Consider the following 143,099-nt stretch of genomic DNA (forward strand, 5'->3'; position numbering starts at 1 on the left):
AAGTCCATGGTGAAGACGGAAGGAGTGCATAATAAAGAAAACTGTTATGCAGGTATGTGCTGTCTTTGAGACTGCAACAATGTAATGCTTTAACTGGTTCCTGGGATTGCTATTGTTCAACTGTGTTTTTGCAAAAGGTAAAATAAATCATGTGTTTTAATTACAAAGTGATTTTACAGCCATAAAAGTAACATATTGAAGCCTTATTCTTTCATCGTATGAAGACCATATGGATTCCAAAACAGAGACACAGTGGCGTCATAAAAAGCCAAATTTTATGTAAAATGATGAAGATCATTTAATTATTTTATAAATACTTCTGTCTTTATTTCAGTATACAAAATAACATTATGTACATCCACACAAGAGTGGTTTACAAATTCCATGAGTTCAGCTCATAGGCTCTGAAAAATAGAATATATTTTTGAGCTGCGGACATAAAAGAGATGCACCATTTCATAAAGTCCTTAATGCTCTTCTTCTCTCAATCCACAGGGATGTAGGCGTGTCAAGTTCCACATAGGACACATATGAGAGTCCAAAACATCAACCACAAAAAAAATCCATGATTGAAAAGTACTTGAAGTTCCCTTTGTGTTTCCTTTTTCCTCTTATTGTCCATCTCTACGAAGAAAAAGTTTGAATAGTACCAAAACAAGTACCACATGGATTCGTCAGAACCCTTTGATATCCGTGGAATGAAGCCAAACACAAGTTTAGTGAGAGGAAAAACGCCCCCTCTTCCAGCATAAAATCCAATACTATTTCTTTTTATTAGAGATATAATAAAATAGACTTTCAATATCCCTTTCAGAGGGATTGATACGCATTAATGAAAAAAAAGAAATACCCAGGAGGACGGTGGTCTTCACGTAAACCGGCGGTCCATGTCCAGGTTTGTGAAGCGAAGAGGCCCAACTTAGAGATTTGATACAAAATGATAGTGACACAAGAACAGACCGCTTCCCGTGAGATACACATGCTAAAGCTTAAGACAAAAGTAAGCCTTTGTGGTATTGTAGTGCTTTGGTTAATCTGTAGTCCCGGGTGGCTGGGTACAAGCAGAGGACTGCAACAGGGACTCATTTACACACGTATCTCTCCACAATCCGCTCACACTTCTTGCAGGTGACATAGCAGCACCAGTGGTACTTGCAGTGGCAGCGCTCCACCAGCTTCTCTGTGTACGGGTTGTAGCCACGACCGCAGCACATCAGATCACAGCTGTCACTGCCAAGGGAGGTTTTGTTGCACTGCCTGAAATGAGGAAGAAAAGAAACATTAAAATCAACTTTATCATTATGTGCTATAGCAGCCACACATCATAAGTGTTCTCATGCTGGATTCTGGTTCTGAGCTTCCTCCAGGTTTCAGTGTTTTTGGTGTATGATTATGTCTACATGTTTACAAATATGCTGCTTATGATCAAGTTTTTCAAGGATCCTGGCTGTGTGGTGTGCTTGTAAACATATCCTGGTTTCAGAAATCTGGTTTGGCTTTTATCCTGGTTGTAAGAACCCTGGATGCACAACTATGAGTACTCTAACAGAAAACAGAAAACTGTTGTATTTAAACATTGTTAAGGCCCTTAAGTGTGCAAGGTAGGTACAGAACATAGCAATCACAAAGCTCACTGGCCATAGCCCGACTGAACAATGGAAAATGCTGCAGTATGCATGCCAGCCCAGCAGTTGGCAGTCTAACTTTGTGATGAAATACTAATGAAGAACAACAAGCGCCTGTGCATAAACCATTCTTAAAAGAGCAGTAAGTGCAAACAAGAAGACAGGGGTGAATGCAGGTTCCAACTGAACTTTTGTTGCTATTATCTTCCTACTTGTACGTGCAAATGTGGCTGTGACATCAAAGGAGCTGCGTATTGTTAATTTACGCAGCAACGGAAGGGGTTGCACTTAAAAATAAATTCACTCTGGAGCACTCTTTTCAAACTCTGCATTTTCAGTCACCAAAAACATCCCTTTCTCTGTGAATGAATGGCCAAATCACAAAGCTAGTTTACTGCTTTCTACTGAAATCACTTCTGTGTACGGCCCCATAGCTTCTGGGAGTGACAGACAACCTTTCAAGGCTTTGGGTGTAGTGCAAGTTTACAAAGAAGGACTTTTGGCCAAGTTAAGAAACTGGACTGTGTTCAGCCTCCTTTACTTCCCACACAGACTGTTGCCTGCCCAAGCATTGGTGTACAAATCGGCTCAGAACTCAAACAGGAACCAGAGCACTTTCGAAACCAAAATGCACCCACAGACTCTGCTTTTTTTTTGCAAATCCGTATATAATATTCAAAGTTCCCCTCAGGAGGTTTTGGTTTGGATTGATTATGGCGACCCCTGTGGTCATAGCAGTTCCTCTTATCGCTTTGTTCATTTTATCTCAAACATATGTAAAATTGTCATCACTAGGGAATAACTGCAAAAGTTCAGCTGTTTCTGTGCCAACAGTGTGGCTAAAATTGTTTTATTTCAAGGAGATAAGACTAATAAATTGTTGTTTTCATATAATGTTGTTGCCAAACATATGTAAAATGGTCATCCTATATCTTTCACCAGTGAAATATGCCACTCATCAAAAAATCTTTGCTGTGTAATATGAAAACTAAAGGCTGTTTCTTCAGGGCATCGTCATATCAGTAGCTTTACATAAATAGTCAGACTCTTGGCTCGTGGTCAGGCTTGCTTTTGTAGATCATAAAGGGTTGTTTGTATTAATTAAAGCCTGTAGCTTCAAATTCTCCACAGGAGTTTCAAAAACAAGGGGAGTAAAATGATGGAATTTAAATACAAGGCTGCTTATAGATGGTCAGAAACCTGGATACAGTCACTGTCATCCACAGTGTACATAAAGAGCAGGGGTCTTGTGTTTTTCAATGTAAACAGTATTTTTCAATGTCAAAGCAGGATAGGGTCATGCAGTGGGATACTGGCAATCATCTTGGTGATTTTAACGGAGCATTCCTGTTAGAATATCCAGGTTTTTAAGAAGCAGAATCAGGACCAGGGTGGATTTCTGACACCAGGAAATAGTGATTGCAATCCTATGATACTTGTCATCCAAAGTTTGAGCACTGACCTTGTTTTGATTTTATTGATTATAACATGTTTGGATGAAACTTGGTTATTAATTTCCATTATCATGCTTATAATAGTAACCAGGTTTGTTATCGTATGGCTGCAGTTGTGTCTTGTTTTCTCTCAACTGTAGTTTATATGTTGTGTAGCAGCAAGAGTATGGATCAGTTGTTTGCATGCAGGACTCATGGCATCAGAGAGCTCCTGGCTGCATATTCAGGTTTCTCAAAACCTGCATTAGGGCTTCTCCATATGTTCGAAACTAGGATACAACCATAACATGTTAACGCACTTTATGTTACATGGTCAAAACATAACCAGGAAACAGGTGTGCATGTAAAGCTCCAACAAGTGGTAGAAAAGGGAGGCCTAGTTATCAGACGAGAATATTTGGCCAGTTAACTTTACAGCTTGGTACTCAAATATTTTGCAAGATCTCACAGCCTGTGGAGTCCACAATGGTCCTTTAAAAGTGCTTGACCGACCAGCGAGCCTTAACCTTTTGTGCACTCCTTCCACCAAACATTTTTTCTCTCATTTTCTTTTTGTGTCGTCGTCTCTGGGCAGTGGATTCTTAGGAGCCTCACACTTCAGAGGCCTGAGGCATCTTAAATGAGCAGAGAATAGCCCTCCGTAAATCACACTGAATACACAGAGCTGCCCTCCCTCCCTCTCTTAGCTTGCCCTCTCCACATAATTGCTTTGTTTTATGGTGGCAGAGTGTTAATGACCAGTATGATGAGGGAGACACTTAGCTGCTGGCTGCTGGGGGAGTTAAAGAGAAGAGGGAGGAGGAGGAGGGAGGAGAAGGGAGGAGAGTCATTGAGAGTGTGCGACTGGTTTATTACATCAGTGGGAGCTGGGACTAAACAGAAACCCCCACAGTTTTGTCAGCAGCACAATCTGGTTATATCACTGCTGTGTAAAAGTGGAGCAAAAAGACAGCTCTATGTTCTGTGCATCTGCTGGTTTAAATAGGGCAACAATAATACAATTTAAGACTAAAGCCTTCAGTGGCATACCTCTTACCAGGAACATGACGCACTTTCAGCAGTCACACTTTGCCAATTAGGGTGCTGCTGCTAAAATTCAATTTCCCTGCCCCAGATTCTCTAGGTAGTCCAAGGACTCTGGACAGAGTATCTACCGTCCTCAGGTCTTATAAGCTCCAGGAAACTTCCTTTGCCTCTGCTTTTTTACATTATACATGTTTCCTTTGGGTGTTGATGTCCAAACACTGAAAAGTAATATCAACAGCTACGCTGTCGCTGATGACACATGTCATTAAGGTATAATGCATAAGACCAAAATAAGGGCTGTCCAAGTTTTCGATACTTCAATACTTTTAAATCCCACAAGCTTCAGCACGATACAATATTGGTTGATTGTATGTTTCATAGTATCACATCTCCGCACAAACGTGCAGGAAGGTGTACGATTTTGATTGTTTGCTGCTGAAGTCGCTCTTCTCCCTGTGTGCTGTGTGTCTTTCTGCTCTGCACTCTGTCACAGCATCTACTCTGCTAACTCTCTCAATTCACAGGTTGGCATATGAGTTCTTTCTTCAGGACAGTTGTCAATATTGTTTGATTTTTACTCATATCACAAGCTCCTAATTTTAATACTCTGACAACTCAAGACCCAAAATGATCATCTACAGCAGTAAACAGGCGAATGCAGCCAAACATTTCAAATTAAATGGCGTAAAAGCTGACAAATCATTGGTTGGCGCTTTCTCCTAACTCTGCAGTTTGGCCTGTCGGTTCATCAGACTACACAAGATCGAGTATTTTCCGAGACACAGATCTTAATTTTAATCTCCCACAAAGAGTGACCAAGGCAGCTTGCTTTCACTAGGGAATAACTGCAAAAGTTCAGCTGTTTCTGTGCCAACAGTGCGGCTAAAATTGTTTTTATTTCAAGGAGATAAGACTAATAAATTGTTGTTTTCATATAATGTTGTTGCCAAATCCTCTGGGTCTGTCTTTGTGGTCTCTAACTTAACCACAGACAACCCAGACTCCTTTCACATCAATGTTTGCTGGCCAATCCTCTGGTATCTCTGCAGCCAGGTCTTGACACAAATCATCCTGCAAATAAGAAAACCTGAAAGCCAGAACTATGCAACTCCCCACTCCAGACCATAAAATGCAAACTCTGACATTTTTTTGCTTTTCTAATCTTATTTTGATTAAATCTCATGTTTCTTTATTTAAAGCACTTTGACCTTGTCCCCCTGTGCCTTATAAATAATTTCATTTCATTTTTACTATTATTATAAATGGGGCCAAGCTAACAATAAGGACAGCAGCAAGGTCAATACAAGTGTAAATCCAGTAAATCCTCTCCTTAAGTGGCCACCAGTGTCAGAGAAATCAGCAGTGAGACATTGTGAGCATGTGATCCAGCCTAGCAACATTTAGAGGTCTGAGAACTGCTCTGATAGTAACAGACACAGACACATATGGGAATAATAAATACCCACGCATGTACACTCACGGTTACTCATACACAAATGTAGTGTCACACATTCATGTAATGATGGTGCCTCACTAATGTTGGGGACTGTGTGTGGCTGCTTCCTTATCAGGCTGCAGTAATGGAACACATTGAACATGGTGAGTGTCCTTGACATGAAGCATGTCTTGTGGTTATCTGAAGAGTGGCCTTAAGCTGAGGAACACATGATATGACAGTCAGATGATGTATGGCATTTCAAACAACATCATGTGCCATTTAATGGAGCATTTTACCCTTGGTGGCTTACACAACCGTTAGTACAGGCTGTTGGCACTGACGCATGCTTTATTTTATTTGGATGTGCAGATCAATATCTTGGTTCTTATGATGAAGGGTATGTAAGGTTAAACATGTCAATGTATGATCAGTGGGGCAATGCTCAAGATTTCTAAGCTGGGGTCGATATTTCTTTTTATTAGAAATTGTAAGATAAGCTTGAGTTCGATAAAAACTTCCTCCAACAAATAAACAAGAATTGCCACACACATGGTGCAGATTGACGTGTTTTAGTACACATTTGGTATCTCTGGACAACTTCACCAAACTACTGTACACAACAAGCATTTTGCAACAACCTCACAAACTTCAGCAAACAGAAGAGATCTTCTTTCTATCATGGTCTTCACATACTAAACATTATTACCACTATTGTCATCCATTATGCTAGGCTAAACTTGCACTTGCCAAAAGCCTGATAATCAATCAGTAGCCATATCTACACATGCACTAAACTCCAGAAATTGTCAAGTTTAGTGCATGTTGGAAAGCTAACTGCTGAATTTTTCACTCTAACTTTACCTAGACTTCTCCTGCCAGACCCTTGTAAGGTTTCTGCAAATCATGGCGAGCCAGTGTAAACACAGAGTGAAAAATCAATGAAATTGCAAAACTGCAAGTGTGTGTGGGGAGGTGACCCTTACAGCTCCTCATGCATGAAGTGGCTTCTTACTCCACTTGCCAACATGTTCGTTTCAACCTTTTGTTTATACTGCAGAAATGTATGCACACCTTGTTGGATATAAAGACAAAAACTGCAATCACACAATCAGATCTTTGCCTCACACATGTGGAAAAAAGAAACTTTTCATAATTCATCCTGAATATTTACGTAAAAAAAGGGCATGTGTGAGGCAACATCTTAAACCTATAACCTGATTGGGAAAACGTTGTGATTGCATATTCCATGTATCCTGGCAATGAATGAATAGTGTGTGTAGATGTTAATAATGCAATCATTACATAAACACATCCTGTAGTGTTTCATTAGAATCTATCCTAACTTTTCTAACCTTCAACAACAACATAATAACGCTAACTGAAAACAAGAAGCATGTACTGCGAGCATAAACACAAACAAACACAGGCCTATGAAACAGCCAAAGTCATGAAATGTGCAAGATATTTAGCTTTTGATACTGAAGTATTTTGCAATGAACTCAACTGTAAGCCTGAATGGTGATACATGTTGTATCTTTAGATTCTTGCCAAAATGTTGCACTAAATACGACCTCTCCTTCTCGATGATGTATTTATTGAAAAGGAGAAACATTTAAATTTCGTTTCAACATTTCTCTTCGATCTCAGCCTCAGTCAGACCATAAGTCACCCTGGGTCCCTAAGCACAAACCAGCAGCACTTGAACACTGTCCCAACTAAAACACATCAGCTGAATGGTGTAAATAAACCTTTATCTTTGGGGGACCATTAACTATTTCCCCATCTGTGTGGCCCTCTTCAATTGATACCAGCTCAAGTGCACTCAGGCCCAAGAATAACTGCATTAGTCATTATTTCAGATAGTGGGACAACGACTCCAGTCACAGTGGCCTTTTCAGTGACACATGCTCAGACAAGCCACAGACAGAGCCCTCTCAGGGGCCGCGGGTTGTTATCAGGCAGCCTGTTAAAGAAACAGTGCCAAGAGGCAGGGCAGCACTTCACTAAAGTCAACATCCTGAATGAGCAGGCGTTCAGGATTGGTCATTTCCTATCTGTCTAATGCGTGGGACTGAGTCGGGCTAATAACTCCAAGAACAGAAAACTATCATTACCACAAAGTACCCCCTCTTCTCACAGTCCAGCACAATGATGTAATATGAGTCTCACCTGTCCTGTGTGCCGATAGAGCCCTGTTTTTCATTCTTGGTACAGAAATCCGAGGAGCTCTGCAAGTAGACCAGCTCGTTCTCCCTCACTGGCCTGATGTCGATGTCTTTAGGTACCAGCTGTTTGCGTGTCCCCATGGGGCGGTGAACCACTTTGGTTGCAGACAGATACTTGGTTTTTAGGTCCAAAGCAATCTCCCTCAGGTCTTGCAGACCCCTCCAGCAGGTCCTTATTGAGCAGGAGCCGGAAACACCATGGCATTTACACTTCATCACCAACGCGTCTCTCAATACCTGGAGAAAAGAGGACAAAGAGGTTAGATAGTTCTCACTCTTTAGCTGCATTTCTCACTAAAGTACCTGGGGCTAATTTTCCATGGATTACAAGGTTCCTCCAATCAATCTGTCTATTAAAGTTCCCACTTAAAGTCCCTGTACTTTAATAATGACTACCTTGTTAGCAGGGACCCTTTGAAATAAAGTTCCTCTGACTCTAGACTGTGGTCACTGCAGTGGAAATGCAACGAGGACCTCCCAAAGTCCCTAGTCCCTGTGACAATATAGGTTTTTTATATCAGCATTTATACTGCCATGTTACAGATCAAATGAGGCATACAGATCCTGAAGAAATAGACTGAAACTGTATTCACACATGCACAAAGCTCCTAAAAAGTACCAGAAATTTCCAGTTTGAGTTATTTGAAAGAAATATTCTGAAAATTGAAGTTTAAAGAGTGCAAATGTGGTTTAAAAAAATGTAATGTGTTGTTTACAAACAGTTAAATGTGGCGATTCTTCTTACTTGTCTCCCAACTTCACTGTTGTGCAGGTGCATCAGTTTGTTGGCGTGGGAGCCTGCTCGCTTCATTTTCATGGGAGCGTCGGAGAACTTGGAGCCCATGATCAAACCATAGTGAAGATTATCAGCACAGCCTCCCCAGCGGTATCCAGGTTCTGGGATCTCTGCAGGAATGGGACCACATGAACAAAGCCGCAGATCTCCAGAAGTGCAGGCCCTTGCTATGGTGTGGCTGATGGTCGCTGCTGACAGGGCGTAGACGAATGCAGCCTCTCTTGTTCCTGACAAATCACAGGGGAAACACAATTATATTTTTTAAGGGCCAGACTAAAAGCCCTGCAAAATAAACATTCACTGAGTTCAGTTCTCACACATCAATGTCCAACATCAAGGGGCACACAAGCAATTTCACTGTTGCACATGATTTTTCAATATAAACAAATATCCACACACGTTCTGAAGGCTTTAAGGTGCCTACATCTTGATTGCTGGGTATAAAATGTTCTTACTACTCAGTAGGAGGTGTCCCAAGTTGTTCCCCTTTTCCTAATGTATTGATATTACCAAAACTTGTCCAGCATTATTTAGTGTTAAAGTCTTGGCTCATGCAAAGTAAAGGTTTGTAATGTGAACATTGACAACAGCCAGGGTTCTGTCTTTCTCCAGCACAAATCAGGAAGTTGCAAACCAGGTGGAAAGCAAATTAGCCGTCAACAAATTGTCTATAAACTTTCAGATTATGATGCAGTTTCCAGTCCCAAGTTGGCTATTTACACAAAAAACACACACATAAAGCTGGCTTACACCATGGCATTTTTTGCTTACATCTAGTTAAAGCTGTTGTGGAGCTTCATAAGGGCTATGAGCAGAACCTCAGTGTAAAAAGGTCTTAGGATAAATGATACATGATTAGAAATGGTGTCAGAAGTTTAGTATTCAAGACTTTCAAAAGTCTAAGAAATGTCAAGGCTTTTTTGGTCTACTTCCAGTCACATTAAAGAGAAGTTTCCTGTCCTAGCTTCATATGCCTGAGGTCAAATATGTCCTGATTGAACAGTTGAGGATCAGGAAGCTTAAAAAATTCCATGTTGGGCAATTTTCTATAGAAAATTACATTCATATAGGGGCAGAATTAGCTTAACTGTTAGAGTTCCAGCCCCATAAACAGAGGCTGTAGTCCTTGTGGCAGCTATTGCTGGTTCAACTCCCAGCCTCGACCATTTGCTGCATGTTCTCCCTCACTCTCTACTCCCTACTTTCCTGTCTCTCTTCAGCTGTCCTATCAAATAAAGGTGAAAAAGACCAAAAATATAACTTTCAATTACATTCATATACAGTATATCAAATATTGAAGTAGAACAGCATCTTAAAATGTTATCTGGTATTTTTAAGTTAAGTGAAGAAGAAGCACATTAATTCCTTCAAGACAAGAAACCACCATAATTTGTCATCATTCATGCTGAGCGTAAGCATGACGTCTGTGGTGGTCAGCTTGACCTGATTTAGGTTACATAGCATTCCAGTGATTACAGCATGTATAAAAAGTAAAGCTTTCATAAGAGCCTCCACTATAAAACATCTCTGACATCCATATTTTCTATTTGCCTTGTCCTTTCAGACTGTATCTGCCTCAGAGAGACTAAAATGAACCTATCAAACACAGCCCATCACATGGTACATGGTGCTGTAGCGGAGAGTGCACACTGATGTAATTGGAGGTGATGTGAGTACATGGAAAGCACACATGTTTGAGGCCGCTGAGCAATTTGAAGTAAGAGCAGTAATCACGTATGAGCGTGTGCTGGTGAGATCAAAGCCAAGCCCGGACAGAGATGAGCTGTTTCCTGTCGGGTGCAGACTGTTCATTTAAGGAAAGGAAGCCATGTCTGCACCCCCCAACCCCCCCCCAACCCAAAGACCCTGCAACTGTGTCTGAATCAAGGTTATTTGGAAAATGGAAACAGTAAAGCAGTTGATGAGGACCGATTGCTCTGCAACAGCCCAAATGATTTACAACAGGAGAAACAGGCAGCAGATTTAGAAATGATGCAAATTCAGAAAAATACATGCAACAACGCGATCACACCGAAAATAAGGAAACATGCTGCAAAAACACAAAAAATACAAAGCCAAACTGCACACTACCAAAAATGACATGGAAAAGAGGCCTGCAAATTTGGTCCACCCCATGGAAGTGCTCCAGGCCTGTAGGGGGCGCTCAGTGGAACAGCTTAATATTGGCAAGAGAGTGAGAAAGGCCAGACACTTCAGCCCTTTAAACCAAGCGGCAACCTCCAGCTCAAACGATGAAGCCCATGCAGAAGTGTTATAAACTGCAATACATCGAGAATTCGCTTAAGGCTGGCTGCAGAAACACTGGAAACCACATAGACATGAATGTGAAAAAGGCAATCTTTGCTGCATTAATAAACATGTTTACAGCCTGGTTCAAAAAACGGCTTGGCTACAGTAGCTAATTTCTCTATCAGCACACACTGTACGGGGGGTGAATTTTTTACTAACATGACGGTTCAGAAGATATTAAGATTATGAGTTTTTGCCCAAATAAGGACATGACTGACTTGACTACCGGACAGGAACACATAGCTGTTGGCTCGGAGGCTCAAACTCCTCCCCTTTACGTCACACTCTGCCTGGTTGAGTTCCGCATTTCCAATATGGCTGCCGCTGTCGATTGGCTTCTAAACAGCGTTCAGGAACAGATGGGTGACATCACGGATACTACGTCCATATTTTATACAGTCTATGGGAAGGCCAGACACTTCAGCCCTTTAAACAAGTCGATGCTCCCTCTGTGCCTTTGTGATTTTGCATTGAACCCCAGATTTTATAACCAGGCTGTGTTTAATACTTGATTCTGACTGGTCAAAACCATATAACAATGTTGATAATCTCTCAATAGCAAAAGCAAAGCAAGGGTCAGCCTTATCATGCATGTAGTATCAAATCAATCAGTATAAAGGACTTTCAGCACATTTCACCTCTGCCTGTTGACACTCTGGCAAAATACTCTGTTTTCATATCAGGCTGGTCTGGGGAGTCCGATAGTAATGACACTGGACACAGATGTGAGAGAACCCTGGAAGGCCACTACATCTCAAATACACACATTCGGAGGTGCGCATACACACACCTTCAGTGCCGTTCTGTCATGCTCCCTCTGATGGTTATAGTCATGCTATTTCACCTTCGTCATTACAGAAGCTATGGGGTCTAGGTTTAACTTAGTGCTACAGTTGCTATGGTCTTTGAAACTGTTACCCCAGATTTCTTTGAAATAGAAATAACTAAATTAAAGCAGCTAGGAGATTTAAGGGAAGACAATGCTGTTGATTTCTAGGATATGAACCAAGCAATTTACCATCATAAGTCCTAAATGAAGACCTCCAACATTCCTCCAACACAAGTTCAGCTGCAAGCCAGAAATGAAAATACGGAGTAGCATTTTGTCTCAAAACCAGGAATCACTTTTTTAAAAGGTCATAATCCCATGTCAAAGTTCTCCAAATAGCTGCCATCTAAATACAAACAGATCAATCTATTTTGGCGTCAGGGCAAGGACGCCATAAAAGGTCGAGGATCATTTCAACAGTTACTGTAAACTGAATGGTAACACATCCATCACATCATGACCTCACTTCTGGAAATTGACTGAATGTCAAGCGTGACCATAAACACCAGATTCTTGTGGGTAAAAAACTTGGTGTGCTCTTCGGAAAAAAAAGAGCTGCCTCTGTGTCGTCATTCCAAACAGTTTTTAAAACATACCTCGGTCGAGGTCGGGTCGATACTTCTGTGAATCGATTGGGATGTCGATGGAGGAGCAGTTCCAGCGCATGTCAGCGAAAGTCTTCTGGCACGTCTTTTTGACCTCGCGGGCGGCCTGGACAATGGTCTGCATGAGTTCCATGTTGCTGCGGCACAGCTGAGCCTGAGAGGACACCAGGCCGGGCAGCAGCTTACAGTGCTGGGTCTGGTTGATGTGTAGAGACGCAGGAGTGTGTGATAGCGCTCTGTGGGAACATAAACAACAGGGATCGGTCAGTATACACAATCGCTTCATCATGGAGGTGATGACTACAATGTGGTGGTTTCTCAATCGCTTCTTTTGTTAAATGAGAGGTAAAATTATCAGGTTTATGTGAGTAAAAGGCATGCCATGAGGTTCAGTTACAGTGTGTGTGTTAGCGATTTTCTTGTGAACAAACAACTGAAGAATCCAAACAGCAGGGGATTATTTGGCATGCTTTGCAGACAAGAACCATCTTATCACACGAGAATCCCAAAGGACAGCCAGCTGCAGATTCATAAAGTATAAGTGACACACTCTTGGCGCAGGGCTCTTCTTTTGTTTAAGCACAGCAGAAGCTTTAAGATCTGCCAGAAATATAAAAAGCCCACAAAACTCTGATCCACAATCAGAAATGAAACTGCACAGATCCTTTGCCATTTGCATTTTTTCACCACAGGAAGAGTCATCCCCTGTGGCTTCAGTTTGACATGAATCATTAGTTTACAGCCTTTAAAGGCTGCACACACTTGATTTATACTTATTGAGGATATAGTTAATAGAGAAACCACAGGCAAAGCAGGTTAGCTCTGACCGTCCTGCTCTTTGCCGAGGGTTCGTGAGAAACAGCTAAAAACCAGGCTCCTGCTCTGCGGCCTGTTTTGCATTAAGAGGCCGAGGGGCCGCCACTCTGTGCCCAATGATAAGCTGTGACTCCTATGTGCTCTCCGTAACCCGGCTCTCACAGGTGTTTACACCAGCATCTGTTTTGTATTGCAAAGCTGTGTATTATCAAAACTACAGGAGTTCCAGCTTAGATCTAGCACATGTCAAGCTCGCTCTGATGGACACATCTGCCGGAGTCGGAAGTAAGGAAGAACAAAGTCTTCAGAGATGTACTGAATGTGGATTTTGCGAAAAATGCACCCTCACCTCTTACATTTTAACTTCAGCGTCTGTATTTTCTACTCCTTATATCTTTAAAAACAGGCTTGTTGTTTGGGCTTTTAATGGAAACGCAAACACAGAAGTAAGAAGTGTATTTGTCTTGTTTCTAGAAACAAAATGAATTGGATTCAATAAAAGCCACATTCATCTGACATGTCAGGTTAACATCCAATTTTAAGATAATGCAAGCAGAAAATAAAACCTCATTTGCTTGTAAAGACTAAAATAATCTGCAAATGGGGTAAGAAAAAGTTACTTATTGAGTTTCTTGAATTCTTTTTTCAAGAAATATTTTTTTCTTACTCCACCAGCAGATTTATTAAGTCTTTACAAGCAATTCAGGTCTCATTTTTGATTCTGTTCTTGAAATAAGACATGTGTCTGGACTTTTAAGGTGAAAATGACTTACATTAAGTGTAGTGAGAAATTTTTTTTACGAGAAAAAAACAAAAATAAATGCATAATGTTGAGGTTTTGAACTGCGTGCATCAGGGGAATTTTCAATCCCTTCTGTTTTGCCTCATTGCACTGCAAACATGAGGATTTAATAATGAGCGATGATGCTTGGAAAAGATGATTACTGTGTTTATTTACAAAAAATCACACCCGGTAGATACAATATTAAAAATATATAACTAAAAATGAAACTTATAAAAAATGTTACTCTACAAGTTCTAGGGAGCTCTTCCCTGGAAATGTTACAAAGTTGCTGGATCACAGATTAGTCCTCCCTGCCCGAAGAGGAGGGTGGTGGGGGAGATGAGTCTTGTGAGGCAGGACATGACATTTAAAGCAATAGAGACTGACACTATGGTGGCAGTTTTTCATTGCTATCAATGCCACGTGTGATTGGACGTATGTGCAGACATCTCTGCTGTCCTCGTCTTGAAAATGAGTCTCCTTGTTAAATCATGGATTAGTGTCATTATTCCAGGTTTGCACTGGTTGCATGGTAAAAATGTCATAGTCCCCACCCATCCCCTTGCTTAATATACCACAGTGTTTGCACATCAGCTCACGCTGAATTCACACAGACATTTTACTTTTGGGCTGGAAGGAAAATATGCAGATGAGGTCAGGTGAAAATGTTAGACTGGTTTGTGCCGATGTGACTGCAGCTGAGGGAATATCGGGACAAAACAGAGAAGAGATGGAAATAAGACACCGAAGAGGGAATCCACTGAAAGTGACGTCCCAGACTAACGTGGAGAACTTGTCGAAACGTGGAGGAGGGAGTGAAGAAGCCAACATGGCGACAACTTTAGAGCAGACTCCGACCAGAGAAACATTTCCCATCCTGGCTTACACTTTGTACCAAAGTTGATGTTGATTATTTGGTTGTTATTCAAGTTAGATTTTAATAGTCTGTGAAACATGAGGTGAGGTCAAGTTAACTGTGCATAGAAAAAAGTCTATTTGTCCTATTTCCACCACGGAAAGTCTTCCCACTGCATTATCACCACTTTCTCTGATAAGAATCCATGGAAATTTCTTGGAGAGCCACTGCAGACTGTTCTGTTTTGACAGCTATGTGACATTAGACACGGAGATAAAACTCAAATGAAGACACACACAGCAGAACACGCAAGCTATGACGACAACCACAAAGGTTTTATAAGGATAACAAAAATCACACGGATGATCCAATTGAAACAGAACTTTCCATAATTACAGTGAACACAATTGTTTGGTTTTTCTCTAGAATAAAACCAGTGCTAAGCTTGGTGCGTGCGAACATGTGTGCCAACATTTACTTCATCTTATTATGCAGCAGGAAGGGAACTTTAATCTGGATCTTTAAAATGAAACTCAAAGCTCATCTCCTTTTACCTAAGCCAAACTTAAGTTAATAAGACAAAGAGGTTTCCGTTCATGACCTGAACAACTGCCAGCTAATCTACAGAGCACACAGCCTTCATCAGGAGGTACGTAGGGGCCCTTTTCAAAGCTGCCACCGGCCCTTAAATCCGTAAAAACACAGAAAGAGCCACACAATGCAGTGTGTCTGCATGACGTCATGTATTTTGACAGAGATTGATTGTTAAGATACGACAGCTTAAAGAGGGAGGTGAGTACTTACAGCCATTTGATGCCGGAGCAGACCTGAGACAGCAGCAAAGCCGTGAGCACACCCAGAGGCAGGACATGAGAGCTGCTCCTCATGTTGGACAGAGACTCCGCTTCACACAGGACAACAAACACAAAGAGCTGCTGGACCTCTTGGCTCACACTTAAAAGTGGACTCTCATGGCACGGCCTCGTCTTCCTCTAAATCCTGTAATGATAACATCAATATTAGCAAAGACTTTGCCATGACGCAGCGTGCCAGTGGTAACATTTGCAGATTTGAAGCATTTTTTCATGGTGAGTCTTTATGTGAGCTCTATGACCTTACAGGGTTTGTATCTGGAAAAACAATGAAACACAAACTGGATTTTTCTTTATACCTCCCTGTCAGAGGAGATCATTCAAAAATAATGAAAAAAAATCTTGAATTTATTTTAGGTCTCTGATGTTGATTGCTAAGATTGTGCAGGGGTTTGACAAGAGATCTGACCATTAGAGACAATCATAAATGGGATTAACTGGGCTTTGCCAGAAGTATAGCTACACAGAAAGAGGCTCAAATGTAATCACTGTAAAAATATCTATAAGTATTCAACTTCCTTAAAAAAAAGAGAAAAGAAAAATGAGTGCAAGGAACCCCAAACACAAAGAAATCCCTCACACTTTCATAAACTGACTGCAGTGATTTGTCTGTAGCACAAAACTGGCCTTCTTTCATCACTTCATGATGATTTTGAGCATCAGGTTGTTTAATCATCACCCATAATATAGGTAATTGAGTGATAAAAAAAAAAGACATTCATCTTAGATTCTATAGTATGAACTTTATCCAAATTTTCACCCGGGTGAGTTCAGACCGAAAGGGACTATTTGACCTGATTTGAAGGACTATCAACTCTCAGCCCTGCCCCTCTTGTGAAAATGTAAAGAATTTAAAACAGCATCAACAGATCAGCGCAGTAATCTGCAGCAGCGTTTATCTGATAGCGCTTTGAGCTGTTGATAAGACATCTCTTTGAAGGGAGCTTAAAGTGAGCGCGTTAGAGCGGCAGGTAGCGGATAATGTGCCTTTTTAACGCACGAGTTCCGTTCCGCGTCTCTGATTGGCGGAGAAACTTAGTGAAACCATCGACATTAACTATTTAAATTAGATAAGTGAAACCCATCACCAGGCTGTTGCTTTTCACACTCGATTAACTACTATTCGAGAGCACCCAGGGCTAAAATAATAGAAAAGCAACATTCTTGTAGATTGAAAAAATGTGGTTTATCTCTTTGTTTGCCCATTCAGTCAGTGTTTGCCGTTTGGAGCCACAAAAAAAGTCGCAGCCTCAAGTGGGTTTACTCTTTAAATTTACATTTCTCTAAAGTGGTCTAAATGAGCTCCTGTTTCCCCTCCTTCAAGATAAAGTCTGATAGCCTCACACTCACACACCATCCGATTTGTGTCTCTCAGCAGAGCCAAGATAAGCGGGGCAGGGCGCACCGAGAAGACTATTAATCATATTTACGAACTATCACAGGGGATCTAATTATTGGAGAGGAACTAACAAGCATATTTTTATAAATGACTCACACAAAGAAATGTTGTTACCAAACAACTTGTGGAGGCAGATGTCTGCATTGAAAGGGTATTCTAAAGCCAAAAAGAGGGTGAGCTGAGATTGCAGATTGCTTAACACTAAATTAAAACTGTGTCTTTCCAAAGCAAGGTGGTTAAAGGATTTTTTTTTTTTGTATGGCTATTCTTTTAAAAAAATATCCTCACATACCTCAGATCTCCTGTGACTAACAAAGCACTAACTTTGTCTCGGCTCAATAGTCCCTCACTTAAAAAAAAAAACATAAACATGCGTAATATAGGCTGGGCGCTCATTTGCCAGTTTCTCCTCACCTTTGCCGAAGCGTTCAGCCTCGCCTGTCCAATGAGTAGCAAAAAGAAGTACAAAATGTAATCTCAGCAGGTTGGATTATCCTCCAGGAGTTCAGTCTGTTTCGGTATCAGCCAGAAGCGTCGGTAAAATCCAGCATGAGGAGGTAGAATAGGTCCGCACAGGTACGCATCGCATGGTGTGTAAGGGCGCAGTGTCTGGTGTTGTAGGAGTGTATCTGAGTGTGTGAGGGACAGAGAGGCTGCAGTGAGTGAGCGGAGTGGGGGCAGACTCGACTCTAAAGTACCCCGGCCTCACTTTGATCTCGCTGCTGATGTCAGAGCAGCATTAGCATAAGAAAGCACGCGGTATACCGGGACCAGGGAAACGCAGCTTAAACACCGAAGGTGAGGCAATTTGAAACTTTGTTAGAAATACTCAGGAATAGCCTACCACCACGAGACCACACACAAAATCAAGTGACTCTTAGCATGTTTATAATTATGTCCAATAACCTTATTTTAAAGCTCCTGTAAGGAGTTTTAGCTTGTTATGAAACGGGCTAAAAATAATTGTGATACCATGAGGTTCAAAGGCAAACAAAATCATAAACAAAAATACTTCATGGGGTTTATTCCCTTTATCTGCAGTGAGGGAGTAGGTGTCAGACAAGATAGGCTCTAAAAACAACGATTCACAGGAGGTGATACAAATACTGTTAAAAGAAGCAAGAGATATTTTTGACAGAAAACACTGCAGGGGGCAGGACAAGAACGCAAAGACATACAAGGTATCAGTTTGTCCACAGGTTCTCAACAGGAGCTTTAAAGGCTTTTTGCTGCCTGGAAAGCTTTTACAAGCAGGTTTGTAGATACATATTATATTGTCCCAGATGACTATGTTAATTTCAGTATATATCCATATATCTGCATGCATGAAAAATGTAATTTTCAAGGTAAGAGGTATCACCTTGTTCACAGGGGGCGCCAAAATCAACATAGACTGAGAGCGCCTCACAAGAGCTTTAAGACTGCAATGACTTTAGGAACAATCACGGTAAGATGTTTTGATCATGAGTAATTCACAAAAGAGTAACAAGTACGACAACCAGCCCTGGTCTAATACTTTCTTATTTCTTTGTCTTCATCGACATTATTGTTGTGGTTGTTTTTTACTCTCACTGTTACCTTAAGTGTTTTTATCATATCTGTCTTTTTAATTTTTGTAACAGGCTAACTACCAATGGATGATCTATAAAGATGATCTTATATGATGTAAATGTTCTGTTGTGGTTTAAAATAAGTTGAGTTTAACCTTAACTAGCTTTACTTTTTACTTTTTCCATTGTGGAGCTTTACATGCTGGTCTTCTAAGCATTATGGCATACTCAACTTCTTCGTCAACTTCTTCATCTTTATAATTATCCTCAAAAAAATTGAACTGAAGCAGTCATCAAGACAAAAAAACACATGAAGTGCATCAGAAATAAAACAAAGAACATTCCAATTTATCTTAAGAGACTCCTATCGCAGTGATCCAGAGACTGATGACGTTTGAAAGCAACATAGTAAAGCAATCATTAAATCAAATAAAGAGGTGTGCAGTGACAATAGGTAAAAGAAAAAAGTTATTAGTAATGTAGGTGAGATTAACTAAACAGTTAATAAGCAATAAATATTCAAGATGTTCCTCTTTCTATGACATTTTTATAATTATGAACATAATATATATATATATACCTGTAAAGTAGATTAGCATTGAAGAATGTGGTGCTGCCAACTACTGTGCTGATCTGTCTTTTTTGGGGGGGCTTTAGTGTTGTTTGAAACCTCTAGAATTGTTTATTAATTATGCATTCAATGCTTTAACTACTTATCTGCTCAGAGGAAGCCACTCGACGAGCCTCTGGTGGGTTCTGATATGATTCTTCCTTAGGTTCATAATCATCGTTTTGTTTGTATTTCAAAAGATACAAATAAAATATTAAAACTAAGGGAGTGCAGTTGAAAAACAAAAATCTAGACACTCTAAAAGCAGTCCAAAAATTTTAAGACTGAAAACATGTTAAAAAAAAGTCAATTACAAATATGAAATATAAAAGAAATGTCAAGTAAGGTTCGCCAATTAAGTTGTTGATAGAAACAGGGATAAGATCAATCGGTCACTGCAGCAGCTTTCATTTGATATGTTCTTTTTCTATGTATTTTTAGTTTTGATTGACTGTTTGTTATAGATATTTTCATTTGTCATCCACATAAAGTACATGGGTTTAGAGAGTAGAAAATTTTGGTTGCAGCTGTCAAACATTTCAAAGCTGGGTCTTGAACAAATATTCTGTCTTCTCTCTTAGCTGTTTAAATAAATCTGCTTCAACAAGGGTTTCTTTACCAAGGCACGGATCAAGTTTTTTAAAGAGATTTCTGAATAGATGTGGATTATTTTACAAAAAAATATGATTCATGTCATTATACTGTGGCCACAAGACAAAACTGAACATTTTCTCTCTTTCACTGCGCTCACACCATAAACACAGCCTGCCTTCCTGTGAAGAGGTCGGGGTCGGTCTTTTGGGTTTATGATATTCTGTAATGATGTTTTATATTTTATTCTAATGATATACACACATAAATATGATAAGGTGTAATATGAGAGGTATTTGCTCTTGGCTCTGTCCTGCTCTTCAACCGAGGACAAAAAACAAAGAAAATTGTCACCAACATAATGCAATCCTGAACAACACACACGTTTGCAGATACACTCTAACACACCACAACAATTCCATTGCATCCTGTTCTAATGACAATAAAGACTTTCTGTTCTTGTCTATAAACCAAACGTATCGGTCTGAATTAATACAAAAAAGAGCCGTGATTGTTCCAAACACTGGGATGAGCAGAAGGGTTCTTTGTCTGTTGGATTCAAATTCTTGTCTGTACTAAAAAAATGAGATAATCCAATCATCCTAATACAATCACTGAGCAGATGAAGTCTTGTGCTTTTTATCTAAAATTACTGACAAACATTGTTCTTGCAGGAACTTCCAGTTCCTCAAAATGTAACTTTGGTCAAACCTAAATATCGACTCAGCTGTGAAAAGTATCTTTGTTGTGTTGGAGCCAAAGCCTTGATAATAAATATTTATAAAAGTCATGTTTAGAGAAAGTTACAGTGACAGACTCATCCTGCTTGTTTTTGAACTACAAATTACACAAATATACAGTAAATGAAAAAGAGACAAAACACGATATAAAAAAAGATTCAGATGTAATAATAATCATAATAACTGGTATTTATATGGCGCCTTTCAAGAATCCAAAGGTCGCTTCAAAGGGTCATAAAAAAGATTCAGATGTAGAGACGATGCACAAAAATTGCAGTAAAAAATATTATGTATTCAAAACAAAATATAGATAAATTAAATGAAATCAAAGCCACTGTAAGGAGATTCTGGTACTGATATTTTCTTAATGACAAAAAAATAAAACTGGGCGGTCACAATCACGACTAAAAATTAATATTTTGCCATTTTAATGACATCTGAGAGGTGATAGGTGTCAGACTAGATGACTGCATGCTAGGGACAAAGAGATTTCCAATTTTTAATTTAAAGTCTGCCCTGAAATCACTGAGATTTTGACACCAAAATTGTATTTATTAATCAGTCTGGATTACAAATGATGGTTGCTATGTCTGAAATATAAAGAGACATCGTTAGAAAAACTAAAGAGATGTTTAACTTCACTGAAAAAGGATATATTGTTAAAATTACTATTGGACATATTATAGTTGTGCATAAAAGCTTAAAGCACATTTCATTACACATAAGTTCAATGTGCTTTACATGGAGAATTACAAAAAATGAAAATCATTTTTCCAAATAGAATAAATAAGAACAGAAAAACAATAAATACACCCAACATACATCAGACACAGCAATCAAACAAACAACAATTGTTGCTGCACATTCATCCAGTCACAACAGTCATTATATCATTAAATCATTCATACACTTGAAAAAATAAATATGTTTTGGGTCTTTTTTTAAAAGTGGAGACAGTTGTTATAGACCTGAGGTCAGCAGGTAGTTTGTTCCAAAAAGAAGGACCACAGTAACTAAAGGCAACTTCACCGGACCTGGATTTGACTCTGGGTACATTTAAAATGAAGATACTCAAAGTATCTGTGATACAGGCTGACTTATTTCAGAAACACTCATTTTGTATACTTTAAATAAGTTATTTTAAGTTTTGGACAATAAGAGCAAATTCATAATTAAATCTGATATTTTTCAGGCAGTACTTTTTAGTAGGCTCTTACTTCACTCCATCTAGTGTGAGGTTACTATTGTTTATAAAACACTATATTTATCTAGAAGCTTCTTAAACATTATTTGACAAACTCAGATTGTTATAGCCTATATACATATTGTCTTAACAATTAGTATGTTATATTATTTTGTATTGCTTAATCAATAATATTATATTGTATTTTTCAGACAAAAGCTATTTTTCATGTTCTTACAAACTGAATTTGTTAAGTAACTTTAAAAAAAGCTGCCAGATAAATGAAGTGTAGTATAAAGAATGATTAATGCCAACTCACACACATGTTCTTTAACAATGTTTAAATAAAACCTTCCTAGAGTTACAGAGAGTTTTCCTGCGCTGGCTGATTTCCTTAAATATGAACCGCAGTGTAAGTGATCCTGTGCAGAGCCAGCTGTGGGAATGTAATGTATAGTTTCCCTGAGAACGGGCTGCAGCTCCAGCACTCACACAAAGCCAGGAGAGAGCTGTTGTCCAGACCTTGACCTTGTACCTGGTTTAGCTAACACAGCTCGATCCTGCTCGCTGCAGATCAGGTGTTGTCATGTGTCTCTGGAGCCGACACGTTTACAGACCAAAACAGGACCTCTTCCTCTGGGAGCACCCAGATCCTGTGTCTCAATCTGTTGGCTAAACAGGGTCCACAAGGAACTTTCGACACACATATTATAGACCAACGTTTAACTGGGGGATGTTATCTCCATTCAAGAGAACCTCACTGATTTTTTATTTACTTTTCATAATCAATAAAAGAAACACTTTTTAAATGTCAGCAGAGAAATCGCCCCTGCTCCCAAACCCTGAGAGACAGATTAAAAAATATAACCATGATCCCCAAAAAGTTGGGATGCTGTGCAAATTATTGCTGAAACCATAATTTGATAGTCTGCAAATAATGTTGCACCCTATATCTAAGTGTAAACAGTGAAAAGACAACATATTTGAAAACCGAGGAGACAAGTTTCCTGAGAGATGTTGTTCGTTCTCACTTGATATAGGATTTCAGCTGCAGAGGCGTCGCTGGCATTTCTGGATCATGTTTTTATATATATGGTTTCCTGTTTGCATGGTACAGCAAACCTGCATTTGTGGATGCAGCAGTGTACTGTGTTCACAGACAATGCTTTTTGGCAGAGTTATGTTTTTTTTTTAATGCAGAGCTGCTTGAGGGCCGACAGATTACAACCATCCAGAACTGGTTTTCCGGCCTTGTACGGCACAGCAATTATGCCAGATTCTCTGAATCTTTAGATAACATTATATACTGTTGTTGATGAAATACAAAAAGTCTTTAAAATTTCACACTGAGGAACATTATTCTGGAATTGTTGAATATTAATTTGCTAACACAGTCTCTCACAGAGTGGTGAACCTCTTCAAATCTTCACTTTTAGCCTCAGCCTCTCTGGAGTGCTCTTTTTGTAAACAGTCATGTTTCTAACCTGTTGCAAATTAACCTCATTAGTTGGGAGATGTTCCTCCAGATTTGTTTTGTTTGTTTTTTAAATTTAAAAAATGAGGGGTTTTTTTGTGCCAATTCTTCCTGAAACATGTTGCTGGCGTTACATTCAAAATTGTATATATATTTTTTAAAATAATATTGGTTTGGTTTCTCAGTTTCTACATTTGATATTCAGATTCAGATTCAGATTCAGATTCAGATAACTTTATTAATCCCAGAGGGCAGTTTAGTTTGCAGTGTACCGGCTTGTCGATAAACAACACAAACACTAACAAACAGACAAAAAACACTCAACAGTCAACATGTCATATGTTGTCTTTGCTCCGTTTTCAGTCAATTAAAGGGTTGAAATGATGGTTTGAATGATTTGCAAACCATCAAAAATCTGTTTTGACATTTTACACAAAAAAAATACCCTTCTAATAATTATAGACAGGAAATACTCACTTAAGTAACACTATGAAGGAAGAAAAAAGATAATAAAAACAAACATAAAAACATAATGCTTTTGTGTTTGTACATCTGCACTGTTAAGAGAAAGCAGTTCATACAGTGCATGCTAAAAGATAAACAACCCAACAGCCTCACAGCAGCTTAAATGTAAAAGATGGTTGCCATATGTTACTGAAGTTCTCCTTAATTCCTCAAGAGAAGAGCATATCTTGTATTTTTAGCTTCTCTCTCTCTCTGTGTGTGTGTGTGTGTGTGTGTGTGTGTGTGTGTGTGTGTGTGTGTGTGTGTGTGTGTGTGTGTGTGTGTGTGTGTGTGTGTGTGTGTGTGTGTGTGTGTGTGTGTGTGAGCCTAAATAAAAAAAAATCAGTTTAATACAAAATATGTAGAGAAGGTCATAGTGTAATAAAAGAGTTGTACAGGAATGTGCCAGATGATACCAGCACAGAGAGGTAAACATTTAGAGATAAGGTTTAGTGTTAACAGACTAATACTCGGGTCAAGTGCATTAAGGTGAAGTTAAGTCTCAGAACTGTGGAGGTGTGACCACATTTGATTGGCATCTTCCTGGCTGTACACACGTAAAAAGAACGGCACATATAATGACCTGGTATTCTTCCTTAGGACATCGCTTTCGGTCGATTCAGAAATACTAAAAGTGGAAGTGGAAACAGTCCCATTTTCAAACTTTGACGACCTAAGAGGGTTATTGTTTTCATGAAATAGCACATGCGGTTAATGGCTGACAAGTCACCAACAGAGAAAAGAAGGAAAGAGGAGGGAACAGTGCAGAAACAAACGACGGATGTTCAAACAGACAAGGAGCTGAGAGAAAGAGATGTTGACCAAATTGAAGAAAGAACTGCAGATGTTGTTAAAAAACAGTTTTTTATATCCCTGATTTTCCGTGTAAAACAAAGTTATGATCATTAAAAGATTTTAATGAGTCATAAGCGGAATGGAGATGTTGTTATTGAAATGGTGCAGGGTTGGCTTGAGCTGTGATGGTGCATATCATATGTCATATGTTTTCTTTGGGGCTAACAACTCCTTGTGACACTCTTGCAGGACAGTTTGGAAAACTTAAACAACACTTTAATCTGGATTAGATCTGAATTAACGCATTAGGATGTTTATTTGTAAAACTATAAGACCTTTAATTTAGTAGCTACAAGGCTTTTATTGATTCTGGATTCCAGGGCCTTCAACAGGGCACAGTCAGCCTGCTTCCAATTGCTCCCTGAAAGTTCTCTGGCTGAAAGCGTGACATTGGCGTTGCAGCATGACTGCACCCCCAGAGGATGATCGTCCTCAGATTTGATACCAAAAATGACAGAGACCATACGAGGTTTGTTCTGTTAAGTATCTTGAATGGTGCAGACTCCTCGTGTTTTACATGGCAGTCAACTGTGAACGGGCACAGGTCGGAGCGTGTGTGGGAGTTGAGGAGCTTCCAGCAGGACCGGGCCCGTCTACAGAGAGACTTTTACACCCAGGCTCTCCATTCCTGAGCTTCAGGATCAACACGCAGTCCCTTGATCTCCATGTCTCACCTGCCAAGCAACACAGAGGGCGAAGACACCCTCTGAAGCAGACAGAGGGGGATCAACAAGCCGCTGGAGTTCATGATAGTGAAATAACTCATGTCACAGAGGAGCCGAATGAGAGCTGAGTTATGATGGATAATCCTTGTACAGGATGAGAAGCAGCTTTATGGAGATAACGTTACTCTCTGCTTTTAAACTGTCACAATAATCAGCTCTGGACATGCTGGGATCGTGGCTCAAACAGATGAAAAGATGTCCAGCTATATTTACATTAAAAACATCTCCAAGTATCTGACGCTTGTATTTTATTCTTGTTTCTTTTTAATTCAACCCACTATTGTTTAATCCAGATGTGGTTTGAGTCTGAGCTGCAAGTTTATTTTTAAATGAGTTTGACCACTAAATAAGATCATCCCTTTAAATGATGGGACATCATAACCACAGAGAAGTATTTCAGGAACCCAAAATGTAAATGCACATAAACAGAAACAGTTATTTATCTGCTTTTATGAGCAAACTGTATATCACAAATCTTGTTCTGTAAAAATGTTAAGTTAAACTGTGTAGGGAAAATACACGGTTATTTAATTCAGCTGAATGAGGCGCAAAGTTAGCCCGGCTCTGAATGAACACAGTCCTCTGGCCCACAGCATTGAGTCATTGTCCTCCAGTATCACAACGGTGGAAGCTCACTGAGGAGGGAGCAAGGAAGCTCAGCTTTCACCCATGAGGATCAGCGGCTGAGTGGGTGCAGGGTAACGATTATACCGCTGAAAATACTCCCATGATCCCATCAGGATACGTAAACTCGATCAGGCTGAAAAGAAATGAGAGGTGAAGAAAAAAAAGACTTTGAACGCCGAGCCTCCTGATGTTACTTTAATTCTTTCTGTTGTATTTTTTGTCTTTTAAACATTTTTTATCTCCTTGTTGCCTAAACTGTATCAACGTGCTTCATTACAAAGCCTGATGATTTTATGACCTGCCTTGGTGACGCCCTTTGTAATCTTGATTTGAAAGCTACCCTATCAATAAATGTCAAAGAAAATAAATGTTTGCTGTTTATCATGTGGTTAGAACTGTAAGATGATTTAAAGGAAGACAGAGTTGATAATCTATTGATTGATGTAATGTTTACTTGTGATTGTCTGTTGTATGAAACTTTTGTTGATGAAGTCTCGGCCAGGACTCTCATGTAAATAAGAAATTTGTATCTCAGTTGGAATATACCTGCTGAAACAAAGGTGAAATTCAATAAATATACTTAAATCAACAAAAAAATCTTAACATTTATAACGCAATCAGACAAAGTTCACTAAAGCATCCAGCATGTTTTCAATTTCTAATCTAGTCGTTTCATTGTATTTAAAAGTACTCAATTATGCTTACTATAATAAAAGCAAATCTGATAAATGTCGAACTCTCATTTAATTTAAATAAAATATTCACATCAACACATGGTAGTGTTTTCATTTTTATCTAATCTTTTTCATTTTTCATTTTTCAAACAACAGAAGCATGAAAACCTCAGTAATAAACTGATAAATGTCTCACTTTTTGCAATCACACGACTTATTCACAAAAGCGCTCTGTGGTGTGTTTATGTTTTTAATCTTCTCTTATTTCATCAGATTTAAAACAACTTGAACAGGATTGGAGTGGTTATGGAGTGATAATGTTTAACTCCTGGCAACATCAGACAGAATGTTCACAGAAGCTCATTGTCATGTGATTCTTTGTTGAATCTTGATCCTTTTATTCTTCAGATTAAAAAGACAAGAATGACAAAGTAAAAAGCACTCAACAGAAAAAATATTCATAAAAGTGTAGAATCGTGTTGTAATTTTTTTTATCTGTTTTCTTTTATTTTGTCATATTAGAAACAACAAAAATATGCAATGTCATAAATGTTTCAATCTTGGCACAATCAGACGAAATGTTCACCAGAGTTCACTGTCATGTTTTCATTTTTAATCTAATCCTTTTCTTTTTAAAACAAGTGAAACATGCAAACCACAGCTATGAACTCATACATGTTTAACTTATTGAAATCAGAAAAAGTATTTGTTGAAGATGATCAGTCTGTTTTCGTTTTTAAATCGAGTCCTTTTTAATTTGCCAGATTAAAATAACTGAAAAATGCAAACCACAAACTATAAAGGTTTAGCTCTTATTACAGTCATATAAATGCTCACAAAAGCTCACTCATTGTTTTAATTTCAAACCAACTAAACTATGCAAACCACAGTTATAAACTGATAAATGTTTAATTTATTACACTCAAAGAGAGCTCTCCTGTTTTCATTTTAAAATCTGCTCCCTTTCATTTAAACAACTCAAATGTACAGACCACAACGATAAACTAATAAAGGTTTCATCTCATTTCTGTCTGTTCTTTATTACCGTCTGAACCCATCTGACCAGAGATAATCATCCAATCAATATCAAAACCAGAGTTTGATGAACGGCCTTCATAAAAAACAATAAAGCCTAAACTTAAAAGAGACTTTTCAAATGGAAACAATCAGTGAACCGAAGCCAGTTCACGGTTAGTGCTCATTGTGTCTCTTATCTCCAGCAGGGTGCATGGCTCTGCTGCCAGCTGATTATTGATGAATAACAAGAACATTATGGATTATATTCACAGCATTCCTGAAGGGTAAAGCAGACAGATCAGATCAAGTAGATGGACGGTGACAGCTTTGAATCAGCCATGTGAGAATCCCATCATGCTCAGCGGCTCCTCCTGTGAAGCTGCTAGCTCTCAGTGGGAACCGCTGCAGAAACAACAAGCTCTGTCCAATCTGTCTGACTGCACCCATGTCTTCTGTAAACCATTTGTTTATAACCTCTGTCTCTATTGTGCTTTGAGGACCGGGCCCTTTCAAGTGACAGATGGGTGGCACTTTTGAACACGTCATGTGGTCCTCCAGGAGCTGAGTGTCCAGGAGGTCACCAGTGCTGCAGAACAACAAAAATCACTGCGGCTGTTCTGCTTTGAACGCAGAGTGTAAATGTTTTCTGCAGTTTGGGCTAGAGAGGAGTGGATTCCAGTAACAAAACTAATTAAGTACATTACACATCTGTCATATCACCAGAACATCATAAATCGGAGCTAAATGAGCCAGTTCACTGTATGAAAAACAGCTCCCAACGAAAACATGCTGTAAAGGGGAAATCCACCCAGAAAGAAAAGGTTGTTGTTTCCCCTACATCAACACTTGTTTCTATTCATGGACTTCTGTTCACCGACGCCAGCTTCACACCAAACAACTATTTAAATGGTTTCACCATCACAGACAATTTTCTAAAGTAAGAGGAATATACAGGATTTCAGAGGTGCAATGCCCCTTCAATGTCTTGATTTTTCAGTTTAAACATGCCGTGAGAAGTTTTTAAATGGTTACAAAACAGACATTTAAATAATAATGCCTCATTAAAAGCACACAAGACAAAACCAGTCCAGTAGATCAGATTCTGAAGAAATGTCAACATCATACCAAGCAAAAGCCTTTTTTTATTTTCGTGTCCACATTTAACCCTCCTGTTATGTACATTTCTCTGGAACAGCAATAATGTTCCTGGGTCAATTTGACCCAGAGCATACTGAACTATCCAAAAGTGTCAGAATTTTTTAATCTAATTTTGAACTCCATTACTAACCATTTAAATCAAGATTTAGTCCATTGGTGTTCTTCAATTCTCACAGATTATGGTTCAATGAGGATAACTGACTCGTTTCCATTAAAATTAATGTTAAAACTTTTTTAATGTACATTGGCAAGTCCTAAATATAAATACAATCATGACACCTCCTCTGTCACATGCTGCCCAGATTTTTTTATGCTGCATTTAGCTGATTACGAAGGCATATATTGCCTAACAGGAGGGTTAAAAAAAAAGTTGAGTCAGAAAAAAAAAGTGTGTCTTCAGCGAACACAACACACATGAATTAAAATGATTACCTGGCGGTGTTAGATTCTTGATTCTGATTGGTTGGAACCCTATAAAAACAATGATTAATTCTCAACAGCACAAGTAACGCCACAGACAACCTGATCACACAAGTCAAATTATTGGGTTGAAAAATGAGTCAGACACATTTCACCTCTGCCTGTTGACAAAATCGTCAACATCGTCTTAGGCTGGTCTTGAGAGCAGGGACATAATGACAGTTAGCGAGCACAGATGTTAGAGCAGCCTGAGGAGCTACTGGACCCTAACCATCTCTGATAGGGGAAAGTGGAGCAGCACCATGTCCTGCAATCAAAGCAATGGCAGCAGAACATGTGAGAGCATTTTTAGGGGCATTTTTTTCAGCTGTGTAAATAAATCATTTTTTAAATTGATAAATCATTATCAAATCAATATTTTGCGTCAACTTATTCATGTATGTAGTTGGTAGACAGGTAATCAGCAGAACAATGATTATTGAATGGGTGGTTATGTAAATTAGGATACCTGCAGGGTGTGATGAGACCCTGGCCTCATGCTAAAAGGATAATCAGAATGGTTGCGCACTTTCTCACTCATTGAAGAGAAAAGGAATGCATCTGTGTGTGCAAAGACACAACAATCCACCTCAATACAATAAAACTATTCTCACAGTTATGGGGGTCAATATGAGCTTATATGCTTAATATGAGTTAGACTTTTTTCATCCTGGCGTTCTGTGGAAGTCAAAAATGTTTCATATTATTAGAAGTCTCTAGCCTTGGCACATAAAGAAGGTGAACATCAGAGAATAGCCTACAGCATCAAATAGATGCACATTTTCCAGACCCAAACAGAGAGCATCAAACCACATGTAGGGCCCTCCTGGGATGGCTGCTGTCACTGTGTCCTGAATGATTGTGATGCCGCGGTTGAAAGCTAGCTTGCTGTCAGGACGACAATAATTAGCTCTGCAGTTAAAACCCTTCGGATGTTTTTTGTTTTCAAGTTGGAAAGTCATTCTTCCAACTTTGGTGTGTTCCCAAGTTTTAAGAAACAACATGGACGGAGTGCTGGTTGTCTCAGTGCTTTTTGCATTCGCCCTATGGAGGCTGTAGTCCTCATCACAGTGGTCGCTGGCTGGGCTTTCCACTCCCCACATTTCCCATCTTTCTACAGGTTTCCGATCAATAAAGGCAAAAATGCCCAAAAACAAAACTTTGGGGGAAAAAAGGCAACAACATAGATGCTATAAAAGAAGATGCATAACATGTTATTTCTCAGAATGTAATTCTCGGATTTGTGTTTAGGTTTCTATATTTATTGTCCTTACTGTCTTGTTGTTAAGTACCAGTGTTGCATTCACCATGTCAAATTACTTGTGTGTGCAAGCTCACTTGACAATAAAGCTTTCTTGAATCTTGAATCTTGAACTGGGTCACAAAAAATTGCACAATTTCCTTATCATCAAACCAAGCTGGAAAAAGGGAAAGCCGTGTACAGTGCTGTTGCTGCATTTATGTGCCTCTGTAATGTTCCTATTGTTTTAGGGATGTTTTTCTTTTCCCAGTTTTGGTGTGAATGAGCCTCAAGCTGCGTGTGGATGTCATAAACAAAACATACTGACAAAAATACTAAGTAATAATGTATATGAAGTGAAATATGGGACAAAAATGTATAAGTGATGCATGACATAATACAAGCTTTTGAAAATAAAACCAACACATACAGTACTTTGGTTCACCATGTCTCTTGGTAATAAGTTATGACATCAAGTCTGTTAAATCCACAGGATAACTTCTCTGATGTCCTGGTTATTGTTGAGGGAGAACTTGAATTTTCACACACTCATTTTTTAATTGTCCTGACAACACTTGAATGGAAAGCAAGCGACAATCTCCACATGTTGAAACATTAAGCAAATGACGCAATGTAAAATACTGCAGTTCCTCAACTATCCACTTGAAGCCCATAACAAAAGTTAAGGAATCTCCTGAAAGTCTGAAAACCAGCCTCAACCCCACATCTTTACCTGTGTCTAGTCTTTTAAGTTGTGACCCCAAATCTTACTCTGTCAGACTGAAGTCAGACTTTCAAAAGGCTGACTTCAGTCTGACAGAGTGTACAAGAAGTCTAAATTGAAAATTACAACAAGTAACAATGAGAAAAACCTCTGCTAACTCCTTGTCATCTATTAATTTGTAGAGATGCCGAGCTGCACTTAAGGACGTGAATCAGAACATTTGCCATTAATATATTTGTGATTGATTTTTTTTTATTTATTGTCTCGCAGCAGTTGCAGGATTTGTGTCTCCCTGCTCATCTTCTGGTCCAATCTGTGCACTAAAACTGAGTCATACATCAATAAAAATCAACCAAAAAGAGACATTTCTTCCAGCGGCAGAGCTCACGCAGGTACTCTATCACTCTGAATGAAGCTATATCACTGCATCTGAGGAGGTGTTGCTGGAGAGGAGTAAAAGGTGTCGAGGTGAACCGTGTGAGTGGGGTGATGACTTCAGCAGAGTCTGGGGTGCTTTCATTCATTCACAGATCTCTAATCACAAGCACCTTATGATAAACATCTGAAGAGCAATTACAAGGACAGGCACCAACCTGGCTGCAGGACTCTAAACATACAATAGATAGATTGTGCAGATACATCTGGTTCTTATGAATTTAGCCCTTTAGATTGTGGTTAGGGGAGGCGTGAGAGCACAGGCATCCCATATAATGATTAAAGCTCACTGCTTTAAGGATTACAAAAGCATTTGAGGTTCCAAGCGGTGTGCACGGTGCTCTATGGAAGTGCTCCAGGACCAAATTAATGGACACATTCACAAAGGTCCAAGAAGGGAGCATTTGTTTTGAGTAATTTCAGAAAATGAGATACAGAAGTAATGATAAAAAATAAATTGTAATCACTGACGGTCAGATCTTCTAACAACCTCAGAGGTAAGACTCACTCATCGCAGATATGTCATGTATAGTTTTAAGCATTTTCAGGAAATACAATCAAGTAGATATCTGAATAATTAAAACCAAAAGTTTCTGTAGTTATACAAAGAGTATCTGAGTCCTGCTCTGTGCTGCCAATTTTCCCTGACAGAGAACCTTGAAATAAAATCCACTTAAGCCCTATGTCTTCCCCTCCAGAGTATAGTTAAATCCTGGCTGTGTATGGACATGATTACCGAGTGCCACGGGTCTTACATCAATGCAGAACCTTGACTTCCAGCAGGAAACCTGGAGCACGGGTCAATTATGGCAATACCTTGTTTTGCTTAAACGTGGAGGATGTGTTCTTCATGCTCAAACTCACCGGCAGCACCTTAGATTTAAACTCCATCAGCGTCCACTTTTACTTCCAGAGTGTAAATAAATAAAACACAGCTTTAGGAGGTATGTCATGATGTTGGTGAGCTTCTGTGCTGCACATGGCTCCAGCGAGGCCTCTGAATGCTGTTGCTGCCAGCGGCCCACAGCGGAGACAGATCCGTTTGCTCAGCAGCTGAGCGGGGACATGGAGATGCTCCTTTCACAGGGAGCTGAACACCAACAATCAGGGCTTTGTCAGGGAGGCATCTGCTGTTACAGCTCACAGGAAGAGGACCTGTCTCTTTAAAAAGTACAATCAGAGGGGCTGTCAGTGCTAGAGATAAGGTGGCTTCATGTCAACACAATGTATGAGTAAAGTTTGGTTTTGAAAGCGTTGAATCCTCTTTCTCCTTAAACTTGTGCGAAATAGTGAAAATAGATCCACTGTTTCAAAAAACTCTGAGTCCCTAGTCATACTGGGATCATGTGTTTTACTTAAACTTCAAAGTGGCTTCTATAAACCCTGGTGTATTGGCGGTATTATGGCAAATAATTGACAAGGAAGGCAGATCAGCCAAACAGCAGACCCACAGACTACACTTGTTCTTAGAAATTACTCATTAACCAAACCACAATGGAAACAATAGAGCCTGAAAGTGATGATTTGCATCTCTGTCACATACCCAGCATTGCAAAGACCTTACACTCTGAGCTAAAACATAATTGTAAAATAAATATTGACCAGGTTTCCAGAGATAACTCTGATTATATGACCTTAGTAACCTGACCTGTGCCCACATCCTTGTTGACCAGTAGGTCTATTATGAAAGACATGTTTTATAAAGTGTTGCCTGGAGGGTGAACTGCCTATTTTCAGTCAGTAATCATTAACACTGGAAACCTGTAGTGCCAAGTCACATAGTTTTATAGGTCACCATTAGTTTCCTGTACCTCTTAATGTAAGTCCAATATGCAGAAGGAAGTATCTTGCTTTGTGATGCAGGTTAGTTTGTGGTTGGGGAGCTGTTATGAGCAGGAATTAAAAGACTATATATGGATGGTAGTTCTACAAGGCTTCCACCTTTTATTTGCTAGAACCACCTGCAAATTATTTTTTTAAGGAAGACTTGACGTGTGTGAAATCTTGTTTTCTGATGGTCAGTCAGAGCTAGCCGAGCAGGGAGTGGAATTTGTATTCTCCAGAGTAGATTGTTCAGCAGCAAACTTAAGCATACTGAGTTCCCCTTTTTAAGAGTGCCACTCCTCAGATTCAGTTATTACTTCTAAGGAAATATTGTGGCGCCACCTTGTGGTATCTCAAAGGCATAACAATATTTAAACCCCACTGATAAGTCTTTAAATCAAGAAATGTAACCCAAAAACAAAACATCTTTTTGGAGCATTTTATTTATTTTTTGACAAATATATATGAAGGTTTTTCCTATCAAGGAAACATTCTTTCAAAGATACGTTTACAGCAAATTCATTCCTGCAAAGAGACAGGAAACATGGGAAATCATCAAGAGACATGATGGAACTAACAATTTCAATTTGTGCCCAGGAAAAAAGGTAAGGGTGCAATTTCATGATTATAGTAATAAATTCATGACAGTGAAACAGAAGTCAGTCAACGCCAATGGGACATCTGTCAACATCTGTGTTATCATGATACATGGGGTGAATTATTGGTTTTGCATCAAGGCACACAAGCATTGAGAACCGTCAGTGGAGCATTGCTTTTTTTTGCCAAGACATTGGTCCCATTGGGCAGTACAGCTGTACAAACTAAGAACAAAAATGAAAATATAACAAAGGGCTTGGTTTGCAGGATAAAAAAAAAAAAAAGAAAATCTCAAAAGAATTTAGATCAATAATGTACACACAGATTAAGTGAGAGCTTGGGACCTCAATTAGAATTGAGAAACATTAGCTCTTAGGTATGGAGGCCATGACATCTCAAATAAATTTCTCAAACCTAAATGCCATGTCGGAAGACCTGCAGCTCCTACAGAGGATGTAGCTCAGTGAGGGACCTTTTTTCCTGCTGTATAAACTCCTGTAAGATTCTCTTCCCCTGCCTGAAGTTGCTCTCTCTCCGTGAAAACGGCAAAATGACCTGAAGTCTGAGGAGAGTCTCAATGTTAACAAAACTTCTGATCTGTGAAGTCTTGAGTGTATCGAGCACAGTTGTCGGGAGATAACCTGCCAGGGGATCCAACCATTTCTCCTTCCAGGACTTCAACTCGGTGTCCAAGGAAGCCTGATCAGGCAAGTCCTCTTTGTACAAGCGGAACACGAGATCACTAAGGATGCTGGTTTCTACTTTGGACATTGCGTAAGGCACAATCTCCAGACACCTCAAGGTATCCAATACCTTTTCTGTGAAGAGGTCGTCGATTTCTGCTATAGAGTGCTGAACAATTTTCGTGCATATAGATTCTTTGTAAAACTCACTCAATGGCTCTAGAAGCACTGGATGCAACATCGTCACATGAAGTCTAGAAGCTAGCACAACGGCTTCCTCAAACCAGGCCTTGTGATGGGTGTCGATATCGCTCAGAAGTTTACCAATGGATGCTCTGAGATCAGGTAAATTATTCACAGCCATCAACATATCTAAGGGTTTGCCCTGGAGAGACTGACTGAGCTTTTTAGTCACACTCAAGGTGTTCTTCAGCACCACTGTTGAGAAGATAAACTCAAAGTTTCTAATCGCATCGAAGAAGTGTGAAGCTTGCTGCTGGTTTGAAGTGCTTACCTCTCCTTTCAGCTCAGCCAAACACAACATGACAGTTTCTAAGATCTCGACCATCACCTCGTGCATGTCATGACTCTTGTCCCAGTTTTTGATCAGCTTGTCCCTCAGCTCATTGCCCCTAGCTTCATCATGCTGGAACACATGAATGATCATGTCTTCCAGTTTGTTCTGGCGTTCAGCATCCTCTGTGAGCCAGTGTAATATTTTACCTATGAGAACTGCGCCGTCTGCTGCTTCTTGAGCAGGAGAGGATTTAGCCAACCATATGTTCAGAGACAAAGCAGAGCTCGACGTTCTCACAGCCTGGGGGTATTTCTGAGCTATGGCTAAACTTACAGCCCTCATCTGAGCCCCTACTTCACCAACACTCAACAACGCCTGCCCTCTGCAGAACTCCATATTCAGCCCCCACTTCTGAGACAGGGCCGTCTCAATAGCATCTGCAAGGACAACTGGGTCTTCAGCAAAAGGTATAAAGGCTAATGTTTCCTCACACTGGATGTCCTCTTTGTTCAGGTACCTGATGCACAATGGGACATAGAGCTCACCATCAATATCAACAGCTTGCTCTGTTATTACTGTGAAGAACTGAGAGTCCCAGAGTTCCTTCAGGATTTGTTCTCGCAGTTGTGGCTCATAGAAAGACATGGCTGTTCTCAGTCCTTGAGCGGCCTCTGGGATCACTTCATTAGCAGCCAATTTCACTTGGCCATCTGCCGGATTCTCCTCCAAACTGGAGGCCTGCAACACTGTTGGTGCCATTGGGTCATCTTCAATGCCTCCTGATTTACAGAGTAAAGAATACATTTTAAAGCCACACAGACAAAAAAAAACACTTTAACACCAGACAAATTACTGGTTATTTGTCATTTCATAGCTTACATTTTGAGATGCCCCATAAAAGTCTTAGGTTAGAATCATTAACCATAAAGAACCTGAGTCTACTTGCATTTTGTAAGATGATCTTTTGTTTTGTGATCTTACGCTGATCATATTACATTGAGCAATATAGCATTGCAAGCTGAAGTCTTAAAACAGACCAGTTGATTAAAATTGATAAAACACTGAATAAAGTAGCTTAAGACAAAAAGTATAACTCATGCACTGATTGGAAAAAAATGCATGCCTGGAGGGTTCTGCAAAGCAAACTGATTTGTTTGTTGATACTCTTATTGTGATAGGTTAGAAATTGTTCTCAGTTCTGCTTTCTTGACCTTTAACAGAGAGCCAAATCATTCAGAGGTTTTCCCCATTGCAGAGCAAACTAACACCACCACATGAAGAGTTAAAAAGCCACATACAACAGTTCATGATTAAATAATCCCCAGTTTTGTGGCTGCAAGCTGAGCTGCAAGGACTCAAATGCAAGAGTAGGCGGGAGTCCTCGATTTGGTTTAATGATTAAGTTAAAACCCACAGAGACTTGACTTAAAACACTACGCTTTTTTTTTTTTTACACATGCTCTGGAACATTTTCTCAGAAGGTACAATATGATGTAGTTGTAGTCTGATGGGAAGATGTTTTTTGCCTTTATATTAATGCAACATGTTAACATATTCACAATATCAAATTATGAAGGAAAAGGCCAGACTGGCATGAAAACAGAGCATGAAGCAGCTTCATTACATGCACTAAGATTGCACTGGTACCATGACATAAACATCATGAACCCTGCCCACTGACTCGCTGAAAATGTTCATGACTTTCTCTGCTGGGTTCAAACATTGACTCCCCTTTACTTGTTGGTAAAACATTTAGGGGGCTGAATGAAAAAAATCCAGAAAAAGTCGGAGTGAAATGTTCCATTTACGCCGACAGATGCAGCTCACCCCAAAATTTGGTACAGTTTCAGTGTGGGCTACATGCATAAAAAATACTGCTGAGGTTGTGTTTTACAAGTTATGCATGGGAGTCGTGTAGGTGAGTATATGTGTATGATGAAGGACCATGAAAGCACTTACCCGTGACCAGCCTGAGTCTTTGTAAAGTTTCCATCACCTACGAAAAATATGACAATTATTAGGAAGGCCGCTAAAATGCCACAATAAAGTTTTCCTGCAAAGCATGGTGATAAGATAATCAATTTTAAGTTTTACCTGGAAAAGGCATGGACAGCTTTCTGGATCAATGGCCGTACAGTGGTCAATGACCTCTGGCAGTCTTTGCAGTGTTGAGCAGTGAGAGAGGAGCATCACATGATCCATTCTGCTGCCTTTGCATACAGTATTTTTCAAAAGATCCCTCAAGGAATTCAAAGTGGTCTTCATCAGGTCACACTCCATACTAACACTAGGCAGGACAGCCACTAGCCTGAGCAGCAAGGAAACGGTGGGGTGGCTCTTTGACTCAGGATGAACAAGCGTTTCAGAGATAGATGATGGAGGAGCAACATCTTGGTATTTCTCTTGCCAAACAGAAGCCCAGGCGTTGATTTCCTGCTCTGCTGCTTCAGGGTCAGGGACATCTGTAAGGTAGAGGCTGAATGGCTTGTCTGTGGACTCTGACAAAACGGGTTGTGGATTACACGAGGGCAGCAATGACAGGACTGAGAGGGCCTTCAAGTGGCCATCTGAGAAGCTGTACTTCATTTCATCAATGAGACTTTTGAGGAGAGGAACACTTAGGGTTTCTCTGTAGTATATCTCAGGAGAATCATAGCTGTTGGCTTCCTCTGAGAAGCACACTTGTTCAGGAGCAACCCTGGTTGCGAGTTGGAACGCTTGCTCAAACCAAGTGGAGTGGACTGTGCTCACGTTTTCTAACATTTTGTTGAGAGTCTCTATGATAGAGGGGATTTTTTCCACTTCACAGAGAATATCAGCAGGGTTTCCACAGCGGAAGACAGTGCTACAGTTACGAAGGGGAGAACAAGCATTCTTTAAAATCACAAGGGTGACAATGAAATCCATATTTCTCAGAGCAGTGGAGAGCACTTGTGCATGCATGGACTTGACACCTATGGTACTAGAGCTGACAGCATCCAGGCAGCTGAGGATGCCCTCTAATGTGTCTGCAAGTATATCAAAGAAGTCCTCTCTCTTTTTCCACCTTGAGCAACATGTTTCTGGTATTTCCTCCAGGGCCTCTCTCGGCATATTCAAAAGCCCATCGACAGCCTGTGCGAGCTGCCCCTCCAGACAAGGGGACTCATCAAAGAATAGCAGCAGGTCTTCTGTGATAGCCAACATTTTTGCTACTGAAGGGCAAGGCACACTTCCTGACAGCCAGTGGGCAAGACCGCAAGACTCACTAGGCGTCGCGACAGAGAGCGGGTAGCTCTCGAGGAAATCCAGGGACATTTTCTTCAGGCTTTTATAACCAGAGCCTAAGTGCATGAATGCTTGTCCACGACACTGAGACATGGGTAAGCCCCAGTCTTCAGTGAGGATCTTTGCCAGGCGTTTTGCTTGTGTGTCAACATGACTGCTTTCACTGAATGGTAAGAAACCCATGAGCTCTACTTTGGGAGCAGATTCTCCAACATATCTGACAAAAACAGGTAGGTGTGTCTTGTCAGCCATTCTGATTGGTTTGTCAGTGATGAGCGAGAAGAATGGGGATTCTTGAATTTCTCTGAGGATGACATCTCGGATTCCATTTATGAAGAGGTTCAACACTTCATCATCACCTAGAGAAGGTGTGCATTTGCTCTCCCTTTCAAACCAGTGACACATGCTCAGCTCCTGGTTGAAGAGATCTTTGTCCTCATCTGAGAGGTCAAAGAGGCTGCACTTCTTTTTCCCCAATACTGCAGCCTGTCTGAACACTGTTGCCAAGCTTCGACGATTGTCTCCTACATGCCCGTTTTCATCTGCTGGTTTCATGTCTTGGATCTCAGTATTGTGTGAAGATTGCTGAGTGATGGGCTCTTCATATTCTTCTTTGACACAAACAACTAAATAAATGAGGAATAAAAAAACAGAGGTTATAAGAAACATCCAAATAATAGGGAAACACTGCTTCTGATCACTAAGTATGAACAATAAAGAAGTGATGTACTCTTACAGGATAAATGAGATAAAAAAAATATTTTGAACATTCATACCTTCCATATTATTTTCGGAGTTCTTGTTGAGACTTTTTGATTCTTTTTCCTGTAAATATATCCACATAGATAAAAATTAGCCTTACATGCAATAAATAAAAGAATAAACCTCAAATGTAACACTTTTCATACAGTTGTATTAAAGAATACAATTACATACCAGACAGATACCCTCCAAGGCTTGAGGGGTAACCTTCAAACACTGGGTCACCATGTGGTCTAGGTCTCTGTTGAAGTCCGTCCCCACCTGAAGCAAAGCTAAGCACGGGGACCTATCTTTGGGATTCGTGGTTCTCAGGTACTCTTGAAACTTCTTGTGGCGCATAACGACACCACAATCCTCGAGTGCTGTGCTGGGTAGCACAGACATGATCCTCAGAAGGACATTGATGTTCCCGAAGTACTGCATGAGTGGCAGACGCAGCGTGTGGAAGATAGAGCTTGGGATGGTAACAGATGCAACTTTGGTCTTCCACGTTACTCTCCAGCAGCACAGCTCAGTGAAGAAATTGTCAGCATCAGGGAGATCCCTGCTGTAGAGGGGTGGCTTTGTCTTCAAACTCTCAAACATGTAACTCACTGTGACTGAGCAAGGAACAAGGGAGAGGAAGTTTAGCGCTTCTTTGTGGTCCTCTGAAAAATGATCCTTCACTGCACTGATGAGGTTATCCACAAGGGGCACACTTAATGCATCTTTGTAAAACCAACTGGCTTGATCATGCCGTCTCTTGGCATTGCGTTTTCAGGCACTTCAATCTGCACTCTTAGACTCTGTGCAATTGCACAGGCCTCATCAAACCAGTTCTGGTGAAACACTTTCATGTTGGTTTTTACTCTGTTCAGAGTGGCCACGATGCCGCTGATTTGGCAAAGTTGGGATGCAGCACTGAGGTGGTCCTTCTGAAGACCTGCACTCAGCTCTCTGGTGAAAGAGGATGCATTCTTGAGTATCACCATTGCAATGATGAAATCAAACTCCATCACCTTGCGGAGGAGTGCCCCGGCTTGTTCGGACACAAAGGCCTTCCATCTCTGTGGGTTGTTTTTGATTTTCTCCAAACATTCGACTAGTGGCTCAAGCATCTGCACAAACACCTCATAAGAATCATGCTTCTCTTGCCAAAGGGAGCAGAACGTCCCCTGTAATTCTTGTACCTTTTCATAGCTCTCTCTCAGGCCAAAGTCTATTACATGGTCTAGTTGTTTCTGTAGAGTGACACTGCTGCCAAAAAACATTAGAACATCTTCAAATATATCCAAGGCTCTTTTAACAGCAGGCACCGGGATGGATTTTGACCACCATGTGTTAAAAGAGTATGAAGAGCAGTGTGTGCTTATGGCAAGAGGATGCTTCTCCTGGACTTTGCAAGCAAAGGCTTTCAGCTTGTAGGATACATCACCTGAGCCCAGGTATGCTTGACCTCTACAATTATTCAGATCCAGACGCCACTCGACAGTGACTATTTCGTGGAGACGCTGGACCATGGAATCGCAATCAAGATCTGCCTCAAGGAATCCCATCAACTCTAGTCGCATGACATCAAAACTGTCCACAAACTTGAGAAAAAGTGGCAGATAATCTTTCTCCCCAAACCTCACCACACGGTCGATGAACAAGGAAAAGAACGAATTCCCTACTTCTGTCAGGATTCCCTCCCTGACAGCATTTTCACACACAGTGAGAACTTCCTTCATTTCAGACTTGGTCACATACTCGACTTCTCCATCCTGAGCAGAGGTGTCTGTACGATGTCTGCTTTGACTGTTGTATGCAGCCACAACTGCAGCCTGCAAAGCAGATTTAAGAGCATCTCTGTCAGTCTCAGCGCATTTCATCTCCACAAGCCTTTCAGCGTCCATCTCCAGGTTTATGATTTGTAATTCTTCCTCAGTGTCTTTTTCAGCATGGTTCCCATGAGATGTCACTGAAATAAGAGGTGGGAAGTACATTAAGTAAAGATAGTTTGCATGAAAAGGTTGCACTTTAACAAAAAACAGTATTGGCCTAGCTTTTACATTTTTTTTGTCTGACAGTCATTTCATTTGAAAACATTTATATTAAATAAGCACCCAACCTGTAGGGGACAATGGGGTTGGTTAGCACACTTGTTATATCTCGCCACCAGGGGGCACTGTCTCTCAAATTGGGGTATGGACATTTCCAGAATTAGGATCAGAGCTCACCTACATAGTCTTCTCTGGAGTAAGACAGCTGAACTTGAGGTGAGAGGACTTTTTGTGTTTTTCATGTCAAATTGTAAATATTCAGCTCCTCAGTATTTTTCTTCTAGGCTTTTAAACGATGGGTTTATAACAAAACAAGTGTTACCCTTACAAAGTGTGAGGGGAAAGCTATAGTTTAGATTTTTATTAGCTAGCTAACTAGTTGTTAGATGGTTGTTAAACTTGATGCTAGCAAAAAAATCCAGTTGGGGTTGGTCGTCACATTCTCTTTGGGGTTGGTTGTCACATGTAACAACCAACCCCTATGTTGGCAAAATCATGCATGGCGAAATGAGATGGAGTGTGCAGACCCTACATTTGCCAACCCCATCCCCATGATGGGGTTGGTTGTCACAATGTGTCAGAGTGTCTTTGATAGTTAATTGCCTATTTGTTACAATGAGTTGGAAAATGAGAGGGATACACATTTCAAGCCAACACATTAAGCTTCAATTTAATGTAGGAATGACTAATGAAAGATGTTTTGATGATGAGCAACCATCAAAACAGTAAAAAGTGGGACAACCAACCCCCCTCTCCCCTACTTTCTTAAAATGCTAAATAAATAATTCAAAAGTCATTTCACCTTGGGAAGGCTTCTCCTTTGTGTCGTCATCCTGTAACACATGCAAAGATGATGTAATGTCAGGTTAAGTTGCTGTTTTATCACGTTGGCAGGAACATTTAACTTAAATATAATTATGTAAAGACACTCCACTCACCATGTGCAGCAACTGCAGGATTCTGGATGTTTCTCGACATATGACTCAACCATGTGTTCAACATTAAAGTGCACATCTTGGTTCACGTAGACATATGCCATTCTGCACTGTCTTTGGTCCGCTGGTGTGGCTGTCAGGTAAGCATGGCACCTTTCCAGCACCATATGGTATTGGCCATACACATCTGCCTCTGCATTTACACATGGTACAGTGCCCAACACCCTCAGCAAGCTCTGCACATTTGGGTAAAAACCGATGTCTGGGATCTTGAGCGTAGCAAAAACCGTAGTTGGTAGGATTCTTCGCTTGCTTGCGTGCCTCCACTTCACTTCCCAACAACCAAGCTCTTCGTAGAACGTGTCAGGCCTTGCAAGGTTGTTTAGATTGGCATCTGCCACTTTATCCCTGCGAATGCTGAAATTGTGGTCAGCCATGTATGATGGCACAAGTGAAAGCCATCTGAGAATCCTCACCATCTCTGTGCTAAACACTCTCTTTACCTCTGAGACTAGATACTGAAGGATTGGCCGGCCCAGAGTTTCTCTGTATAGGTCCTCCAGTGGTGTTTCAGCTGTGTCTCCCTGGTCAATCTCTGGTTTGGTGACCTCCACTCCCAGCTTCTTTGCTCTCCCCACTGCGTCAGAAAACCACTTCCTGTTGAGTATTGCAAGCTCCTGTTGGTATTTGCTTACCAGCTTTAAGGCATTGGAGATTGTGTACTGCAAGGTACTGCTGATGCTGATTATTCCCCTGAGACTTGAGTTGAGGATGCTCACACAACAGAGGGTGTTCTTCAGAACAACAAGGGTGATGATGAAATTGAAATTCTTCAATATTGGCTTGAGCTTGGCCATCTGTTCAGCAGTATCCTCATCTACCTTTGAAATCATCTCATTGATGCAATTCAGGAATGGCTCCAGGATATCTAACATAGTCTGAAAAGCATCAGTCCCATATTCCCAGTTCTCACCAAGAGCTGCCTTTACTCTGTCTGCTTCCCCTTTAATGTGCCCGTATGTCATCTGGATATTTCCCTCCAACCTTTTGTACAGCTCTGGTGTTCTCCTGAGTAACGAGGCCACTTCCTCTACAGTGTCTGCAACCTTCTGAATAGAGGGCACTGGCATGCAGCGGATAATCCATATGTTGAAGGCATATGGGTCACTCGGTGACAGGACCACTTGTGGAAACTCTTGCAGAATCCTGCAAGTGAGGTCTCGCATCTTCTGACACATGCTTCCTGTAACCACATACGTCAGTCCCCTGCAGTGCTCCATCCTCAGCCCCCACTTGTTTCTCAGCTCTGCTAGCAGCATGTAAAACAGATTTTCTGCATCCATTTCGCATGGCAAGAACCCAATGAGATGTTTCTGTGGGAACCCATCCACTGTGACAGACCTGACAAAAACCGGAATCTGCTCCTTTCCCTCTATGCTCGTCACATCCTGAAGCAGAATGGAGAAGAATCGAGCCAGTCTGAGGCTGTTCTTGATCGCCTCACGCATGAAGTCTTCACCGTACTGAAGGATTTCTTTCTTGTCAACTTTCTCCACACAGATTCGATTGAGAGTCTGCTGACCTCTGGCACTTCCGATTGGCTCATCAGCGTTGATGTTTTCACCATTGATGCTGAATCCAGTCAATGCCAGGATTTCCTTGAAATATACTTTCAGAGTCTCTTTTGCTTTGGAGCCGGCTACATCCTCTGGGGTTTGGTTTTCATTCTGCTGTATAGGCGTTGCACTGTTCTCTCCAGAGTCCCTTGTCTCCAATGCCACCCTTGTTGTTTCTCTGTTTTCTAAGTTAAAAAGGAAAAGGTACAGATCATTTTAAAAAGGCTAATGAAATAAGCAGATTGATATTTATAGTGAGAGCAAATGCAATTAAATGGTGGCTAAAACTCAAGAAGGTGAGTTATTTTGTTACTTGCTAACGTGCATTGATCAAAACTGAGGTCAGATTAGATTCTGGAGATAAGTCTATGAAGGCAGGACACGACATCAAAAGCCAGCTGTTGAAGCCACAGTGAAATGTTTAACATGATGGCAGACAAGCACCAGAGACCAGTGCCATTATTAACCAATGCTTGCTAGGGATTGGAAAAAAGTAATAGTTTCAAGATTAAATAAAAGCAGTGACTGTACCTTTTGTTTTCTTCACAGAAGAAGCTCCCTCTTCCGACTGGTCGGATGGAAAGGAGAATCACAGGTAAAGGTTTTAGTGTTTAAAAGTGTCATACAGAAATGCAGAAGAGTAGTTTTAAAAAGGACGCTCACATGATCATGGGCTCGTTTCCTGTTGTAGGCTGGCTGATTATTCACAGGCGCTGTAAAGTCAAACATTGTTGGAACAGCATCCTCCCTTAAAACACAACTGGAGTCGCTCTGAATAAATACAAAAATAAGAAAGAAAGAAAGAAAGAAAGATGTTTATTAATCTCTTTATTATTCCACAAAACATTTTTTTTAAACAGTGAAAAGTTTGCACACAGAGAATTACTGCAAAAACTAACCACTACTGATTTTTCTATATTTTGTTTGAATATTTAATAAACCTTTAATATCTTATTTTAAAAAACAAACACACAAACAAAAAAAAGGAATAACTTTGAGTGATTTCATAATAAAATGTCTGTTTTTGCAGAAACAGTCAATATGACTTTACAACAATTTGTACAACCAGTAAGTCTGAATGGTTATTCTGTTCTGACCCTGTATATGGTTGGAGTTGTTGCAACTCTGGGATTTTATTTAGGCTGCCAGCAAGGGTAAGGCTTACTTCATAACTAAAGGATAATGTGTAGTCGGTAGGGGTGGGCAATATGGCCTCAAAATGTTCACGTGGTGTGCACATCGCCTTTATTTTGACAGAGTAAGGAGTTGTTTTAAGTTCCTGCAGCTGAAAACATTCCTAGTGTGGCCTTTTCAAAATAAAGGCACTCCAACATTATAAATTAGGACTTTTATTGTGAAGAACTGTTGGAAATAGCGTGTTCATCAACCAAAAGCTGCATTCAGCTGTTTTAAAGAGTCAACGGTAAGCCAGCAAAAAGACTGTGAAACGAAAATGGTTGCAACCCAATCCTCCAACAGACACTGAGTGGATAGAAATCAAGTCTAGTATTGAAGATATGGAAAGAATGACTTACTCACTAAACCTAAGAGTAGAAAAATGTTTGCATTACTGGGAAAAATGGACTGTGTACGTAGCATTGAGGGATTAATAAGCCATTACTGCATGAACTGACTTTATTTCCACTATTTTAACAAGGATGTATAGATGACCTACTGTTTCTGTTTCACTGAGCTGTGCTGTCTAACTATGCCTGTTTACAAAAATAAAGTATAAAAAAATAAATAAAGAGTCAACGGTAGCTCCTTCAACTATGAGTCACAGCCACAGCCTGCTTCTTTTAACCATCACCGTTAAAGATGAACAGGTCTTCAGTTAAAACACCTTTAAGCAGGTAGAACTGATATAAAGGAGAGGTTACTCCCTGCTGTGCTTGTGTCAACTCAAATGGAGTGGAGCCATTCCAGCACACATCCAATGTTAAAGCCGCAGACAGACCCAAAAAGAGTCAACGAAGTGAAGACATGCACTTAATGCTACTGATATCAGCTGACATCAGATTTAGAGAGCAGAGAGGTAAGTTTACCTGATGACTGAACCACTATGCTCTTTCACTGTAAACATTAACATCAGCTTTGACACAGAGAGGAGGCAGAGCTCTTTGATCAGCGAGCATGTTGGTCTGCCTGGCTCTGTTCTGTAGCGTCATACTTCATCTAGTCTTTAAATCAATTATGCTGCCATATGACACTTTTGTATCACATCAAAATGTGTACCAGTATTACTGTGGACGGCATGATGTGGCACAGCTCTAATAGTCGGTTCTTTTTTAAGGCAGACTGGAACCCTGCCAGGGTGAGCATGATGTCTCATCCTAAAGGATTCTTTAAATCTATAATTTGATTTGACTTTTAGTTCAGGGGTTTGGAGTCAGAAGATTTATATATTTATTTTTAGTTATAACATAATATATATATTATGTATAGTAATGTTTTGCCTTTACTGATAGGAAAGCTGACAGACTGATAGATAATCAACGCAGAAAATCCAGCCTGGCAAAGCAAGCGTATCTCTGCATACCAGCAACACTGGTTCCTCTTGAGTGTGTGTTCTACAGTCAGACTGATAGTGACCCAGTTGCGCTCTCGACAGACATCCTAACACGTGGACATCCTTATTTTGTCTCAGTGAGAACAAATAGGCAGAAGACTGGAGACTGAGTCTAATGTATTTTTCTGTTCAGACCTCTTGTTGGAGAAATTCCATATATAGTAACTTGAGCCTTTCTCTATCTGACTATATGTTAATATTCAGGGTGTTAGGCAGCTTTGTACGGCTGTATGTTCTACAGCTATGTAATACTGTTTGCTATATGCATTATGTTGCTGTGTAAAATATATGATTAAGGGAAAACAACACCTTTGGTATTGCTTTTGTCGCAGGAAACAGCTATGTTTTTCTCCCTGACTAATTGATAATTGATCATTAACATTTCCAAATATCGATTACAGACAATACTTACAATTTGCATCCTAGTCATTACCCATTACCATGTGATATATTTGCCTAACAGTAATGCTATAACCGTACAATAATGGCAGAGTGTCCATTCACAGAATGACAGTTCTTCTTTTCTAAAAACAACAGCACACTCTGAGGAAAATGGGCTTGAGTTTTGTGTCTTACCTGCTGAGAGATCACAGAGGGCTCAAAGTGCTTTGCACAAAGTCTGTACTCTTCATGCAACCGTTCAGGAGGTTCTGCCACCAAATCCTGTCGATGACAGTTTTCCAACCATTGTTTGCATCTGAAAAGAGAGGGAGGTGCAGAGAGGACTTAATTGATGGGCCCACATCCATATAACTTAAACAGGCATCAGGCCAAATCATTTAATCAGATATAATGAAATGGCACTGCATTAAAATACAACTTGACAAACAGACAGAAGCTCTATGAGGGTTATGACATGGTTCAAGAGTTTAACAGGGATGTTTAACAAGCGCTCACGTCTGCAACAATTAAATCACTTTGATGCATCTACGGACACAAATAAAATACAAGCAAGCCACAGCACCACTTTTGATTAAAGGAGAGAACAAAGTTATATCTGTCTATTGACTAAAGCCTCCTTTTACCATTTTACATCAGCTCTTTTGTTTCCGTGTAATTTAAATTATATTTTTCAGCTAACTTTCTTAAAGCATTAACAGAATGAGGGTGGATGGATTTGTTCCCCCCAAGGTAAATTAGATTTCCTTGTCTGAATTAGACCCAATATCATTCAAGTGCTATATTAAAATCAACAGTAACAAATTAAGAGAAATGCAGAGATGGACAAAAAATATTTATTTCTTGTTTTTCTCTTTCCTCTGGCTTGGTGGCTGCGATTATCGAACAGAGATGTAGAGGTGAAATTCAGTCACCTGAAGTGCAGCTCTCATTCAATTTTGTCATACAGTTGTGAAACTGATACTAAATAAACTGTAATGACAAATAAAACCCCTATAATCAGTCCCACCAGCATCTCAGAAAATAAACATGTTCAGTTAAGGGGTACTACATATGTTTTTTATATGTGTTCTGTCAGTTCTACAGGTTTTTTGTATTTGTAATTGTAGTGGCTATTTTACTTTGTCAATTTACAAATAACAAAGCCCCAAATCAAAGCGGCCACGGGCAAAGGGAGAGTGGATCGTTGTAAATGTCTAGCCAAAAATGCAGTGTCTTTGGTGTTTTATAAACATAAAGGCGTCTTACAAACAATCGTGCTCTCGCCTATCCCAGTAAAAAAAAACACTCATCTTCTCTGCTATCTGCCCTTCCTATCTTACCTGTTCGTCTATATACACGTCACCCAGTGCAAAACTATCAACCTACCAAAGTGAGTACTGAAATATATTAATGACACCTAAGGCATCAAACTTAATCCTATCTTTACCTTAAATGAAATAACAATAAATTAGCAAAATGATAAAATATATGAAATGATGGAAATAGCTCAAATAGTAATTAACTTTTGAACATTTTTAAATTCAAATGTAAATAGTTTTAAAATTAAAGTTGAATTTTAAAATGAGCTCGCTTTATAGTTTAGGGTTTTATTCAGTTAATCATTTTTAATAACTTCTGTGTTATCATAAACTAAGTGAATTTCCAAAGATATGTTCCAGGGTTTTAGAGAAAAACAAGAACAAAGTCAAGTAAGAGGTTCCTGTAGTGAGAGGGTTGTACAGTGAGCAGAACTTGCCTCATACTGAAGGGGTTCCTCCCCCATAAAAAAACATTCAACATACATTTTACAGCTTATTTTATGCTGACTGAACTTTTATTTATTTTGACACCAATATGGATCTGTTTTTTTTTTTTTTACAATAACATTAACACTGAAAATAGTCCAGTACAACAACCTTTACTACGCTGAGTACATATTAGCTATTAACTATGGCCTTCTTATAGTGAACCCGTTATTATTACTCACTTTAAACTTCATATTTCTTCGACTCTGCTTACTTCACTGTTATTGCTCACATTAAAGTTAACACTTTCACTTATGGGGAAGCAAAACCAGGTGAACAGGTCTGCATGAATCAGCACCGCACCTAATGAGATTTGGCTTGTACTATCAGTAAGTCATTTATCAGTCCCTAAACACTGCCTTATCCCACATCATGCTTTGTTCAGTGTTCACTCTGGTGCTACCTTCAGTTTCTAGATATCACAGTGGTAGTCTACATTGTTTGTGTCTTTAACCTCTCCTTCCTTCTCAATGGTTCTCTCCTGTTTTCTTCCCCCTCCACTGTAAACACACTGCAGCACCCAGGACTTCGTTTTGCAGTTAGTCCACCAGAGTCTGCTATTAGAGCTGTATCTATAGCAACAGTGCGCTGTTGAGAAGTAACAGACCATTTCTGTGGAGTATTGACTAACAGGAATCAATCATTCAACATAGCTATGTAACAATATTAAAGTAATACAACATATTGAGGAGTACAATCAAAGGATCAGCAGGGAAGAGTTTAGAAATGTTAATATTATCCCTGGTGAACAATCACACTGTACTGTAAACCGCTAAAGACTCCTGTGATACTTCACATACATGTGCAATACTTGGATTTCCGGTGCAATACCTCAATATCCATGTGCAATATTGTAAATTATTCCATAACATATCTTATAAGAAAATCAGACTTGCAGAATCAGTCCCGCATTTTATTTGACTACTCAAGACAAACTTTTGACATAAAGCTTTTATTTTGTGAATTTATTTTAATCTTTAACTTTGTATCTCTGCTTTTACTGTCTGTTTGTTTTTATTGCTTCATTGCCTTTATTGTGTTTTTATTATTTTTGTGAAGCACTTTGTTACCTGTATTGAAAAGTGCTATACAAATAAAGGCATTATTATTATTATTATTATTATTATTATTATTATTATTATTATATTCATCCACTACATGTGCACTCTGGCTTAGGCAAATTTAACTTATTTCATGTCTTTAAAAGTACTTATATACCTTTCTTTGTACAGATAGTATTTTTATTTAGAATATTTGTTTTAGTGTTTAGGTTTATATATTTATTGTCCTTACTGTCTTGTTGACCTGTTTTCCATTCACCACGTCAAGTTCCATGTGTATGCGAGCTCACTTGGCAATAGAGCTTTCTTGAATCTTGAATCTGATGTATAGCTATTAAATATGTTAAGGCTTTTTGGTTTGATGAGTGTTGAATAGTTTTCTTAAATTGTAGTATCTTTTATTTTACAAAAAAAAAAAGAGTGAACGGTTTTCTTTATTAAATGTATTATAATAACACTTATATTGTAGGCTGTCAAAATTGGAAAAACAATAAAGGGATTACATTTTTAAAGTATTTGCATTAAAAAGCTGCAGTTCTGGGACAACAACAAAACAGGTGTATAGTTGTTTCAGTCCCCATGATCGTTTCCACTGTATCGAGACGGGAGGTGTCGTGGACTGATTTAAAACATGGCAAGAAAAAGTTTTGAATCCTCGTTTATTTCAGTAATTTAAGTCGAAGTCCTCGTTTGATAAAGTTATTGTGTATATATTAAACCACAGAGAGGTGATTTGACTTTGAATGAAAGAAAGGATCAGATTTCACTCGGACTTTTCTTCACTAACGTTAGTCTGCGCCATTTTCCACAGTTGTGTCACTGTTAGCCAACATGATGTGAAGCTAACGCTAACACTGGGAAGCTAACATATTCATTTTGCATGCTAAGTGGCTCTACTTTGACCCTTTTCTCAATGAAAGAAGAGCAGCTCTTACCGTTCCGGGTCCAAAGGAAAGCTGAACAGTGCAGTGGAGTCAGTTGAATCTCCTCGCTGGTAATCACAGTTCTCTGCAGCGCAGGAGTCAGTCATTTTGAACTGCAATGAAGCTAGCTAGCTAGCCACTTAGCTAGCCTAGCAAGCCTACTAAGAGCAAACCTGCAGGAGAGTCTACAGAGTCATGCCTCGGGCAGGAGCTGCAGCCGACGCACTCTAGTTTCAACGTTATTGTCACTTATTATTGTCCTTTTGGCAAACTAAGAACCTACTATTTCCATGCTTTGAAAAGTTGATGTTCCTTGCTGAGCCAAGACTCGCCGAAAGCGTGTTATCCCATCAACCAGGAACTGGACAGTGTAGTAGAAAATGTCCACCAGCAGAGGGCATAGTGGCACCACCAGGCCTGACCAAAGAGTGTCACTGTCAAGAGAATTCACAGCCTTCATTATAACAAAGCAGCGAGTGCCAAACAATACACATATCAGCTAGGGAAGACACAGGTGTGGAAGAGTATGGGGGCAAGACTTTGGGGAATTATATATAACATCATCTACAGGCGAATAAGAACTGTTTTATTTTCCACCACCTGGAAAAACAGTTTTTATCTCAGAGCAATAAGTGCACTAAATGCCATGTAATGCAATATAAAATGGGACTGTGTAATCTTCCTGTTCACTGAACGCCTGCCTGTTGAAAGCTGGATGTGTCTCGTGTTTTTATTTATCTTTATTTATTTATGTTTGTCCACTGTTTTTATGTTTTTTTATTTCCTTTTACTACTGTTCTTTTACGCATATTTTGCACTGAAATGGGTTGCACCTCAATTTCGTTGCACAATGGACAATGACAATAAAGATCTATTCTATTCTATTCTATTCTACTCTATTCTATTCTATTCTGAAAGTTCGACTCCATAATTGACGTTTAACTCCATTTCCAAAATGCGGATCAATATTATAAAATATCCTTCCTGTCCATTTTTACTTATGATTAAACATGTAAATCCCATTATGAAGGGGTTTGTTAGACATTATATATTGTATGATATGAATGTAAGCGTCTGCACACGTCAATGGGCTACAGGTCTAATCTTGTTCTGACTCAATACTCTCTGATTTGAATTTCAGCTTCCTTGTTTTCACACTTAGTAAAGCAGATTTAATTCATGTCGTTATTATGCAACACCTTAAATAAACTCTTCAAATCTTTCTGATGCAATATCCTTACTCACATCCAGCACTTCCCTTTTTGCATGAACCATTAATTTAAATATGCAAACATGTGTCTTGGCTAAAAAGAACAATGAGTACTGTAACTTCGAGTACAGTGAAGAAATATTGTGCAGTCACCTAACGACTTGTCATTTCTAAACAAAAACGAAAAAGACTATAATAATGTAGATAGAAATACATTATAGGGTTTTTTCTGCCTGTTAGTTTAATTGTGGAATTAAGTGACCATATAAATATGAAATTTATTAATGATAAGTTGGATTTTTCTTGTCATCAAAACTGATGAACATTAATATCATGTCACCTTTTATTACAGTTGTTCCTTACCAACCATGATCATCAAAATGTGCACACCACTGGGGCATTCTATTAAATTCAAGAAATACATTTGCAGTCACTTTTATGGGCCTTCGATTCACTGTCACTTTTGTTTTCTCTCTTCTGTCTCTTCTTTTTCCCCCTCACCATGTTGTCTGCCTTCACTTGCATGAAATTAAAGTCTTGTGAGCCAGTAGTCCAGATGGTGGTGCTATTGTACTTTAAGTTGAGAATGTAGAAAATGCATCACTAATCCGTTGGATGTGCTACTGCATTGTAGACTCTGTGGAAAGGTGTTTAATTGCTTATTCAAAAACTGTAAAATGTATTCAAGCTCTGTCCTTTCAAAAATCAACTCCTGCTGCTGCCAACTACTGTACAATTCCCAACCTTCCTGGAACTAAATTAATATAAGTAAATAAATAAAAACACAAGTGTGTGTGACAAAAAAAAAAGGTATACTTAAAATTTCAGACATATTTTAAGAACTTCAGTCATCCATTCCGTTTTTTCGTTGTTTTTTTTTTGGGCTTGTCTGTGCCTTTAATTTGACAGGACAGCTTCACAGAAAGACAGGAATGATGGGGAGAGAGAGGGGATGACAACCCAGAAATGATGTTGCTACAGAACAGCCCTTGTACCATGCGACACCTGCTTTACCAACTGAGCTAAGCCAGAACCCCAATCCACACATTGATTGACAATTTTAATATGGCTTCATCATACAAAAGAAGATAATGCAAACATGTTTAAATTGTATTATAAAATACAAAAGTTCTCTAACAATTAACGCATGGTAATGGTTCTGGATTATTTGTCACAATGTAATGAAATCCAGTAAAACAAAAAGTCCACAGCTACCGTCTCACACAAAGAAAAGGTGAGAGTAATTCATAAATTTTTTTCATCCAAGGTCAACAAACATAGGAATATCAGCACCAACATGGAACAATTTACAAAAGGTGCTTGGAATTCATTTTCAAGTAAATAAAGTAAAGAAGGTTTGTGAAGACAGGCTGAATGGATGGAATCTCTAATCATATCAGATTAAACACCAGACATAATCCACACCAAACAGAGGAATTATGACTCTCAGAGAACCCAGGGAGTTAGCTATTAAATCAAAAGAATTCACATCATTCATAATACTCAACGTGTATGTTAGTGGGTAGGAGACACTTCTGAGGCTTTGTGTTCTGTGTTCACAGGAGAAGCATTAAAGCTTCAAACTACTTTGTGACTCTCCAGCTCATCTTGTACCTAATAAAAGTCCAAAAGAACAAAAAACTTGGAGACATGTCTGTGAATCAGGCACATTTTAACACTGCATGGGTCATTTATTGAACTTTAATTAGCTTTCATACCAATCTATGTCAGAGTAAAATGTGTTTAGTCTTGGGGAAAAAAAACATTTCTGCTCATTCAAGTTGTCTGGATGAGTCTCAGAGCATGTTAGCACTTTGAATTTTGTTAAATAAAAAAAGAGACATATTTCAGGAACAGGGAAAAGAAAAATACTGGATGTTGGAATGTAACCCAAGGTAATCTAATCCAAAAGACTGCCTGTGGACAAATTAAGGGATTAACAACAGCTCTCCCTTATATAATTATTTAATGTCAGAAGAACATTCATATAGAAAAAAACACTATATCAAGGCTTACATGGGTACTAACTGGAACTCTTATAATAAAAACCATTACAAGCTACATCAGCAACAGTGTGAGGGAATGGACTTGCCCAGCTGAATTATGGACTCATCCACCCTGGTGAGTTCATGTGGTGTTTAAAGCGTTGTTACTAAAGGCTCCAAAAAATGACATGAGCATGAGTATTAAGGAGCAAAAATATTCAACCAAGTCTGGTATTTTTCATCCAAAGACTGATTCTTTACATTCTACACTTTTATTAAAAAAAAAGAAAACAGAGCAGAGCAGAACAGAATATGTTACTCCAGAAACAGTATGTCTGCAGTGACAGGGAGCACAGATGTGACAGAGTTTAGGCCTACTTATATTTACACTACTCCATCACAGTTACCTTCGACACCCCTTCTCTGTCAGGGTACGTCTTCAAAAAGAGCTCAACCATTGAATCCAAATCAAAACCAAGGTCACAGTTCATGTTCAGAAGAGCAAGACTCTTTGATTTGAACCTGTCAGGTGTGTTCTCCACGTACATCTGAAAATGTCTGTACGCCATATCACCGTCGTCCTCCAGAGCCAAAGTAGGCAGGACTCCGATCAGTCTCATAATTGCGAGCATGTTTGGGAAGAACTTCACATCGGCCAGCTGCAGTGCTTCATGGAGACTAGCAGGCACAGTTTCACCTTTACCCTTTTTGCTCCATTTCACCCACCAGCAGTGCAGCTCTGCAGTGAGGGATCCTGCATTGGGGATGTCATTCTTAAACACTTGCACACACTCTTCTTCAGGTTCAGTGGATTTGTGCTGCTCTATGACTGCAGGGACCAGAGACAAACACCTCAAAGCCTTCAGGTGGTCCTCACAGAAGAGTTCATTCAGTTCTTTGATGATGTGGTTGACCACAGGAACAGACAGGTGCTCCTTGTAGTAACTCTCTGGACGAACGGCTCCGGATTCCAACTGATGCTTCCTCAAAAACGAGCGAGGAATCTTGACTGGGATCTCCATGGCAGCAGCTAGGTTAACTGCCTCGTCGTTCCAGAACTCGTGATACACATCGATGTTATCTGACACTTCTTTTAGGGAGTGGAGGACAGCTTTCATACTGGTCGCAGCAAAATGTGCTTCAGATGCTTTCCCTTGCACATTGTTCCCAAATGCTTGAGTCAGTCTCATTATGTTTTTGAGCACCACTAATGCCATGATGAACTCAAAATCTGCCAGCGCTTTTGAAATCTCTAAGGCATCGTTTGTGACTTGATCACTCCACCTCATGTCCTCGTTGTCGTGCACGCTGTCCACACAGAGAAGCATCGCCTCTAGGATTTCCACAGCCACCTCAAATGCATCGTTTCGTTCGGTCCAGCTGGTTTTACAGATGTCCTTCAGCTCCTTGGCTTTCTCCTCTTTGTCCGGGTAGAAAATGGAAATGGCGTGTTCAAGCTCCAGCTGCAGTATAGAGGACTGACTGAAGAATGCGTCAACCTTCTTTAAGGTGGACATGACAAGCTGAACACCTGATGAAGTCATACTATTTGCCAATGACACGTTTAAAGTACGAGTAGATCTCAAAGAGGGCAAAGCTGTTGGATATTTCTCCAACAGTTTTGCAGCAAAGGTTTTTATTTTACTGAAATGTGTCCCAGAGCAGGAATGTGCTTGCCCTCGGCATTGCTCCATATCTAAGCCCCATTTGTCTGTCAGTTCAGAGAGTAGTTTCTCTGCTAGTGCATCTCCATCTCCTTCAAAGGGCAAGAATCCAGCAAACTTCTCCTTTTGACAGTTGGACTGATCCACATAACGGAGGAAGACAGGGAGGAACCATTCTCCTGAGATCTGCACCAGATCATCAGTGAGTAAGGAGAAAAAGCCGTTAAGTTTCACTTTCTCCACCAGCTTACTGTGGATGTATTTCTCACACACCTCGATCAGCTGATTCAGCTGATCCGAGGAGCAACACTCTTTACTCTCATCATATCTCTTCTTCAAGGTTTCATCTCCGCAGTTCATGCGATATTCTAACAGGGCCTGAAAGTTGCTTGAACCTTCCTGTTTGTTGTCACCTGGCCCCGTTGGAGGAATGCTCTGCTCTCCTAGCAGCACAAGAACTTCAAACAAAGACTTGAGATAGTCTTTGCATTCGTCCTCCACTAAGACCACCTGGACATCTTCCTTAGTTTCCTCTGCCTTAGTTTCCTCTGTCTGAGTCTTTTTCATTTCTTAACAGGGAAACAAACAAAATTGTGAGACAGATATCAAAATAAAAATAACCTCTCCTTTAAAAAGGAGAAACAGGAGTCATTATTTTTTTGCCAAAAATTACAAATGTGTGTTGATTTTTTAAACTTACTTTTTCTTCCCTTACTCACGGTTTCATCTTCTGGGGTCTACAAAAAATTACAAGTCAAATTAGAACATGATTACAAAGAAACTATGGTAACTAGCTAATGTTGTTGTTGTTGTTGTTGTTCACCCTATCAGCTATTTTCTTGATAAACCATTTAGTCATGTAATTTTAGAAATGTCAGAAATGGTGAAAACATTTAATCAGTGTTTCCCAAATTATTAATGTAATATCTTTACATTTCTTTTTCTATCCATTCTAACTCAAAACAATTGTTTGCTGGCAAAAGTAGTACAAACGTATTCCTCTATGTTGTTGAAAAGATCATTTGATTTTTTTTCTGTAAAACTATCACTTATAATAAAAACATTGGTCATTATTTGAAAGTTTACCACTATCACAAGATTTAAAATAACAAATGATCAATTATTTTCTCCATTTATAAGCATCGATTGTTGATATGTATCTGCTGACCCACCATCACTTTAGTGCGCTTCCCCTGTCCATTTTTTGGTTGGCTTGGAACATCAAAGATTGTGGGTATGGAATTATCCTTCAACACTGCACTCTGAGAATCCTGAGGATAAAGACAAGCAAAGAAAAGGGTCATCAACAACTTTTTAAACCCTAAATAAAGAGATTTATTGTATTGGAACTGCCTGAAACTTACATTACTTTCTTGATGAGCACTATAATAATACTGGATACATGAATGTTAACTCAAACAATATCTGACTGAATGATTAGCAGTATGAGAGATTGAGTCCTTTCAGTTACTCACTTTCTCAATCAAAGATGCCTCAAAATGTTTTCCACAGAGTCTGTAGTATCTGTTCAGCTGGTCTGGTGATTTGCCTGTGAGGTCTTCTCTTTGGCATTTTTCAACCCACTTCTGGGACCTCGGAGGAAAAGTTATCACAGAATTAAGACATGTTTTAACTTGAAAAAATTGTTTGGCTTTGAGGTTAAGGAAAGAATTAATAATTCAACAACATATCCACTGCAAGTTATCCCAATCTTAAATGAATGGAAATAGTGACTCTGGGAAAGAATCAAGGTTATTATCTTTAACGAAAACTAACGAAATGGAGAGGTAAAAAAAACATTTTCGTTAACTGAAATAAAAATAAAAATGAGGATTTACAAAAAAAACGCTAACTAACTAACTGTATTGTGAGTTTACAAAATTAATTAAAATGAACTAAAATTATACAGAAAATGTCTTTAGTCATCTTTGTCAATCTATCTCATACATAAACTCAGTATTACATGTTTTAAGTACTGCTGTTGTTGTGACCATTTTTTTGTGAAATACAATATGTTGGATGTTTGTTCATCTGTCCAAGGTGATTACATTTTTGAAAATGGTATGATGTTTTGAGTTTTTATTACACCATGCTTTTAGTTAACTTTTTGAATCTTGCCTCAGACAACTAACCCATATTACAAAAAAGACTAAAGCTAATACTGAAACTAATAAAAACTCAACTAAAACAAAGCATTTTAAAAAAAAATAAAAACTAAAGGTCAAAACAAAATAAAAACTAATGAAAAATATAAAACTATAATAACCTTGGAAAGAATATCCACATTCAATTTAGTCTTTAGTACAGTTATCTTGTAGACTGGAGCCTTTCCCTGCCTGAATATCTGCAGTGAAAACAATCTTTCGTGTAATTTCTTAAGAGAAATGTTAAATAATTGACCAGATCTGCATCACCTGAACATTTTGGAAAAAGTAATTTACTCAATTGGACCAAACAATGTTAAAGCATTGGCTTCGTCAAACTATATTCAACCACCTGCAAATGTCTCAGTGATGTGCCTGTGAACAGAGAAGCACGTGAATCTATCAAAACTTGAATGAAGATTGCACATTAGGATCTACAATACTCACGTAAACAGTATCACGAGATAAACAGTGACATCAAATGCTTCTAAGTGAACTGTGTTTGAACGCAAGTTTAACCAAAGATATGCACGGTTTTAAAATAGATACTTAGCCTATATTTCAGCCACAGTTGAACATCCTCAGCTAGGAGCTGTCTGATCGGCATTAGCATTAGTTACCTTTCAGGATCGAGCGGAAACCTGAAGAGTGGTTGAGGGTCTGATTTACCACTAGAACAATTCTGCACAGCACAGTGATTTTGCATTTTAAAGTTTGTATAAAAGTGAAGGTTTTAGCAGTGAAACACTCTGGAGTATAGTTGTCTTTATTACAGGCGCAGTTAGCCGTCAAGCCTTGCTGTACGCACGGTAACTTCCGGTCATATTCCAAAATAAAATACATTGTGTTTGATGAACTAAAATAAAACTGCGCCTTTGCAATCCAGCGGTTTCTTTGTGTATGGTATTTTATCATTTAAGAGCCGTCTCACAAGTGCGATATTTTTCTATGGTCACTGACTTACTTTTTTGTTTTTGGTTGTTATCATTTATTTTATTTTGAAGCCAAATAATTATGCTTGGACGTTCTCAAAAAAATGTACAAAATCTCGCGCTTTTACCCTTTTCCCATGATCCTCAGCAATATTTTCAAAACCTAAAGGCTGACTGAAACATGCCCAGGCATATTATCAGACAAACAAACACCACGTTGTTTTGTATTCGGTTAAGTCATAATTAATAACACCAATATCACAACATTGTTCACATGAAAGTAATTCAATTCAATTCAAATTTGCTTTATTGGCATGAACAAAGATATGCTATTGCCAAATATACCATATTGCCTTCTCTATGATAAATATAAATGTACAGAAGCATAGGTAAATTGATTAACTGTTTTCTGTGGTGATGACGAGTATTTCCAGTTGTTTTCTCAAGATTTAAACTTATTTATCTCACTATCTCAAGATAATATGAGTGGTTTCCCAATAGAAATTAGTTCATTTAAGTTGTTTTCGCATGATTTCAACTTTGTTCTCATTATTATAGGATAACAGCGAGTTATCTTGTTACAAGTATGGACAAAGAGATGAATATTGGATATGTTTGTATATAAAAGGGAAGCTTACTTGATATTGAATTGCTAATTAATTATGGAGAAGGGTCGGATTTCACAAGTGTTACTTTTTGGTCAGTGTGTATGTCTTTTTGTTTTTTTGTATTTATTTTTTTAACATGTTCAAATAAACACTTTCAAATCAAAATAAAAAACTATAGGATGCTGTTATAGGGTCAAAACTTTGTTTGAGATAGTGAGATTTTTAATTTAAGATGTCATGAACACAATTGGAAATGCGTTATTTTATGTGGCTTCCACACTGAAGATATAATACAATCATACTACTACTACTACTACTTGTCAATACAGTCTTTGTTGTCAACTTTACTTCAATGGTGATTACAATAGCAGACATGTGGTGGTTGAGTTAGTTTTTTCTGTTTTTCATAAAAGTGATGTAGCAGTCTTGGGTTGGGCGTTAACTCTTTGCATGGACCGGTACCAGAGGAATCCTATTTAGGTTCAAACTTTCAAACAGTCAGCTGCTGCACAAACGGCTCACAAGTGTGCTCAAAAGTCGCGAGGCGATGGTGTTGCAACTCTCGCGATACCTCATTGACCAATCACAGCGCCGCCCGGCCAAGTCAAATCGAATGGTTTGTCTGCAGTTAGACAGACGTGGTACTGTTTTGCTAAGAGTTCGGTGGAGGGGACTTCTCCTCGTGTTTAACACTATAAAAGGTGGACATCAGGGTAAGTGGACGTTCAATATTCCGATTTGAAATATTTTCTTGTGAAATGTGTAGATACAGTGCACTCCGAAAATCCGTACTATGTTTGTGTACAGTTAACGTCTAATAACGTCCCACTGACCCAGGCTGCTTTTTCCCACATGTTAGCTAAATCAGCGTTGAATTGTGGCTTCATTTAAGACTGCATTTGCCAGTTTAGACTTTAAATTGCGTTTTGATAAAATATAATGTGCATAACTATGTTGTTTATGTCGGGTCGAGCCTATTGCAGTGAACAACCTATTGCTTTTCAAGATTACCAGAAAGTGACACTGTTATCACGAGAAATCTGGATGAATGAATCAGTTAAAAAAAGGAAAAACAGCTTTGATATCCTGAGATAATGAGAAAAATAACTTGAGACCTCGAGATAACAAGGGGAAGTTACTCATTATCACAGGAAAACAGAGTATATTATCTTTTAAAGCAAGGGTCAAAATAACATTAATGTTGTCCAGGTTTTATTTAAATTAAACTTGCATACAAAACTGCCTCGTGTAGAGTTGGTGGTGACAAAGTTCAACTGATGCAAGCAGACTATTACAAGTGTTGTTCTGTTTGTAGTTAAGAAATCTTCTCTGATAAACCTGGCAGAGGATTCACCATGGAGACAGTATCAGTTTCAAGACGGAACCACACTAATAAGAAGGTAAGTCTTATGTTAATTGATATCAGAGTTAATATTTATCTTGTTGTTTTTTCCTAGTCTCATTTAAGATTAAAACTAGCACACCTAATGCTCTTTTTGTGTTAAATTTATCAGGAAAACAAGGAGAATGCTCAGCCAGCATTTGGAAGCGAGTCTGTCACTAAAAGAGAAAAAAGAACGGCTCCTCCCTTCCAACTGAAAGGTAACAAAAAGGAGGAAACCCTGGCAAAAAATGGTCCTCTTAAAGCCAAGGAAAAACAAGCAGACACAAGATCAATGGTGGCTCTGAAAAAGACTGTGCAGATAACCAAGAAAGGAGATGTCAAGCAGCGTCTAACACACAGCCAGGCCTTCCTCTCTGAACAGGCTGTCAAACACAGGAAAATGGTTGCAGAAGCTCCAAAGCCTCCAGCTCCAAAGCCTCCAGCTCCTGTGCCGTCATCAAAATCTGCTCCAGGCATGTACAAAGGCAAGATTGTTCAGTCAAAGATTGGATCCATCTGGAAGTCAAGTTCCAGTATATCTGATGCGGATCCGAAACCATCTGCACCAAAAGTAGAGGGTCAAAGGGTTGGGAACATGACTAAAAGCAGGTCCAAGTCTGTGGCTGACCAACTGAGGAATGACGCACACAAACCTGCGCCTACAAGGTCCAAGTCAGTGTCTGAGAGACGTGTTCAGGTGTCCAAGCCTTCCATCACCAGCCGTCCTCCGGCTGGATTCCGATCTGCTCGCCCTCCTGCCAGAACTGTCCCTGCAACACTGACCAGTACAGAGACCAGAAAAGATAAAGCTGCTGCCATCAAGGGATGTCCGATTTCAAGGCCAAAGGGTCCAGTGAGAGACGGGAAGGTCAACAAACCTCCAGTCTCGAGCACCATCAGTCAGTTCAGGTTAAACTCAGAGACAGCTGAAGAAAGAAGGTAACATTTTCCTTATTTGATGCTTGTCTTTGACTTACTGTGTACCAAAAATACTCAATTGTTTTTATCTACCCTCTGCAGAGCAAAACTAGCAGACTGGCTTGCTTCCAAGGGCAAGACAATGAAGAGACCAGCCATGACGACAGCACCTGCAACACAATCAAAGAAAGTCTCTACAAAACCTAAAGCTGAACCCAAACCACAGTCTCGGGCTGAGTCTCAGCCAGTTATGCAATGCAACACTAAACCTGTACCTAAACCCAGTGTTGAAGCTCACAAGCCAGATGCTGCTGCTGCTGCTCTCTGTGCAGACACGCAGAGAACAGAGGTGATGACACAGATCCAGACTCCAGCAATAATGAACACAACTCTGGACCTGCTGGAGAACACTAATGAAGATCTCTTTGATGGCCAGCAGGGTGGAGTGGAGGATGTAAGGAGACAGGCAGAATTTCTGATAATACTCTTGACTGGGATAAATATTACCCCTGTTCTTATCTTTGTATTCTTATTGACAGATTGTTGTGAATCTGTGTGATGCTTTGGAGGCCATGGCGACACCCTCTAGATGCAGTGAAGGTATGTGCATTTTTGTCTCTCTTGAGTTAAAAAGTGTAGTTAAATAATAAACAAAAAACTACTCAAGTCAGCGGCATGTAAGGTCTAACCATAAAGAACTGACTGGTGGGGAAATTTTATCATTTATTGTCTAGTCCAGCAGCTGATTAGCTGCAAATGGTAAACTGGAATATTTGTTGAGTGCAACAAGAGGGCAGATTTAAAAAAAATCAAAACGTGCTCATATCAATACAGCCAATGCTGCGACACCATCAAGTTTCTTAACAGCTGTGTGTGCAACCAGAAAGTATCACAGTGGGACTAATGACTAGATGATACAGTAAAGAGAATGTGACATTTGCAAAAAGAACAAGAATTGGACTATTGTGTGAACACATGAAAATAGACGAAGCATTATGCTAGAAGGTTTGAAAGTTTCAACAGTTTCTACAACCATCAGAGACCATGATAAGGACTTAAAAATGTGTAAAACCATCACTAACTGATCATGACATCAGCTGTGGCACCATAATCTTCCAGTCAAAGTAATTTAGCAAAAAAAAAAAACCCAAAAAATGATTTACTTCCCTTTAACCCCCCACCCCCTACATCTCTTCGTACATAAATAAAGTTAAAGAATAAAAAAAAAAACAGGCAAAAGAAGAGGGAAAAAAAAAAGAAAAAACATAGGCCAAAAGAGATAATGTGTTCATACAACTGCAAATTTCATATTTCATGTATATCTTTTTTTTTTATAAATAAAGCATAACATTTTATAAAGGGATAAGCGGCCTGTAAACTTCATGATATAGTTAAAAAGAAGACTTGATAAAATAAAAAATAAAAAAAAACAAGTAAGAAAAGTCTATATATATATATATATACATTTATACACATATATACACACGCATGCACGTATATACAAACTCATATAAAGAGAAGGTTTTATTTATTTATTTGTGAACATTTTTCACTCAAAAAGAAAACAATAAAAATCATATTGGGAGAAAAAAAAAAGTAATTTAGCCATTAAGCCCTAAAGAGACATACGCCACATATAGTGTATTGACTCAGTTTACCTGTTATATCAGGTACATTTCAGTTTTCTCAAGATCGACTTTAAGTCAGATGATCATAACTTGTATCACCAGAGTTGCAGAAGTACTAAACAAACGTAGAAATAGGCTAACCTACCTCATTAGTCTGGGTAATGGCAGCATGGCATGTTGGGTCTAGCCTATTGCAGTGAACAACCTATTGCTTTTCCAGATCACCAGAAAATTACACCGTTGTCACGAGAAATCTGGATGAATTAATCTGTTAAAAAAAGGAAAAACAGCTTTGATATCCTGAGATAATGAGAAAAATAACTTGAGACCTCAAGATAACAAGGGGAAGTTACTCATTATCACAGTAAAACAGAGTATATTATTGTGGGGATGTATGTCCAAAAAATACAGAATGTATGTATGCTTTCATTTATGAAAATCCTCTGTCATTTTTTTACCTTTCAAAAGTGTCAACGGGGACAGACGTGTGCAGTGAGGTTGAAGTTGAGAGCGAAACGATGGATGGATGTAAAGAGGAGGTGAGGAATGAGAAGCCTGAGGATGTTAGTGAGCAGCTGAAGGCTGAGCAAGTGAAGGACGGAGCAGGAAGTGATGAAGATGAAGTGGAGCTGGATGAGGAAGCAGAAAGTGATGGAGGTGTGATGGAGACAACGCCGCAGAGAGAGGATGCTTCAGTCGTGAAGTACAGTGTGAAGACTACGCCATACCTGCAAAGGTGAGCCCATCAGCTTTCATTGCAGCCAACTATTTTAGCATGAAGTTAAAGGCCACAAAGTTTCATTTCTTTTAACTTGAATGTCTGTTTTTAGTGTGAAGAAAACCATTGAAGGTGAGGTCAGCACAAGCACCTCCAGGAAGAGGAGTAACATCAAAGATCTGAAGTTTCTGACGCCTGTGCGTCGTTCCTGTCGCATTGAGCGGAAATCGTCCCGCCTGCCATCGATGCTGGTGGATCACGATCCCTGTGTGACGTCACTGGCTGAGCTGGTGAAACTAGACGAAGATTCAAATGCCTACATTTACAGGAAAAACCCTGCACTGTTGGAAGATCTGCCTGACCAGCCCAGAATGTAAAGAGATCTGTGTTAATATGTGCTGTTTTAAAATAATCCTTTAAAATATATGCGACTGTGACACTTTAAAATGTTACCTTTTTTAAGTGGTTTTACTAATTTGAATGTGTGTATAAGCTAAGATTTGTGCCTTTCATTTATAATATTTTAACATCTTCTTTTCTAAATGTTCTTTTCTGATGTATGATGAAGAGTTTGTCTCAGTAACGCTGTTGTTCATTCTAACAAAGATGCCTTGTTGCCCAACACACTTCAATAAAAGAATACTGCCTGATCTTAAATTATAACTTTGCCAGTTTAAATCAGTTTTTGGATGCACGTTTACACAGCCGTCATACTATACAGATCTACTTTCAGGGTTTCCAAGCAGTTTGAGAAACTGAACTTGTATTTCAGTCACTTCCACGTCTGGAGAAGTACAGCAGAAAAAGATGATACTTGAGCAAAAATATTTGACCCTGTTCTATGTGTTATACCAAACTTCAGAAATATTAAAGTAGCATACAAGCAGAGTCTTTATGGCATTTAAGATGGGTAGAGTCCAAAATGTTTACCCATGTGTAAGAAGAGAAAATTGTTACCACAAGTAGATTAAAATAAACCATTGTTCAAACTTGAACATCTTTCTCTTAACAGAGGTGGTGGTCTAAGACACCATTTGTCTCCAACATACAACGCTGTCTTCTCTTAAAACAAGTAAGGCCACACTCTCACCAGAGACCATGTAACAACAGCTGATCCATCACCCTAATGACTGCCAGAAACTAGACTACTGACTGCCAGAAACTATGAGAACGACCCTTTTTAGGACTGCAGCTACCTGAACACACCCACGACTGAAGGGTTATATTTTCTAGCTCTTCCCCAGTCTGGTCAGAACTGAAGCATTTCAGAGGGGAGGTGAAACGTCTTGAAGAATGTCTACCAGTCCAGTTGCCTTATGGATCAAGCTTTGAATTAACAGGGTTCTCACTCTTTTCCAGAGATCATTTTACAGGACATTTACAGGACATTTTCATTGATGATCAAGCTGGTATGACAGTCTAAATTTAGTTCCTGATTTAGTTCCTAAATAGTCTAATATGTTCCTCTCAGTGGAAGTCTACATTGAAAGACATGTAGTCTATGGCTATCAATGAAATCATCTCTTACATACTTAAAAATTATGGCAAATTGATTATAGAATAATGCAAACACAGATGTACAGCACTTCACTTTATTAGTGCAACCAAGTAACAATGATGGGCAACATCTCAGCTTTCTCTTTTCTCAAAAAAATATATAATTAGCTAAGAAAAAAACAAAAGAGCCAGCAAAGGAATCAGGAAGCTGCCTTTTGAAACAATTAAATAATAATAATGATCAGAGGATCAGTGCAATAATGACCTAAATAGAACTGAATGACAAAAATGGCCGCAAATGTTTATCAAATCAACTCAAACTCAAAATATACCTGCTTAATCATGATATTCATCCTGCCAAGTGGTCGATATAAAACAAAGCAAATGTCACATTTTTTTATTTGAGTTACCGTAGACTCTGAAAAAATCGCACCGGTGTAAAGACACACTCTGTATTTGAAGATCTCTCAGAGATTAAAAAAAATGTAAACTGTCTTCCTGCATGGCGATGTCTATTATGATCAGCGAAGTCTACAACATGGAGTTTCTGTGCAGCTGTATCGCTCTTTTTGTTCCGTTTGTTTTCACTATTGGGAGTTTGCACTCCTACTGGCTAGAGCAGGGGTTCTCAAACTTTTTGGAGCCAGGGGCCCCTTACAGATGAGAAAATTGTCCATGGCCCCCTCATAATTGTAACACAGATTAAGCACATTAGTGATGTGTCAAGATCAAAAGCTGCGGCTCTGAGAGCCGATGCTTTATAGTGAATCAGAAGAGCTGGCTCCCATTTTTTTCATTTCGCTGCTTAGCTCTCACAGTACTCAGCCCCAGCTCTGCTCACAGCAGAACTTTGTTTTGATTGGTCAGCATGGCGGCCATGCGACAAATCACATGTGAGGATATAGGATTCAGGTGGTGGAGGGGAGGCTGTGTATCCTGGCTACATCTGTTCCTTCAGAGAGAGTCTTCTTGAAGACCGGGCAAATACTCTCTGAGAGGAGAAATCAGATCAGCCCATCCAAGCTGACGAATCGGATTTTTCTCAATGCCAACCTGGGGACATTAAAAATGTTTGCTCCAGTTTGGTTCTGTTTGCATGAGTTTGGTTCTGGTTCTGTTTGCTCCAGTTTGGTTCTGGTTCTGTTTGCTCCAGTTTGGTTCTGGTTCTGGTTCTGCTTGCTTGAGTTTGGTTCTGGTTTTGGTTCTGTTCTGTTTCGGTATCGGGAAAATTTCTGGTTTGGTACTGGAAAATTTCTGGTTCGGTTCTGGTTCGGGTCTGGTTAGGCTCTGGTTAGGCTCTGGTTGAGTTTGGTTCTGGTTCTGTTTGCTTGAGTTCGGTTCTGGTTCGGTTCTGGTTCTGTTCTGTTCTGGTTCTGTTCTGGTTCGGTTCGGTTCTGGTTCTGTTCTGGTTCGTTTCTGGTACAGTTCTGGTTCGGTTCTGGTTCGGTTCTGGTACGGTTCTTGTTCGGTTCTGGTTGGGTTCTGGCTGGGTTTGCTTGAGGTTGGTTCTGGTTCTGTTTGCTTGAGTTCGGTTCTGGTACTGTTTTGTTCTGGTTCTTTTCTGGTACGGTTCTGGTTCTGTTCTGGTTGGGTTTGCTTGAGTTTGATTCTGGTTCTGTTTGCTTAAGTTTAGTTCTGGTTCTAACCCTAACCCTAATCATAACCCTAACCCTAATCTTAACCCTAATCACAACCCTAACCCTAATCCTAACCCTAACCCTAATCACAACCCTAACTCTAATCACAACCCTAATCACAACCCTAACCCAAATCCTAACCCTAACCCTAATCACAACCCTAACCCTAACCCTAACCCAAATCCTAACCCTAACCCTAATCACAACCCTAACTCTAATCTCAACCCTAACCCTAATCCCAACCCTAACCCTAATCACAACCCGAACCCTAATCCTAATCATATCCTAACCCTAAGATCAGGTTAAGAATGGTTTTGTAACAGAATAAATGCACCAAATTGGTCAATTATAAGTCTTCTCATAAAAACACTGTACGTAAAAGGGTTTTCAACACAAACCATTTGTTTTTTCAAAGTTAAGGTAAAATATACGGCTACAAAAGATCCTAAATTAGGAGCCGTTCGGGAGTCGAAAGAGCTGACGAGTTAAAAGAGCCTAACTTCCCATCACTAAAGCACATGCTTACTACCATTTGCACTCTTAGTTTCCACTTGTATACTTTAAAACAGAGGGTCATTTCATTCCTTGTGGACTCAACATGGCAGCATTTATACTTTTCAAGTAATTGATCTTAAACGCTTTCAGAAAATTAACAGTAACAAGACTCACATATCCCTTCGAGCCACCAAATGGTATCATAACAATGGTGTATGCTGTTTTTAATGACACAGCACAATTTTATAATTTATTAGAAATGTATTCAAATTATTTCACAGACCCCCATGCTATAGTTCGCGGACCCCCAGGGGTCCCAGGACCCCACTTTGAGAACAACTGAGCTAGAGTACGGTAATTGAGCTCTCAGCCTGCAGAGAAAGTTGTGAGAAACAATAAAACTAGACAATATACCCCCGTTTTCTGTGAATGCATGATTATGAAATGAAGGAGAAAAGATGTGAAAAAAGTGAAATTACTGTAGATTAACACATGAAGCAGTCTTATTATAGAATATCATTTTTGAGTTATTTACAAAAATCTCAATCTTTAAAGAAACAGGAAATGAATGTGGAGGAGAGAAAAGTTCAGTAGAGGTGTAGTGTTAAAATGTATTTTTGTTGCATGTAATGGAACTACTTAAAACCAGTTGGATATCCTTAAGTTATACTTTATTATGGTACTGCAGTATATTTCCCCATTTACATCCAAAATCAATGTCATATTGTTACCAAAATGTCTGTTCAATGTGTGAGGAAAAGAGACAAATAACAGTTTGGATGTGTTTAATCCCACTTTTATTGACCACATTGTAAAAATCAAAAGCGCTCTGAAACAAACACTGCTTTCTTTTGAACGCTTCATGGCAAAAACTTTCACTTCCTGACATCAGGCTGGATGATTGACACCCACTCCCACTGATCCCAGATGAGACATTTCATTATAACAAAATAAAAAAAAATCAAAATCATCCACAAAGAAAAAAACCCAAAGCAAAATCTCTTGGATGCAAATTCCCCCCCCCCTGAACAAAAGTATAAAAAGTACTCTTTTTTTATTTCCCGCTCATCTGCAGACCACAGGGAAGGTGTTCAGTGCTGTGCGCTAAAAGGCTCCTTTCACTGCAACATGAAGGTTTTATGTCCTTGAAAGACCCCGGTTGTCCAGATCTTTAACCTAGAACATGAAACAAGATTTAGTTGAAAAGCTCTTTAAAATTAAAATTGTTCAGGAGTTTTAAAAAAAAAACACAACATGCTGCAAAATTTCCCCTGGGCAACACCATGGTGTCATGATTTATCGAAAGTACAGTTCAATACCAATGGGCTGCATCCTGTATAATTAAGTGATCAATACGCAAGAGATGAAGTTTGGTGAGCAGGCCAGGACCCATTTGCCAACACACATTTTTTTTTGCAAGCTGCATTTTGTTGCACAAAGCATGCTGGGATACATAGCAATGGGACCAGGCTAGCAGCGCCACTGTTTCACAACTTTTCTCCCTCATTAGGAAATGCATTTGCTACCATAATAATCTAATAAGTACAGGATATGTCTAAGAACAGAAGAAGACAAGTGTACCTTGTATATCCTAACGAGCCAGTGCTCTGTCGTGTAGGCCTCCTCCAACACATCCAGCTCAAAGTCTTTGTTTCCAATCTCAGCGTTCCTCACTCTGTCGTAACCAGGAGGGCGCTCTGCAGAGAACATCAGATCATTAAGATATCTGAGAAAATGCTTCATTTTTTAAAATACTCAGTCTCACTGTGATGAAAACATAGAATATTATATTATCAACTTCAGAGCTGCATCATTAAAACATCCTGAACAGTTCCCTCCTATGGATCGTTCACAAAACGTCTCTTGTTGCAGAGTAAAAGCTCACTCATGATGTTGAACTCATCTGGTTTTGTACGGTTACTCACTGGCCTCTGTGTAGACCTGTCCGAAGCGGTAGTAGCACATCTTGTACATGAGGCAGTTGAGCAGGACCGGGGATCCCTCGCGGTCCACTCTGAACTCTCCTGTGGGAGTGTAGTAGTCGTGCTCCTTGATGTGTTTGCCTGTGTCTGTGCTTCCACCAATACGGACCATCCACAGGAACTTATTGATGTCTGTGAAGCATCAGAGAAGAGGTGTTAACGTCTCCAGGTTTATTATCTTGTAATGTATTTACGTCATGTGTTGGCCAAATGTTTCCATGAACAGCACAATCTGCCAAAGACAGTAGAATATTTACAAATGTGGATTTATAGTTGTTGAGAAGTGTTGTGCTTCAGCAACACAACTTACACAACCAGGTTTTAACTCTCCACTGTTCTGGTTTAAATTAACGTTTCGATGCATTTTGTAATGTTGAACGCAGGATGAATATATCTGGATTGCTCTAGACAGGACTAAATATCACAATGCAGGTCGTACACTCTGTGGAGAACAGCAGGTAGAACTATTATTATCAGTATTATCACATATAAAGTGTATAAAGTCATTCACTCATTAAACACTGCATTCATCATCTCCAGCTTCATTGCACTGTAGTGCTTCACAGGTAATCTAATCTTTATTCAATCTACGTAATTTCTGAAACTGTAATAAATGTAATATGTAAAATGTATACAGCACATGAATATAATTATATAAACCTTGTATTTTTGATTATATTACAAGCTTTGTTTAATTTTGTTCCTGTGGTGTCAGTTGGCTCAGCGGTTTCATTGCACGCCCCGTGTGCAGAAGCTATAGTCCTCAAGATGGCAGCACTGATGTAATTCCAACCTGTGGCCCTTTGTTGCATGTCATTCCCCACTCATTCCCACCCTCCTACACTATTCACTGTCCTATCTCCTAGTAAAGGCATAAAAGCCCCAAAATACACACAAAAAATAAATAATCCTGGAATCCTCCCTGAATCAACCACTCTACTGGGATCAGGGTAGGGCTGGGCGATAATTCAATAATGATAATTATCGTGATCAAATTTTTTTCAATATAAATATAACAAATGTTCGTTAAAAAAAATCGATATATTTAAACACCCGTAATCCATAGTACCCTTAAACGGGAGTGCACTAGTCACAACAATACTGATACACAGCATACAATGTGATGTATCTTTGTTGTAAATTTAAAGCAAAATATGTAAATTACCTCAATCTGAGAAAAATAAGAATCTACAAACTAAAACTTCAGAAAAATCTCGTCTTACACAAAACACCTGCTTCCTGTTAGCACCGTCAGAAAAGAGGGATTCAATAAGTGTTTCAGAAAACTAAATCCAGATACAAGCTAACGAACAGTCTGATTTCTAAAACTTTAAAAATCTGCCTTTAAATGTAAATGAAATAATGATTTGATATTTATCATGATAGTTATCGATATCAACTGATATGAAAAACTTTATCGTGATTATTGCCCAGCTCTAGATCAGGATAATCCAGATTGCACAGATAGTTGGTATCCTAACCCTGTTTAAAATCACTTTTCCTTTATAAAAGACAGAGACAGCTGGGCGCCAACTATGAAACTTTAACTTCTGTAGCGTCTGTCGTGGGAGTTGTTGTGAATTCGTGCAGGTCTGAAGTCAACGTGTGACACTCCGATCTGAGAGACGTACCATCAGAAGAATATCCTGTGAGCCCTCCAAAGATAACCAGGACATAACTGACGTCCAGCTCCCTCATGATCTCGTAGGCACGCTCCTCTGTGGACGCCATCGCCTGCAGAACAAACATCAGCTCAATCAACAAAGCAGCTCTTCATAAACGTCAACGTCCTTAATGTCGCCCAGCTCACCTGACCAACTCTCGAGATGTGTGTGTTGTTCCACGTGTTGTTGTCCACTAAAATTGTTCGATTCGCCATAGCTGTTATCTGATAGCCGTAATCCCACCACGACATGACTTTAGCATCCTGAAAACACAAAACAAAACTGAATGAAGCTCTCCAACATCTTTGATGATGCATAAGTCAGAAAATAGAAAACCTTCTCATTATCAACAACTTCTTTCATGAGTGTATGCCTGACCTCAGGTGTGTTGTGGCGGAGCCAGTAGTAAGCCTCTCTGAAGTCATCAAAGATGATGCGGCTGCCGTCACCCCCACGGGCAGATAGGACAATGGAGGGAGAGGAGTAAGCTTCACTTGTCACCCAGGTGGAGTGGAAGGTGTATGTGATGAGGAAGAAGGCCATGACCAGGATCATCCCACTGGCAACCTGGTGGGAACATGAAACACAGGAGAACAGATTTGATATTACTGTCTATGGGACCATCAATCAGTGATTTCCCTCCAACAACTCAAATCTGAATCTATTCCGAACAAAGTATGGTTTAGGGTATAATCTAGGATTTTCTATAAAAATCAGGAAAGTCATTGCATTTTACATAAGCAAAACAAGTCTCCTACCTCGTTCTTGATGGGGTAGGTGGCGTCCTGCTGCTTCTTGGTCTTCTTGTCTGGCCGACTGACGTCCAAATTCTTCATGTACGTGGTTAACACCTGAGACACACCGATACCTGACAGGATGCACATAACGGGAGCCAGAACCAACATCAGACGCACCTGAGGAAGAAGAAAAAAATCTGTTTGGAATAACACTTTGGTGAAAATACATATTTTCTCCATTAACTTCACTAATGCTGAACTGGACGGACCATGACGGCTGAGAAGTACATGCTGGTGACTCCATACATGATGATGAAGATCCTGGCGTCTGACAGGTTGTTGAAACAGTAATAAAGACCAACTGCAAGGAGAGGAAACATAACCAACTATCACTTAAAACCCAACATGTACTGAAAGCTGGCTTATGCAGAAAATACTGCGTGTTGTTCTGTGTTTGTCTGCAGAGTGTGCACCTGGAAACATGAAGACCAGCAGCTGCAGATCAAAGTAGTATGAGGACCAGGTAGTGGGCTGATGCTCAGAGACAGAGGCGATGATTGGGATATTGTTCTTGGCATAGGAGGGATCCAGCAGAGAGTAGAAACGACCGGTCCAAGGAGAGATCTTACCTGAGGGAAAATTCACTTTAAATCAGCCAAGGTCAAGAGGAAACAAATCAACGTTCCTCTAAAATTTCTCTCACATAAAAAGGAGACTATAGAAATAATTCGCAAGGCTGCCTTTCGTCAACAAATTGACCGGGGAACTGTGTAAACCACCTCACCTGTCAGCATGAGAACAGTGCCTACAGACAGCAGGATGAAGCCCACCAAAGAAATGACGCTCTTGAACAGAACCTCAAACTGCTGGGCATTGAGTTTGCTGCGCAGGTAGTCCACGAAGGCATGAATCTGACACAAGCCAAACATACCGAAGGCTGCCATGTGCTCTGAGGACTGCACCGGCTGGACATGACAGAAGAGAGAGAGAGAGGATATTAACTCCGTGCAAAAGAATTCATTCATTTATGTTGACTTTTGTATCTTCTTCGGCCTGGATGCAATTAATAAACAACATTTTGAATCTTACCTGGAAACCAACAAAAGAGATCTGCATGGAGAGGATGGTGCCCAGACAGTAGACTGTGCAGTAAGCCACGTAGATGCGGTGAGAGAATCGTCCTGTGAGCATCAGAACCAGCACGTGGAGGGGGATCAGGTTGATCAGGAACACGTAGCCACCCCAGGAGGAAACCTAGATACACACAAATCCCTCATCAGAACTTCAGTGAACTGAAATAACTTCATAACATATACTCATTTCCCGGACTCCTCACCATGTAGAAGTAGGCCAGTGCGCACATGGACGCCCAATAAACTGACCCTGTTTTTACCGCCTTGATCCACATGAAGTAAGTCAGCAGCATGCAGAAGATGGCGATACCTGGGTAAGAGAGCACATAGGGGATTTATCGGGGCTACTTCAAGTGATATTTACTTCAAAAATGCTTTAATGCACATCAGGTGTTTACCTTCATTATCGTAAGATCCAGCAACAGATCGAGAGATGTAACCTGGCACCACCGCAATCATGGCAGCAGCCAAGAGGCCAGCGCCTGCATCCTACACACACAGACACACACAGACACACACAGACACACACAGACACACACACACACACACACACACACACACACACACACACACACACACACACACACACACACACACACACACACACACACACACACACACACACACACACACACACACACACACAGACACACACAGACACACACAGACACAGACACACAGAAATACATCAGACTAGACAACAAGATGTACGTATCTATATGTTTTTCAGAAACATCAATAAGAACATGTCGAACTGATTCAGAAATGATGGTTTGCTGTCATTTAAGCTTCATAGTCAGCATCTCCCTAAGAGGTTGATGTTGTTGCTCTTAGAATAAGTCACGTTTCTCTCTCCGGCTGACTGAAAAGACTTGTTGCTGCTACATTTATACTGCTGACTGACTAAGGTGACATTATATATATGCATGCATGTTCTCAAAGCCTTTACTCTGGATACTGTTCATCATGGAGCACTGAGGTTCATTACAAATCTTAAGGCCCTAACTCATTATTACACCCTGTGTGTTTGAGTTAGTTGGCCTGCACTGCCCATCCGTAGACTAAATCGTTAGCATGTCTTCCTCTTTAAGGCAAGTCTTATCATGCTTCCTTCTTCTTTATATGACTGTTCATTTGAAAAATGCTGGAAGTTACTGTATCTGCTCTGTGATCCAGTCACAAGACTTTTTTTACTTTCTGTCCCTAGAGTGCATCTTGAAATGAAAAAAAGAGTTAAAGTTCTGCTGCTTTGTACGTCCTTGAATCTGCTGCAGAAGGATATGGGTCTAGAGGAGCTGGTGTCTTTAAATGTCATAGAAGTAAACTGAAGGCATTGGAGAATGATGCATCAGATTGTGGATGCCTTGACTGATGACGTTCTGTTCTGATCCAGGGTTATTGAAGGGTTTTGATTTTTGAAACTCACGAGGCTTTCTTTTTATAAATAAATAAAACAGAAAAACATATTTTCATTTGACCTTTAAACCAACACAGTTTGTATTGTATTGTATTGTATTGTATTGTATTGTATTGTAGTGTAGTGAAGTGTAGTGTAGTGTGATGTAGTGTAGTGTGATGTAGTGTGTTGTGTTTTACCTTTAGCTCCTTGGTGAAATGGTAGGTGACGATTGCGGTGAAGGAGGAGAACAAAGGAGCCAAGAAGACACAGACATTTCTGATGTCAATGGTGATGTGGAAAAAATGAAGGACGTGGTACAGAACGGCAGAGGTGATCATCAGTCCTGAAGAGAGAAGAGAGGGAGACAAGACAATTATGTACATGGTGGGAACCCCTCAAAGAGCCCTTAAACAACACTTTACTTTAAGTGAACATCTTTACTCTTAAAAATACGATGGAAGTAAACTCTGCAAGCAGACAGCACACAGAAGGCTCACTAACATCCCTCTTCTGAACGCTAGATAGCACTTGAACAGCTCTGCTTTGCACATCAAAAACTGTATAAGTCCTTATACTGATTTTGTACCTGGATAAATGGTACCTCCGATGATCCTCCCCAAAGGATACCATGCCCTGTCATCAAACCAGTTGTGAAACTTATAAAATCCTTCTTCTGCCAGGAAGCGGGTCGTACGGTAGTTGAAGTACCTGCAGGTGAGATGAAAGTGAATGTGAGGTGTTGCATAACAGAACAGGGCATTTATTCACAATAATAGAAGCATCACTTACGGATCAAACTCATGGATGACACTTTCAAACCTCAAGACAGAAAAGAGTCTGGTGGAAAATGCTGGAGAGGAAAAAAACACACAGATCAAAATGTGGCATTATTAATTATAGAGAGAGGATGTGGTAGTGTGGAGAGAGTAGAGGACTCACAGAGGATACCGGCCATGGACAGGATGAGCAACTTCAGCAGTGTGTCCTGTTTCTCATAGGACAACCGCAGGAAGCCCAGCTTGGTCATTTTGGCGAGGTTAGGGACAGCTCACCGTACTACCTGATGAGAGAACGACGAGACTGTGAGACTGAGAGGTCAAAGAGGAGGACGTGAAAAACAGCAAACTCTGAGACACAGAAGGGTTTGCTGACTCTTAATGCCATCTATATTAGTGATGGGAATTCCGGCTCTTTTGGACCGGCTCACTACTAAGAGCAGGCTCTTTCGGCTCCCAAGTGGCTCCTCAGATTTTTTCTTGTTTAAATTGATGTATTACCTAAAATAATGTAAAATTATATGTAAAATGAGTAACTAATGTAAAAAAACATACATTATATCAAATGGGTATTATTCATGAGGCTTTATTTATATACAAAAAGTGTATTATAAAGTACAAAAACAAGACCCATCACAACTAGACAAAAAGGTCCAATCTCTAATTGCATGTATATTATTTATAAACTTTTAAAAACCTTCATTAACAGCAGGTTCCCTTCACTGTCTTTATTCTTCACTTATTGCACTGATAGATACACAGTTCTAATGTCCAATTCATATCTCCTTTTTTCTTCTTGATGTGTTGTGAAGCACTTTGGGCTGCAAGCTTTTGTGTATGAAAGGTGTTATATAAATACAGTTGAGTTAATTCTTATAAGCTCTTAAATGTCATGCTATAGCCATTGAAGTAAGCATTACATAGGGCTTCATGATACAGCTGATAACTTATTCCCATACCAAGGTTTTTTTTTAATTTTTTTTTTATATTCATTCATTGTTTCTTATTTTGTAACTGTTGTCACTAATTCCCCTTTCTGGACCAAGACCCTAATTAATATTTATTATACATTATTATTTAACACTGAAAAGTCTTTCTTTGAAGAAGCACAAATTCAATTTCTAATTTAGAAAACAACCTTTACATCAAATTTATTTTATTTCATTTTACAAGTGCTTAGTGTGGTGGACAAAGTCAAATATCTGAGGCACATTATCAGAAATGATTTATGTGATGATGATGATGATCTGCAGCGACAGTGCTGTAAACTTTATGCACAGGCCAATATGCTGGCATGTAAGTTTCCAATGTGTACAGATAATGTTAAAACAGAGCTTTTTAGAGCTTACTGTGCTCTTCTTTCCACTGCCCATTTGTGGTGCAGTTACAGTAGAGCTAAAATGAAAAAGCTTCAGGTAGCATATAATGATGCATGTCGAATTTTCCTTAAACTACAAAGATGGACCAGTGCAAGTTTTATGTTTGTATCAAACAATGTCCCTACATTTCATGATGTACTGAGAAATTTGATGTATAAATGTATGTGTCGCTTAGCTGATCCAGAAAATGACATTTTAAGGGAGCTCACCCAGCCCACATTAAGTGACACAAGGTATTTTTCTTCCTTTTGGAAACATTGGAACAAATGCCTTTTTATGTTCTGATCAAAATGAATGTGTAAACTGTTGTCATATGACCTCTTTAATTCATGCTGGACATGCATTTTACTTATTTTTAGTCTTATATTACTCTTGTGCTGTTATGGACCTATGAGTCTGAAATAAAGTATATCTATCTACATGTCTGAGCCCATGTTTGACTGTATTTGTTTTGTCTTGTTGTTGCATTAAAAAAGTTACAAATAAAATATATATAATAAAGAAAACAACCTTTACGTTGATCTCCTCTCACATAGATAATATTTCTTAACAAGAACTTATTCAAAAGCCTCTTTGTCTGCTTTATTATCACAAACTCAGTGAGAAGCTCTTTTAGTTCTCACAGTCCAATAAAAAACTTATTTGAAAACTCTTATATTCAAATCAAACACACTGATCGCTAGAAAAGCAGCACAATGAAAATATACATATATGACCAATTAATAATATTTTCTAAAACATATCAGGCCTATAATCACGCTCTTGTTATTGACACAGAGCTCAGTTCATATTCCCAAAAGCACACCCTCACAGCAGACTAACCCATGACGCTTCATACCTCACCATCATTGAATGGATGAGAGGAAACAGACATGAATGAGCTTTTACCTCATGTGAATGCAACATTTCTTGTGATAGGTCGATACCTGTCATAAAGGCCATTATTAATCAATCTCTAAATTACACTCAGTCGATATATCAGTGCATCCCTACTTTGTACGCTCAGTGAACTTCCACATGCAGCCCAACCAGATAAGGCCACGCACTAAGATGTGGCGTCAGGAACCAGGAAGCACCCATTGTGGAAAACTTGTGCAGGGATCTGTGCCAGCCAGGTCCACAATACTCTCAACTTTGCAACGAGAAACCCCGAATCAGCAAGAGCTCTGACGAACACAGAGCTCCAGTAACTTTAAAAGACACTAACTTATTAGTGGAGGGGTTGCAACTTCTGACAGCCAGCCTTACCAACACCTGAGCGAGGAAACTGCACAGCAGCGAGCCTTTATGTGACACTAATACACACATTTAGTGCACATCGTAAATGAATGCATGTAGATTTATGGAAAAGACAACATGTGACACACAGTTATGATCAAACCGGCTCCTATAGATGCTCTTTACCTCCAGGTACAAGTGTTAGTAACGTTAGCTAGCTAGGCTAATCCTGTTGGTTGCTACATATTGAACACCCAGCCTCGCTCCTCTCCTCTGACTTCATTCATACCTGTGTTTGCTTCACATCTGTTACCAGGAGAACAGGCCGAAATTTTATTACATTGTGCTCCCCAAAAGCTGACAGGTTTAATATATAATGTTCAAGACTTACCCGCTCCGCTCCTGCTTCTCATACACTATGATCACACACTACCTTCACCGTGATCTAATCCCGCCCCAGACACAGCATACAGCGTGCTTATTGGCTGAGCGTCGGTCGACGGTGACGCTGCGAACATCTGATTGGTTGTTCAGCTGTCAGTCAAATGGCCTTCTCTAACTTGCCGTTTGAGTGTAGTGACGTGTCCTTAGTGAGGGAAAGAGGTGTATCGCCCCCTACTGGTGCAAGACTACAAAGTCAACTTCAGCTCTCAAAGACAAAACCATCCAAAACCATATTTAAGGAGTGCAGGAAGAGGATAAGGGCCACTGAAAAAAATAAAAATTAAGGTCATTTTTAAAAATTATTGTTATTATTGTCATTATTATGAGAAAAAAGTCAGAATTCTGTCTACTAATAGTCTGAACTGAAATTAGTCAGTGGAAACAGAGATTTTTTAAATAATCTTTCTATGAAAATATCCAAAATCATCTAGAGATGCACCAATCCTACTTTTTAAGTTCCGATACCGATATCGATACCTGGGCTTTGTTATCTGCTGATACCAATTCTAGCTGATGCGATCCCGGTATTGATTTAACAATCTCTATTCCTTAATGTGAGGATAGAATCATGTTTTGGCAACTTCAGACTTTTCTGACTGGGAGCCGGCTCTCTCTCGATGCGAGCCGGCTTTTCTGATTCACTATAAAGCATCGGCTCTCAGAGCTGCAGCTTTTGATCATGACACGTCACTAATGTGCTCAATCTGTGTTACAATTATGAGGGGGTCCTTGGACAATTTTCTCACCTGTAAGGGGTCCCTGGCTCCAAAAAGTTTGAGAACCCCTGTTTTAGAGTATATGAACATAAAGTTTAAATAATGTAACTTTTATCTGTGCTTTTTTTCTCCTTTTTATGGTAGATTTTTTTAAGGAAAGGAATATAAGACATTTATTTAAATGCAATATTTAATATTTAGTCTTTACTTACTGTAAATCAACTTTGATATCAAGTTATAAAAACCTGGGCAGGAGGACCCTCTCAAAACCAATTCAAAAAAGGGCCAAGAAAATAAATATATAAAGAAGAGGTATAGATAATAAGATAGACATATTTTCAAAAATCTGCAGCTGTACTGCTGTAGAAAAAAAAAATCAAAGTATTTTATGCTTTTATTAAATACATTTTTTAATTTCAGTATTATTGTTCTTATTGTTTTACATTTATTTGTTCTTTTAATCAAGCTACTGCGAGGACTTTTATTCTGGTAATGAAACAGACTGAAATTAATAGCTTCAAAAGCAAATGAGACAATCACTGACAAGACTGATTATTTCTATATTATTTGTAAAGGCTAAAACCGCTGGCAGAGGTTAAAATTCAGTCAAGATGATGAAGTTCATGCTACCAAAACAGCTTTTTGGCACTTTTCATGGCAGACATTTCTGATTAGGGATATATTTTGAAGTGTTAAAAAAACACAAGGTAAGATTTGTTGTTTGACTTACACTTGCACAGGACGAAATCAGCAAAGAGGAGTAGTTTTAACAGCTGATTGGTACAAAACAAAATGATAATGTTCATCCACAATTGGTGTTGTTTGTTTGCATGGGGGTAACTAGTACAGAGCATCAGATGGCTTTTTTCCAGTGACTGTTACCTCAATTGCTCATCGTGATACTGAAAAAATATTTTGTTGCTGTAATGCAGATTTTCTGCTTTGTACAACAAAACACTCACTGGATCAAGACCTACAATATCCATTTACTTTAACCCTTCAGCTTCATTATTAATCTTATTTGCAGAGTTTCAGGAAAAACAATGTACCAAGTCCACTTGTGTTTAGAAGTGAATGCATTATTTTGTGCTTTACTTGCTATTTAGTGTGATCAATTGCTCTTGACTTCCTTGCTTTTGACTTTATTACATCCCATTTGTTGTCACAATTGTAGCAAAATCCTGAAGACAGTGATCCAAATATTGAATACTGACCAATTTTATTGAAATTAGATGTATTACTTTTACAAAAACCTCACAAATATCAGTCTGAACAAACACTATGCTCTTCTTTTACAATGATTGCACACTGTTTCAAAGATGTGGTCTGTTCCCCCATGACCGTGAGTTGCTGTGATGAGAGAGAGAGAGAGGAAGGTGAGTATCTGTGTAATTGGGGGCTCCTCTTTTATCTTTCAGGATGTATTTACATTAAAAACAGCACAAAAAACAAACAGTGGGTGATCCGTGGGGACCAGTTAGATCTGCTTCAGCCCTCTGGGGAAATTACAGCAAGCAGGTCATGGTTGATTTGCTAAGATAAAAAGTCTTAATATGAGACTCTCCTGTATCTCAGAGCTGTAGTGGCTTGAGTGGAAAAAAACAGACACAGAAGCAGCAGTTTGGCAGTGTTATCTCACCTACTTTCTTTGACTTTAAACACTTGGGCAGCTTTACCTTGCTGGTGTCACCTCGTGGTTTTTAATAGTGGGGTGAGAGTGAGCACGAGACGAGACACCAAGCAACTTCTCCAGCCAACACAAAAAGAGTGACTTTGTTATTTGGTTTCAGTTTCTACGAGCAGCAGAAGCTTACTGTATTAAAAAAAAAAGCTCTTACAGGATAAAAACCTCCCTTTTTTATTACACAAAGTTACTTCTGGAGCTCCTGGGACACCGTTATTTGACAGAGAAACATATCCATGTGCAAGACAGCCTTCAATCTGTAAGGAAGAAATGCAACTTGCAACATCAAGAAAACAACACTGTGCTTTGCTTCTCATTGCAAACCCTTCAAAGTTAAAAAATTCTTCTTGAGTCACAAGTTAGCTTCAACATATTAACACTACATGAGTTCTTGTGCTGTCATTTATTAAAAGGAGAGTCACTCAAATGGCACATTATACAAAAAAAAAGAAAGAAATTCACAAAAGAAAACAAGAAAAGCTGAGTATATAACGTGTTTTGAGTGTGAGGCACAGGGCAGTCGAGTTTTGTGTCACACTGAAAACGTGTCTATGAATGAGTAACCAAAGGGCTAGAGAGGAGATAAAAACATGTAAACCCTTTCTCCTAAACTGCACATCATCTTCATCACGAGGAATCACACCGAGTGAAACCTCTCTTCATCATCTGCTGTCCTGTCTTCTTTCCATCAGGGGATCATCACTGGGTGGGCAGGGGTCTCTGGCGCGTGGGGGAGGTGTGAGGGGAAGAGAGTCGCTCTGAAGAAGTGGACGTCGTCAGCGAAGACTGAAGGTGGACCGTCTTGTGGAAAAGTTTGTTGCTGATCATCACGACCAGCGAGAAGAGACGCAGCTGGAAGTGGCTGGAGGAGCAGGAAACACAATCGTGATAAGTTACTCTGCATTACAAGACACTCAACTTTAAAACAGTTGTTGTGTTGATATCACTCACTACAGCCTTGTTGGGGTCTTGGCCTCATTGGCGCTGATGATGAAGAGAGGGAAGAGGATGGAGAACAAGCAGCCACTAGATAGGGGAGAACAAATAAAAACTTACATACTGTTTCAGACATGCACTGAGAGAAATGTCTAGAATATTTCAGGATCTCTGTCATGCAGTTTTCCTGGGGTGACAGTTCACTATGATTTTCCTGTTGGGGGGCCCAGAAGGCTGGACATGACATCAAAGCGATACTGCGTGAGTCATGCATGTTTAACAATTTAAGCCAAGATTAAAAAGCTGATACTTTGATGTTACTCTTTGAAAATAGTTTTTCCAAATCTCTTATTCTGTTTATTTTTTGGGTCTCATTCAAACCCTGGAATATGTGTTTGCTCCTAATGCACCACTGTGTTATTGTCAATGATCGAAGTAAAGTTTGGCAGACAAGGCAACAGAGTCATACGCTTTTACAACATATAAATTTTACAATATGTTGCTCTTCAAACTGGTGTTCTGTCAAATATTGCTTCATACTGAAATGTGGTCCTGAGCAGTTCTGCACATGTGTAAAGCAAGAATCCTGTGTGCCTGTCTCCACAGGGAGCCACAGTTAAGAGAGGATATCAGTCTATCGAGGTATGCTTCTCCAGAAATCTTAGTTAGGGATTCTGTAATACAGTATCGAACATGCTTCCCAAACTCTGACAATGTTAATGGACAGAGTAGTGATTGAATACAAAGTGATTATGTACTTTCTGGGAACATTTTTTGATAGGGGATATTAATGTATTGAGAAACACTTCATCTGAAATGTTGAATACAAGTTTCATATAAGATCAAAACCCTAATTATTAATACTCGTGTTAAAAAGTATTAAAAAGTGTGAAACTAGAAAAGTACAGAAGGTCACAAAGTCTCAAGTATTATCGATGATAATAAATATCATTAAGAAATATTTCAAAACTAAGGCCCATTGTGTCCAAAGTTGAGCTTGAGATGATTGTTCATGCTTTTGTTTCATCTCGTTTAAACTATTGTAATTCTTTGTTCAATTGTCTTAGCAGCACGTCTTTGAACCGCCTACAAGTGGTCCAAAACGCTGCAGCTAAGCTCCTCACAAAATCATCCAGAAGGTCCCATGTCACACCCATATTTAAGTCTTCGCATTGGCTCCCCATTAAGTTCCGAATCCAGTTTAAAACTCTTGTGATGGTGTTTAAAGCAATACATGGTCAGGCTCCAGCATATATCAGAGAACTGCTGAAGTCATAAAACTTCAGCAGGACTCTGAGGTCCTTTAATCAGGGTTTGCTAGCTGTCCCTCACACCAGATTAAAAACTAAGGGTGACTGTGCTTTTGAGGTTGTTGCTCCAAAACTGTGGAAGTCTTCCTCCAGAACTGAGAGCTGTGGACACTGTGGTCATTATTAAAAAGCAGTTGAAAACCTATTTATTTAGACAAGCATTTGATTCACCTGTCTGTTTTTATGTATGTTGTGTTTATGTATTCTTTCTACTTCAATGTAATTCTTGCTATGTCTTGCTTGTTGCTTTTTATTCTTATTGTGAAGCACTTTCTGATGCCTGTTCTAGAGAGGTGCTATATATATATATATATATATATATATATATATATATATATATATATGTATATATATATATACATATATATATATACTGTCTTGGATTCAAAAAATGTACCTGCAGCTACTGATTATTTTCAATATCAAAACACCTTTCAGTCATTTCCTCCATTAATCTAGAACTAGTTGTCTTACCTGATGATGTATGAGGAGGGCAGGGCAGTCAGCAGAGCCATGGGTAAACCAAAGCCAAAATAATAGGGCCAGTTCCTCTCAATGTTGGACAGCCGCTGGTGCATCTCAATGCCTAAAAGAAACATTAAACAGCGAGCGTAATGTTTGAGTTCTCTGTTCAATCCAGATGAGACTCACAAATAAAGACATTAGTTATATTGCAGGATGTAACATGAATGCCTCACCATTATTAAACCAGCGATACTCAAAGCAGTACAGAGAGTAGAGCAGAGACATGTGGAGGAGGCTGACCATCTGTCCAATGGCATCGATGGGGAAGAGGCTAACAATCATACCCTGCAGGATCACGAAGATGCACCAGACAATTACATTCATTGACTGCACTGAGAGAGGGAGAAGTGTGTGTGCTCTGTTTCATTTGCTTTAGCTTCCAGAAAAGAGAATAACTAATGTTTTTTGGGAAGGAAATCAGGCATTGCACATTGATAATGAACGGCACTTCAACTGTTTGGCTGAAACGTCATATGTGAGCAGTACCTGGTGTAAGAACTACAACATGACTATGGGGCACTGATACAGAAAACACAGAAAATGGAAATGTCTTAGTAAATAAAACTCAAGACCCAGGCCACGTAACCAACCTGAATAAGGAAGAGCGCCTGGAGGAGGAGGTTAAAGAGCATGTCTGCGATGATCTTACTGACACTGGGGAACGGCTGGGCTTTACATCCAGACACTTCAAACGCGAGGTCAGCTATATCCTGCAATGGGGAACATCACTCAGTGTCATAACACACAAAAACAAACTATATAAACATTAGGATTTGGAGCACAACACTTGTTTGCTTTATGATTGTAATATGAGATCAAACCAGCATGTAAACAGATGGACAACAACATTATTATACATCTTCACTCCTCCCATCATGACCCTTTCAACACTGTGAAAAGTCTGCAATAGCTTTCAAACAACCTACATCAAACCTAAACACTTATGTGTACGCTGCTGTGTGCTTTACCGGAATAAATCCTTCAGCTGTGACTTGCTTAAAGGGATAGTTTGTGGTTTTTTTTTAAGTGGGGTTGTATGAGGTAAGTGTCACAGTAAGTGTATTACCCACAGAGGATCTAGGACAATTCGGCCAAACCAGCTAAAGAACTAACACGGAGGCTAGGCAATCAGGTGCTGCAGAGGGGGTCAACTAAACCACATAAAACTTAATGTCAGAGTACTACTGTACTAAGTCGTCAGAAAACCACTTTGTTTGAGAACTATTTGATAACGCAACACATACATGTTCCCCTGCCTGCAGGGCACTGATCAGCTTTTTCATATCAGCAAGATTTTATAGTAAAGAAGTTGAAGTCACAAGAGTCAAGTGCCTTGCTGCAACTTTTAACTCACTGCTCAATAAAACTGATCTGTATCTTCTTCTTTGTGATAAAGGGTCAGTTTAAACCATTTTACAGGGCAGCATGCTCTGAACTTACAGCCTACAGGAGAGGCAGGGCTGGCTTTACGAGCTTCAGCAGTCTGATGTTGCAGCCCGTAGCTGAATTCAGCTGTATTTAGCCCTAACCCTATTACCAATTTGATCCGTGATACAGCCTTAGACTGCAAGTCACATAGAACTGCTATTATAACACAGTCCACAAAGTACAGAGCAGAACTGTAGCATTAAATCTGTTGATATACCAGCAGACTTTTCAATAGGAGATCCCACATTTAAGGCAGTATCAGGGATCAGGGATGGGTACCGAATTCTGTACTTTTATTGGACCGAATTCCGTCGGTACTACCGAGTACCGATTCACGGAAAATCAAACAGTACCATGTTTCAGTACCTAAACGCATCCTTGTGACTGTGAGGAAGTGGAAGAAAAGGCAATTTTCCATACTTTGGCCGTGTAATAAAGTTTGAGACTGATCGGGTGGACGTCTCTGCTCTCTGCATCTGCGCAGCAGTGCGCTAAACGGAGCCTGCAGCTGACGGGCGCCTGAACTCACCGCAAGGCAGAGCTGCAGGAAGAGTAAGTAGAGACGGACTCTCTTGCTCCGACTACCTGCCCTGTTTATAACCGTTCCTGTGTGTGTGAATGCCCAACAAGTAAGTTGTGTGTTCTGTTATTGTAAAGAGACAGAGAACTGACTTTTCCCCGTCCACAGGCATTCACATGTGTTCATTGATAAACACCCGAAAGAGCAATTAGACGCCACAAGCACGTGTCAGCTAATATATCTAATCACCTATATAATCTTGCTTCTGTTCATTTCATGTTGAATGAAATAAATGTTAAATTTAAAAAAATTGAGATTTTATTATTAAACAAATTAAAATGTATTACCACATAAACACACAAAAGTACAGAAAATTGGTAACTTTGAGTACCAGTACCGATTCCCAGGTACCATATCGGTACCATATCGGTTCAAATGTGAAAGGTACCCATCCCTAGTGTCAGAGGTATTTATGATCATCCCAACAACTCTGGTCACAACCGGCCTTTAAGGTGCCTGACTAGGACAACTTTTAGGACAACTGGGCAACCCGCTGGACCCTGTGGAGGTGGTGGCTGCAGGAGGATGATAGCAAAGCTATCTTCTCTGATGGACAACACGTCACACCCCCTCCAGGAGACCATAACAACACTAAGTAGCTCGTTCAGTGACAGACTTCTTCACCCGCAGTGTCTCACGGAGAGATATCGCAGGTCTTTTCTTCCTGCAGTGGTCAGACTCTATAACCAACAATGTATATATAGATGTAGATGTATATATATGTTGTAAGATATTGTGGGACGAGTAAAGGACTCTCTTATCTTTTTTAATCTAACATGACAGGTAGTGTGATGGGATCACAATGTCAGACTGGCAGAGCAGGGCCTCACCTGGAACCAGATGGCATTGACTATCTTGCTGAGGACAAATAGAGGGAGAACCCAGAGAGCGCTGAAGACAGAGGTCAGGATGAACTCTAACCAGGACCACACACTGCCGTGGAGGGAGGGGTCACCTGCAGCAAAAACAACTTGTTGACTGACTGTGGCTTTCATAAACCAGGAAACCAGTTTTGAAAGCAGCCGTACATACCAATGATTCTTGCTGTGAGTGTCTGCAGCAGGGGGATAAACACCCGGTAGAAGAGAAACAGACTGAGCTGGAGACAAAAAATGATAGGATAAAGTTATTCCTCAAATCATGTTTGATAACAGAACAGGGTCTCCAAACAAGGACATTAAAGGATACTTAAAACCCTCAAAACTGAAAACACGATAAAGCCTGCAATGGTATATAAATACTTATATTTGGTTGTACATTTAAAGGTAATTCAACAACACACCAAACCCAGAATCGAAAGCAAAACATCAGGATGGAACCCAGAGTGATGGACGTAGAGCCAGCTTAATCCAGGCAGTGGTGCAACCACAGTTTGTTTACCATAGTATTGATGAGTGTCAGCAACGTCTGCTAAACCACTCCTAAACCCCGAGTGAAGCTCGAGTCTCTTCTGAGGCTGTCCACTGTGAGTGGCTGAAAGCTTTGATGGCAGCCCGGCAGGAGATACGCTAAGTGGTTCACTGCAGTTGTATCATTAAATATGGGCACGACACGCACTTATTTTCTCTGAATGTATGGAAACAGCATGTCACATAAAAGGTGATAGAGAGAGGCATCACATTGTGTGTTACAGGTAAATATTTAGACTCATGTGGGCTGATAAAGCTGTGGAAAAAAAGTATTAGAGTTAAATATATTGATCAGCAGAAAGTGAAAATGATGGGTAAAATATCTTACCCAGAACACTCCTCCATTCCAGGCACAGCACTGAAAAATCCTGCTGGCTACTTTGGGATCACTGAGAGACAAAAAAACCCCAGAAGAATCCCCATTAAGGTTGAATACAAGAAGAACAGTTTAGTTTCACTTCAGTATTCATATTCTAACTTAAACAAAGTCAGACAAACTCACGGATGTGGTTCAAACTGCTCTGATGGGATTAGGAAACACTGATGTACTCAATAATATATATTCTGCTTTCGTTCCTCATAAATAAGGAGTTATATCAGAGCTGTGTTTATGTAAGACTTCTTAAAACAACACTTTGTGATTCACTCTATCATAAGGTTACAGTCATGTATAACACCGTCATGGTAAGACAGAAAAGTTTTCAGTCACAACAACACACTAAGGGGATTTTGTTGACCTGAGGTCAGCAGTTACTTTCAGACTGTTTGAAATCCTTCATGCTAGGATTTTAATTTAGATCTCTTAAGCTTAGCAATTTGCTCCTTGTAGCTTAAGGGAACTAGTGCACAACATAAAACATGCTATCTAGGAGTATTGAAGTTCATACAACTTTTGCTGTGTATGAGAAGAACTGCCGATGAATTTGATGAATAAAATATCATCTTTGAGCATATCTGACTCTGTGCAAGCGAGGGAATTAATTCACTTCATTCAAAATCTGCAGCTGTCTTTGTGGCCTACTTGTCCGGTTTGCGCTCCTCACTCTGTGCCCGTCTCTGTGCCAGGGCCCCGCTGGCCCGTCTCCTCCGCTGCTCTTCCCTTTTCTGCTGGATGCGGGCATCCAGCTTGGAGATTGTTCCAATCCCCAATATGGAGTCCTTGATCCCCTAAAGAACCAAGAGTGAGAGTTTGTTTTTAACTTCAAATTGAATTCTTTAAGGAGCAAAGAAATGTCTGAATAAATGTGTGTTGACACTAGAATCGGGCCAATACAGATATATGATAGTAAATATTTTAGAGTTTTCTGGTTCTGTACACAAAGTGGTGTATAATTAGTGTTTGAGGACAATATTCAAAAATATCATAGTAGCAATATTTATCTTCATGCTTAACAGGAAAACCCTCCTGCAGAGCATGCTGACCACATAGAACTGATTCTCTTCTTGAGTCAGGCAAACTATCTGACAGGTTTACCGCCATGCCAGCACAGAGGCTGTTTAGGGAAGCCTCCCCCCCCACACACACTGCATCGTCATCCCTTCTCTGCCAGGCCATCTAAAAATAAAACCAGCAACATCTGTATTATTTATGTTAAGGTAGAAGCCTCCATCCCATCAGAGGTGGATAATGGAGTGATGACGGGATGTTGTGCTGAAATTATGTTTTTATCAAGCTGACAGTTGATCTAAAGATGGAAGATCTTTAGATAAAGATTCACACTGTATACCCTATGATGTATGACATAGAGCCCAAACGATTTTAATAAAAAATACAGAATAATAAATGCCACTTTTTTTAAAAGTCTCTTCTTAAAACCCATTTCTACAGACTAGCTTTTATGTGACTTTATCTTTCTAACCGCTTTTACTTCTATTTTATTATTAATTTTAGTTTTTATCCAACTAATTCATTGTCTTAAATTTTTCTTTGATTATTTTGTTTGATTCTTTACTGTTTTAATTTATTTTATTTTTTTCTTTTATTATTTTAATGTTCCTATTTCATCCTTTGCACTTTTTTCTAATTTCCCGATGTGATGTTGTCCTTTTACTCTGAAAACCCATTTTATTGCCCTTTTAATGTTTTTATTTACTTCTCCATTTTTATTGATTTATCTATTTATCCTGAAAAACCTCTCAACACTGATTTACTGGTCCATTGTCACACCACTCCATACTGTTTAATTGACGTGTATTCCCTTTAACCTCTTGCGTTGCATTTTGTTTTGCATTGATCAAATTTTTCTCCTCCCTGTCTGTCAAATTGTTTACTCTGTTATTGAACTACACTTTGTTTGTCAAAACACTTTGTAAACATTTGTTTTTAAAGGTGCTATATATATAAAGTTATTATTGTTATTATTACTACTCATCAAAAGGCTGTTTCTAATGCCTTCTCCCCTATCAGCCAATCACACTAACAGACACAGAAACGTGATTTACATTATACGGTACAACTTGCTTCGGTTTATTCATGTATTATTTATCAGTTCTTTTTTTTTTTTTTATAAAACTTAACATCAGAAAATTTGTTTTTTTTGCAGAAAAAGTCAATAAAGTCTTGCTGTCTATATGTAGGTTGCAGAGACACACCCTAAATCGGATAACACAAAAGAAAACTGTGATTTTGCCAAAAAACAAACATTATCTTTGGACTCTTCTGTGGATCAGCTGGCTCACTCTCAAGCTGATGGTACACAAAGATAAAGTTCAAGGTCATGAGTAGAAAATGTGGTTCAACTGTCCTCATTTGTCCAGAACTGAATCCCACAAAACACTGAAACTTTGAGGGGATTCTTTTGTTAATATTTCTCATTTAGACACCAAACATTCATGGATCTGGGAATGTGATTTTTAAGTATGACCTTACTTGTGTTCGACCCCGTCAGTTCAGGTTACATCCTGACTGTTTTTTTGATTAACATACACAAGATTGCAGTGTTATTACCAATAAATTCAATACAGGTTTATCTTTTCAGGATAACGCTAGAGTGTACTGTCTGAATCTGTGAATCTTCACTTAACCACACCCTTGTCCTTTGATACAGAGCTGAGGTGTGTGTGTCTGCACTGACCGTCGCAACATTGCGGAGGAAGGCCCTGACGCTGTCTGTCATCTCTGGACCAACTGCAGATCCATCAACTGCAGAAGGAGGGGGGACTGGGGACCTGGTGGTCAGCTCTCATGGCAGGGAGGGGCTCACCAAGTAACCTGCATCGACACAAAGCAGAGAAAAGGAAACAAAGAGTGAGGACAGCAAGCAGCAGTGGAAACCTTTCTGGAAATGTATGAGAGCCTTTGAGATTAAGATGATATCCAACAGCACAAGAGTCACTTTGAGATGCTGGGAGATACGTTTTTGAGGGTGTATTAAAATCTGAAATGCATTTTCTTCTTAGTATAATGTTACTCTCCGGCCACCCACAGGGTCTAAGAATATGGATATAATTGAAAATGTATGTCAAAGATGATTTTAAACAACAGTTTACAGTGGGAGGGCTCACTTGGACAAATAAAAAAGATTGGTGCGATCAGCAGCAACTGTGGTTTGAATAATTAATGCATGTGAGGAAAACAGCAGGTCTGAGATCACTGCTCTTAACCCTCTTGAAACATCTTTAAAAAGCTGGCTGCCTAACTTCTGTCAGCTTTAAGCAATAGTTTTAGTATATTTGACAATATTTATACAAAAATAATCCTGAGTTGTGTAATAAACACTGTGATATTTGATGTTGAGGTTTAGCACTTTTGTCAAAATCCACTCAATAGAATCAAAATTTGAAGTATCACATAAAGTAGAGCATTATTGAAATGAACTATAAGTTACTCCTGATGGGATGATCATTTAAGTAAAACTGCTTTAAAGGCATCCTTTTCCAGACTTGGGATGTTTTTGAGCCATTTTGTGCTGAATAACATTTGATGTAAGTTTATCTGTTTCATAAAAATATCTTCTCACGCTTCCACATTAACTACGGATGATGTAATGGTGATGCTAATTTGTGCTTTGTCAATTCGCTCTATCATAGTTGCTGTTGTTCAACAAGTTGTTCTTTAACCTTGACATAATACTGTGACAACAATGTTATATTAAAGAATTGTAAATAGTTTATAATATCAAACACAGACTCTTCTCTGACTTCATGAAATGTGTCAAAATATGGTCTTACAGAGCAAAAGCTGTTACTGACAGAGCTGGCATGGCCCCCCTCTTGAAATCTGATTGGCCACTTCTGACACCGCCCTAAACTCCTAAACTATGATTGGCTAATTGCCTTGTCAGAGCCAGGACTACATTAATATAAACTATTTGCAACAAGCTGTTAGTAGCTCTCTTAATATCTAAATGTAGAATTTTATTTTTTTATCTCTTTAAATCATGGAGAAATACTTCACACTTTATTCTACAAAAAAGGTGCACAGTAGGGATGGACATTTCAAGACAAAATTCTATTTGATAGTCACTGCTAACTATTTGTCAAAGTTTGCACTTAACCTAATTTTTCTCCAGTTCTGAATTTCACAGAGCCGCACCCATTTTACTGGCCCTTGTGATTTCTCATGTTGTTTGAATGTTATTATATTATTGTGGAAGTCTTTTGTCATAAAAGGGCACACAAGCTAGTAGCTTTCAGATGCCCTACAACCACTGTATGAAGGCTGTGCCACATTACAACCAGACGCTAGTAAATAAAATAAAAAAACATCTAAAGATGAGATAAAGTTACATGAACTATTCGTTTTTTAAATTGTTAATCGATTATTCAAATGTGCGTAGGAGGGATATCAACAAATGTAAGTAAACTTCTGCACACTAACCATCCTCAGTGATTTAAATGAAGGTAATTTTGATGCTTAAACATTATGCAGGAGTTTTCCCTGCAATTGTTTATTAAATCAAATTATGACTTTGGCAAACATCTATCTGTGGAGTGCTTGAAACATACTCAAACTTTGAAGATTTGAATATGTCTATGATGTTGTGTTACCTTATAAAGAAACAATATGTAATATAGTGGACTAAAGTGCTATGTTGCTGTCTTTGCCTTGTAAAATGTTGTTGTGAAGGTCTGTACATGTGCTGCCTCACTTTAGAAAAAATAAGGAAAGAAGGAAAAACAAAAATATTTGTATTAAAGGGGCAGTAGATGCAGTTCTTTTTTAAAAAGGACTAAAGATATTAAAATATTAAAATACACATATATGTTGATGAAATTATGGCTGTTGTTGCAGTGGGGCATCATTTGAGTTGTTAACGAACAATGGCTACGTTTACCTGAGAATTTTAATACCTCTTTAATTCAGAATTAAAATTAAATCCTCTTTAAAAAGATTAAAAATGACCTTGTAAACACAGAATGAAAATGACCATTCCAAATTATACTTAAATCCGAAGTAAGTGGCTGGTTTATTCTGATTTTAAATCCGAATTGAATAACTCCTCGATCATGTTTACGTTCATTCCGCTTTAGATTAATTCTGGTCGTTCTGCGCGTGCTCGTTCCCTTGTCCTGTCGCGATGACGCACATATTCTGCGCTGGCGGGCACATATTCCAGGCTGAGGTAGAGCAGCTGTTGCACTAACCGGCTTTGATTCGCCAAAGTACGGTCTTCCGCCTCCCTTCTCCGGTCGTCTATCTCTTTTCTCCTCCTCAGCTGACGAAAGTGAAGCAGTATGTTTGTGTCGAGCTGCTTATTCAAAACTATAATCAAAATCAAAGTGAAAGTTGTCCTTATTGTGTGGTCTTCCATGCTGTAACCGAAAATGAAAGAAGCAGGAACTGGAGTCTGTTTTCTTCCAGTAAACATGTAAATATGTCACGCCCGCCCCTGTCCAATCAGAACCCTTCACAACCCCCGGACTTTAAGCGGAATTGAATCAAGACGATTAAACCTGTCTTCCATGTAAACCTCAATTCGGAATTATTATTTCCATGTCAACACAAAGGAGAATACTTTAATTCCAAATTATTTAATTCTGAATAATTAATTCTGAATTAAAAAACATCATGTAACTGTGCCAATGTGTTTTATTTATTTTTTCTATCAGCTTACTTTTATTTAAAGAGCACTTGTTTGTATATGTTACTTATCCTGTTTTCTTTTCTCTAAATGTTTATTTATTTGTCTTTTTTGTCTCATTTGTTTGTTTGTTATGGTGTATATATGTATAATTGAAAAGCTAAATAAAAAATAAATAAAGAAACAATATACAGGAATATAACACTTTGAGATACTTCAATGTCAGAAGTTTGAGTATTTATAAATAAATGCTATTCATCCATGCCCCCCTGCATTCAGTCCCCAGTTATTCAGCCACCCCATTACAAAGTGTGGACACGCCCCTGGTCAGCTAACCTCACAACAACATGAACGCACAGGTCACGTCTGCTCAGTAAATGCTGCTGATTTACTTATAAAAACACCATTAATATGTCAATAAGGTAACATTATACTATAGTAACTTGACATTTACTAACTGTCTATTACTAATGTAGTTTTAGTAACAATGTGAAGCTGATAAACAACCAGTGTGTCTCTGTGCTCATGTAAGTTCACGTTAGCGAGCTGACTCAGTATGTTAGCTCAGATATGTGATAGCTAACATTCAGTGATGTTAGCTAGCTCTCTCTGGCCTACAGACAGTCTGATGTATAAAAACCCTGAGTGTGTATTCACTGCGGTCCTCAGGATGTCTCTGGTGTCATGGTCTTTGACTTCAGTAGGTTTGTTCACAGCTCTGTTAGCTTGCCTGTCTGTGTTGCTAGCCAGACGTTGACGCTCAACAACTAATTCAACTGTCATGTTTTCCACAAAGACAACACTTTAAAAAACCGTGTGAAGTCAGAGACAGGGCTCATAGTTCATCGAGATATCTTTCTTACCTCATGCGACAGGCTCAGGGTTAAAATAACTTCGTCAGTTCTTTCTTATGCCCCCCTTAATGTGACAACAACACCAAACAGATTCTAGCAGCAGCCAGGGCCGTGGAAAACAAATTGCGCAAGCTCCGACTCCCGAGGCAAATGGGACATGTAGTCTTCTTCTTCTTCTTTGTTGGGGGACATGTAGTCCTTTATGAAGGAAGACGTCAGAATCAGAATCAGAAGCAGCTTTATTGGCCAGGTATGCTTGAACACCCAAGGAATTTGACTTTGTAAACTGTGCTCTCTTTGTACAAGGCATAAGAATAAGACATACAAATAAAATATAATAACAATAACATCAGCTATAAATACAAAAGATCAACAAATAGGCATGACTAATATGTATAGGCTAAAATAATATGATAAAAGTGCAGTGGTGAGTAGCAGAGGTAGTTTTTACATTAAAAAATGGTAGTTAAATATTAAAAGAAAACAGAAATATGGAATTCTGCTTGGAGAATTGTTGCATTGTATATTTACATGTATATTTACAGAGAGTATTTATCTGACAGGATCAGGTCAGGGACATGAAAAGAGCCCCTCCCTCCTTTCCTGGTTTTATAAAGGATTTTAACTTCTTTTTTTTCGACCCTGATGAAACTTTGGACAAGAAAAATTGCAAGCAAGATATGTTTAGACATAGCTCATAATATATTATTTTAATTCGAAATGTGTATATCAATCAATCATCAACCAATCTTTATTTGTATAGTGCCAAATCACAACAAACGTTATCTCAAGACGCTTTTACAAACATAGCAAGTCTAGACCACTCTATGTCATATATGTATTCATGTGTATATTTGTATGTATATGTGTGTATGTGTATATTATATGTATATATATTTTCCTATCTTTTCCCCACTATTATAACAGCCAAAACATGTAAAGAAATTTGAAATGAAACGTCCCTTTGTCCCAGACTGTTTTCTATATACAGACTGATCAATCAGCTAATTTGCTATGCTGAACCTTCATTTCCTCTTTTTGTGCCTCTGCTCTGCTTTATATTGTTTTTGGATGCCTGACTCACTCAATAGCCCTGATGCACGTTATTTGTTGTGTTACAATATTTTGTTTTGTTTTCCTTACATGAATCCCTTCTTGTTGATTGAAATGTAATTGATTGTAATCTGTGTTTACCATCCTCATTGAGAGTTTGTCATTTTGTAAAATGTTCAATTCTTCTTCACCCGCGGTGTCTCACGGAGAGATATCGCAGGGCTTTTCTTCCTGCAGTGGTCAGACTCTATAACCAATAATATATATATATATATATATATATATATATATATATATATATATATATATATATATATATATACAAACAATTATAGTTAGTGTAGTTAATTTGTCATCCTCAACCAAAGGACAACAATGCTTTGCAACATCCAGAGAAGGCACACACACATGCACACACGCGCACACACACACACACACACACACACACACACACACACACACACACACACCTACACACACACACACAAACCCTGTTAATGAGGTGTGTGAGGTCTCCATGGCTCTGCAGGGTCACTCCCACGAGGCGGTGCGTTACTAACAGCAGTAACACACGTTCAGCTGAGCTCAGATGCTGCTGAAAACTCAACTCCACTGGAGAGTCTGTTACTGGAGGGAAACTCAGTCACATCCCATCAATGGTTGTCCTGAGGATTAGAAATGTGCACAAAAGGAAATATGCACTTTTCAGCCTGTGCATTGTTGGCCTCATTATGTACAAATATCTTGGGTAAGTAAAGTTTCTCAATGCTATTCTTTAATATCAGTACAGTTTGAGCTGTTTTGCAACCTGCCCTGATTGTAGCAGCGTATTATAGCATACTATGACCTCCATAATGCTGCAATTCTCTATAGGGACAGAGATACAGTGTGTGTGTTGTACTTAATACAGGTTGTCACAAATTTCAATGGCTTAAGCATCTTTAGATATGCCAAGTTACTCTTATTTTATTACATTAGGTAGAGTTACTCAAAAGTGCAAAGTCGACTGTACATTACAGTTGAGTATGAATAGTTTTTTTTTTTAATTCTAAGGTGTTAAGGAGAAAAAATACAGTGTTATGAGTTTAAAAGAAAATATATAAAGAAAAAAAATCTATTTATAAAATATAAAATTGAAGGGCTTATCTGTTGAACTCCATCATGCCTGTTGATTCAAATATATCCATGCCCTGTTGTGGTTGTGTTTGCCTACACAATACTGCAAATTCCTGTCAGGCACATCATGTGGTCCATTCAGGCACAATACCCAGTGTGCTGCATAATGTGATAACTACAATTCTTGTTCCAGCATGCCAGCAGGGGGACGCAGACTGAGCAGGAAATTTGGCCTGAGTGCCAACTCGTCTCAGTTCATCTTGGAGGGAGAACCTTTCCGAATCTTGGGGGGATCTGTCCACTATTTCCGCATGCCGAGGGCCTACTGGAGGGACCGGCTGATGAAGATGAAGGCATGCGGGCTCAACACTCTCACTACGTAAGGAAACACATATGTGTTTTGTTTCCAAAGACTCTTCTGGTGTTAAATACTAACAGAAAACGTATTGAATATTTGCAGGTTTGTGCCATGGAGCCTTCACCAGCCGGAGAGAGGAGTCTTCAACTTCCACACACAGCTGGATTTAGAGTAAGAAGTCATCTTAGTCCTTCTTTGCCTGATTACAAAGTCAAGTCAGATATGATCACAACATAGTGTGTTGCTAATATGAGTGCACACATCTTACAAATGATGATAATTTGTGTGAAAACACCTTCTTGATTTGTTCATGACATTAAATTAAACATTTTTTTGGTTTGAAATGTTGGTTTCTGCGATTTTGGACAGAATAATTACTCTATTAATTAGAAGTAGTTGGCAGCTAAATTGATCCAAACAAAGCAAACAAAAGTCAGAATCAGCTCTTGTGCAGAATCACAGTCAACAGAATAGACGAAATAAAGATAAGTAAAAGGGTGTCAGAGTATCAATAAAATAAGTAGATTGCTGGCTATATATATGCTTCATACTAGGAAAATGTAAATATTATAAGGTTGCAGGAATAAACACCATTGTAAATATATTTATCAATCAAATACAAGTAATTGAAAATGTAGGAGCCACGTCATTAAAACCACCGACTAAACCTTTGAAATGACTCAGTGGTATTTATGTGATCAGGTTGAATTTGTTATTGAGCAAATTCAAAGTATGTGGATCACAGAAACAAAGAGCGAGAGAGATTTCCATAATTCTGTATGAAATTTTGTACCTGCTGGGTTATTGCATGCAGGCAATGCTCTCATCAAACCAAATATCCAACTTAAATTATATAACAATGAGAACACCTTACATCACCCCTCAGGTTGCTCTGACAACATTACTCTCAGGTGTGTTGGAAATACTCTCTCTTTCTCCTCAACATGTACTCCCTCAGTGCTCAGGGGAGAAGCTTGAGGCAGAGAGGTCCCACCTGACGACAGCAATGTCTCCTAAACAACAGCAACTTAGTGAGCAATAAACAACACAGCAGTGATGAATGGATGAAAAACAATGAGACACCTCAGTCTGCTGCTGGTGATGCCAAGCACATTTAACAGTCCAAAAAAACCCCAGCTAGATACGGGGCTTTACTCTTGAAACCTTACTGCTTTATTGAGTCTTCTCTGTCTGTGTTTCAGAGCCTTCATAAATCTTGCTGCCGAATTGGGTCTTTGGGTGATTTTACGTCCAGGACCCTACATTTCATCTGAGCTGGACCTCGGAGGACTTCCAAGGTTTGCAATTTTTAAACTACTCACCTGAATTACTGTGCCATAAGTTTGTCACAGGTTGATAACAAAATGCAGCTTGAGTCTCAATTAGACTTGAAGTGAGAAAACCGAACTACTTCTATCTGGCAGTCTTCTAAGAAATACCAGATTTTAATTTAGATGAATTAACACTGAAACTGAGACTCACTAGACACTAATGAACAGGTGCCTCTCTGAGAGTGAACCAATAATTCTGTTTATTGTAATACTTGTAGACTTTTTCCTTTTACAGTAACCACAGTCTTTGGCAAAATCCATTAGCTATTTTCTGGTGGTGACAGGAAATAATGTACAGCTTCTCTATTTCTAATGTAGCCAGTGGTTAGGGATAAATAACTTCCGGCTAAGACTCCTAGGCCAACAAGCAACTTGAGAAGCAACTGCGTTTGGATTACAAGCTAAAAACTGGGACTAAAGAAAAACTAACAAAAGTAAACCTTTCCTGACTAAACTGAATAATTAACAATTTAAGTACACTAAACTATCAATTAATCTAACTAAACTAAATTAAACAATACTAAACTTTCCTTGACTAAATCTTACTAAAATTATACTTAACTCTACTTAACCAGACCAATTTCATATGGAGGTTAACTAAACACAACCTCAAATCAAAACAGAAACATAACTTAACCTAACCAATCTAAAACCAAACTGACCTTAACTGGACTAAACTCAACTCAACTGTTTTTGTAGATTCTTTAGTGAAGACCTTTTGTCTCATTTTGCATCTTTGCAGCTGGCTCCTCAGAGACAGCAGCATGAGACTGAGGACGACTCATCCAGGCTTCACTGAGGCTGTCAATACTTTCTTTGACAAACTTATTCCAAAAGTGGTTCCACTACAGGTATGTGACTAAAACCAAAGACCAGTGATTTTTGTAGCAGCAGTTTGTTTTAGTTAACATCAAATACTGAATTATTTGTTTGTGTTCGTTAGTTTAAGAAAGGAGGTCCCATCATCGCAGTGCAGGTGGAAAACGAGTACGGAACTTATGCAAAAGATGAGGGTTACATGCTTTTCATTAAAGAGGTGAGGGTGCCAGCTGAAGCCTCCATCAGAAAATACCTGTTCAAAAAATGATTTACTATATTTCACTGCTCATACAATCTGCTTTATTTTGAAAGGCTTTACAGTCCAGGGGGATCAGTGAGCTCCTGTTCACATCAGACAACCACAACACATTAAAGTCAGGGGGTGTGGATGGAGGTACAGCACGTTAAAACAAACAAACAAACACACACACACACACACACACACACACACACACACACACACACACACACACACACACACACACACACAAACACACAAACACACAAACACACAAACACACACAAAGCTTACCAGTGTGTTCTTGCATCTTGTAGCGATCAGATCAGTGAAGCTGCAGAAGCTGAATCAGAGAGATATCCAAGATTTGACTGCTCTCCAGGTGTGTATTTACCTTTTCTATTAATGAACTGTCTGTCACTCAGAATGTGTTTCATATATTTTTTTCTACATTGATTGTCAGCCCAACAACCCCACCATGGTGATGGACTACTGGACCGGCTGGTATGACGTGTGGGGTGAGCTGCACCATGTGCTCCCTCCAGAAGGTAAGGGAGCTTTTATTCTTTTTCATCTGTGGTTTTACAGAACAAATTAACACCTGTCTATTTAGTTATTAATTTGATGGGTCTACTTAACTGAGGCAAATGTTATTTTCATCATTCACTGTTACCAATGAAACCTTGAAATGCAAAAGCTCTGCATTCAAACATAATGAGGTGGACAGGGAGCTACAAACTGATTTCATCAGCATGAGCTATTCCACAAGCTGGTTGGGACTTGAGAGTTCAGAAACTGTCTGCAAGCACACTTACATTACAGGAAGAGCCATACAGTTCAATCATTACATCAAACATAACAAATTAACATCTTTACAGTGAAATTCAGTCACATGAAGAAGAGGCCTTCAAAATAAAGTGAGCCGGAAAGAACATAATGAGTGAAGGCATTTACATATCAGATTGATAAGAATCCCCCAAAATATATAATCAACATATTTTTATATACTTTTTACCATTAAATAATCCCTTTGAGAATGGAACAGAATATTTGTATTTTATTTATTAGTTTAACCCACAAGAGACCATTAATGTGTTAGTTGATTTGATTGGTTCTACACTTATCGTCCTTTTACTCTGAAAACCTCTTTTATTGCCCTTTTAATGTTTTTATTTACTTCTCAATTTTTATTCATTTTTATTTATTTATTTTTTTTTGATCTATTTACCCTGAAAAACCTCTCAACAATGATTTACTGGTCCATTGTCACACCACTCCACACTGTTTAATTGACGTGTATTCCCTTTAACCTCTTGCATTGCATTTTGTTTTGCAATGATCAATTGATGATTTTCTCCTCCCTGTCTGGCAATACTGTTTACTCTGCTATTGAACCACGCTTTGTTTGTCAAAGCACTTTGTAAACATGTGTTTTTAAAGGTGCTATATAAATAAAGTTATTATTATTATTATTATTAATATTATTATTATTATTATTATTAAGTTAAGTTAAGTTATTTAACATTTTGTTCACAACCACATATTACAAATTCGTTATGATCAAAATTCATATTTTATACAAATACTGTTTCTCAGAAAATTTAATGGAAATATGCTACAATATGATGTTTGAGACCTTTTGACCCCCGCCTCCGCTTTTTAAGCGATTTTTAAAACTAAAATCTACAGATTTACTCAAGAAATACCGATGAGTCATTTCATATGTTTTATTCTGTATCTCATTTTCAAGATCCAATTCCAGTGAGTTATAGGTGCATTAAACAAACCCTGTCTTTCTCACTGGGTTGATGGAATGCCTTTATATATTTTCCAGCTACTTTTTTGCATAAAACCGCCAGCTGCACGCCAACAATGGAAATATAAATTTAAATATGAAAGTTAGGTGTTTTGAATGAGTCCCTGCAGCCCCGATAAAAAGGGTCAAACAGCCTATCATAGGTTTGTATGAGCTCTTTAGAGTTGTTTAAAGTTAAAGTGTTGATCATCCTTTCAGATATGGTGTCCACAGTGAGAGAAATTCTGAGGAGAGGCATGTCTGTGAACCTTTACATGTTCCACGGAGGCTCCAGTTTTGGCTTCATGAGTGGAGCGCTGGCTGATCCTTCGTACAGAGCTTTGGTCTCCAGCTATGGTACGTGTCATAAACAAAGCAGCTGAGTCTTTCATGCAAATTTATAAAGATTTTTATCATAACGAGAAAGCACTGCCACATCAGAGCTGGAGAAAAGTGGATGTTCAGCATTGACTCTAAGAGCCAGCAGGTGGCAGCACATGATAGTTCATCTCTGGTGCATTGAATTGTTTTCCAGATTATGATGCTCCTTTGTCTGAGGCTGGAGAGTATACACCAAAGTATCATCTCCTGAGGGATTTGCTTTCTCGATATAACAGTAAGTTAAAAACTTGACCGTCATCAAAAGTATCTGGTACACCCACTCTGCAAGAAGGAGCTCCACCACAGGGCCTTCACTCAGACTCAGACTCTGTCACAATGTAACACCTGATCTTCTCCATTACCATCGTCCATCATCCGCTGTATGACACTTACTGCACCGATTTATGAGCCCACATATCATTCATTTATATATATTTTATAGAAAGTGTATCTCTGCTTGTGGTGGATTTGGTTGCTATTTTTATTTTGAACATGTTAATAAATTAATAGTAGATACATCTATAAATGACAGTAAATGATAAGAAAACCAATCCTAAAGCTGCTGAATGCAACACAAAACAAACTGTGCATGTCACAAAAGTTTAAATTTGAACATATAATATCCTACCCTGTATCCACTTTTCAATAACTATACATAAAATAATACATTTGACCAGTCCAGTGGATGTATGAATGAAGGCAAAAGCCAGCGCTGGTCTGAAGGGTAAACCTAAGAAAAGGGGACAAAGATAAGAAGGAAGGCACTGATCCTCATGCATGGAAAACACAAGACCGGGCTAGCTCACCTGCATGCCATTGTTACAGGTTTTGACCAATCAGAATCAAGCATGTAACACAGCTGGGTAATATTTCTTCATAACTTGGTCCAAGAAATCTAGTTTGGGGTTTCCAGCAGATGTTCAGGTCAAATTTCACACAGAGTCATAATTTCCTCAACATTATTGGAACATCTGCATTTCTTTAAGTTTTTTGAACCACCCCACCTTTTTTTTAATTTGTATTTAATGATCATTTAAGTCAAACGGTTTCATAATTTAGTCTTATCTGTAGTGACCACCTCCAAAAGCTGATGTAAAGCTGAGCAAAATAAATCAGGGTCATCGGCAAATAAATTAAATGTCAGTATTTTTTATACCCTATAAGATAAGATACTCCTTTATTCGTCCCACAATGGGGAAATTCATGGAGTTACAGCAGCAAACAAAAAGGTGTACAGTACAAGAATTTCATCAAAGACGACAGCTTGTAGATAACATTCATATATTAAATTAAATACCATACAATTATACTCTGTAACACTTTCTTAGTTATGTTATTTGACCCACAACATCTGTGTTTCCATCTAAGTAGGCTACTTGTACAAAGTTTTGCTCAGCTGCATATAGTTTTTTTTATCTTTTAGCCAAAAGGTGTACAGTTGACATGCAGTGTCATTCTGTGTCTTGTTTTGTATAAACTCCATGGGAAATAGTTGTTATTGCAGCAATAACTAATGAGGATCCTATAAATAAATTAATAAATTAATAAATTAATAAATATATATATAGATAGATAGATAGATAGATAGATAGATAGATAGATAGATAGATAGATAGATAGATAGATAGATAGATAGATAGATAGATAGATAGATAGATAGATAGATAGATAGATAGATAGGGTTTGTTATCTTTTAATTTGAAAGTTATAGTTTTTAATCATATCATATTCATCTGCATTTTTATCCGTTTTTTTTTATAAGCTGTTGAAATAAGTAAAGTTCCCCTGCGTGTAATTAGCTTATTTTGTCACATCTTTTGTTCATGTATGTCCCACATTACCGTTTATTTGTTCTTGTGTGCAGGAGGAGAGAGTTTCCCTGACATGCCGGCTCTACATTACAGGGAGAGTTATGAACCAGCCATCATGTACCAGCACTTGTCCTTATGGGACGCTCTGAGCTTCACTGAGGGAGTATGTTTTATGTAAGATTATCTGTCATCTGTATGTGTGAAGAGAAGGTTCACATTGTTTAACCAAGAGGGTCAAATATATAAATTGTATATACTTTATAAAGTATATATTTAATAAACACTTTTTTTTCCAGCCATTCAAGTCGTCAAAGCCTGTGAGCATGGAGAATCTACCCGTGAACAACAGAAACGGGCAGACCTATGGGTACACTCTGTATGAGACCACCATCAACAGCGGAGGACTGCTGAAGTCTGGAGACAACGTCAGAGACCGAGCAATGGTGAGTTATCATGGTACAGGCCTGGTCTCCTTCACTCTGCATTTATGCAATGTGGACTCTTATCTATGCAATTATTATGAACTTATTTCAGATATTTTAATCCCTGACCATTTTGTACCTGCAGAAACTAAACTTAAAAGAACATTTTGACATTCTAGTAAATAAGTTTCTTTATTTCATAAAAAATAGCTCCTTTGAGAAAGCTCAACTTGGTGTTTGCATATTTTGTGACCCTGCACAAAGTTTCAAATCTGAACTTCTATTAAATCATATTTCATTTTATTGTATTTATAGTAAGGTCGATAATATAGAGCTGATTCAGTTATCAACCTGATACAAGGCATTTTGATTATAATTCCTTATTCTGATATTGCAGTTTGACCTGATAAAAATAACAGATAAAAGTTACGAATTTATAAGCCTTTACACTCCCGCACAGGAAGTGGTGTTATGTCATCAATCATTACGTATAAAAGAAGAACAAGCACAGCTGCAACAAACTCTCAAAACAGTAAATATATCTCCCGTATGGGGGTAATTTAGAGGAGGACATGATCACAACATACCAAACATGTGCTGCAAATATTCTATTAGGAGGAAAAAAGACCTTGAGTTTTAACACAACAAATCTTTTAAGTTACCCGAAAGGCCGCCATTGCAAAAAAGATGTATTAATGAAATACAAAGCAGCTAGCATTAGCATTGGTTAAACAATGAATGATGTGCTGAATGAGAACTGTAGAAGGTTTATCAGAGACAACACAAAGCAGAAGCAGTTAGTGATAAAATCACTGAGTTTACAGCACTTGATGTACCAACTTTTTCTGTAGTTGAAAACATATTGGTACAGTATCCTTAGTCACTGCTACTTTGCAGATTTATCCCTACCTACCCTGTATGATGGGATCTCTACTCACATTCACAGTCTGATTCACAACGTCAGTGACATGAGTTTTACCGCTCACATATGTACTTCTGATGTTAGTCCTATGAGTATGCTGAGTCAGATGGTCCAGTGGCTGGATGAAGACTTAAACATGAAAAAGGTATCATTGCATGAACAGGATTGCTCTGGTTTTGAGAGACAGAGGGAAACCACTGAACAGTCAGAACTGTTCTTTTTGTGTGTTAACAAAAATGATTTCAGTTAGAGTTGATACAGAGTATTTAAAGAGTAAATCTTTGCTCACTAGATCGCAGCCTTTCTGACCTCCAGGTGTAAATAAAAACACATTTTGTAATACAAACATATAAAAAATTATCAATATTATTATCAATATCAGCCATCGGGAGCAGGTTATTATCAGTTATTAGTACTGACTCAAAAATTCCATATCCTGCATCCCTAATCTATAGTGTATTTTGTGTAAAGTGTATTATAGTAAGGCAAGGCAAGGCAACTTTATTTGTATAGCGCATTTATACACGAGGGCAACTCAATGTGCTTTACATTAAAACATTAAAAGCATTGGAAACATTAGACAAGCATAAAAGAACACAATTAAAATGACAAATATAATAGAACAGAAAAGGAAAATTAGAAATATGTTAAAAATACAATTTGCATTTAAAGTTAGTTAAAATGAGCTAAGATAGGAAGACAGTGGCAAATAAAAAGGTCTTAGTCTGTGATTTAAAAGAGGTGAGGGAATATTTTCTTAAGAAATTGTATACAAATATATTTTTTTAAAATGATAATTTTTTTGTATATTCTTATTGGGATACTTTTATTAATCATGTGATTTGTTCAGTTTCAAATTTTTCTTGGATTTCATTTTTAATGTTCACTGATAAGCCGTTACATCATGACCACTGATTGGGGAAGTGACATTGATTATCTGTCTAGAGTGACACCTGTCAGCGGGTGGGATATGTTAGGCAGCGAGTGAACATTTTGTCTTCGCAGTTGATGTGTTTGAAGCACGACAAATGTGGATGTGAGTGACATTGGCACAGGCCCACATCGTGATGGCTAAACTACGTACTGTGCGAGACACTCGAGGACATGAAGCACATAAAAGCTGTGTAGAGAAGATGATCGTGTGTAAAGTGTGCAAACCTAAAGTCAACTTTGACATCTTGTTTCAGTGATGCAGTCTTTATAATGCTCTATGATATGATTTGTTTGAAAGCATCATCTTTTTATAGGTGTTTGTGGACAGAAACTACATTGGCCTATTCAAGCGGAAACATCTCGAGCTGGCGGTTCCTGATGGTAAGGTAGGGCATCATGTTGGATGTTGAAATGTCCAATAAAGCAACATTAACTCACAGTAATCTGATGTGATGGATGCTGATGTGTCAGCTGTAAGACTTGTCAAAGATATAAAAGCAATCACTCCCTGCAGGAAAGACGAACCTTGAGTTTATTAGTGGAAAACTGTGGACGAGTTCATCAGGGGAGAGACCTTGACAAACAACATAAAGGTGATTGGCAGACAATACGCAGTTCATTTCTACTCCAGCTAATAAACCACTCCAGCACCCAGAGTTCATGAAAAACAAACTTTGATTTGTCTTCTTGCAGGCCTTGTGGGAGACATTTTATTAAACAATATCCCCTTGCAGGATTTTACAATATACAGCCTGGATATGAAACCCAGCTTTATTGATAGGTTTGTATGCTTTATTGAATCCAAGGCTCTGAATATCACGTTCATTTTGCCCTTATATTGTGTCTGAAGTGAATGCCTTATTTCAGTCTCTATCAGGCACCTTGGAAAACTCTCCCTGAAAATCCCACTTTCCCTGGATTTTTGATGGGGAGGCTTTTTGCATACGGCTATCCAAGTGACACGTTTATTAAGCTACCAGTGAGTGAAAGAAAAACTACTATATTTCTTCTTTTGTATGTAAAATACTTTGCATTGCTAATAAAATTCAATGTGCCTACAGGGCTGGGAGAAAGGTGTTGTGTTTATCAACGGTCTGAATATTGGTCGCTACTGGTCCATTGGCCCTCAGCAGGCCCTCTACCTCCCTGGCCCCTTCCTCAACAGTGGAATAAATCAGGTACAGCTGTGCACAATCCTTGGATATAGGAGGGGTTTGACATGTTTGTAAATTGTCTCATTTTCCCTCTGTTAGATGAGGAGATTAGGTCTGAGTGTGTAAGTGTACCATACCGGTAATTAAGAAGTGGGTGAAGTCCCATTAGTGAAGCCAATGCAGTGTTGCTGTAGACCACTGATTGTATATAAATATGAACGAAGGGGCTCCATCTTCTCCCACAGTAAAAAAGTGAAGCCAAAACATGTCCTCAGTGGGCGTTGACATGTTGCGCTGGGGATGTATTTTGGAGCAAAGACATGAGCATTGTGATCAGGCTGCCATGTTTTGTAATTTTGTAGTTTAAACCCATGTCTCATCTATGAAAAATGTGAAGTTAATGTGTTAGATAATGGTCTCAAACTGTAGTTTTAACAGCTCTACAATAAAGCAAGATGGTACTTTTTAGAGTTCTGGTTCCACTAACATTTAAACAAGCAATGAAGAACATGGGTATGTTCAGGTTTAGACCTTGAGACGGTCAAGTAACATGCAGGGCAACTCGAAAGATATTTGGTTCAGAGATCAGTCTGACTAAAGACTCACAAAGGAGTCTGCTGCTCTTTTTTTTAAACACATTTTTGTTAAACACCTTTCATTGCTTGCCAAAATAAAATCCATATTATTTACAATGACTTTAAAAAGCAGATGGAACTAGTGGTAGAATAATCTGCTAATTTACCTCACTCCTCTCCAGCTCCACCCTCTTGTCCAAAAAAGTGTAACTTCTGGATCAAAAGAACAAGATGGCCTAAGCCAAAAGGCCAAAATTTGTAGCCAAAAAGCCAAAACTTTGTCTGTGGTCTTTACATTTTCTTTCAAATGTCTCACATTTAGACATTTAAGGGCAAGCCTAGCTTTGTCTGCTAACAAAAACCTCTTACATGCACTAAACAAAGTTACATGTTGCTTATTCCACTGTCTAAACAAACAAATAAGAAACAATTTGTAGAGATATGAATAAGCTTTAAAAAAAATTCTAGACACATTAAGTTTAATCTTTCGCTAGCACAGATTTTATGCTAAGCTAGGCTAACTGTGCTCTGTAGATCATTTGTAAGGAACACGTCAGTGATTTCACAACTCTCAACTCATCTCTGGCAAATAAAAGAGCAAATCAGCTAGTCAATCTAATCTCTAACTTCCACTTTTCCTTTTTCCTTGATAAGGTGATTGTGTTTGAGGAGCAGGAGGGCGACTACAAGGTCCACTTCGAGGACACACCTGACCTCGGCATGGCAGCTGACATCCAGTGAATGGCATCAACATAGTTATAGACAGACTGAGTGCTTCTTACATCAGGTTAAACCTCCAGGGGTATCAATGTTGTAAATATCTTTGTCATGCAAATAAATTAATATATACACTTTACACAGACTTGTCAAAAACAGAGACAACCATGTTTGTTTCTTGGAGCAGTTTATAGCTATGTACATACAGTACCTTAAATTACAGTGATTCTTTACACACAGAGCAGATATGCCAAGTTGTCCCTCTTATTCTGAAAATGGATTTCTAATAATAGTTTCTGTTTGTGGATGGCAGTAATTCTCAATATTATTGTAAGGTTTGTATTGCTTATGTGAATATTTTGGGCAATGCAGGTATGGAAATTCCACATATTCACACACCGACCATTTTACCTCTGAAAGGAGAAGCACAAATGCTGTTATAATGTTTTACTACGTAGTTTCAGGTTTGCAAATTAAATAAATGTCAGGAATATGACAAAGTGTTACTTATTTAGTGCATCCGTCTTGCTGATTTGAGATTGGTAAGAAGATGTGCAGGGCGTTTTAAGTTAAAACAACATGTAGCAATTCATAACACTGACAGGAACGCCGTGACAGCTAAAGCTAGATTTCACACTAGCTAAAACATTGCTGTTAGCTTACATAAGCTAGCGGTCTAGTATTATTTTTAGCCATCTTACTACCCGATATATTTCAAGTTTAAGCCGCAAATATGACAATTCAAAAGGTACCAACAGTTGAGTCACAGCTAGCTACAGCCTTTACCAATGTTCTACAAAGCTGCTGGCTAACCTCTTTTCCACACAGAAGTGGTTGGTCTTATCTAACAGTGGGTCTTGGCCTCATTTTATCATTAAAAATAGGTGCTTCGGTGTGGACTTAGCCTAGTGGTTAAATTGCGCGCCCATATAGCGGGCAGCCCAGGGTCGATTCCAGCTTGCTGCTTCTTTCCTGTATGCCTTCCCCAATTCTCTCTCAGTTTCCTGCTCTATCCACTATACTATCGTTTTTGTATGAAGGTGTATACCCTATATTTCATGCATGGGACTTATTCTGTAGATGTACAGACTACATACATCTTGTTAATACCAAGTCGATGCCAGTGTGGCCTGATGTTCCTCCAGATTTTAACTCTGGTGTATATTTTATGTATTAAGTATTGGGGAAATTTTTTTTTTATGGTTACTTAATAAGCAAACCTGGAACACAGACGTAAACATTGCAAAAGCATTGAGCATCCAACCCTGAGTGTGACGCCGGAGGAAAAATCTTCTTCTTAAAAATAGTGAATGAACATTGTAGCAAATGACAACAGGCAGGTGGAAGGAGTGATCAAAACTTTAAAAACTACCAGTAGCAGCATTAGACCCTTTTCTAAAAGTTAAAGTTCAAGACTTTACATGCCTATTACTAATAACTTACTTACCGAACTCAAACAGAATACCAGAACATTAACATAATTTTTTAGCTGTGCCACTACAAGTCAGAATAAGAAACCATCACTTTTAAGCCAGCCATCCATGGTGGGAATAATTAGATTGTGTAACACGGCTATTTGAGAGGATGCACATGAATTTCCTTAATAATGGCCTCATTTCCCATTGACTCACACAAGCAGCGCTTAGACTAAGAAGTGGATGGAACCAGTTACTCTGAAACAATAAATAATTCGGCTGAGAAACCGTCAGTGCTCCCAGTGGGATCTTAATTAGCTTATGAAGAAGTCTATGAAGTCGACAGGTCCTTAGAAATACTGAATCTTCTCTTGAATATGAGGAGACCTCAGTAGTGTTACAGCATATCAGGAACAGACAAAGCTGTGAGACAGTGCTGCAATAAATCATTGCTCTGTTTTCAAGTGAATGTGTGTGTTCATCATGTGCAGAGTGTGTGTGTGTGTGTGTTGAGGAGTAACAGGACTCCTAATTAGTGCTGGGTTCATGGTGCTATCTAAATAGCTCAGTGTTGTACAGTACACGCGGGGAGGGCTCAGATCCCCTCAATGCAGTCTGTCAGTCACTGCTGACTCACTTCAAACAAGGACCCCTTTATTCTTCTGTGCAGCCCTGTGCCCGACAGCTAGCTCGCTCCAGAACAAAAGGGCCCTATTTAATGCTAATTGGATGGTAGGCTGGTGTTTTCTGCGCTCACAGGGCTCTTTATTGCTTGCCGTGCCATCTCTTCGTGCAGTTTGAAATCTCTCCAGGGAGACATCAGTTGGCAAGCTCCTTTTGGCACCTCAAACCAGTGTCTCGCATCAGCCGCAGCTCCGAGCAGAACAGGCCTGTTTGTTTTTGTGCAGTTGTGCTTTGATACTCTGTGGCCGGATCACGCACATGGCTTATGTGACCTCCCAGGGTGGACTGGTGTACGTCTCCTTGTCTAAGCTGTGATGACGGACAGCTACTATGATGCTGTGATAATATGTCTGACCCTGGCTATTGCTTTGAGAAGCTCTGAGGATGTGAATCCAGGAAGAATTCAAAGGGAGATACGCCTCCTCTGAAACAAAGACAGAGGAAAGGCATGTTACAAGCAGAACTTTTATGGACAAGACTTAAGCCTGGTTTATACTTCTGCTTTGACCCTACGCCGTAGTGGTCTGTGAGGTCAGGGGCAGTACATACTTGTGCATCAGATCGTCTGTGTCCCTCTGCAATACTCTGCGGAAATGCTTGTAGGCAGCGTGATTGCTGTGCTAGTTGGATCGGCTGTTTTCAGACCTGCTGCTTTCTTGTGTACAGTGAACTATGTCGACTGAGTACATTATGTTACATTTTAGCTGATTAATGTTGCAGTTGATAAAATAGCAATTATTACAAAGAGGAATAGAGAGGAGAGATTGCAGGAGTTGGCCGATGAACTGTGATTCTGGAAATGTTGTTAACGTAGGAAATATGTTGCTGCCCAGCAGACCAATCACAGGGCTTATTGTCTGTTTCAACGTGTAGTTATATTTTGGAGGAGTTTCACGTCAGGCTGCGTGTGTAGGCTTCTGTATTGAAAAAGGGTTACGTGGACCTACAGGGTAGGCTAAGGTGTTGATTATAAGGAGAAGTATAAACCAGGCTTAAAGCTTAAATACCTACTTAAAGGTTGTTTTTTAAAATATGCCGTTAACATGCAAAGAAAATAATTTGGGAAATAACATCATCACATAAATCTGCAAATTCCGTTTACACCAAAATCCCTTCTCCTCATGCTTTGGGGACCATGAATGTCAGTGTTTATAGTAATCCATCAAAAAGGTGTTGAGATTTTTCATTTTGGATCAAACCAGTTGATGTTTGATTTTTTTTAGTCTTCTGGAGACAATTCTTTGAATGTGTCACTTAATTCATATCTCATGATGCACATTTGAGCTAAGATGCTGCCCTTTGACCCAACCTTCAAAATAATAACTGAGTGGAAACACTCATTTACATTTCTTATCTCTAGTCTTACCTGTGTCAGATAAAGTCTGTCATATCTCCACATTAGAGTCTGTAAATCCTTTCTTGCCCTCATTTACCAGCACAGGCTTCTCCGTCCGTGTGTGCCATACTAATACCTGCAGGGAAGGAGGAGGAGGGGAAAGAGACGAGCTGAAGTACAGTCAGCGTGATGAAACACTTAAAAAGAGATTTGGCTCCAAATGCTGTGCAGTTCTTCTACGTTACATCACACCTGCTACAAAATGTCAAGAGGAAGAAAGTCACGTCATTCAAATGAGCTTGAATCTGACAGTGAACTGAGTTTAAGAACTAATTGTTTTGACAGTCAGGGATCAAAAGACTCATCCTCAGTGGTTTCAGAAGGAGCACATTTTATTACAAGTATACAAATGTTGCATCACTTTTCAAGCTCACAGAGCGTCTCCTGTTCTTACCTTGGTGCAGTTAGCAGCTTTAGGCTCCAGGTCGCTGAGGGTGACTAGCTCCTTTAATAAACTGCTCTCCTGATATCCTCCCTTCACTCCTCGCAGTTTGAAATAGGCTTGAGGTTTGGACAGAATGAGGTGCAGGTTCACTGCGAACCCAGCCATGTCTATGGCAAACGGCCGGTGTGGGTCGAATACAGTCTTCCAGCCGTACACCTTTCCATAGGTGTTAACTTTAGGGGACTCATACCGAAGTCCACCCACAAAGGCCACGGGCCACACTGACACTTTTTTAGTCGTCCGCATCTGGAAGTTACAAAAAACAGAGACAGAGATGCACGCTCATTTTGTGAGTGATGTGAAAGTGTAATCTCATCAGGGTCACTAAGAAAGAACTTGGTGCCTTATGTACTAACATGGAGCCTGATGACAGATGTTTTGGAGTTTGATTCGGATCAGAAGAGATGAAACAAATAGAGATAATTAAAATTACAAAAGGGAAAAAAAAGAAATCAAACCTGAGCTTTGAACCTCAGATCGGAAAGTTATCCTTTCATAATATCTTCATATTTAGACAACCATCAACACTTTACTATCACCTTAAAGCTGGGGTTGGTAGTCAGGTTTAGATACACTTTTTGTTATACTGGTTACAATGATCTTTATGTCCCGATGGCAATCAATACACAATGTGTTTTTAAAAAAAGAGCGCTATCTACAGCCGGGGTAAACCTTGGAAACACCAACTAATCCCTGCCATCAGGAGCCAAATTATGAAACCAATCAAATCCCATCCTGCCGTTCTGCCCGCCTCCTGCGCGTACATTTCATGTTTGTTTGTGTTTTTAACTTTCACTATGATAATGTTTTGGTGTTTTCTTACCCGAGTGAGACATGAGTTGACGTGTGTCATTGCCACAAAGATGTTAGGGAATGTGAAGCAGCAGAAGTTGCAGCTAGCGTAGGTACCAAAATAAAATGCCGTCGTGTCGTTACAAGAGGCTTTTGAAAACAGCAGAAAGTATGCCAGAGACAGTCCGAAGCCAAAAACAATCAATGACACAATTGCAGAATTTATTGCGCATTGATCAACCTTTTTAAGTAGTTGAAGACCAAGGATTTTATTGGTTAATAGCACAAGTGGAACCCTGGTATACTCTTCTGAGTCAGTGCAGACGTATCCCTGCTTGGCCTCTCCACACACTTTCCCAGTCTTGTCCTCAACAATGTCTGTCACATGAGTTTTTCCATGGACATACAAACTTCTGACATTAGTCCAGCGAGTATGCTGAGTTTGACTGGCTAGTAGCTGGATGAAGATTTTAACCCTCCTGTTATGTTGTGGGTGAAATTGACCCTTTTTTTATCTTAGGCAATATATGCCATCAAAACCAGCTAAATGCAGCATAAAAATCTGCGCAGCATGTGACAGAAGAGGTGTCGTGTTAATTAATCATCATCGCTTCATAAAAATTTAAAAAATTTAAAATTTAAAATAAAATAAACAAAAATCTATGTCATGTAAAATTATTGTATTCATATTTAGGGCTTTCCAATGTACACTAAAAAAAGTTTTAACATGAATTTTAATGAAAAACAAGCGAGTTATCCTCATTGAACCTTGATCTGTGAGAATTAAAGAACACCAATGTACCAAATCTTGATTTAAATGGTTAGTAATGGAGTTAAAATTTTGATTTTAAAAATGTGTATTGGGATTTTTTGGGGGGTTCTGACACTTTTGGATAATTGAATATGTCCCAGGTCAAATAGACCAGGAACATTATTGCTGTTTCTGAGAAACGAATATAACAGGAAGGTTAACATAAAAATACGTTATTGTTGTACAGGAGCTCTCTGGTTCACATTCAGCCACATTGATCTGTGCTTTTGAAACCATGCTCAGACAGTAAAACACTGCAAAGGAGAGGTTGCTTGTGGTGCTTACAGACAGTGCACACAATATGACTAAGGCTATAGAGGAGTGTGGTGTTAAAAGCTTGGGCTGTATGGCACACACTTTAACAGCTTGTAAAAAAAATAATTACAGTTTAAGAGTTAGAACTGCTCTGTGTTTTTGCCTGCACAATGGTGAATTTGCTTTTTAATAAATCACCTTACCTCATCAAACAGCTCCAGACTGTAGGTGTTGTCGTCATCTGCAAAGTAGACGATCCCTGCCTGGCTGCCATTTACTCCAAACGTCTCCCTGAGCCACCGCAGGGCCAAGTTCCTCTGGATGGTACCCCGAGGTATTCTGGGATCCCTAGTGTCCCCTCGTACTTTATAGTTCCTGGGTGTCTCCACATTTAAGTGGGTGTAGTTGAGTCCTGTGTCCTGCAAGAGATGACTGACCAGGGTTGTCCTCCTCTGGGAGTCCTCCACCAGGATCCAGTGCAAATTTGGGACGTGCAGCAGAGTGTTGGCCAGACGTGTGAGCTCAGCTTTCTGCACTGGTCGGCTGTAGGTGGGGGTGATGACGTGAATTGTGGGCAGGATGTCGGACCATGGTGGAGGCCGGCTGTAAACGTACTCAGTGCGCACCACCTCCACGATGTCCCGGTTCTGAACTGAGCAGGACTCCTTGAAAGCAAAAGTGTTCCTGGAACTGGAGCGACCGTCACGTCTGTCATCTAACCAAAACAAAGAAATCCAATGAGCCTCTGTCTGCTGTCACAGGGGCAAGACAGCTTAATTTACACAGCATATTTTAAAGCATGGAGATTCGAAGGGCTTACACAGGCAAATCAAGGTTTCGTACATTTATTTGTCAATCTTTACTTATAGTGCACCAATCCAAAACAATTGTTATCTTGAGACACTTTTCAAACCAATGTTATATTATTAACAAAAACTCAACATCAAGACAGGATAAGGTCCAGTCCCATCTTTCAGACAAGACTTAGTGGAGAGGACAAACTTCCTTTAACAGGCAGAAACCTTGAGCAGAACCAGAGTCATGTAAGACAGCCTTCTGCTGAGGTCGATTTATAAATTCTTACATATGTAATCTAATTCTATTTAGAATATAACTTTCGCTTTTGCAGTTTGGACCGAAGATTACATTGTTGAAAAAGAAGTAGAGTACAGTTTTAACATGTGTATATAAATGGATGTAAGTTTGTTTGAGAGACCATAGATTTTTTTTAAGGCCAGATTTTTATATAATTTTATCATCACCTGACAATTTCCCACCTGGGGTTAGGATATGCTAGAACAGTCATGCTGTAAATATTAACAGTTACATGCTGCTATCAATCAATCAATCAATCAATCAATCAATCAATCAATCAATCAATCAATCAATCAATCAATCAATCAATCAATCAATCAATCAATCAATCAACCAAATCAACCAAATCAATCAATCAATCTTTATTTAAATGGCAAATCTAATAAATAATAATAATAATAATAATAATAATAATAATAATAATAATAATGAACAATAGGAAATCAAAAGGTCCAGATTCTTCTATGCTGTTTAGAAATTTGTGTCTTTACCCTTTCGAGTGGCAAGCAGAGGAGTGATGGCATTCTGGTGCCAGACAGTGATGAGCAGTGTCCACGGCAACACGATCAACACGATGGCGACGATGTCACGTCTCTTCGGCATCTCCAGGGTCAGACCTGAGTCATCGCTCTACCTGAATCACAAATAATAAATGAACTGAGTCAGAATAATAAAACCAAACATAATAAGAACAGACAGCTGAGAGCTCAGATGTCCAGGCTTTTCTTCTAAGCATCTTCACAAGGAAATCAGAAAACAAAGTCGACAAAATGAGAGTCTTCTGCAAATATGGGGTTTAGTGTTATACCTCTAATTATTTCACTGAAAATCAAAATACTAAATGACTGCAGCAAGTTTCAAACACATTTAAAATATATATACCAACTCGTATATGTTAGGGAGACTGATTCTATATGATATCTAATTTTATTTAAATGGTATTTGTAGATACAGACAATGGGGAAGAAAGAAATATCATATATTTTACCAGATCAGTTTAAGAGCCTTTATCATTTCAAAAGGAAACCTTCACTGCGTGTAGTTTTATGTTTAGTGCTCCGTCTTCCTCTCGTTAATGGATGAAGCGGTTGACTGAGTTTTTTTAACCGGATGGTCCATCACTGTATGGGAATTTCATTTAGTGTTCCAGAGATCACAGCCCTCTATTGAACATCATCGTACTGTAGCTGCAAGGCACAAGGACTCATTGTGTTGTGGACCAGACCAAGCCTGCTGGAAATGCTGCACAAATGAATGTAGGTCAGAAAAGGCTTCCAGCTCAGGTTTTTTGTGTCATTTGAAAGCTTGCTGGTGAACAGAGAACATTCATAGCAATGAACTGAAAACGACTACCTGCAGACCATGTGTTAGATTCTATTTACAGCATGTGCATAGAGGGTAGAAAGTAAGAGGAGATAGACTGCGGATTAAAATCACAGACTGTAAAAACATGGGAGGCACAAAAGTGATCAAAAAGTGATGCCAAAACTTTTAGAGCTCTCCATACTGACTGACTGTAGTATAAGTCATAAAGCCTGCCTCCTTTATTATAACAGATGGAACATGGGTTAACTAGAACATTTAAAGTACGCATTCAATATTTTTTACTCATACATGATTTGTTTAATGTTAAAAAGAAGGGAGATGATTGAAAGTTATTTTATAAATGTTAACCTGACATGCCAGATAGACTGTTTCACACATTAATATCATGGCATATATTTCACATCCATCTGGGCAACACCCCAGAGACAGTTTGGGCAAGTATATTTGGGTGACGTCTCCAAGTATGGTCTATGTGTAGGAAACACTGCACTGTGGCGGCTGCAGGGGAAGTGCTTGCGTGGTGTCATCGTGGAGTCTGGCCACTTGTGCATGAAATGCACCAGATGCACAAGGTTACACAATAAAGGAGGGAAAGTCGCTCAACTCATAATGTTAATGTGTCAAAAATAAAAAATAGGAGGAGTGTTTAAGAGGAGTCTCGAGTCTCTGTGGGGCAAGTCTAAGTTTCACATCGTATTTGTGAGCAACTTAAGTGCAACTCAAGTCCATGTCTGAAACTTGGGTCCCAGTCTCTAGTGAGAGACCATGGACAATTACTGCTATGTTACATATGAGCAATTATGCATCAGGATGTATTAATCATAGTTAATCGTAAAATGTCTGATTAAAGCACTTAACAAAAGTGAACTATATCTTCTTGCCTTTGTTTATGTTCAGCAGACATGGTCACTTGAGCCGAGGCAGCAGAGGAGGAGGAAGAGTCTGTGTCAGTCGGGGGTTCTCTGCAGAAAGAAAGCACATGTAGGATATGACTCCAAAAGCCAAAAGAGTCATGATACTTGGGTTTGCAATGCAGATATATCAAAGTGCATTTGTATTAAAATCTCTTAAATGTATGATTTGGTATCTTCACCTGCAGGTGGTTAAAATACCGCAATGACCTAAATGTATGATGTTTTATTTTTCTTGAAATACAGTGAATCTTATATCTGGGGTCAACACTTTTGCCAGCATTGGTTTAAAACAGTGGATGGTACAACTTCTCTGTAGAGGGGGTGCACTCCTCATGACTTAGGCCAGGTATCACTCAAAACTACAGCACCAGGGGGATGAAACATGGAGCAATAATTGAAGATAATTGTTGTTAATGCAGCAGAGGCGTTAAGAAACTGTCAAGAGGCCGAGAATTACAAAGTCAGAGTGTAAAGTCTGGAAATGGCAAGCTCAAAAATATTTTTTTAATTTTGTATTTTTTTTCATTTGAATTAATACTTATTTCGGTCATTAATTTAAAAAGAACAAAAGTCTACAGTTTGTGTGAGTAGTCATCTAACAAGATGACTTAAAATTGACAACAGTGAGAGAAAATGTTATCCTGGTCCTCAAAGCGTCTGCTTTTATTAGACTTACAGGAGCGGGTGTGAGTATGTTAATAAAAAACGGATCAAAGGTCTGTCTTTTACCACAGACATCCAGCTGAGAGCCTTGGAGATCACCATAATAGACTTACATTATAATTAAATTAATTGAAATGTCACACAATGGCGGGCAGTGCTCTCATTGTGATTCACCTCTAAAAGTTAATTCATGAAAAAGTTTGTGCAAGCAGTTTTACCTGGTTTTGCTGATTTCTTTTGTTTGAAATATAATATTTAGTTAGGGTGATGGCTGATAGTCTATACTATGTTTTAATGCAACACATTGCTGTCTTTACTTTTTGTTGCATGCACTCCAGAAGCCCTGCAGTCTTAAACTTCTGAGCACAAACATATTTGATTTCTATAAGCGGCTTCAACCAGCTTCTGTTTCTCTTCTCTTCATGAGCCGGGTCCTCCGCTGGTTAGTCACAGGTCTTCAGACATAATTAGTCCTTGATTAAAAAGGATCAACCCCAGTCTGAGATCAAAGGTTGCGCTAGCTAATTAACACATCAGGTTAGGTTTAATGAGGTCATATTTAAACAGTGTGGTATTTTTATAGACTGGCTTATTATCGATGCATAAAACTACTGACTTGCTCTGCAACCCAGGACCATCTTCATCTCCATTTTAAGGTAAACTCAGGGTAACTGCAGCAGTATGTACTGGCATCTACTTACACACACTTCAGTTAAAACAACAAACACTCACAGACACATTTTTAAGGGAACATTTCAGTTAAATATTGTCAGCTAAGTTTTTGCAGTAATAAAATATTTCAACCGGATTACTTCAATGTAGAAGTGAAACAATCTGGGAATGTTTCTGCAGAGATATTCTGCAAGCTTTCAGACAAAGAAGTTAGAATGAAAACTAAACCTTCTTTAGGAGGTAATTAAAGATATAAGGAGACCACCAACTAACTTGTCTCTCTGACAGAACAACTGCAGTGAAACACAACTATTCCCACAGTCACATCAGCCAGCTGAGCTCACAGATTTTCATCATGGACATCCAACATGCAGCAGCATCCAAATGTCTGGTGGGCAGCAGTGACACAACATCCTTCAGTCACTTGTGTTTTACTTGATATTTTGTAAAGCTGAGCCTGAAGTGCTAAAACTGTTTGCATCATCATAAATTATACAACAATCACAAGACCAGTCTGATGGTTCAGATATAGTGTTGTTCATGGTGTCTATTATTACACCGTCCCATGGCTGTTCTTTGTTGCACTTTTATCTTTACATCAAGGCAGTGCTGCAATCCTGAACATCCAAACATTTCAAGAATTGTATTTCTAAAACCAGCAGACACATCTTTGGGTTACAGCATTCAAAGACTGGACTTTGAGAAGCTCCATCCAAAAAATAGTGCTTACAAATGAGGGGATTGCTGCACATAAAACACACAGACACACAGACACACACATGCACGCACGCACACACACACACACACACACACACACACACACACACACACACACACACACACACACACACACACGCAGGCACGCATACACACACAATACACACACACACACACACACACACACACACACACACACACACACACACACACACACACACCTTGCACACAACATGCAAAAACACCTCATCACTTTTTTGACAGCCATCAAATATAACTTGAGTTTTATTCTACTGTCTTTTCTTCCTTCTTCTTTGTTCCTCTCCTCTCTGTTTCCTTACTTTTTGGTCTGTTCTGATTTGTTTTGTTCAAAGGATATTGTGACTTTCTCTGCTTTAATTCTTCTATGATGATGTCTGATCATCATCTTTCTTGGAGTCCGTCTATCAAAGTGTTGTTCTCTTCCGCTGTGGTAGCTTGACCATGGACATGAAACTGTACTGTGTGCAGGCACTGAACCATGAAGCCAATCGAAGTGTTGCCTGTCAAAACAACGATCAACAACCTCAGCACCAATAAGTGACTCAAGCTGAGCACAACAGACTGCTTAACATTGCTTATTTAACTCTGACTATACAACACACTGTTAAGTCTGTATCTGTTCGAGACCTATCCTGTAACTTTGCTTTCCACAGGGTGTCTCTGTATATTCAAGAGCTTCATTGAAAAATGACCAAACAGCCATAATCAACCAGTCTTCACAGGTGCACATGTGGACCTGGAGTTTAAGTAGAAGTGCTTGAAACAAGAGTCTGGTCTCGAAAAAAAAAACAACAACCTGATGATTAAATCCAGTGCTCCCTAATGACAGAGCTAGAGTGGATCAAAGAGCTCAGGAGAGGAGAGTGGACGAGAGGAAGATGGAGCCTGCGTCACTGAGCACCTAAAAGCTTCTAACCGTGTGTTTGAAATGTATGGCACAGCTCATGAAAACTATAAATAGGTAACCCTGGATATTGAACGTGTCTTTTAAATCTTGTGTTAGCTGGGAAAGCCATGCTAATGCTGTCTGTGCTAATGGCAGTCAGAGGCTACGAGACAGGTTCAGACTGATGAGGGATCATGATTTAAAGGCAAACAATCATGGATTAGTCAAGTGTGCAGAAGATAAAACAGACACAGCCATAATACTAGATGCAGATTGATAGCTTTAAAGATGCAGACCCAGTACCCTAATGACCTCTGACTTCTGAAGAGCTCTCATATATGCAAAAATACGATTGGTTTATCACATCTGACTCGACTTTTCAGGCACTATCCTCTGCACCATCTTCGAGCCAGTGGCATCACTCTCATTCTTCCCTCCCACAAGGCACCCCTCTTGACTGAGGCCTAGCATTGAGTTGTGGCTTCTGCAGGTTATCAAATGGGCACCCACCTCCTTCAATCGTTCTTCATAACTTATACAGGCCACAGTAGTGTAGCCAGGGAATTTGTTTCTTACACTGAGCAAAATTAAAACTACATTGGGATCTGTTTTCCAGCGTTTTTCATTTGCATTTAAAATGTCTGTGTATTTTACATCTCTCCCACTCAAGAAGGGGGATGAGACGGGGAAGGGGTGAGGGATGAGTCTCTGGACATGACATCAAAAGCACGCTGCCAAGGCCACAGTGTAATGTGTACAACACAATGGTAGACAGAGCAACAGAGGCCTTTTGTGAGGCGTTTTTGCAGTTATATTAATGCCACATGTAAACGGATGGATGTGCAGACATCTGCTCTGACCTCGCCTTCAATATGATTCTCGGTCTTCAACATTAGATGTTTTTACCCAACCTTTTTCATGTTGCTTTTGTGGGTTCACACCGGCTGCATTATTAAAATGTCCTAACCCTGGCTTCTCTCTCACATCAGCTCATCAGGATCTACAGCTGAAATTCCAGGGAGCTGGCAGGGAAAAAAAATTGGGGTGAAAAATTCTGATTGTGGGGTGCTGGTGGCCTAGCGGTCTCAGCGTCCAACATATACAGTAGAGGCTATATAGTCCTCATTGCAGAGGTCGCCAGTTCGACTCCCAGCCGATTGACCATTTGCTGCATGTCTTCCCCCACTCTCTACTCCCCACGTTTCCTGTCTCTTTTCAGCTGTCCTTTCCAATAAAGGCGAAAAAGCCCAAAAATATAACTTTAATAAAAAAAAGGATAATGATAATTCTGATTGTTTGTGTGCACAAGTAGCTCACCTTTAAAATGTTGAGAAGTTTCAGGAGTTTGGTGCATGTGTGAATACATCCTGCCATAAATTAATTATGCTGCTAATAGTTTCATACACTCTATGTCATCTTCTTGAAAAGGCCATCCCCACCAAGAAAGAAAGGAGTAAACATAACTTTGCAGTCTCTGTGTAAATGACTGGTGTGGCTAGTGTAAGGGTTACTGTTTGCTCCTGTTGAGTGTTTATATGCCAGTTTAAGCAGACACAGCCTACACACAACTTTATCTCCATTTTATCTAACAAAATACTGACAACTTGTTCCACTCTTAAGAGATTCTATCATTCATCTGAACTTGTTTACAACCGGGTATAGTATTATAGCATTATGGCAGTGGCTATTAAGACAAAACACATGACAGGCATTCTGAGCCAACTATAATAAAACTATTAATGACTAGTTTAACTAACTTAGCCTAATTATTGTACTGAATGGTGCGGGTGACATGTAATCATTTAGTTGGAATGGAAGCGCACATCCCAAGTTATTTCTAGTTACATGTGTGAGCTGTTTCATTCAATTAATCTATCATAAGAACTACAAAATGATTAAGGTTCAATAACAGTGGAGTTATAATGTAACTAAGACTGTTTATTTTTATCTACAAATAATGTCCCCACAGAGAGATTATAAGAATTTCCTTTTCATCAAATCCTCATTACTGACAGTTTTATTCAGAAAGCTGTTATTAATTAATCCCATTAATCCTAACATTGACCCATGCATGTGTTTCTATAGACAGGCAGCAGCAGGTAATCTGTGTGCTGCTGCGTCTGTTTGAGGTTCTCATGTTTGCACTTCTCCTTCAGCCTGCGTGAGATGTAGAAGTTGAGCCTTGCTGTGCGACTGGTTATGAATTCTAATATTGAGCTGCGGCTGGATTTTTCAGATGAGTCTCTGTGAAATTCTTCAAACTAAAGTCACAGAAACTTCTGAAGCTCTCGTCTCAGCTGCTCTCCTGCAGGTGCTGCTCCAGTTTATATTCTGCTGTTGCAAAGTTATTTCTTTTCAGTGGAATTCAAAACAGACTGTTAATTAACAATAATTAAACTGCTAGTTGAATAACACAACATAAATACAGATGTATAAAAGTCCTGTGAAGAGATGGGAACAAAACTGATGCCTCTAACTCAACCATCAACGACGAAACTGATCATGACAGCACACTGCAGGGAGAGCCTTTGTTCACATTTCCAGACACACTGAGTGATACGTTTCTCTATTTAGAGTAGGGCTCGGGGATTAATGGACTTTCAATTTCAATCACAATTTTGGCTTCCAATGAACATAAAAACAAGATAATCGAGATTAAACGATAAATGTGCCGCCTGCTGTGTTGCACTTGTTCTGTCCTGTGTGGCGCACCCTTCTTTCATTCACTGCAGAGCATGTGCTCTGCCCCTCCTTCCTGACACAACTCTTACTTCAGCTATTGGGAGTGAGTTGGAGAGGGAGCCACAGCACTGGCAAACCGGGCATTTCCATGATGTCTATAACGTGTCATCACCAGGAGCTCATGGTGATGCGCAACAAAGTTTGGGAGCATGAAAAGTTGTGGATGCCGTGAATATGTAAAGTGGGGACTCCTGTATCCTCACCATGTTGTGTTACAGCAGCACAAAGTGTCATGCCGCCACAGGTGAAGAGAGGGAGCTGTGAGGCTCTGCCAGGGTGTGGAGCAGGAGTGTGTTGGTTAAGCAGAGGGACAGAGTGAAAGAGCGATGCTTTAGCGTTAACGAGAAAAGAAGAGCTATCGACTGACAAGGCTGAATGAATGTTTAGATCTGCAGCTTGGAATAGAATGTTAGTGGTGGAAGAAATTGGATCCTATATTATATAATAACAGTGTAAAAATACTCTATAAGTACAAGTTTCTTATTCAATTTAGTAACACACTTCTAGGTTCAGTTAATTTGTGCAGAAATGTTGTAGATTGTATTCATTTAGAACTCACTGTTGAGGAACAGATTAAAAATGATACTTTTACATCTTTATGACCAAATGAAGCATCTCAATAATAGGTTTAAATGCCTGAAGCTGCTGCAGCGTGGGAGGAGTCACAAAAAAAATATTTTAAGTTTTCCAAAAATAATACCCACGATTTGAGACACATTGGACTGTTCAAAGAAAGCAGGATGAGATAAGGCTACCTGTTTGTTCACAGGAGGCACCAAAATCAACATAAACAAGAAGTTTCTCTCAAAAGGTTCAATTATTATAATTTATTATTATTTATTATTATCATGATTATTACTATTATGAACGTTTTTAGTTAATTTTAAGTTTTGCTTGGTATTTTTTTTACTAACTACCACCGTCATTACTATTTTATATTTCCTGGTTAATATTTTCTCCCAGTGACTACAATATTTTGAAAACTTTTCAGATATTGCCTAAAGGTAAGCTGATGCATTATTTTTTATCAATAAAAAAAAAAGACTTCTGCATTTCAATTTTATTCAAATTTCTAATTTGATAAAAACATTTCCTAATGTGAAAAGCCTAAAAAGTTGTCTATTTAGTCTCTTCATTGCTGTAACATTGTTAAAAGCCTTGTAAAAGAAAAATCTTTGCACAAAATCTTGGAATCGATAGCCTTATAATTAAGATGCATACTTACGGAGATGAGTGATGGTGCACTTTGCTCTAACGGTGTAATCCTGCTGTGCAGCTCTATTAAGGATGTCGTTGCTGATAAAGTTTCAGGCTCTTGATGTGTCAGCTGAGATGAGCAGAGCGATCCATCAGCTTCTCTTCCCTTGGAGAAGGAGCATGTCCCGCGCAGAGTTTGGGGTGACAACTGGTGGATTTGGTTCTCAGCATCCAGTGGGCGCTGCTATCCACTCCTGGGGTCGGGTCGCGTCCTGAGTGCTGGCCCCTGCGGAGACAGAGGAGGTCATCCCTCTGGAAGAATGCTGCTTCTCTTTGCCAAAACAAAGAGTGGGATTGTCAGAGCTGATGGCGAGAGGACGGGGCGGAGGGGCAGCCATGGCCGGAGGACTCGGGACAATAGAATAAATCACATGAAAAATGTCACAGCCTCACAGCCCAACATTTTTACCCTGGGATGAAGCAGGATTGGAGGAGCCGTGCATAACGTAGGGGTTGTTTATCTGAGGCATAAACAGCCACAGTCACATGGTCCACTAGTCAGACAGTAAGGACGTTTCTATTCATTTTGCTTTCATTTCCTGACAGGCATATGAAAGGAGAGCTTTCTCAATAGACTCCTGTGCTTGAAAAGTGTAATAAAGGGAGAGGGTAAAAATATGCCTCCAGTCTAAAGAGCTGCACAGATGGAGAGGAGGCAGCAGAGTGAGAGGCAGCACGGCTCATATCTGTAATTAAGGAAGATGGTAACAGTTTGGAGAGTGACAGAAATTGCAGAGGCTCTAAATGATGCTGTTAGGAGCAGGTGGTTTAGAAGATCAACCTTACAGATGAGGTCCCACCTCTATGTTCTACAGTCTGAGGAAAGTTTCTTTGTTGGCAGCAGGTAGCTGTTACAGACACAAACAATCTTATGCTTGCAGAAAAATCACACGTGCAATGTTTCTCATACATCATATGTGCTACACCACCCTGCTGAGCAGGGGAAATCATTCATGTATGTGTCTGACTTGTAAACCTGAATTAGAGTGTATGTGGTTTACAGTAATTCTGGAGCCAGCCTCAAGTGGACATTAGAGGAACTGCAGTATTTAGCAATTCCGCATTGGCTTCATTTCTCACGGCACAGGTTGCCGCTTGTTTTTGGCTATACCATGTGTGTTACTCCAACCCCCGATTTGGAAGTACCACCAGTTGGAGTCAGACGGACTATTGTTTTTTTTAGCTTTATAAATAAATTATTTTTCAATCAATTTTAAATCAAAATGTGTGTAAGCTTCTTTCTTTCTGTATTCGACAGCTGGGTAATAAGCTGTATAACGTTGGATGAGACAAGAGTCCTGCTTCACGTCTGGGTCCTGCTCACCCTGTTGGGGTTCACTTTCAACCAGCTCACTGTTTCTTATCTCATGCGTATGAGCTTGTATCTCAAATCAAACAGAACAACCTTCTCTCCAAAGCAGCCAAGCCAGCATGAAAGACTTTCCTTTGACTCCAACCTCTGTATCCTCTGTTCACACCTCTGCTTCTTTTCAGTATTAATTATTCTTTCACTTTGGGCACAAGCACCAGGACTTTTTCACTCATCTCCACATCAAATGTTTCATTTCAGTCAACTTCCATATTTCTTCAATATTAAAAAGACCTGATCACCACTTTGGGTTTCATTGTCTGAGTCACCAGGTTTATCCCCAGGAAATAAGCTGTTCATTTATGCATGGGCTGACGTTATTAGACTGCAGCATAAGAATGAGCTTATAAACATCCTTTCTAGACCAGCAGCATTAGTGGCATTTATTTCTGCAGTGCATTGAAATAAAGTGTGCACGTAAACAAATTCATCGTGAGAGAATAACAGCTCTCAGCTCAACACCTCCTCCTTGACTGCTGCCTTTATATCCAGCAGAAAACCAACACCTTCAATCGACCCGAGAGGAATCATGCCGAAGCAACTCGTCGTCATGCTGCCTCGTCCTCATGTGACACCACAGAGAAAGAAAACAGCAAGGTATTTCTCAAGAAAGACACATTAAGAGAAGTTTGATCTCTTAATAAATAAAGCAGGTTAAATAAAACTATTATTATGTATCCTGTGAAAGAATTTAACATTAAAACATTAAAGAAATGGTTCTTTCCATCAGTGCTCTGTCTTCCTCTGTAATGTGCTGACACTAAGGATAATACTACTCAGTGTTTGACAGATGGGACATTAATGAGATGATAATGAACTTTAGAAAGTGTCACTTGCAGAAAAAAAAGTGTAGGTGTGCATTTAAAGTACAAGTCATTAAAACTCAAATTCAATTAATTGCTTTTGAAGACAGCCAAGGTAGCACTGATGTGTATGCGATGATGAATGTGTGTAGGCACCAGTCCTCTAGTTTCAAGTCTTTAGACCATCACCTCAGTGATAATTTGTGGCTTTCACTGCAACATCTCTGTCGCTGCAAACATCACACTCTTTGTGTTTAGTAGAAACACATCTTGGTTTGCACAGAATGTAATACAACAACAGATTATCACTCCAAGCTCAACAAATACACCAGCATGGTCAGACACCAAAAGCTTGCACTAAGACAATAAAAGAGATACCCTTCCTCTGTGGCATGCACAGGGCTGGAAGGTGGGACATGCAGAAATTAATAAGTGACAATCTGTCAGATTTTCAAATGAAGCTTTGTGACAAATGTCATGACTGTTATGACTTCTGGACTTAAAAGAATTGCTTACACTGAGTTAATATTGTACACTGTATAAATAATGGATGTCACCCATCTGTTCCTGAGCGTGGTTTTGAAGCCAAATGGCAGCGGCAGCCATATTGGAAATGCGGAACTCAACCAGGCAGAGTGTGACGTAAAGCGGCGAAGTTTGAGCCTCTTAGCCAACAGCTATGTGTTCCCGTCCGGGAGTCAAGTCAGTCATGTCCTTATTTGGGCAAAAACTCGTAATCTTAATATCTTCTGAACCGTCGCATTAGAAAAAAATTCACCCCCCGTACAGTGTGTGCCGATAAAGAAATTAGCTATGTAGGGCCAAGCCGTTTTTTGAACCAGGCTGTAACCATGTTTATCAATGCTGTAAAGATCATCTTTTTGAATTGGTGTCTGTGGTTTCCGGTCTTTTTGCAGCCAGCCTCAAGTGGATTCTCAGTGAATTGCAGTTTATAACACGTGCTTCATATTTTGAGACCAGAGGTTGCCGCTTGGTTAACATTCAATTAACCTGCAACCTGAGGACCTATCAGCTATCCTAAGGACAATATGGCCTCTGAGAGTGATGGCCAGCATTAAACTGGAGGACTTGCAGACAAAAGTTCCGAACATTTGTTTACAATCCGACTATCAACATGAGAAACAAGAATGGAGCTGGAATATTTGCTGCATCTTTGTGGAGAAATCTGTGTATAGACATCAACTTAAGCTACATTGTTGTTACATGACAGCCAATGAGTTCTGATGTGACATTACTGCAGTCTGCCCAACAATCCTCTTGGTCTTTTTGGTTGTACAAAAAAAATGAAATCAATATTTTGTGTAAACTCTTGTATGGATTTATTTGGTAGCCAGGTAATAAGCAGGATAATTTATAGTGAACAGGTAGTTATGAAAATTTGAATCCCAATAGCATGAGCAAAGGAGTCTTGCTCAGCTTGTCCTATGAACAGAGGCTTCAGTCCTCATCACACTGGTCAAAGGGTTGACTCCTGTATACTATTATTCTAGCTCCATCCACTGCTCTGTTGAGAGCTGATGAAGCCTTTGAGAGGTGAAACATTTTCAAGTCCTGCTGCCTTTTCAGATCAAGTTTTAAACGTCCTAACACTCTGCTAATTAGCATTTAAAAGTACTTAGCATTTAAAACATTCATCACAGTTATTCACTCAAATGGTCAATCAGTCTCCTTTTTTTCCAACCATCTGGACTTTGAAGCTGTCACTGTCAGAGAAGAAACGTCAAGGAGCTGATGATCTATCGTGCTGCTGATGACAACAAGAATACAAATGTGACCCTGATGAGAACGTCAGACGTGATGAGTTTAAAATTCTTACACATGCAACTTTTAACTGATCTGATGGAGCGACAGTTTGCTGAATTCAGTCTGACTTTGAGGATGATTGTGCCTTAGCTCTGTTTAAGTATTCACATGTACAAAGAGAGGCACAACTTCACACACTTCATTCAGTCATCAGATAATCAGATGTGATATTTAATACATAATTAAAGGAGCTTAACTCATATCAGAAAATGTGATATTTAGTGTTAAAAATGTATACTGTCAGAACTTATATATGTGTAGAGCACATCAGAAAAAGATGTATTGGACTTCCTCTTCTAGTGAAGGAGCTATTACACAAACATACGGTGAGTGAGAGACAGTGAAATCATTGTATATGTGGGTGTTACAGCTTTCTGCAGTGAAGATGTTAACAAGTACAGACAGTGTGAAGTGCATTTCACAGATCTGACAGGAAAAATGTTCCTATTTACAGCAGTTAGCAACAGAAAAAGACCTCCTTTCATTTTCATTTTTACTTCATTAATAAAAAAACAATTCTGGTAAAGTATTTTACAAAAAACACCTGAGATATATCAGTGGACGACTGTTTCAAACTATTAACATACGTGAAATGCACCAGTTAAAGAGTTAAAGGTAAAGAAACACTGGAAACTTAAAAAACAGCTCCCTGTACGATGTTTCTAAGCCTTGTTGTCTTCGCCATTCAGCCCAGTATTGGTTAGGTTTTGATGTTTAATCATGTTTAAAACTCCTGTTAGGAACTTTTGATTTGTGTCCATTTAGCAGCATCAGTCTTTGCTGATTTTGTCCTCTACCTGTGTAAGTCCTTTACCTAACAAAAAACTATTATCCTGCTTTCTTTTGATGGTCACATATATCATCTATTGAGAGTATTTGCTGTGAACAATGTTTTATCGCAGTTCTCAACTCGTCTGGCTTTGGGACCCACCATCACCCCTTAGTGATAAGCTGCAATAATGAGGTATAGTTGTCAGTTTTTCCTCTGTGGATTGGTCCAACATCTATCTGGCCCTGTCCATGGCTGCTGGTAAGATAAGGTCCTCTGCGATGCTGTGGGGCTTCTTTCCTTCGCAGTACGACGTGCCACCTGGAAAGGTCCAAGGAGTGCCTGCTCGTACTTCGAGCATGAAGAAGCAAGACATTTTTGTGATGTCCTCAGTTCTTGCAGCGGTCTTCAAAAACACTCTACAGTTTTATCTTTGAGAGAAGAGTGTTTTGTTTTCAAATGCTGCTTTAATTTTGACGGCTTCATACTTTCACTTGTCAACACCTCAGTGCACACAACACACAGATTATTGTCCTCCTTTGTTATCAATATAAGAAAATTCATATTAAATGTAGTCGCTTTCGTTATTGCGTTTAGCCATGCTTATTTCCCATGAAAAAAAAAACCTTTCTTTGATTGTCTTCTTCTGTACTGTGAAATGAACAGTGTCACTAAGCATTACAGGGCATTATCGCCACCTACTGTTCTGGAGTGTGAATAGACGGTACACAATACCTTCAAAAATAAAATCACAGAAAATTTTATTAACAATTTTTTTCCCACCTGAGGGCTTGCGACCCACTCAAAACAGGTCTGCAACCCACTTTTGGGTCGCGACCCACCAGTTGAGAAACACTGTTTTATAGGCTGTTTCTTCAGCACTCCGCAAATCATTTTGCCCGACGCCTACCCTGCAGCAGCCGCTTCAGGCTTTGAAAATAACTGTACAGACATAATCAGTCTTTATGATCTACTAATGTGTGTCATAAAGAGACATCAGTATTTGTTTAATTTTGTTTTATAACCAGATAAAAACTCCTCACAGGAGCTTTAGATAAAGAAATCAAATAATAGAAATATAGAAATATAAGTGTTACACCTTTATATGTTATATCATTCTCTCACTGTTGCGTAATGTGGCTCCAGTCTTAATAAAAAACCTGATATGTTCCAGTGATTGATACAGTATATGAATAAAGTGTTTATTAATATTGATCTGATTTGAAGCCCTCCCTGTAGCTCACACATCAGAACAGTCTTGTTGTGCTGGAAGGTTAAAGTCATGAGACCAAATCCAATTCAGCTCACTGATATTTACAGCAAACAGGTGAGCAATAAAAAGCATGTCACACCGAGCTGCTCTGACCGGCTTTGTGCATGATGAGTCCCATCTCACAATAATAGTAATAATAAACACTTTCATTATCAAAAGCTATTTCACAGTTAATCTGATATTTTTTGTGGTTTGTTTAATCATTCTCCATCATGTGCTGTCAGGTCCCTGTATCAGAGATATCCCTTTATGTTCCCTTATTCAACACTATCATGTTTTTTAACCTTTCTGTTAAACTTATTTCAAAGTTATAACTGTTTAGACAGCAATATTAAACCAAGATGCCCTCTAAATCATCATGCATACTGTTTGCATTTATAATTATTCACTGGCTTTGGTTATGAGCTCACTATAATCTAATTACTGTGTGTACTCGGAGTTGGAAAATAATTTGATCAAGCTGTTCCCTCACTTAATATTCTCATTTCTCTCTATTTTGCATACTGCGTTTGTTGGCAGAGTAAATAATTATGTGCTTGTTTCCCTCGAGGCAATCAACATTCATCAAAATTCATGTCTTATCGCAATATCAATTCACCAAAAATGTGGCCATAATCAAAGTCATAATTATGTTAAGATGCTTGTATGACCGTTTGTAATAGAAGCAGCCGGAGGTAAATGATGATCAGCTCCATCAGAAATCACACTGTACACACTTTACTGTGAACAAGTGTAATGTTCTGCTGGGCATGTAATGAGCTTAATCCAATTATTCTCATGATCAAAGCCACTAACAACAACTCTGTGTAACTTGTCATGGTTAATGGAGACGCTCCTTATTTTGCCTGAAACTCACAACAGAATCCCCTTATTACTGTCTGAGAGAAATGTGGTGATATAGAACATTAACCACTCTCTGACTTTTTATATCATTTCATGTTACAAACCACAAATTTCATTTAATTTTATTGGGGTTAAGTTTAATGGACCAACATAAAATGAAACATGATTTTGATGTGGAGGAAATCATTGCATGTATTCAGTGCTTTAAATGGCGTGTGTATCAGTAAATCATTGCTGTAAAATTGGAATAAAGTTGCACAAGTATATGACATGCATTCTCCTTTCGAGTGGCTCCCAAACTGTGTTTCTGCATTGAGACGCTCAGCAATGTGCAGTCTCTATGCAGATATGTAGCTCTTTCTAGTAGGGGAGAACGGGGTTGGTTGTCACACGGGTTGGTTGGCACACTCGTTATATCTCGCCACCAGAGGGCACTTTCTCTCAAATTGGGGTATGGACATTTCCAGAATTAGGATCAGAGCTCACCTACATAGTCTTCTCTGGAGTAAGACAGCTGAACTTGAGGTGAGAGGACTTTTTGTGTTTTTCATGTCAAATTGTAAATATTCAGCTCCTCAGTATTTTTCTTCAAGGCTTTTAAATGACGGGTTTATAAAAAAACAAGTGTTACCCTTACAAAGTGTGAGGGGAAAGCTATAGTTTAGATTTTTATTAGCTAGCTAAGTAGCTGTTAGATGGTGTTAGCCTTGATGCTAACAAAAAAATTCCAGTTGGGGTTGGTCGTCACATGTAACAACCAACCCCTATGTTGGCAAAATCATGCATGGTGAAATTAGTTGGAGTGTGCAAACCCTACATTTGCCATCACTGTAACTCAGACAGTGATGGCAAATGTAGCCTAGTTGAGTAGGTCATTATTGTTAGGCCTATTTGTTTTATTCTTTATGTTGTTATATAGGCTGGCCTAAAGATGTGTTTCCTGTTCATGTTCCTTGCTCAATTTATGTTAAAATGCATTAAGTTATGTAGGCCTATCACTTGTCAGTGCAATTAAACTTTCAAACTTAATTCTGCCTTCTTGCCTTCTATAAAGTATATTTTTCCCATTAAAATACCATTGTGACAACCATCCCCATAGTGTGTGACAACCATAGACTGTATAAATATGGACGTAGTATCTGTGACCTCACCCATCTGTTCCTAAGAGCTGTTTTGAAGCAAATCGGTAATGCGGAACTCAACTAGGCAGAGTGTGACGTAGTGTGAGCCTCTTAGCCAATGGCTGTGTGTTTCCGACCGGGAGTCACGTCAGTCATGTCCTTATTTGGGCAAAACTCATAATCTTAATATCTTCTTAACCGTCATGTTAGAAAAAAATTCACCCCCCGTACAGAGTGTGCCGATAGAGAGATTAGCTTTGTAGGGCCAAGACGTTTTTTGAACCAGGCTGTAAACATGTTTATTAATGCTGCAAAGATCGTCTTTTTCCCATTCATATCTATGTGGTTTCCGGTGTTTGCCGCTTGGTGACAACCAACTCCATAGTGTGTGACAACCATCCCCGTGATGGGGTTGGTTGTCACAATGTGTCAGAGTGTCTTTGATAATTAATTGCCTCTTTGTTACAATGAGTTGGAAAATGAGAGGGATACACATTTCAAGCCAACACCTTAAGCTTCAATTTAATGTCGGAATGACTGTTGAAAGATGTTGTGATGATGAGCAATCATCAAAACAGTAAAAAGTGTGACAACCAACCCCGTTCTCCCCTACCATCTGTTATCACCACCCTGCCAGCTACCTGTACAGTAGTTGAGCACAGCCTATGGTAGTGTTGATAGTTGTGAGTTATGGACAGTCTGCAAACAATTTGCTGAGACTTCCATACCCGGCCACTGCACATAGTTTGTTTACATAATAATATGCCACCATTTTCTTGAAATGCATGATTATGACTGTGGCAGTTTCCCCTGCTACTGGTAACACACCACACCAGAACACCACAGAATCACTCATTTCACATGCCAAATGTTAGCCAGGTAGCTACTGCCGGTAGTTTGGTGGTTGAACACACACTGGACTACATTTAACACCTTAGTAAGTTTCCTGTGCTATTTTCCCAGAAACACATACAAACGCACTGTTATGGTTTTGAGTTGGCTTTATTATTTAAAGGTTGTACATCATGGGTTTGTTTGTGTCTTATTATATTCCTCTTTCCTTACCACAGTACTTCCTGATGCTGGGCAGTGGCAAAGGACCCAAGCATAAGTTCAGGCAGTCTTTTCTAGTGCCTGAGTAGCCAGTAGGGAGCAGGCTCAGCCCATCTTACTGCACCATACCTGCTGAGGGGAATATTAAAAGGGGGTTGTAAACTCATTTATAGCTTGGGTGTTATGTGAATGTTTTGATGATTCCCATTCATGTGTGGTATATAATTGTAAATTGACTTTGTCATGGTATTTAGACATGGAAAATAACCAGTATGGTTTAATTGATGACTTTGGATTCAACTTAAAGATGGTATGGTCCAGTGGGAGGGGCTTAGCCTTTAAAATGAGGGAATCTACACGCTTAAGCAGTGAGAGAAGACTGTGGTGCTGTGTGGAGCTAATGAAGGCTAGTGGCCAGTATTTTGTAAATATTTTCTGCTGTTTGTCCACAAATCCATGGACTGTCTTTGTCTGCATCAAATAAACTTTGTCTTGCTACCTTTTTTCTTACATTTTGAGGTTGGACGCCTCCTTTTTCAGTCAGCCTTTGGACCTACTACCCTCACTCTAGGTGTATTCAGCATGCCTTGAGCATTGAAGCTATCACTTTCTTCTTTGAGCACCATTTCCTGGGTCAAATACTGTCACAGAAAGGAATACCTCTCCTTTTCTACAAGTATATTGGTCGTAATGGTGAATAAGATGCAGCTTATTTTTTTCAATGACAAAAAAGGCATTAAAAGTCAGCTGTGTCTTGCACAACTAATTTTAAGTAGTATTAGATTCTAAATAAAAAAGATACCAGAAAATACTGTCAATTTTCTTGGCTTACATTCATTGAAAGGGTACTGGCAGGGAGTAAGAAGACCAGTGTGCCCTTAAAAAGTATCAGTACGCCAACCAAACTTGTGGCTGATAATCTCATTATATTATGTAGGTCATGGAGAGGCATCAGAATAAGAGTGAGACTATTTCAAAATCAGTTATTAACACCTCACAGTGCCTTCCAGTTAAAAATGGGTCTTGTAATTACATCCAGGTCCGACCTAGTTGATCATTAAAATGATGTAATTGAAGCAGAACATGAAGAACATATTAGCATTTTTAGGACATGCTGTGACACTGTATTTCAGTTCAGTGACAGTTGTTTGATGTCTCTGTTGCATTGATAACTGTCATATAATGATCAACATCATAACTCCGCCTCAAGTGATGATTCACTTGGCCTTCTTTTAAGTCACTTTGTTCCAGATGATCACCGTGTCTCTCCATCTTTCATTCCACTTGTGCGGCAGTTTTGAGTGACGGCTGGTCTCAGTCTTAATGGGTACATCTGCTTTACAGGTAAGTGGCGCCTCCAGTTTTGTGAACATACAGTATGTTGGCATTTGAAAGTCTAGACCCTGATTATAAAGCGATCCCACTTCTCCAGATTTATTTCAAGAAAATAAACTTGTCTTATATTCTGGTTTATTTAAATTTTCTTTCTTGAGATAAGTTGCATTAACTCATAAATGACTGATGTAATCAACACAAGGAATAGCATATAGCTTTCTTGTATATTTTAAGTAAATTAGCATACAGTTCCAACTCACTGATTGAGACTGTAGGACACCCCCCAAGGAGACAAACTCTATCACCCAACGTTGTTTAAATATATTCAAAACGAGCTGCGACACATAAACAATCAGCAATAACAATCAGAAATGTATGAATGCATCGTCTTGACTCAATTATGGTATCGACACAGGCTGCAGCAGCTTAATTATTCAAAGTCGTATACATGTGCCCCACGCTCTGATAACAAAGACACACACACGCGCGCACACACACATACACACACACACACACACACACACACACACACAAGCAAAACACAAACACACACATACACACACTGTACATTACTCTGTCTGTCAGTTTCTCTGTTTTTAAAAGTTTTTTTTGTTTATTTCTCTTATTCACAAGATGGAGTTCTGCTTTATTGATATAGAGGAAATGATAATAAGTAAATAGAGTTAAAGTCAGGAAATTATCATTTACTGTTTGTTCTTATTTGAGATTTAATCATGCATCATGAATAAATTGTGTGATAGAAAATGTAGCATTTGTTTGTTTTTTTTCCAGAGGAGACTGAAGGTGTGTGTAGGCCGAATGTTGATTGGATTTGTCTGGTCATGAAATTACAAAGAAAACCAATGGCAATATGTGCCAATCAAATTATGCAGTTGACATAGCATATCTCTCTCTATACAGTATATATATATGAACAGTAAAGTTGGGTTTATACTTCTGTAATAAGACTGATACCTCTGTGCAACTTTGTTTTTAAAATGAGAACTGAGACCCACCAGAAAAAGATTAGTGAATGCCCATGAACTGGAGATGTGATGCCAATGTGAACATACTGATATTAAGCAAATATGATATATTCCTTTTCACATAATCTTAGTTTCTCACAATGAGCAAACATTCTTCATTAGTAGAGGAGACATACTGTAGTTATTGTGGAGGATTGTGTGGGAATCAGCAGTGTGTTTGAAATAAAAAACTGATGCCAGACTTTGTAAAGGTGTAATATCTTATGTTCTTATTATAAGTGAAGCTACAATGTGTGAAATATTAAGCTGGTTTCTATACTTGGCATGTGTGATAGGACATGTGTGATTATAGATGACAAGCCAATCAGCACTTCTTATTAAAGGTGCCAGATATTGTTTTGTGTTAATACACCTACAAATCTGTCATAATCACCACCAACTAATCCAACTAATTCATCACCTCCTGTTGTAAATCTTAACATGTAGACAGGCACTACTATGTCCCTTTCATAAACGAATAAACTGAAATATTGAATGTTTTTCTGTAATTTGGCTCATCCAAAGATTCATCAAAGTTTCCCATTTCACATCTTCTTTTTAGCTACTTATGTTGTTTGTCACAGGACACTTTTGTATCTTTGAATGTCTGCTCCAGTTTTTGTTTAAGCCTATTTTTGTCTGCACCTGCTTTGTACTCTCAGTGCAATAGAGAAATATCACAAGTGTCTGCCTCAAAGCATGAAGTTCTAACTCATAATGTTTGCTTTTGAAACAATTGAATCAAATTCATGAGGACCTCCTGTTTTGAATCATCTAAGGAGAGTGTGAGATATGAGCTGTGGGACTTACTGTCGGTACCCCATTTGGCGAGGCTGAGTCAAAGTCTGGCTGGACAGAGCTTTACTTTCAGGTAGAAAGTCAAGCTAAAATTTCAAGTTGATACAGAATACAATGTTGTTTGATCTACAGATTTCACTGTAATGGTGATTTCTAGATGAGATCCCAGTCAGGACATATGCATGAGTTTTGATAAACCTTGGGCATCTCTCTTTGAAATTCAAATCTAAACAACTGTACTTATCCTCTTGGGCAATTTGTACGAGGCAGCTTGTGCCATCTAATCTTTGTCTTTGCCATCAATAGGTGCTGACAATTTATTTTACTTGTGTTTTTTTTTTAAGTGACAACATATAGCATCATACCTTCTGTAAAGCTGTCATGAGACTGTTCTAAAACAAATTTCAGACCAGTGAGTTAAAACCTTCCCTTTTTCTTCATTAAAATCATACCTGTTCATTGTACCGCTGCTTCAAAAGTGCAGTTTTTTCATTTGAAAAAGCCACAGACCTGTGGATGAAACTAAATCAAAGAAACAGAGAAACAGCTGAACTGAAACTCTTAAAGAATGCAAATTCTGTTGTATTAACCAGGGATCACTGGATGTCAGTGATTGATAAAAAATTATCTCTGGATGACTGCACACCATTCTCACACTGATTGGATATTTTGTACATGCACTACATATTTTTGAATGTGTCACAGTGTTTTACTTTGTAAAGAAAAATAAACACTGTAAGTACTTCAAAGCTGTCTCCTACCTCTAAGTCATGGTTTCAGACCACACTGGTGTAGCAGTGCAGCATTTATTTGAATAATGAATCAAAGGGTCAAGATCATAACATACATCTCAAAACATTCTTTTGATTCCCAAATCAAGACACTGGCAAGGATTACTTTACATCATTATTATGGACTTGATAACACAAAATTAAAGATGCGATTAATCATGATTATCTATTAAAATTCAGCAATTAATTGTGATTAAAAAATAATTGTTTGACAGCCCTAGTTTATATACAGCCTTTATATCACTCAGACTTCTCACAGATTGTCTCCCATAATAGCAGTAAAGATACTGCTCCCGTTATTCTCCTTGTATAAAGGCTTACAGTGAACTTCAGAGGTGTCAGTGTGGTGCTCTGTAGGATAAGAGTGCAGCTCTTCTGTGTATTGATCTGCTCATGCAGCATTCCCTCCTCTTCATCTGAGGTTCTGTCTCTGATCTGAACCAGCTTTCAAGTGGGCAAAAAACAACCTCCAACAATCTGACTCAAAGCCACTTTTCTGTACTGTTCATCAAGAGCAGAGCCGAGTATGCAGATTAAAAAATGGCAGGCCTGCAGAGCCGGTTCAAAGCGTAATGATTTTCTCTTCTTGAATTTCCGTCTGAGCTGCTCTTAATTCTGCAGAGATGTGTGCGTTATAGATTACACCGTCATCGGCTGATACAGAATCTAATTGTTTGTGCAGGATTTCAAATGCTGCATGAAATAACCCTCTGATGAGTTTTCAAGCAGATCTAAAGTCTACATCAAATGATTTCTTAAGAGCGGTTTGTGAGCAATTTGTTAACAAACAGACCAATAAATAGGCAGAGTATGTGACAGTAAAACACTCACACGTCATTGAGTATTTCTGTGAAGATGATTTGGGAATGATCAATTAATGGTGCAGACCAGAAATTGTTTACTGTAACACTGGTTTATATTTAACACAGATAACAAGAGTCAGTTTTTTTTGGCATTCATATTTCTGGGAAGTCTCTCAGCATCTAAAGTCTTGATTTGTTAAGAGAGAAAACCTCAGCACAGTTTGCCACGATTGTAATTGACATACTTAAAACTGAAGAAAAACGCTCAACTGTCCTGTTGAGTCCTCTGTTTTTATGGCCCATGTCGCAGTAGAAGTAAACTGTTAGACTCAAAGAGCTTTTAAAGATGAACAAACTCAGACAAAAACAAATTGAACTTTGCCCTGTTTTACTTGATTTAATTCGTCCAAAAGATCAAATGCCTATATTAACCTTCACAAAACAGAAAAAGTGTCTTCATCCAGCCATTCATTGTCTATACCGCTTATCCCCTTCAGAGTCTTGTGGAGTTGATGAAAACCCCAGCTGTCATTGGATAAGAATCAGGGTACATCCTGGACAGGTTTCCAGTCTATCATCATCAGGGCTAACATATAGAGAGAAACAACCTCACACCTAAAGGCAACTTATAATCACAAATTAACCCAATGAACATGTTTTCAGACTGTTGTAGAAAGCCACAGCGCCCGCACCCGCACGGAGTAAATATGCAAACTCCACGCAGAAAGGTTCCCCTGTTCCTGGTCAGGGATTCAAACCAGGAACCTTCTTGCTGTGAGGCAGCAGTTCCAAGCCCCTCATCTTTTAATGTTGTAGTTTACAACATCAGCTGTTTGAAATTTCCTTCCCAATGAACAATACAAACAGACCCAAGAAGAAGATCATATCACTGGTGCAAACTAGCTTGTATAAAACATGGACATAGTCTCAGTGACGTCACCCATAGTTTTAAAGAGATGTTCCAAAGCCCATCAATGGCAGTCGCCATGTTGGAAATGCTGACTCAACCTAACTTCCAGGGAAGCTAAAGACTGCAGAAAGTTGAGGCCATGGCGTAGTTGACTGGCAGACAGCTACAACATTTCAACCTGTCAGTCAAATTAGCCACGCCCCCAAATATTCCTGATTGTGTGAAACTCTCGGCCTTAATACAATAAAAACATTTGAGTAATGAAAACATTCAGCCCTTGTATTGTTGCCACAAATAAACAAATAAGCTACTTAAACCAAAACGGGTTTTTTGTGTACAAGACTTTAAATGTGTTTATTTCTGCTGTACAGATGGACACTTTAGGCATTTTTCCACCGCAGGAACTTTACCCCGGAACTAGGGACTTTACCCCTGAACTACATGCGTTTCGACCGGAGGAACCAGGGTCTAAATTTAGTTCAGGGGTAGACAATCTCCCCCCTGAAAAGCCCCTGCTAGGGGGGTAGTACTTTTCAAAGGTCCTGGGACTTTCGGCTGAACGTAACGGCGTTTGTGGAGTTAACACAGTTGTTGAAACACAGAGGGAGTTCCTGGGAATGCATACTAGTTTAGTTTTTTATTAAGATTTCAAAATATTATTTAATATCATTTTTTTTCTCCATGCGTCACTGGCCTGATTTGCACAATCTACCCAGGACTTCAGCCCACGGTCGAAACGCAGACAACAATGGGGGCACAGGAACCTTTTAGTTCCAGGGAAAGTAGTTCTGGGGGCTAAAAGACGCCAGAACTCTTGATCGAAATGCACATTTATACAGGACCTAATGAGGTCTCCCTAGCTTTTGGAGACTGCCTCCAGTGGACAGTTGAATAACTGCAACTTTTTGCACTCCTGCATTTGCTTAATATTTCAAGGAGGTTGCTTCTTGTAAGACGATAAAGGGTGCATGCTTTAGAGACAGCCACACTTTTGTCTATGTGTCTCCTCTGTTTACTCATTTTGTGTTGTGTTAGGTTTGAAATGCCATCCATTGAAAATTAAGAGAGAGTTATAAGTTAAGCAGTCTAACTGCACTGTTTGCATCAGTAGCACCCTGAAAATGCAAAATGTTGACTACTCTCCACATGCAACTTGTATATTCTCACTGTGTAACTCAGTCAACCTCTACAGTAAATACTCTCATTAAACTGGACTCTTTGCTGCATTTCCCTCCTGTAGGGAATCACTCCCATCCAGCCTGTCTGTGAGTCAGCCTCACTAAATGCCAGCAGCAGATTATTGATGAGGTGCACACTCTTCTTGAAGGTGAGGGAAACTAGAAAGTCCACAGGAATGTGAGTAAATCCTTTGTCTAAGGCAAACAGCATGAGTCAAAAGTGCATGTTTTGTACACTTCGAGTTTGCATTATTGTTGTATTGCACTGAGAGCACACAGCAGGCACAGACAAGAACGAGACAATTTACGAATAGAAAAAGGAGAACAGACGTCCAAAGATGCCAGAAAGAGTGTGGAAACTCACAACCTGAGCAGGCGGCTACATACTGTACACTATTATAATGTGAACCTTTAAAAAAAAATCTTAATTTCAATCTTATAATTTCTCAAAGACGTGTTTGTGTCGGACTACACATCTTGTAGTCAGGAACTGATGAATCAGTAGGTATAGTTGGGTCACGAACATGAACTTGAGCAATGTCAAGTTGAATTTTTTGAGCAAAACCTTTATTTTGTTCTTTCTCCACCCACGCCTCAGCAGAACCTGTCCTCCTGGAGCTTTGTTACTCCCTACATCCCCTCGGCTTGAACACATTTTGGCAAATTGGCCCTTTCTGACTCGGCCCCTTCAAACCTGCACCTTGCAGCAGGTCGTGAGGTTGTCCGTCCTAATTCCCCCACCGGGATTGTAAAGTGTTTTTAAAAAGCCAGAGGGAGGGCATGCGCAGGGTTTGTTCCTGTACATGGTGCTTTTAATCTTGCTACCACTCACCACTTTAGCACTTCATGTTTCTATATTTTATGTTCTACTTTGTCAGCGCATTATACTTGTCCTGTTTGTCAGCATCTTTCTGTTATTTGGCTTCTGATGTTTTTCCCAGGTTGACTTTAACAAGGTGACCCTGACAAAACAAAATTATTTAAAAAAGGAGTTAAATTTAACTTTCAGACATCCCTCTGTAGACTCTTCTATATGTTTTCTCTTCTCTTTCTCTAATGAACATGGGATATAGGGAAGAGGTGGAGCGTACATCCTAATCCAGAGGGGATGAACTCTGGCCCAAACTGGCTCTTCACTCTGGCTGTCTTCCCTTCCCTATTTCTAACATCTACAGACTCTCTTCCCTGTTTTACTCTTTTTCTTCTATCTCTTTGCATGTGGGTGAGATGGAAGGGGTAGTCCTGGGACGCCAGAGCTAGCTGTTGAGCCTCCCTCGAGGTGTTGTGGGCCTGACTTTAGGAAAGACCGTGAAGGGAGGTGCCCACTTCAACACCGTAGATGTGTTGGCTCTCACTGCCCATTTATAATTAAGGTTGGGATGAGGGGGCAAATATGACGGCATGTTCCTGCCAAATCTTGCACAAGGCTATGTTATGAATGGACCGACTGATGAGAGCAGTCAGACCTCACTTTCCTCTTGCCAAAGCGACCACATCCCTGTGTTGGTGAACAGACAACATGTTGCACCATGGCTTAACGCTGTTGCATTGCAGTTTGCTCTCCAATCAATAATACAAATTTGATTATATTGGGCAAAGGATGGTGAAAAGGAGAACTCTACTGCTTTGACTCGAAAGCAGAGAAGATAAATATGGCAAACTTTGGTGCCAGTGTTGTGTCCCTACAGGCTGCCGTTTACAGTGATCATTCAGGGGCTGCAGACGACATTGCAGTCATTGGATTCTTAACAAAATCACTAATGTAGGCTTAGCAATTTTCTGGTCAGATCTCATTCTCATTTCTCATTTATATGAATATAAGACAGCACTACACCAAAAAATAAATACTGTTATTTTAAGAGGAGATTCAATCTAAAAAATCAGCCACACAACTGCTTATCATCCTCATCTCTTCACCCAAATAAAGGTGATGTTGCACTGTCAAGAGAGAAGTGACGTTTGACTGCTCCCATCAATCAGTCCAATCAAACAGGAGAAGGATGGTATCCCTGTAGCCAATCATATTCAGGGACACTGCTGTGCCTGTGTCAGTCTGCTGATAGACAGAAGTGAAAAAGGACTCGTGAGGGAACAGGTCAAAGTTTCACAAGCAGTAGTGCCAATGAGAAAAGGAACTCTAGCGCTCAGTCTGTTTCTGCACACGTTGTTTTTCTCCTCACAGGCTGCAAAGTTTCACCCACGAGCAGAACATTTTGTACTCCCTCAAGGAGATAATAGGTGTGCATAGCTGTTCAGTTTACATGCGCAGCGCTTCAACATCCTCTTGCATGTGAATCTAGGTAGTGTCAGCATCATCAACACCTTGAGCTCACATGAACAGAGCCTGTGTCTGCTGAAGGTGGCAATGCTGCTGGGTTATGGTGGCGACATAGTGGCTGTTGGGTACACTATGGCTACGATTACATGAGACTTTTAATTCCTCTTTAATTCAGAATTAAAATTAAATCCTCTTTAAAAAGATTAAAAATGACTTTGTAAACACCTAATTTCGAATGAAAATGACCATTCGGAATTAAACTTAAATCCAAAGTAAGTGGCTGGGTTATTCTGATTTTAAATCTGTATTGAATAATTCCTTGATCATGTTTACGTTCATTCCGCTTTAAATTATTTCCGCTCGTTCTGTGCGTGCTCGTTCCCTTGCCCTGTCGCGATGACGCACATATTCCGCGCTGGCGGGCACATATTCCAGGATGGCCGCCCGAAGCAAGCGTTGGACTCAATCTGCAACTATTTATTTATTATTCCTTGCTTTGCTCTTTCATCCACTGCTGTCTGGCCTTGCGAGCGTGATGTGGCAGTGGGCTGAGGTAGAGCAGCTGTTGCACTAACCGTTGGCTTTGATTCGCCAAAGTACGGTCTTCCGCCTCCCTACTCTGGTCCTCTATCTCTCTTCTCCTCCTCAGCTGACGAAAGTGAAGCAGTATGTTTGTGTCGAGCTGCTAATTTAAAACTATAATCAAAATCAAAACGAAAATTGTCCTTATTGTGTGGTCTTCCATGTTGTAACCGAAAATAAAAGAAGCAGCAACTGGAGTCTGTTTTCTTCCGGTAGACGTAAATACATCACACTCCCCCCTGTCCGATCAGAACCCTTCACAACCCCTAGACCTTAAGCGGAATTGAATAAAGACGATTAAACGTGTTTTCCATGTAAACCTCAATTTGGAATTACTATTTCCATGTAAACACGAAGGAGAATACTGTAATTCCTAATTATCTAATTCAGAATTATTAATTCGGAATTAAAAAACATCATGTAACCGTGACCTATGTGTCTTATCAGTCAGGCAAACGCACTGAGATGTCCTCACGTGGTGCTCATCCATTTCATTAGGGCACAATTGTCCTGTGTTTATTGTGATAATAAGGCTTCAAGCTGGCTTCTACTTCGCAAACAAAAGGAGTCTGAGCAGAGGCTCATGCTGCTATAGGATGCATAGTCAATTAAAAGAACAGTGAAAACTGTAACATGTCCCTTTAAAAGCTGCTACTTAATTTCCGGCTTCATGATTAACACATAAACTCAGTGTGTGTGTGTAAGACTGAATCAGCACCACTAGAACATCTACGGGAGAGCTTCTTAAATTGTATCCCATTTTACTCAAACTTTATTGACACACTGCTGATGCTTAGTGCTTAATTTTTCCCTTTTTGTGTCTATACATGTTTTCAATTGTGAGAAAAATAAACGTCCTGCAGGTAAAGATCTACTTTCTTTTTCTTAATCACTGGGCGGTTGTGTTTGAAAGATCATACAACAATAAGCAACGCACAGAATGAATCCATTTGACATATTCAGCTGCATCTTCTCCAGTGTGAATATACATGAGAGAGAAGTGAGAAGAGATTATCCTCCAAGCTCTT

At 39.2% G+C, this 143,099-nt stretch overlaps 8 protein-coding genes across 14 annotated transcripts; 2 read left to right on the top strand and 6 right to left on the bottom strand.

The window, feature by feature from the left end:
* Positions 1 to 302: 302 nt before the first annotated feature.
* wnt11 (wingless-type MMTV integration site family, member 11) lies at positions 303 to 17,834 on the bottom strand. Its single transcript, XM_034683037.1, has 6 exons — positions 17,450 to 17,834; positions 15,569 to 15,763; positions 12,300 to 12,544; positions 8,514 to 8,791; positions 7,713 to 8,005; positions 303 to 1,257 (listed from the first exon to the last, which is right to left on the bottom strand). Exons 2-6 carry the CDS (start codon positions 15,649 to 15,651, stop codon positions 1,083 to 1,085), a joined length of 1,074 nt encoding a protein of 357 aa, XP_034538928.1. The 5' UTR covers positions 15,652 to 15,763; positions 17,450 to 17,834; the 3' UTR covers positions 303 to 1,082.
* A 16,016-nt stretch (positions 17,835 to 33,850) lies between these two features.
* LOC117812470 (52 kDa repressor of the inhibitor of the protein kinase-like) lies at positions 33,851 to 50,976 on the bottom strand. 3 transcript variants are annotated; one of them, XR_004631226.1, is made up of 11 exons: positions 50,575 to 50,976; positions 46,969 to 47,089; positions 44,487 to 44,594; positions 44,355 to 44,391; positions 42,211 to 44,008; positions 42,075 to 42,105; positions 39,426 to 41,190; positions 39,266 to 39,314; positions 37,317 to 39,115; positions 37,182 to 37,218; positions 33,851 to 36,001 (listed from the first exon to the last, which is right to left on the bottom strand). XR_004631226.1 is itself a non-coding variant. In XM_034683215.1 (11 exons), exons 7-11 carry the CDS (start codon positions 39,834 to 39,836, stop codon positions 34,467 to 34,469), a joined length of 3,831 nt encoding a protein of 1,276 aa, XP_034539106.1. In that variant the 5' UTR covers positions 39,837 to 41,190; positions 42,075 to 42,105; positions 42,211 to 44,008; positions 44,355 to 44,391; positions 44,487 to 44,594; positions 46,969 to 47,089; positions 50,575 to 50,948; the 3' UTR covers positions 33,851 to 34,466. The 3 variants fall into 3 exon arrangements, 2 of the variants coding, with proteins under 2 accessions (XP_034539106.1, XP_034539107.1); XM_034683215.1 differs by having other exon boundaries at positions 50,575 to 50,948; XM_034683216.1 differs by lacking the exons at positions 33,851 to 36,001; positions 37,182 to 37,218; positions 37,317 to 39,115; positions 39,266 to 39,314 and having other exon boundaries at positions 39,425 to 41,190.
* Positions 50,977 to 53,427: 2,451 nt separating this feature from the next.
* On the bottom strand, positions 53,428 to 58,389 carry LOC117813204 (52 kDa repressor of the inhibitor of the protein kinase-like). 2 transcript variants are annotated; one of them, XM_034684326.1, is made up of 5 exons: positions 58,186 to 58,389; positions 56,897 to 57,014; positions 56,594 to 56,692; positions 56,122 to 56,158; positions 53,428 to 55,990 (listed from the first exon to the last, which is right to left on the bottom strand). In XM_034684326.1, exons 1-5 carry the CDS (start codon positions 58,269 to 58,271, stop codon positions 54,147 to 54,149), a joined length of 2,184 nt encoding a protein of 727 aa, XP_034540217.1. In that variant the 5' UTR covers positions 58,272 to 58,389; the 3' UTR covers positions 53,428 to 54,146. The 2 variants fall into 2 exon arrangements, with proteins under 2 accessions (XP_034540217.1, XP_034540218.1); XM_034684327.1 differs by lacking the exon at positions 58,186 to 58,389 and adding an exon at positions 58,013 to 58,146.
* A 1,300-nt stretch (positions 58,390 to 59,689) lies between these two features.
* On the top strand, positions 59,690 to 64,416 carry si:ch211-266i6.3 (cytoskeleton-associated protein 2). 2 transcript variants are annotated; one of them, XM_034684329.1, is made up of 7 exons: positions 59,690 to 59,818; positions 60,451 to 60,505; positions 60,620 to 61,428; positions 61,510 to 61,861; positions 61,947 to 62,007; positions 63,504 to 63,771; positions 63,866 to 64,416. In XM_034684329.1, the coding sequence occupies exons 2-7, from the start codon at positions 60,461 to 60,463 to the stop codon at positions 64,128 to 64,130; spliced, it is 1,800 nt and encodes a 599-aa protein (XP_034540220.1). In that variant the 5' UTR covers positions 59,690 to 59,818; positions 60,451 to 60,460; the 3' UTR covers positions 64,131 to 64,416. The 2 variants fall into 2 exon arrangements, with proteins under 2 accessions (XP_034540220.1, XP_034540219.1); XM_034684328.1 differs by having other exon boundaries at positions 59,691 to 59,818; positions 60,421 to 60,505.
* A 3,746-nt stretch (positions 64,417 to 68,162) lies between these two features.
* stt3a (STT3 oligosaccharyltransferase complex catalytic subunit A) lies at positions 68,163 to 78,188 on the bottom strand. 2 transcript variants are annotated; one of them, XM_034683783.1, is made up of 18 exons: positions 78,062 to 78,188; positions 75,237 to 75,357; positions 75,087 to 75,147; positions 74,884 to 75,005; positions 74,495 to 74,640; positions 73,297 to 73,387; positions 73,102 to 73,208; positions 72,855 to 73,019; positions 72,550 to 72,730; positions 72,239 to 72,394; positions 72,035 to 72,126; positions 71,787 to 71,942; positions 71,407 to 71,595; positions 71,175 to 71,291; positions 70,996 to 71,098; positions 69,308 to 69,496; positions 68,964 to 69,079; positions 68,163 to 68,558 (listed from the first exon to the last, which is right to left on the bottom strand). In XM_034683783.1, the coding sequence occupies exons 2-18, from the start codon at positions 75,322 to 75,324 to the stop codon at positions 68,520 to 68,522; spliced, it is 2,118 nt and encodes a 705-aa protein (XP_034539674.1). In that variant the 5' UTR covers positions 75,325 to 75,357; positions 78,062 to 78,188; the 3' UTR covers positions 68,163 to 68,519. The 2 variants fall into 2 exon arrangements, with proteins under 2 accessions (XP_034539674.1, XP_034539675.1); XM_034683784.1 differs by lacking the exon at positions 78,062 to 78,188 and adding an exon at positions 77,960 to 77,979.
* A 1,844-nt stretch (positions 78,189 to 80,032) lies between these two features.
* Positions 80,033 to 93,748, bottom strand: ei24 (EI24 autophagy associated transmembrane protein). The gene is made up of 11 exons (XM_034683538.1): positions 93,589 to 93,748; positions 89,777 to 89,913; positions 87,724 to 87,869; positions 87,031 to 87,091; positions 86,326 to 86,392; positions 86,124 to 86,248; positions 83,876 to 83,995; positions 83,459 to 83,570; positions 83,235 to 83,346; positions 81,466 to 81,540; positions 80,033 to 81,376 (listed from the first exon to the last, which is right to left on the bottom strand). The coding sequence occupies exons 2-11, from the start codon at positions 89,816 to 89,818 to the stop codon at positions 81,214 to 81,216; spliced, it is 1,023 nt and encodes a 340-aa protein (XP_034539429.1). The 5' UTR covers positions 89,819 to 89,913; positions 93,589 to 93,748; the 3' UTR covers positions 80,033 to 81,213.
* LOC117812639 (beta-galactosidase-1-like protein 2) lies at positions 93,084 to 107,343 on the top strand. Of its 2 annotated transcripts, XM_034683537.1 has the most exons (20): positions 93,084 to 93,147; positions 95,162 to 95,380; positions 95,942 to 96,127; positions 96,209 to 96,277; positions 97,309 to 97,404; positions 98,180 to 98,288; positions 98,381 to 98,473; positions 98,569 to 98,650; positions 98,812 to 98,876; positions 98,958 to 99,042; positions 100,509 to 100,646; positions 100,825 to 100,905; positions 102,535 to 102,644; positions 102,778 to 102,924; positions 105,073 to 105,144; positions 105,273 to 105,351; positions 105,452 to 105,539; positions 105,626 to 105,737; positions 105,820 to 105,936; positions 107,142 to 107,343. In XM_034683537.1, exons 2-20 carry the CDS (start codon positions 95,289 to 95,291, stop codon positions 107,226 to 107,228), a joined length of 1,908 nt encoding a protein of 635 aa, XP_034539428.1. In that variant the 5' UTR covers positions 93,084 to 93,147; positions 95,162 to 95,288; the 3' UTR covers positions 107,229 to 107,343. The 2 variants fall into 2 exon arrangements, with proteins under 2 accessions (XP_034539428.1, XP_034539427.1); XM_034683536.1 differs by lacking the exon at positions 93,084 to 93,147 and having other exon boundaries at positions 95,069 to 95,380.
* Positions 107,344 to 107,374: 31 nt separating this feature from the next.
* LOC117812641 (galactosylgalactosylxylosylprotein 3-beta-glucuronosyltransferase 1) lies at positions 107,375 to 116,384 on the bottom strand. Its single transcript, XM_034683539.1, has 6 exons — positions 116,305 to 116,384; positions 114,589 to 114,731; positions 113,206 to 113,717; positions 111,094 to 111,390; positions 110,670 to 110,775; positions 107,375 to 109,727 (listed from the first exon to the last, which is right to left on the bottom strand). The coding sequence occupies exons 2-5, from the start codon at positions 114,698 to 114,700 to the stop codon at positions 110,689 to 110,691; spliced, it is 1,008 nt and encodes a 335-aa protein (XP_034539430.1). The 5' UTR covers positions 114,701 to 114,731; positions 116,305 to 116,384; the 3' UTR covers positions 107,375 to 109,727; positions 110,670 to 110,688.
* Between the last annotated feature and the right edge of the window lie 26,715 nt (positions 116,385 to 143,099).

This window comes from Notolabrus celidotus, chromosome 5 (genome assembly GCF_009762535.1).
Source record: "Notolabrus celidotus isolate fNotCel1 chromosome 5, fNotCel1.pri, whole genome shotgun sequence".
Lineage (NCBI taxonomy): Eukaryota > Metazoa > Chordata > Actinopteri > Labriformes > Labridae > Notolabrus > Notolabrus celidotus.

Coding starts and splice junctions, on each gene's coding strand:
- LOC117812470 (XM_034683215.1), bottom strand. CDS start 39,836: ATGTTTGAGAGTTTGAAGACAAAGCCACCCCTCTACAGCAGGGATCTC. Junction 39,116..39,265: donor CTCCGAAAATAATATGGAAG/GTATGAATGTTC, acceptor TCATTTATTTAG/TTGTTTGTGTCAAAGAAGAA. Junction 37,219..37,316: donor GCTGTCCATGCCTTTTCCAG/GTAAAACTTAAA, acceptor TATTTTTCGTAG/GTGATGGAAACTTTACAAAG.
- ei24 (XM_034683538.1), bottom strand. CDS start 89,818: ATGACAGACAGCGTCAGGGCCTTCCTCCGCAATGTTGCGACG. Junction 86,393..87,030: donor GGAATGGAGGAGTGTTCTGG/GTAAGATATTTT, acceptor TTTTGTCTCCAG/CTCAGTCTGTTTCTCTTCTA. Junction 81,377..81,465: donor AAGACCCCAACAAGGCTGTA/GTGAGTGATATC, acceptor CTGCTCCTCCAG/CCACTTCCAGCTGCGTCTCT.
- LOC117812639 (XM_034683537.1), top strand. CDS start 95,289: ATGGTTGTCCTGAGGATTAGAAATGTGCACAAAAGGAAATATGCACTT. Junction 98,474..98,568: donor ACATGCTTTTCATTAAAGAG/GTGAGGGTGCCA, acceptor TTATTTTGAAAG/GCTTTACAGTCCAGGGGGAT. Junction 105,937..107,141: donor TCAACAGTGGAATAAATCAG/GTACAGCTGTGC, acceptor TTCCTTGATAAG/GTGATTGTGTTTGAGGAGCA.
- si:ch211-266i6.3 (XM_034684329.1), top strand. CDS start 60,461: ATGGAGACAGTATCAGTTTCAAGACGGAACCACACTAATAAGAAG. Junction 60,506..60,619: donor GGAACCACACTAATAAGAAG/GTAAGTCTTATG, acceptor TAAATTTATCAG/GAAAACAAGGAGAATGCTCA. Junction 62,008..63,503: donor ACCCTCTAGATGCAGTGAAG/GTATGTGCATTT, acceptor ACCTTTCAAAAG/TGTCAACGGGGACAGACGTG.
- LOC117813204 (XM_034684326.1), bottom strand. CDS start 58,271: ATGCAAAATCACTGTGCTGTGCAGAATTGTTCTAGTGGTAAATCAGAC. Junction 56,693..56,896: donor AGGCATCTTTGATTGAGAAA/GTGAGTAACTGA, acceptor CTTTATCCTCAG/GATTCTCAGAGTGCAGTGTT. Junction 56,159..56,593: donor GGAAGCGCACTAAAGTGATG/GTGGGTCAGCAG, acceptor AATTTTTTGTAG/ACCCCAGAAGATGAAACCGT.
- LOC117812641 (XM_034683539.1), bottom strand. CDS start 114,700: ATGCCGAAGAGACGTGACATCGTCGCCATCGTGTTGATCGTGTTGCCG. Junction 113,718..114,588: donor TCTGCTTGCCACTCGAAAGG/GTAAAGACACAA, acceptor TGTTTTGGTTAG/ATGACAGACGTGACGGTCGC. Junction 111,391..113,205: donor GTCTGGAGCTGTTTGATGAG/GTAAGGTGATTT, acceptor TGTAACTTCCAG/ATGCGGACGACTAAAAAAGT.
- stt3a (XM_034683783.1), bottom strand. CDS start 75,324: ATGACCAAGCTGGGCTTCCTGCGGTTGTCCTATGAGAAACAGGACACA. Junction 73,388..74,494: donor ATTTCACCAAGGAGCTAAAG/GTAAAACACAAC, acceptor CTGTGTGTGTAG/GATGCAGGCGCTGGCCTCTT. Junction 71,292..71,406: donor TCCGCCACAACACACCTGAG/GTCAGGCATACA, acceptor TTGTGTTTTCAG/GATGCTAAAGTCATGTCGTG.
- wnt11 (XM_034683037.1), bottom strand. CDS start 15,651: ATGAGGAGCAGCTCTCATGTCCTGCCTCTGGGTGTGCTCACGGCTTTG. Junction 12,545..15,568: donor TGCTCCGGCATCAAATGGCT/GTAAGTACTCAC, acceptor ATGTTCCCACAG/AGCGCTATCACACACTCCTG. Junction 1,258..7,712: donor TCTATCGGCACACAGGACAG/GTGAGACTCATA, acceptor TCCTCATTTCAG/GCAGTGCAACAAAACCTCCC.